This window comes from Vigna unguiculata, chromosome 6 (assembly GCF_037176805.1).
Source record: "Vigna unguiculata cultivar grain cowpea cultivar isolate G323 ecotype 2 chromosome 6, ASM3717680v1, whole genome shotgun sequence".
Classification (NCBI taxonomy): domain Eukaryota; kingdom Viridiplantae; phylum Streptophyta; class Magnoliopsida; order Fabales; family Fabaceae; genus Vigna; species Vigna unguiculata.
The window spans coordinates 47,066,878-47,206,803 of NC_140797.1; the positions used below are offsets into that span (position 1 = coordinate 47,066,878).

The 139,926-nt window shown below is 33.2% G+C and overlaps 18 protein-coding genes, 1 non-coding gene and 2 pseudogenes across 30 annotated transcripts in view; 9 read left to right on the plus strand and 12 right to left on the minus strand.

The window, feature by feature from the left end:
• Window positions 1-1,806: 1,806 nt before the first annotated feature.
• LOC114186809 (Tetratricopeptide repeat (TPR)-like superfamily protein) lies at window positions 1,807-4,787 on the plus strand. Of its 3 annotated transcripts, none has more exons than XM_028074836.2 (3): window positions 1,807-2,135; window positions 2,652-4,022; window positions 4,258-4,787. In XM_028074836.2, the coding sequence occupies exons 1-2, from the start codon at window positions 1,914-1,916 to the stop codon at window positions 3,888-3,890; spliced, it is 1,461 nt and encodes a 486-aa protein (XP_027930637.2). In that variant the 5' UTR covers window positions 1,807-1,913; the 3' UTR covers window positions 3,891-4,022; window positions 4,258-4,787. The 3 variants fall into 3 exon arrangements, with proteins under 3 accessions (XP_027930637.2, XP_085530805.1, XP_085530804.1); XM_085674679.1 differs by having other exon boundaries at window positions 1,809-2,135; window positions 4,192-4,787; XM_085674678.1 differs by having other exon boundaries at window positions 1,981-2,112; window positions 4,192-4,787.
• Window positions 4,788-5,888: 1,101 nt separating this feature from the next.
• Window positions 5,889-7,328, minus strand: LOC114188819 (Rubber elongation factor protein (REF)). Its single transcript, XM_028077464.2, has 2 exons — window positions 7,093-7,328; window positions 5,889-6,633 (listed from the first exon to the last, which is right to left on the minus strand). Exons 1-2 carry the CDS (start codon window positions 7,120-7,122, stop codon window positions 6,061-6,063), a joined length of 603 nt encoding a protein of 200 aa, XP_027933265.1. The 5' UTR covers window positions 7,123-7,328; the 3' UTR covers window positions 5,889-6,060.
• A 1,639-nt stretch (window positions 7,329-8,967) lies between these two features.
• On the minus strand, window positions 8,968-14,873 carry SDE5 (silencing defective 5). 2 transcript variants are annotated; one of them, XM_028077457.2, is made up of 12 exons: window positions 14,786-14,873; window positions 14,367-14,427; window positions 13,636-14,218; window positions 12,187-12,212; window positions 11,818-11,895; window positions 11,240-11,313; window positions 10,796-11,049; window positions 10,261-10,343; window positions 10,069-10,125; window positions 9,639-9,706; window positions 9,426-9,529; window positions 8,968-9,320 (listed from the first exon to the last, which is right to left on the minus strand). In XM_028077457.2, the coding sequence occupies exons 3-12, from the start codon at window positions 14,201-14,203 to the stop codon at window positions 9,130-9,132; spliced, it is 1,503 nt and encodes a 500-aa protein (XP_027933258.2). In that variant the 5' UTR covers window positions 14,204-14,218; window positions 14,367-14,427; window positions 14,786-14,873; the 3' UTR covers window positions 8,968-9,129. The 2 variants fall into 2 exon arrangements, with proteins under 2 accessions (XP_027933258.2, XP_085531440.1); XM_085675314.1 differs by lacking the exon at window positions 14,367-14,427 and having other exon boundaries at window positions 14,786-14,805.
• Window positions 14,874-18,131: 3,258 nt separating this feature from the next.
• On the minus strand, window positions 18,132-26,304 carry LOC114187882 (stem-specific protein TSJT1-like). Its single transcript, XM_028076278.2, has 5 exons — window positions 26,108-26,304; window positions 25,789-26,037; window positions 25,002-25,242; window positions 19,115-19,235; window positions 18,132-18,595 (listed from the first exon to the last, which is right to left on the minus strand). Exons 2-5 carry the CDS (start codon window positions 25,986-25,988, stop codon window positions 18,387-18,389), a joined length of 771 nt encoding a protein of 256 aa, XP_027932079.2. The 5' UTR covers window positions 25,989-26,037; window positions 26,108-26,304; the 3' UTR covers window positions 18,132-18,386.
• Window positions 26,305-26,883: 579 nt separating this feature from the next.
• LOC114187881 (allantoinase-like) lies at window positions 26,884-32,326 on the minus strand. The gene is made up of 16 exons (XM_028076276.2): window positions 32,105-32,326; window positions 31,750-31,843; window positions 31,231-31,351; window positions 30,592-30,665; window positions 30,183-30,259; window positions 29,848-29,884; window positions 29,692-29,777; window positions 29,499-29,558; window positions 29,166-29,311; window positions 28,874-29,000; window positions 28,620-28,775; window positions 28,419-28,529; window positions 28,181-28,291; window positions 27,737-27,835; window positions 27,197-27,340; window positions 26,884-27,105 (listed from the first exon to the last, which is right to left on the minus strand). The coding sequence occupies exons 1-15, from the start codon at window positions 32,213-32,215 to the stop codon at window positions 27,203-27,205; spliced, it is 1,548 nt and encodes a 515-aa protein (XP_027932077.2). The 5' UTR covers window positions 32,216-32,326; the 3' UTR covers window positions 26,884-27,105; window positions 27,197-27,202.
• A 3,535-nt stretch (window positions 32,327-35,861) lies between these two features.
• On the minus strand, window positions 35,862-41,767 carry LOC114187964 (allantoinase-like). Of its 2 annotated transcripts, none has more exons than XM_028076415.2 (16): window positions 41,513-41,767; window positions 41,194-41,287; window positions 40,652-40,772; window positions 40,368-40,441; window positions 39,958-40,034; window positions 39,766-39,802; window positions 39,608-39,693; window positions 39,166-39,225; window positions 38,781-38,926; window positions 38,154-38,280; window positions 37,908-38,063; window positions 37,698-37,808; window positions 36,845-36,955; window positions 36,549-36,647; window positions 36,146-36,289; window positions 35,862-36,051 (listed from the first exon to the last, which is right to left on the minus strand). In XM_028076415.2, exons 1-15 carry the CDS (start codon window positions 41,621-41,623, stop codon window positions 36,161-36,163), a joined length of 1,539 nt encoding a protein of 512 aa, XP_027932216.1. In that variant the 5' UTR covers window positions 41,624-41,767; the 3' UTR covers window positions 35,862-36,051; window positions 36,146-36,160. The 2 variants fall into 2 exon arrangements, with proteins under 2 accessions (XP_027932216.1, XP_027932215.1); XM_028076414.2 differs by having other exon boundaries at window positions 35,862-36,055.
• A 3,000-nt stretch (window positions 41,768-44,767) lies between these two features.
• Window positions 44,768-45,459, minus strand: LOC114186588 (non-specific lipid-transfer protein-like). Its single transcript, XM_028074540.2, has 2 exons — window positions 45,070-45,459; window positions 44,768-44,946 (listed from the first exon to the last, which is right to left on the minus strand). The coding sequence occupies exons 1-2, from the start codon at window positions 45,414-45,416 to the stop codon at window positions 44,937-44,939; spliced, it is 357 nt and encodes a 118-aa protein (XP_027930341.1). The 5' UTR covers window positions 45,417-45,459; the 3' UTR covers window positions 44,768-44,936.
• A 3,246-nt stretch (window positions 45,460-48,705) lies between these two features.
• LOC114188932 (uncharacterized) lies at window positions 48,706-52,316 on the plus strand. The gene is made up of 5 exons (XM_028077604.2): window positions 48,706-48,933; window positions 49,022-49,075; window positions 49,888-49,991; window positions 51,388-51,426; window positions 51,928-52,316. The coding sequence occupies exons 1-5, from the start codon at window positions 48,858-48,860 to the stop codon at window positions 52,060-52,062; spliced, it is 408 nt and encodes a 135-aa protein (XP_027933405.1). The 5' UTR covers window positions 48,706-48,857; the 3' UTR covers window positions 52,063-52,316.
• An 864-nt stretch (window positions 52,317-53,180) lies between these two features.
• On the minus strand, window positions 53,181-53,253 carry TRNAV-UAC (transfer RNA valine (anticodon UAC)). Its single transcript has one exon. It is a non-coding gene; the product is annotated as a tRNA-Val (tRNA).
• Window positions 53,254-54,686: 1,433 nt separating this feature from the next.
• Window positions 54,687-56,738, minus strand: DES-1-LIKE (fatty acid desaturase family protein). Its single transcript, XM_028075130.2, has 2 exons — window positions 56,421-56,738; window positions 54,687-55,687 (listed from the first exon to the last, which is right to left on the minus strand). The coding sequence occupies exons 1-2, from the start codon at window positions 56,571-56,573 to the stop codon at window positions 54,869-54,871; spliced, it is 972 nt and encodes a 323-aa protein (XP_027930931.2). The 5' UTR covers window positions 56,574-56,738; the 3' UTR covers window positions 54,687-54,868.
• A 1,369-nt stretch (window positions 56,739-58,107) lies between these two features.
• LOC114188665 (E3 ubiquitin-protein ligase AIRP2-like) lies at window positions 58,108-62,550 on the minus strand. The gene is made up of 5 exons (XM_028077244.2): window positions 62,288-62,550; window positions 61,126-61,276; window positions 60,967-61,033; window positions 60,638-60,872; window positions 58,108-58,669 (listed from the first exon to the last, which is right to left on the minus strand). Exons 1-5 carry the CDS (start codon window positions 62,365-62,367, stop codon window positions 58,459-58,461), a joined length of 744 nt encoding a protein of 247 aa, XP_027933045.1. The 5' UTR covers window positions 62,368-62,550; the 3' UTR covers window positions 58,108-58,458.
• Window positions 62,551-66,064: 3,514 nt separating this feature from the next.
• LOC114180894 (uncharacterized) lies at window positions 66,065-70,166 on the plus strand. Its single transcript, XM_085675140.1, has 8 exons — window positions 66,065-66,131; window positions 66,233-66,320; window positions 66,397-66,454; window positions 67,149-67,357; window positions 67,517-68,479; window positions 68,557-69,532; window positions 69,621-69,812; window positions 69,895-70,166. Exons 1-8 carry the CDS (start codon window positions 66,065-66,067, stop codon window positions 70,057-70,059), a joined length of 2,718 nt encoding a protein of 905 aa, XP_085531266.1. The 3' UTR covers window positions 70,060-70,166.
• Window positions 70,167-75,125: 4,959 nt separating this feature from the next.
• LOC114186689 (CBS domain-containing protein CBSX5-like) lies at window positions 75,126-76,908 on the minus strand. Its single transcript, XM_028074665.2, has 2 exons — window positions 76,430-76,908; window positions 75,126-76,184 (listed from the first exon to the last, which is right to left on the minus strand). Exons 1-2 carry the CDS (start codon window positions 76,795-76,797, stop codon window positions 75,380-75,382), a joined length of 1,173 nt encoding a protein of 390 aa, XP_027930466.1. The 5' UTR covers window positions 76,798-76,908; the 3' UTR covers window positions 75,126-75,379.
• A 6,338-nt stretch (window positions 76,909-83,246) lies between these two features.
• Window positions 83,247-85,602, plus strand: LOC114187884 (acetolactate synthase 3, chloroplastic-like). Its single transcript, XM_028076281.2, has one exon. The coding sequence runs from the start codon at window positions 83,355-83,357 to the stop codon at window positions 85,302-85,304; it is 1,950 nt and encodes a 649-aa protein (XP_027932082.2). The 5' UTR covers window positions 83,247-83,354; the 3' UTR covers window positions 85,305-85,602.
• A 3,084-nt stretch (window positions 85,603-88,686) lies between these two features.
• Window positions 88,687-91,572, plus strand: LOC146885934 (heat shock 70 kDa protein-like). Its single transcript, XM_085674723.1, has one exon. It carries the CDS (start codon window positions 89,037-89,039, stop codon window positions 91,416-91,418), a length of 2,382 nt encoding a protein of 793 aa, XP_085530849.1. The 5' UTR covers window positions 88,687-89,036; the 3' UTR covers window positions 91,419-91,572.
• Window positions 91,573-95,097: 3,525 nt separating this feature from the next.
• Window positions 95,098-96,777, plus strand: LOC146885935 (uncharacterized; annotated as a pseudogene).
• A 2,905-nt stretch (window positions 96,778-99,682) lies between these two features.
• LOC146885936 (uncharacterized) lies at window positions 99,683-101,206 on the minus strand. The gene is made up of 2 exons (XM_085675141.1): window positions 100,604-101,206; window positions 99,683-100,543 (listed from the first exon to the last, which is right to left on the minus strand). Exons 1-2 carry the CDS (start codon window positions 101,204-101,206, stop codon window positions 99,683-99,685), a joined length of 1,464 nt encoding a protein of 487 aa, XP_085531267.1.
• A 7,579-nt stretch (window positions 101,207-108,785) lies between these two features.
• LOC146885937 (dynamin-related protein 4C pseudogene) lies at window positions 108,786-111,051 on the plus strand (annotated as a pseudogene).
• Window positions 111,052-116,192: 5,141 nt separating this feature from the next.
• Window positions 116,193-117,516, plus strand: LOC114188115 (stem-specific protein TSJT1-like). Its single transcript, XM_028076644.2, has 3 exons — window positions 116,193-116,783; window positions 116,879-116,999; window positions 117,078-117,516. Exons 1-3 carry the CDS (start codon window positions 116,334-116,336, stop codon window positions 117,260-117,262), a joined length of 756 nt encoding a protein of 251 aa, XP_027932445.2. The 5' UTR covers window positions 116,193-116,333; the 3' UTR covers window positions 117,263-117,516.
• A 1,366-nt stretch (window positions 117,517-118,882) lies between these two features.
• LOC114188113 (mediator of RNA polymerase II transcription subunit 16-like) lies at window positions 118,883-133,443 on the minus strand. Of its 6 annotated transcripts, none has more exons than XR_003605378.2 (17): window positions 133,077-133,443; window positions 129,442-129,510; window positions 128,333-128,421; window positions 128,044-128,156; window positions 127,630-127,731; window positions 127,060-127,150; window positions 125,264-125,857; window positions 124,386-125,004; window positions 124,178-124,257; window positions 123,921-124,003; window positions 122,939-123,175; window positions 122,442-122,613; window positions 121,558-122,075; window positions 121,224-121,400; window positions 120,488-120,853; window positions 119,772-120,135; window positions 118,883-119,221 (listed from the first exon to the last, which is right to left on the minus strand). XR_003605378.2 is itself a non-coding variant. In XM_028076643.2 (16 exons), the coding sequence occupies exons 1-16, from the start codon at window positions 133,268-133,270 to the stop codon at window positions 120,019-120,021; spliced, it is 3,621 nt and encodes a 1,206-aa protein (XP_027932444.2). In that variant the 5' UTR covers window positions 133,271-133,443; the 3' UTR covers window positions 119,476-120,018. The 6 variants fall into 6 exon arrangements, 2 of the variants coding, with proteins under 2 accessions (XP_027932444.2, XP_027932443.2); XR_014995945.1 differs by having other exon boundaries at window positions 119,744-120,089; window positions 133,077-133,438; XR_003605377.2 differs by having other exon boundaries at window positions 119,772-120,089; window positions 133,077-133,437.
• Window positions 133,444-138,831: 5,388 nt separating this feature from the next.
• Window positions 138,832-139,926, plus strand: part of LOC114186999 (cold-responsive protein kinase 1-like) — a 3,052-nt gene continuing 1,957 nt past the window's right edge. Inside the window, exons 1-3 of one of the 3 annotated variants that reach the window (XM_028075098.2) lie at window positions 138,832-139,114; window positions 139,400-139,513; window positions 139,705-139,817. In XM_028075098.2, the coding sequence (XP_027930899.2) occupies window positions 139,411-139,513; window positions 139,705-139,817 (216 nt within the window). In that variant the 5' untranslated portion in view covers window positions 138,832-139,114; window positions 139,400-139,410. The remainder of the gene's footprint in view (window positions 139,115-139,399; window positions 139,514-139,704; window positions 139,818-139,926) is intronic. The other 2 variants (XM_028075096.2, XM_028075099.2) reach the window with 2 other exon arrangements.

The window sequence follows — 139,926 nt, forward strand, 5'->3', positions numbered from 1 at the left end:
GCTGATATTGAAGGTTAACATAAAGAGGTATTCCATGGATAGTGTTCTAATCAGCGTTGCTTTTGAGGTGGTAGTGCAGGGCCTACACATACCCAAATGTCTGTTCTGAAATCTGAAATTATATTCAATGTTCCTGTTTGTTGTGTGATGAGAGAAAGTGGGGACTTCAAAATTAAGGAATGTGTTTGAATATGGATTTGGCGTAAAATGGAAGGCATTGCTTCATCTTTTTTCTGTAACTTTTCTACCCTATTTGGTATGCTACAAGATCTTAGAAAGAGGAAAAAATGTGGCTCCATTATGATCTTCTGGAATACGGGTTCATTCTATTTGAGCTTCATGTGGAGTTGTGTCATACAAAAAAGGAATGAAGGGAAAATTTTGTATTTTACTATTATAAATTCATCAGTATCAAGAGATTATGTTTGTCTTAGAAGATAATTCAGTTTCTAATTCTGCAAATATGTTATTATTGTTTATGTTTTCTTTGCCCTCTAACAGCTACCTTTTATAATTGTTGTTTTATAATAATTTACATACAGCTATATACATATAATACAAAAAAGTAGTTGATAAAGGATAATTAAGGTCTTACCTGAAAAAGGTACTTTCCAAAAGCTAATTTTGAAAAAGTGGGTGGTATGAAATATTTCAAACTAATTTTTGTAATACTCATTGACAAATAATTCATGTTATAAGTTCTTATTTTTGTTCTTTTCTCCTAGGTATTTAGGATTATACATAGCATACTTTTTCTTTCTTTCTTCTTTCTCAGGTGTTTTTCTAAGTATTTTTAAATTTGAGAATGATACAATCAAACACTGCTAACTTTGAATTTTAACTAAAGTTATCCACCATGATCATAATGTCTGTGTAGTTTATCAGATAATATTTTTAAAGTCCATAGATTAGCAACAATTTTCAATTCTTATTATAACTTTAGTCTTTAAAAATATGAACTTTAAGTTTTAAAATAGAAACCCTTGTGGGCACAAGAAATAATTATTCGAATGCCACTCCATGCATGGAGGCCATGGATTTCATCAATCCATAACGTGCAAAAATATTTGATTGCTCATAAATCTATCTTAGAACTAGAAAAGAGACATGAAACGGAAAAAGAAAAAGAAAAAGAAAAAAAAGAAACACAAATATGATCGACAAAAGAAAATTACACCTTCAACCATGATGCTACATCCACATAAGAAATCAAAGGGAGAGCTAAGTGCAAAAATACTTGCGTTAATGACTTTTGATTTTGACAATAATAAAATTTATGTTTTTACATGTTATGGAAAATCTGACATATCTTATAAAAAGGATTAATGAAAAATAATGAATAATTTAAATATGAACTATTTCTTTCTTTACCTCATCCATGTCATTTTATATTAAATTAACTTTAAATATAAATTTTTGTTTGAGTTACTTTATTCAATATTTATGAATGAGTTTTCTTTTTTGAAAATGTTAATCTAAAATTAAAATTTTACATTTTAATCTTTATATATTGTTTGGCTCTGGAAAAATAAATGAAAAAAATTGAAAAAGGATAAATAAACGAAAAATGAAATAAACTGTTTAATTGATTGATAATATATGATTTACGAAAATAAAATCTGTAATAATTAATGAGTGTCTTTCGGAAATATATTTTTGAAATTGTTCTAAGTGTTTCGGAAAGTATCAGGAAATTCACATACTTAATGGGTGAGGAAGAAATTTATTGGGGGTGCAGAAGAAACTGATGTTAAAGATGTTTGGCCCAAGTTGGAAGCCCATTAATAAAGCTTGGGTGCTTGGCCTTCGTCTGCGGCAGAGGCGATCGCTGTGTTTGTGTCGTTTCCATTGATTCACCGTCGTTACACTGGACAGAAGAGAAAGAAAGAAACCCTAGAGAAGGCATTGCAGAGATGATTCTTCGCAGAATCACAGCCGCGAGCAGGTCATACTACACTAGCAGGACAAATAAACCGAGCCTGTACTCGAAAATCAGTCCCCTCGGAAATCCCAACACCAGTGTGGTTCCGGTGCTCGACGATTGGGTGTACAAGGGGAACAAGGTCCGAGTCGCAGAACTTCAACGCATCATTCGTGACCTTCGCAAACGCAGTAGGTTCTCCCAAGCCCTCCAGGTTTGTTTTATTTTCATTCATGCTTCTCTTAAAGTACACGAACTAAGATTAGATTGAAAAATCTCATCATCAGGATAATTGTGCTCTTCAATAAGTTGTCTAATTTCAAAATTGTGAAGAAAATTTCCATAAATAAAATACTTGTCAATTTAATCATTAGTCTCCTAAACACATATTATCAATTTCGTTATTATTCGTAAATGTTTATTAAATTGCCTTCTATTAGTACAACGTTTACCAGTTAAATCACTGCTATCGTATGTTGATTGCTAACCACATTGCACATTTTAATTTGATTGGGTGCTACACTCACGGACCGAACATACATGTATGGGAGAAGTTGTCATGTATGTGGACCAAATTAAAAATATGCAACTCATGTAGGAACGTTGTTAAAGTGTGGTTTGCAAATTACAGAGTTTGGTTCGCTTTTATTTATTGTGAATGTACTGTGATTGGGAAAGGCTGGTTGTTTTTTCGCCTTAAGTTAATTATGTTGTTAATGACTGGCTGCAGGTATCTGAGTGGATGTACATGAATGGTGCGTGCATATTCTCTCCAACGGAACATGCGGTGCATTTGGATTTGATTGGCAATGTTCAAGGATTCTCTGCTGCAGAAAGCTATTTTGATGCCTTGAGGGATATAGACAAAACCCATCAGACCTACGGTGCTCTCTTGAATTGCTACGCTCGCCAGCGTGAAATTGACAAGGCCCTCTCTCATTTTCAGAAAATGAAGGAGTTGGGGTTTGCTTCGTCTCCTCTAACTTACAATGTCATTATGTGTATGTATGCAAAGATTGGACAGCATGAGAAGGTTCCTGATGTTCTAAGTGAGATGAAAAAGAACCAAGTCATGCCTGACAACTTCAGCTACAGGATCAGTATAAATTCTTATGGTGTGAGGTCTGATTTTGGTGGAGTGGAAAGAGTGTTGAAAGAGATGGAGACTCAACCACACATTGTGATGGACTGGAACACTTACTCTATCGTGGCCAATTTTTATATAAAAGCTGGGTTTAGACGTGAGGCAGTTTTTGCCCTAAAGAAATCTGAGGAGAGGCTAGGTAACAAAGATGGCGAGGGTTACAATCATCTTATCTCTATGTATGCTCGACTTGAACTCAAGAATGAGGTTATGAGAATATGGGATCTGGAGAAAAGTGCTTGCAAGAGGTGCATAAACAGAGATTTCACAACCATGTTAGAATCTCTGGTAAAGCTTGGGGAGCTTGATGAAGCTGAGAAAATACTTACGGAATGGGAATCCTCCGGCAATTGTTATGATTTTGGAATCCCTAGTATTGTAATCATTGGGTATGCACAAAAAGGTTTGCATGAGAAAGCCGAGGCCATCCTCCTAGAGTTACAAAGTAAGGAAAAGTTCACAAGCCCAAACTGTTGGTCGATGGTGGCAGGTGGATATCTTCATAAAGGTGACACGGAGAAGGCATTGAGATGTTTTAAAACTGCCCTCTCTATGTACGTGGAAAATAAAGGATGGAAGCCGAATGCAAAGGTGGTTGCAGAATTGTTGCGTTGGATTGCTGATAACGGTAGTATTGAAGATGCAGAAGATTTCATCAGATTGTTAAGAGAGGCCGTCCCAGTGAATAGACAAGTATATCATACCCTAATCAAGACTTATGTGCGAGATGGTAAAGAAGTGGATGAGCTTCTGGACAACATGGAGAAAGACGGCATCGTTGAAAACGAAGAAACTAAGAAAGTAATTAACATCAGGAGTGCATGAATTTTGAAACTTAGTTATTCATTTCTTCTGCAGTTCAATCTTCATGGTTGGTTTATTCTGGGATCATTTTACTAGGATTGAGTCAAGGATCGATTGATTTATTCTTGGAGTTCAACCAAGTCCTCGAAAGTGGTAAACTCTTTCACCTTAGTTCCCCCATTTAGCTAAACTACAAAATAGTTCTTGAATGTGTGAATATTATTTCAATTAGACATTTCATTAGGTGATTTCTAAACTTAATGGCTGCGCACACGAGACACATTATCGAACATGGTATTGACTTGACCAGTTTTGATGACAGATGGATAGTATCTAAAGCGAAGCGGTTAGGGGAACATGGTATTGACTTGACCAGTTTTGATGACAGATGGATAGTATCTAAAGCGATGCGGTTAGGGGCGAAATTGAAGTGTAAAACATTGATCGAAAGGTCTCATTTTTTCACCTTTTCTGTATGGTCATCCAAGTCTTCAAGATTCTCAGTCTTTAGGTGTGCCCCCAAAACGAAAATCTGCGCGTGCATTGAGAAGTTGAATCTGTCTTTCGGTACTAAATTTTTTTTAGTATAATAATGTGAGTAGGATAATGGTTCTTCACGAGATTTCAAAGAAGCTCATGGAAATACGAGGTGGAGTCAAATGCTTGCAGGTTCACTTAAACAAGTAGGAGTTGCACTCCCAGTAGGGTGCTGTAAAAACTGCGGGACATGCCAATTGCGAAATCAATGTTACTTTCAAATCTTTGTCTGCTCTTTACGACATAATTTAAAAAGTTCTTTTATTTATTTATTTAATATTTAAACGGTTCTCTTTAAAATCGAATAATTTACAAAGTAAATTATTTGGTTTGAGGAATGGTTTTATTTTTTTAATAATTAATTAGTCAAGATAGAGTTGAGTTTGTTGTCCTCATTGAATGTATCTGTTAAATGAGTTACGCCTTCATTTTGGATTTAGCGCAACAATCCAACCATAATGTTTGACTTACAACTATGTCAGTATAATGCTTGGATTGACTTCTATGCATTATTTGATGTTTCACAACATAGACGTTGCAGACGAGATATTTTTTGGCCATATATGTACGTGTATTCCTTGTTCTGTAATAGATTGGATTCATGTTACTAAAGGCTTTGAGTAGATATTTGAATTTGAAGAATGTAACGTTAATAATGGGGATATAAATTAAATTTATTGTTGCAAAGGATTTTCATTCACTGGTAGTGAATGTGTTTTATGCTTAGTTGTGACTACTGATTAATTTTTTTTTTCTGTTGAGTTATTTTAAGAAGTCTGATATCATGGTATTGTAAGACCATTTTTAAAGGTGAATGTTCAAGAGTTGCTTAGAACTGAATTGATTCACCGGAGCTTTGGAGAGTTTTAAAAAAATTGAATTGCTTCTGCAAGTATTTGTTTAAGAATAAAAAAATATTTTATCCAAATCTGTAATTAAGTTCAAAAAAAAATTGTGAATTGTTTGAAGTTCTTTAAAGTGTTTTCAATGAAGTAAAATTAAATCTAAATTATTTAGTCATTACAAATCTACTCATTTAAGTTATTTTAACTGTAGTTGTCCTGAGTATGATTGGTTCTACTGTTTGGGTTAACCAGATCAGAACAGAACAAAAATGCAGAAGAGGTGCACGACCATACCACTTGTACAATGGTTTAATATGTCTTGGAAATAGTGTGACAGTTCAAAATTCTGGAGTGAGATACGTGCAGACTCTGCAGACCTTTACCATATGGAGCTAGAGTTATCATTCATTTTCAAGGTCCTCTAAGGTGCCACACACGTTGATTACTCTTTCTTTTGTTGTTTACATACATTACAAGATTCTCAAATTTGATTTTTTTTTTTTCATTTTATAAACTCTTATTTTATATTTATAATAGAGTTGTCCATTCTCAAATTTTTCATCACCAAATTAAAAGAACTCGAGTCTTGAATCTGTATAAACTTAATGTTCAGACCAAACAAAAATGGAAATGCACCTTTGAGAATAAAACTGTAACGATTATTCTACATCACCTTATTATTTAAAAAACATAGCAGATCATTCACATTATCCAATAATATCCAACAGACATACTAACAAGAGCAACAACTATGTAAAAAAACGAAAAAAATTCGGAAAAAAGAAAAACAACAACAAAACAAAGCGAGATTAATTTCCACTGAAGACTTTGGCGATCTTTTCGGTGGGCACCAAAGGAAGATAAGCAGAAACCCTATAACCTTTCTCAGCAGAGGAAACAATAACCTCGTTGTACTTCTCCGTGCAGTAAGCAGCCTTAGGCAACACGGCGTTGGCCACCTGAGGGAAGATCGGAAGCTGGTTAAGTTTCCGCCACGCGGACACGGCGCACTGCTCCGCCGTGGGCTCGTACTTGGAATAAACGGTCTTGGCAAAGGTGGAGACACCGTCGCGGCGGACATCGGAGACGACGGAACGGGCCTGTGAGGAGACCTTCTTTACGTTGGAGGGAACGTGGCGGTCCAACTCGCCGACCTTGCGATCGGCGTATTTGAGGAGCTCGCCTGGGACAAGGTGGAACCTGTCGTACACCGGAGCCACCACGGTCTTAACGGCCTCCTCCACGGTGTTAACGCCGGGCTTCAGAGGGCCGGCGCGTTCCTTGGCGTATGAGTAGAGGATGGCGCAACGCATGAGAGCCTGAAGAGTTGCGAATTGCACGAATTCAAGGTACTTGAGTTCTTGCTCTTCTTTTATCTCATTCTGCAAGATTCAATCAAAATCAAAACCCTAAATAAACCACATGGAACATGGAATCCTCTCATATTTAAATTTCAATCAAATTCAAACCCTATACAAACAACTCAGAAATTAAAATAATACTCTCGTCCTAAAACTTCAATCAAGTTAAACTATAGATAAACTATGCATGGAAAATAGAATACTCTGTCGTTCTTAAAATTTAATCGAGTCCAAACCCTAAACAAAATAAAGACCACACACTACGAATATAGTTCTCATAAAATTCAAACAGTAATAAACAATCCATGGAAAATGAAATCATCTCGTTCTGGAAATTCAATCAAAATTCAAACCCTGAATAATCAACATATGTAAAGTAGAATAATATGATCCCTGATGTTCAATGAAATTGAAAGCACTAGATCAATCACACAGGGAGAATAGAACAAAAATAAGGATGAAAAGATGGACGGAACATACCATTTGTTGGGGTTGGGGTTCGGCAGCCATGATGAAAATCTAGAAGATTCTTTTGGGGGTTTTGGTTTTGGTGAATATTGGGAAGGATTTAGGGAAGTTATGAATTTATAGAAGACAAAAGGACGGTGTGTGGGAATGGACACGAATTTAGGTTCAGAAAGCGAGACAAAACGCGTTGCTTCTTAACTGCGCTGAATAAAATCTTGGATTTTCTGTCACTGCTTCCTTACAGTTTAAGTTTCAAAAAAGAATCTAGAATATTTCTTTCAACTACAATAGACGTTAACAAAAAAAAAAAATCACAATAAATGTGTTTTTTTAAGGGCATAAAGACCAAGATTCCACCAAAAATTCTAACCCAAGTTAAGCCCATTTGTACGACCTAAAGCCCGTACAAAAGAAGTTACCAAATACATGATAATATTATATTTATTTAACTCAATGAATTTTATTATCGAAATTAGAAGTGATAATATTTTAAAAGAAACCTAATCGTCATAATATATCTAACATCATTTTTAAAAGTTATATCTAAAGTCATTTTTATATATTTTTTTAAGTGGCTCTGATTATATTTTTTATATTTCTTTCGGCACAATTTCTAAATCGACACATTATATTACTCAAACTATGTCAATATTTCTTGAATGTAGCCTATAGGTAGTGGTTTTTGAATTCTATAAAATAATAAAATCTTGATTATGAAGATGATTATGATCAGAAAGATCAATTAGATTTTCTAATAAAAATAATTATAAAGAATTGATAAATATTTCGTAACATATAACATCATTAACATGATACCACATACCCATGGTTACCTTTTCCTATTTACTATATTCATTAGAGAGTTAAGACAATTGAAAATTTTCAATTATTATAAGTTTTGATAAAATTTTACATTACATTTTTTAAATTTTGGAATAATTATGGGTTATATACTTTAATGATACTAACACTCTTATCATTTCCAACTCAAATTAAATATTAATTTTCCTGATACATTCTTATTCGTTTGTCAATAAATTTCTAGATAAAAATAATTTAATAATTTATAACAAAAAGGTTAACTATAGTTTCAATTGGTTAATTGTTGCAGGAATATTAATTATTTGATGGAGACAGACAGATCAAGTCACAATGATGTTTGAACTCTTATATTTCTTAGTAGAAAGTTGTATCTACAACAATTGTTACTAATATTAAAGTTAAGCTAAAGGTTATGTGTCTGATCCTTAAGAAAATCAATTTGTAGGAAGATTCTTGCATGATAAATCATTTATCTCTTATACAACCAAATCGAGTGCTATATTGAGATTAAATGTTGTAAATTAAATAGAAGAAATTGATGAAATTGGAGTACTTGGAAACAAATAGGATTGCTTCAAATTTGATCGACAATTTTACTTCAAATTTTCTGGTCTTCAAAACTCAAGAACATGAAAATGATAACGAAAACTAAGAGATGATTATATTAAGAGATTTTCATTAAAAGTACTCTATCTAAGAATTTATTTGACACACTGTGAACTGATTTCTTTTTGGCAATTGTTAACAAGTTGGTGAACACCAATTTTCTGGTATCCTGGTCCCAAAATTATTTTCAATTACCAACGTAAAATGATTATACAACCACTCAATTATAAATTTTTATTAAAAGCATAAGATATATTGTGGAGAAACATTGCTTTAATATAAAGAATAAATAAATTATTATAAAATATATTATTAAATTTGTTAACTTATTATATTTATAAATCATTTCAATACGACATACATATATATAAAGTGTTGCTTTATTAAAAAAATATTAGAAGTGAATATTTATGTTAAGATTAGAATATATGTGATTTTCATATATCAAAAAGGGAATAATAATATGAAGGTACCACGGAATCTTACTACTGTCATGTAGTGCAAACAATGTTACAAAAATCTGACGAAAACTATGGCAACACACCTCCACAAAAGACGACCCTAATGCCAAGTTTCATCACCAATGAATTAACTGCACACTGTAGCGAGTCACAAGTGATCCTATGTTTTTACAAAACTCAAACTCTTACGCTCTATGTTAGCCAACCGGATCAGTATTGTTTCATTAGTGTCTCCTTCCACCCATGGTATAGATTCCTGCTCTAATAGTTTTAATACCCGTAGTCTTCTGCGAGACCCTTTAGGGTTATCTTTATCATTTGCATCAACCATAACCTTGAGGTACTCGAATGCTGATGTAGATAAGGAAAAATATTGAAATTACCACAGGGAAAAGGGAGCAAAATTTAAAAGGATCCATAAATTATACTCATCAGCAGTACGGTGTCGTAGCTTACATGGAATGCCAGAAAAGGAAGAAAGGTGACACTTCAGTAGTCTTAAAGCCTCATTTGAACCATGGTCACGTAAGTCAAGCACCATTTCTTCTGCTTCGTTATTGCTGCCAACAAATATAACATAAATATTGTACTACTACATAACATACAAATTTTTAACGAAGTATTAAAAAGGAACGAAACAATGAAAATTTAAGAGCAGAGGAGATTAACTTGGTTTCAAGAATGATTTTGTTAGATTCTTCATCAGCTTCGTGAGCCTTGCTCAGAAAAAACTGCCCCTGCCATCACCTAGCATGCATCAATGAATGACCAAATTTTGGAGAAACTAGGATAATAACTAATAGCTGGTTTCCATTATCTTAGACAAATAAGACAGTTGGAAGCACGATATTTAAACATAAACAAAGTATAGTAGCTTTTCTCATTTAAAAGATGTAGTTCTGAAATAATGCCAACTAATCACACAAGCTCTAATAAAGAGAGCCCCCTTTATTATCAGTGTTAGTTTTAAAAAAAACAGCTGAATGCAAGACACAGCACTACATATAAATGAAACTAATATCTAGAAATTATCAAAGAACTCTACATATGTCCTTATATAGCAACTTATTGCTGGGCACAACTCTATCAAAAACCTTACCTGTTCTAACAATTTTTCTGCTTTGATTTGATCCCCTTTTGCAAATGCATCAACTGCCTGATGTAACAAATGACCCATCAGTCTTTTACAGTGTCCATCACCAAAACCCCGCACCAGGTTAATCTACCAAGTAACTATCTAACCCAATCATAAAATGTGGAATAATATAACCAAAGAGAAAATGCAACATACTGCTTTATAATATTCATTCATTGCCACCCGGTATTCCTTCACAGCTCTGCGCACATTCTTGTATTCTTCCTCGTCCTCTGGATCTGTCATATACACAGCATTCAAACTTCATATAAAGTAGAACAAAGCTTCAAAACAAGATAAAATATAATATATATATATATATATATATATATATATATATATTATTTAACAAGAAATAAGAAACAAATAGTCAACAGATTTTGATTCTAGGATTGATTCACCAATTCTTCCAACATTCGAATACTTGGCCCCACGGCAAGAGAAGCATATGAATAAACTAATTGCAAGGCAATAATCCCCTGGCTTAGAAATCACGCGCAAGTTATAGCAACAACATCATAAATACATTTTCTGAAAATGAAAAATATCTTTACTCTTGTACAGGATTTATCTTGTGATAAATAAAATATAGACACAAATCTGCTTTTACAAAAGTCATGTAGCTAAATAAGAGAACTTATAACAAAAACAACAAAATAGGAATCCATTTTTCCAGAATAACATGAAGTACCGTCTATGTTTCCTGGTCGTGGGAAGACCATGTCAATGTTGAGTTCTTCCGGGAAGTCTTTGGGAGGTTCAAAAACCACACGCCCGAATCGTGATTTCATATTCAAATCCTTCACAATTCTTTTAGGAGCCTTCTCTACTTCAGAATGCCCTTGATAATTGAACAAAGAAGACAACACTTCTTTCTGAAGGTCATGTTTTTGTTTTTGTTGTTGATGTAATTCTGTTCCTTTAATTGAACCTATGCTCTTACCACTGTATCCCAAAGAAAATAGAAATTAAGACCCAAAATATCACGAAAGTGATTTCATTATGCTTTTAGAGCATGACTTAAATTGAAACAAAAGATGAAGTAGAACTCCCTTATCTAGTGATTTTTAAAGGCAAATAAGTTAATGAAAAGTAGTAGATATTAACAGACAAAAAAAGAAAAAAAAAAAGATACCCTCTGGGATAATTTAAATCCTGAGACTTTCTTTCAGAAGAAGGCACTTCAGATTTTGGTTTCATATCTGTGAACTGTAAAAGTGCAGTTAGCTTCAATAGCAATCTAAGAATCATATGCCCATCAAAATTTTAATGTATACATCAAGATAGAACAGAAGGGGAAAGTCAAAAGTAAAGAGAATTGTCAAGTGCAAGAATGAAACAACCTAAAATAGAGACAGCCAACACACAGTGAAAAGAATTGTCAGAAAAAAAATGAGCACAAATCTTTTTTTTTTTTCCTTTTACAAAACATTCTACACTCTTTTCATACGAATTTTGGTTACAGAAACAATTCATGTAAAACTACAGACATTATTCAACAGTAAGGCTGGCAGGTGGAAAACAACTTTCACAACAGAATGTAACCCTCTCCTTTCCCCTAAAATCTGTCCTGATGTTTAATCCAAAATCTTGAGCCCATTGCAAAGTAATTTCAAAACTTAAAATTACAAATGACAATATCTACAATCAAACATAATGAAAATAATACGTAATCCAGACACATAAATGAATAATCTTGGCGTGTATACTTACTCCACCAGCTGAATCATCAATAACAGCATTCCTTTTGCCCAAAGCCGTATTCGATTGATCTAGTAGCTTCACCAAGCTCTGGATGATTGCAATAAATATTTATTAGGCATAGGTAACAAGTGATGCAAGAAAACACAAGATTTGGGTAGTCTGAACAGAAAAATCATGATTATTAATAATCCCCGTTTTACTTAACTTTTCAAACCAGAAAAAAGTGAATGATATCCTTGCCAAGTTTACACTGTTTGAACGCTAGATGAGATTATGGATGGAAAAAGAAAACGTAGATTCTGATATAAACCCCAAAAAAGTGGGGAAAACAAAGTAAAGAAATATTAATAATGGCAGCATAAGAAGATTTTTAGGTACCTTCTGAATATCGTATCCGCAAGTATCTGCATATTTGCAAGCAATAAAATCAGTCAGCTTTTAATACAAACTAACGAAACAATGGTAACTACAATGTAGTTCAGCCCATGTTTTGCTTGACTTGGTCATAAAATTAATAATTTAAATCAGGTATACACATCAGTAGCCGGTACTCCGTAGATTGAAGCATTTAGTAAAAATATTTAAGTCGATATGCTTGATAACTAATGGTAATAATTGATAAAAACAAACTAGCACCAGATTTATTTACATAAGAACATAAGCACCCAAGATAGAAATTTGAGCATTAAATTGTTAAGCCAAGTCCAGGTAGAAAGCATCAAAACCTTGCATCAGATCAACCTACACTCTATTTTATTTTCTAAGCATGCCACATAGTCAATACTGGACAACATTAAACTATTAAAACAAGATGCATATGTAAGCTCATAATAATCATGTTCAAATAACTACATAATAATATAATGAAGAGAAATTATAGCAGCACAGTTCACTACCAGAGAATTTATTAGAAATCACAAATATTGGTAGACTCCACTTCTCATATGCTGACTCTCCTGGTTTTTTAGTTTTTTACAAAATTTCAATCAATTATGGTGTGTTGCTAGCACACGTATGTAAAAAAATGTGCAATTAAAATAACTTTTGTCTTTCAAAGCAAGTACATCAGTTGGGTAATATATGAGGAAATTTTCTGAGAAAAGGTTAGCTAACCATTATAAAAATTTAAACAAAAAAAATAAATTATTTATCAGTACAAAAACACGACAATGATTCAAACCAACATTTTAAATCGTGTGCTATAAATACCACCATCATTGTGCCATAGCGACCATAGGCTGCTTTAGGGGAAGGGATAGCAGCACTGTGCTGATTCCAAAAACCCGTCTGAATATAGAGGTTAGGACATTTTGGAATTGCAATTACCAAATATGAAATCTACAGCTTTAACAGGAAACTTGGATTTAAAAGGTGACTAATGATTTCTGTCAAGGTAAATTATAATTGACATTTGTTGATACTTGTGTGTGTGTTTTGCTTATGCTAGCCATGACGTTTTATTGTTAATTATGAATCTCATAGAATCTGTGTAATTTTATTTCAACATATTTTGAGAAATAATGTGTATATCGAATACGTTATTAAGCTGCTACAAGTCACTATCTGGGATTTAGTACAGAGATTCAAACAAATATGCTATGGGACAATGGATAAGTTGAGTAAAAGGGTGGTTAAGAAGGAGTAAAATTTTGAGTTTTCTACAATGAGACGAGATGATCAGTAGCGCAGAAGACAGAAAATGCCATAGAAATTTCAGAAAAACGGAGGTTGTAAATACAAAATGCATTAAGGAGATCTCATAGCATAGGAGAAAAAACAGGCTTCAATTTCCTTTCAAAACAGCAAAAATATGCCAAGATTTCATACCAAGAACTTGCCGTATCATATTTCTGTCGAGCTGAAAGCCATCTCCAAGCATTTTAAATAAGAAATCTTCCATGTCCTGGTGAAGCTGATCATGCTTCGAACTCGAAACATCTGGCTTATTTTTTTCACGCCAGATTCCGGTCATTGGCAGCGACTTTGCATCCAACTTAGTTGGTTTCGTCGTCTGAGAAGGCCCATTTGCTGATGGAGCAGGTCTAACATAATTCTTGCCAATAATGCTTGCAACAGTACCAGCCGAAACTGGACGAACTTTGGGCCTTGAAGTTTTCCTTTCTTGGAATGAATTCTCAAGGGAATACCCATCTGATGATTCAGAAGACCCTTCAGTCCTGACATCTGCATTGGATGAATCAAGGGTTGAAGACGATCCTGAGGAGCTTCCCTGCATTTCAAACAAAATTTCCCCAGCCAAGTCAGCATTCCGGCTCGCCTTGCAATACGCAGAAGCTATCTCTTCAAGAGAAAACACAGAGCCAAATGCATCAAGCAAGCACTTCAATGCTTTCTCTTCATCACACTTAACAATATTCTGCCCCGAGACTTCCATCCCAACACAATAAACCTGTCAAAGAAAATCAAAGAAGTGTAATAAACATAAATTTGATCAATTATTTCAAAATTGAATGCAACAGGGGAATCGAATAAATGATCACCCATTCACATCCCTATATAAGCACAAAATCAAAAATTGTTTGGTAGAGAGGATGAACCTGCGTATAGATAGCACTGAGAAAAAAATGAAAGCTGTGTCCGTAAATGAAGAAACAAGAACTGTAAAGAAGAAAAAAATGTTAAAAGATGCTTTGCTTTGCAATGAGGAATAGGTGTCTGGAGCACTCAAACCAGTAAAGAAAAACTCTTTGATTTCTTCTTGGCAAATAAAAATGGTTTCACAATCACAATTATGGGATTCATATATACATTTATCCATTCATCGAAAGATTTGTAAAATAAGAAAAACAAAAATTAGAAATGAAAATAGATAAGATATGAGGGAAAAGAGAAAAACGAAGTTGGTATGAGGTTTTGTCATGTAAATTGTGAGAATTTAGTAAAGACGAATCAAAGAGTGAGTGAGTGAGTGAGAATTGAAAAATCTCAAAACGAGACGAAACGACAGAAGGCAAACCTGGAGCCGTATTGGGCGGGATGTGAGAGAAGAGAGAAAAATAAGTGAATTTAAGAGAACCCCAACACTTTTCCAATGTCTACTTCAGTATTTATAATAATACTCTTGCGTGATAATTTAAAAATAAACTATGCATGTATATTAACTTAACTTTATTAAATAAAAAGTAAATTAAATTAAATTTATCTATTGAGTCTATTTCAAAATTTATTTTATATTTCTCATTTATGTAACTTTGTCATTTGACATTTCTTATACATTACACAATTTTTTCTTCATTGCAGAACATGTATATCTATGAGAATTATGATTAACTCTTGCGTGATAATTTAAAAGATATTAACATTATCTGCATTTAAAAAATATTTTTGCTTGAACTACTAATATCTTAAATCTACAAAACCACTAGATGCTGCGTTTTTATTTTTTAAAAGTTATTTCTTAAACTTGTCACGACTATCCTAAATTTCTATTTATATAAATTAAATAAATATGTAATCTTAATTTAATTACTTACACCTAATTTTTTCATAAAAAAATAAAATACTATACATAGACATGAATCAGAAAAATATAAGTTTATATATATATATATATATATATATATATATATATATATAGGGGTTCTAATTAATCATTAATATTATCTATTTAGAACATATTTGATTCGGTATTGGAGAATTGATTTCGGTCGAACGAATTTTTCAAAATAAAAATTAATTATTTCTCCTTTAACGTTAACTTTTTTATTTTTTAATTAATTTTAAATATTAATTTTTAGTTAGAAAATCAATCATAATCGATCGATGCAAAACCAAATACACACTTACTTCAATAATCTAACGAGATATCTTATCTCAAACATATATATTTTTAGTTTGTCCTGATCGGTATAAATATTACAGAAAAAAATATTATTCACATTTATTATATAGACATACATTATTCACATTTAATATATAGACATACATGCATTATCATTTTTGTTAAAATACTTTTTAAATTGTTTCCATTATATGCTCCTAATACTCAAAATGAACTACAAAACAATTGTTTTTTAGAATATTGAAAACTTCTATGACAAGTTTGATGTAAGAACTAACTACTTCCTTAAGAAGTTTTTCGGAGAAAGTGATGTTGACGCAACATATCCTGATTTCAATAATATAATATATATTACAATCAACTTTATCATTACTTTTAGCTCATGATTATTTTTAAAGAATTGTAGTAAACATAAAAGTAATTACTTTTTAAGTTAATTTGTTCTTTAATGGAAGACTTTAAAATAGGTAATTAAGTGATAAAAAAAATAACAATAATTTTAGAAGACCCTCTGTTCTCAATCCTACTGTTTATATTTTATGTACATCATTTATTTGTACTTTGAATGTTTAACACTTATCCATTGTGTTAATTCTAAAGAAGTTTCAGACAACAATTTTTATATTTATCAAACAAATGCATTATCAGACAAGTTTATCTAATCATACAATATTTTCGTTTGTTTAAATCGAAAGTGTCATGTAATGATAGTTAGAATATGTCTAATGCATAATATAATACATGATCTAAAACTTTGTCTCATGACAATGAATGTGGTAAATCTTTTTATATTGTATTTTTACCATTAAGTAAATTTTCATAAAATGTTGGGATCTTAGATAACAATTTTCATAAATATACTCTAAATAATAAAGTCAAAATGTTCAACAATTATTATATCTTAACCAAACATATATTGTAATATAACCATTAAAATTTCAAACTTACTACTTTTATTCATGGTGATTTATTGTGTATGCGGATGGAAGAGAAAATCTCTTTTTCGAAATATATCTATTTTAAATATTAATATTATTATTTTACCTAAAAATAAATATAAAAATGTGTTTTTACTTCTATCATTAAATTCATATAAAAATATCTTATATTATATAAATAAAGTCTAAAGAATGAAAAAACAAATCAAGTAATTTAAATATTATAACTAAATAAAATGAAAATAATAATAAAAATAAAGAAATAATCATTAACTAATTATATATATATATATATATATATATATATATATATATATTAAAAAAGAATATTATGTAAGTTTCTAAGAGATAAGAAGAAATAATAAAGAAAATAGGAAAGAAATAAAATGAAGAAGAGATGAGATTTATCTTTTCATTAGATAAAAGTCATAATGACTTGGCCAAATTAATGAGTTATATAAACCCCTAAATTGGAAGAAATGGTGAGAGAAAGAATTTAGGACAAATGATGGAAAAAAAAGATAAACTTTTTAAAGTTGCTCCAACCAAAAGTTAAAGGGAAAATTAGGTTAAGTTTTTTTTTATTATTAATCTTAATAAATTTATTTATATTTTATAAGTTTTTATTTATTTTGAATTACATATTATTTTATGTACTTTTATTTAATTTATTTTTAATTATTATCTCTTTGTTTACAATTATTATATTTATTTTATATCAAGTTAATATTATTTAATTAGTTAATTTTTTTTTACCTTCCACACCACTTTATATTTATTTTCAGTTATATACTAATTCTATTTATTTATTTAAATTAAATTATCTTCAGGTATGTATTAGTATTATATATTTATGTAGTCCTATACTTTTTTTTAATTAAAATAATAATTTTATCATTTTATTTTTTAAATAACTTATTTAATTACAGGTGTAATAAATAAATAAATAATATATTAGCACAAATTCTTTGTCAATACACAAAGAAACATCTCAAACATATACGTTTGTCATTTTGGTCACACAAGTACCGTGACAGCAATTTCTCTGTTACCCATAATCTTGAACTTCATACCCCTCCAACTCTGCAATTCACTTCAACCCTTTAGTATTTAAACACTTGGCACTCACAAGCATGAAGGCACCTAAAAATGGCCATATCAATATTCACAAAATATTTGGCATTTTTGTTTTTTCTAAGTATGGCATTTTCCTCCGAGGCCAGAGGGTTCCCTCCACCTTCAGATACAAACCCCGGTGGTGCAGGTATGCATGGACGTGGGAGAAAGGGTCCTCTACTTTGTAAACCTCTCTATTGTCACACCCCAACTGGATTCTGTGGTGTAACACTCATCAAATATCAACCTCAACCTTGTAACCACGGATACCAAAACAAAAACTAACTAGTGTCTGTTGTTGACATGATTGTCGGAACATGTTAATGTTCTCTGCATAATAGTCAAATAAAGTTTATGCTGTACAAGTTGCAACCTTAATCATATGCAATAACAATAATATGTGTTTCCAAGTTTCTTGGTAAATAGTTTCATTGTCAGATTTATGGAAAGATAAAGAAGCGACTGAATTAAAGAAACGGGTATTGCTTATAAAGTTACAGAAAAACTGAAGATTCTTTTCTAACATAGAAGCAACACACTTTAGCTAGGAACTACGGTAGAAGATTTTGCTGTGTCTGCACTGCAAATCTTATTACTTGAGGATGAAATGGCTAATGCTCTTTTCCCCTCATTAGATATGGATACAAAAACAGAACTTCTTAGTTATTGTTATACCAAGTTTGAATTAGATTATACTTTTTTTTAGTAGAGTGATCAGATTATTATTCTCCCTTGACTTCAGCAGCTGCAGCAGCATCGGCCCAGTTAGCTGCACTTCCGGTGCGAGGAATGCTGGGAATCTTTGTGTACAAATCCACCTGAAAATATACGCTCAAGATATTTCCGCTGTCATCTTCATGCACTACACCTCGAACTTTGTGCAGTGGATGATCAAAGTTTGTCAAGCCACTTCCGTTGATGAAAATGCACCCTGCATTTAAATTCAACAAGTAAATGAAAATCACAATGCAATCTGTGTTTACTTGGGAGCAACAATGATGTTGGAAAGAGCAATTCTTTAAGGTTTCAGCTTTGGTGTTGAGTGTGTACTCTATCAGAGTCCGAATAAAGAAAAAAAAGATATCCAATTCATACTAATTCTGAATGCCAGTTAACCTTATTTAGTTTTCTTAATCACATCTAAGAAAAGAACTTCATTCCCAGATAAACTCCCCTTCATGCTAATTGATGAAAGAGTTTGATTATGTGAAATTAGTTTCAAATGAGAATAATACTGTCTCAATTTGAAAGAAAAGTTACTGATATAGGAGGAGTATTTTAGAGATTGTTTCATTGAATTGGTTAAAACTACTAGTTAATATCTATTATATCTGAGCTTAGATTTGTTTATACTTGAGTCTCCAAAGAGTGCATTTTTTGTTTATCTGAATTGAGAAAGTAGAAAGCTGAGAGCATTTAGAGAATGGAAACTAAGAAAAGCTAAACTAACCGGGAGGAAAATTTCCACAAGCTTGTCCACATCCCTCTTTGATGATTGTAGGGTCATCGGAACAGATTAAGGATCCATCTCTTGCCATTCCCCATTGAAATTCTACACTTCCATCACGATCCTAAGATGCAACAACCATGTCAGAAACAACACTAGCAAACTATCCATGTAGAAGAAGAGGCTTAAGTTCCTGGACATTGTAGAGCAAGAAGTGTTAGGAATCCAAGTGTGAGTCTAAGTCCCACATTGACCAGAAATGAGAAAGTAGAGCACTATATAAGAATCAAGACCCATAAACCTAACGCCTTAAGGTTTTGGGTTGAGAGTGGTGTCAATGTCTTATGTGGTTGGGCTCAGGTCTCATTGGTGTTGTTCTCCCCGGTGAAACCCCCTCTGTAAAACCTAACAAGTGGTCTTATCTGATAGTTGTTGGGTATTGGGCTCCCTTCCTATGTGGAGAAAAGGCCCAAAATTTGAGAAGCCCATGTCTCACTTAAACCTAGTGGAGAGGAGGCTATAAAATAAAGAGAGAGGCAGAACAATAGAGTAAGAATACACTGAAAGCCCTAACACTGCAGCAGTGATTTGTAGAGGTTTTCCTCTCTTGTTCTTCTCTATTTGAAAGCTTTGTTGCTTTGTTATTTGGTTGGGTGTTGGCACTAATTTGTGCTATTGATTAAGACTCTTTTGTACTCTTGTTGATCATAGTGAAGCTATTTCTTTGGTCTGGACGACTCGTGGTTTTTACCCTTGATTTGAGGGGTTTTCCACGTTAAAAATCTTGGTGCCTTTATTTGTGCTTTTGGTGGTTTATTATTGCTGCTCTTTGATTATTGCTCCTCATAGATTCTTGCAAGTTAGGGGAAATTATATCCGCTGCATTCTCTGGTATATTGTTTGTTATTGTTTTCCCCATCAGAGTGGCATCAGAGCTCTTGGTTGGGCTATATTTACTTGCTTGAATGATGGAGGCAAATGCAAAGATGGTTGCTTTGAATGGTACAAATTATCATTTGTGGAAGGGCAAGATGAAAGATTTATTATTTGTCAAGAAATTGCATCTTCCGGTCTTTGCTACACAGAAGCCAGATTCTATGTCTGAAGAAGAATGGGACTTTGAGCACCAACAGGTATGTGGTTTTATTCGGCAATATGTTGAAGATAATGTTTATAATCATATTGCTAATGAGACACATGCCAGAGCTTTGTGGGAGAAGATTGAGTCTTTGTATGCTTCTAAGTCGGGCAATAATAAATTGTATTTGTTAAATTGCTTGATGAATTTGAGGTACAGGGAGAATTCTTCTATTTCTGATCACTTAAATGAGTTTCAAGGGCTCCTAGATCAATTGTCAGGAATGGGCATAAAGTTTGATGACGAAGTTATGGGATTATGGTTGCTTAATACTCTACCAGAGTCTTGGGAGGTATTTCGGGTTTCAATTACGAACTCTGCCTCGAATGGTGTTGTTTCTTTTCAGATGGCAAAGAGCGGTGCTCTTAATGAAGAGATGAGAAGGAAGGCACATGGTTCTTCATCTCAGTCTGAGATGCTTGTTACAGAAGCTAGGGGGAGAAGTCAGAAAAAGGAACATAAAGGTGGTAGAGAGAAGAGTAGGAGCAAGTCCAAGTCAAGATACAAGAATTTAGAGTGCCATTTTTGTCATAAAACTGGACACATTCAGAAATACTGTTTTAAGTGGAAAAAGGAGAACAAAGACAAGAAGGGCAAACAGAGAGAGAATGATCATGATGATGATGATCGTGTCACTACTGCTACAGATGGTGATCTTGTTCTTCTTCGTGACTTTGAGTCCGTTAATCTTGTATCTGATGAGAGCATGTGGATTATTGATAGTGGTGCTACACTGCATGTTACACCTAGGAAGGAGTTCTTCACATCTTACACTTCTGGTGATTTTGGAGTGTTGAAGATGGGTAATGATGGTGAGTCTAAAGTGATTGGTGTTGGTGATGTTTGCCTGCAAACCAACATGGGAGTGCAGTTGTTGCTTAAAGGAGTCAAACATGCTCCGGATGTTCGTTTTAATTTAATCTCTGTGCAGTTGCTTGATGATTGTGGTTATGACAATCACTTTGGTTCTAGTAAATGGAAGCTCACTAAAGGTAACTTGGTTATGGCCAGAGGGGAGAGACAATCTAAATTGTATTGGACTAAAGCTTTGGTTGCTAAAGACAGTGTGAATGCTATGTATATGGAGGCATCTTTGTGGCACCGGAGGCTTGGTCATATAAGTGAGAAAGGGCTTAACTGCTTAGCTAAAAAGGATGTGCTTATGGGATTGAGAAATGCAGAATTGGAGAAATGTTCTCATTGCATGGCTGGTAAACAAACCAGAGTATCTTTTAAGAAGCATCCTCCCTCAAGGAAGTCAGAATTGCTTGAATTGGTGCATTCTGACGTTTGTGGCCCATTAAAGGTAAAGTCATTTAGTGGTGCACTTTACTTTGTTACTTTTATTGATGATTGTTCCAGGAAGCTATGGGTCTATGCTCTTCAGCGGAAAGGTCAAGTACTTGAAAAGTTCAAGGAATTTCATGTTATGGTTGAGAGGCAATCAGGTAAGAAGCTGAAATGCATCCGTAGTGATAATGGTGGTGAGTACCGTGGACCTTTTGATGTTTATTGCAGGCAGCATGGTATTAGACACGAGAAGACTCCTCCTAAAACTCCTCAGTTGAATGGTCTAGCGGAGAGGATGAACAGGACCTTGGCTGAAAGGGTTACATGTATGCTTTCAGAAGCAAAGTTGCCTAAGCACTTTTGGGGAGAGGCATTGCTTGCAGCTGTGCATGTTATTAATCTCAGTCCCGCAGTTGCTTTGAATACTGAGGTGCCAGACAAAATTTGGTTTGGTAAGAATGTTAGCTATGATCATTTGCGTGTCTTTGGTTGCAGGGCATTTGTTCATGTTCCTAAGGATGAAAGATCCAAGTTAGATAAAAAGACAAGGCAATGTATCTTTATTGGCTATGGTGAGGATGAATTTGGCTACAGGTTTTATGATCCTGTTGAGAAGAAGCTTGTTAGAAGTCGTGATGTACAATTCATGGAAGACCAGACCATTGAAGACATTGATAAGGTGGAGAAGACCACACCCGAGAAAGATAGTAATCTCACTGATGGTAATCCGATGAGGTTGCCCGCTCACAATTTGGAGAATGTTGAAACGGAAGCTCAAGACAATGAGCAACATGGTGATGTTGATGATCAACAGTTTGGAAGTGGAGTAGAGGTTCCAATTGATGATGCTCAAGAGGAACATGATGATGATGACGATCTTGGTGATATACCTGAATCACCTCAAGTCCAACTCAGAAGGTCTAATAGACAAAAACAACCTTCTACAAGGTATTCCTGTGATGAGTACATAACCTTGACTGACGGTGGAGAACCTGAGTGTTTTGAAGAGGCTTTGGATAGTGAAGAGAAGAAACAGTGGCTGGATGCAATGCAAGATGAGATGAAATCTTTGCATGATAATCACACTTACGACTTGGTGAAATTGCCTAAGGGCAAAAGGGCATTGGAAACTAGGTGGATTTTCAGGGTGAAACAAGATTCAAATTCTACGCTTCCAAGGTACAAGGCCAGATTAGTGGTGAAAGGTTTCAGACAGAAAAAGGGTGTTGATTTCAATGAGATTTTCTCACCTGTGGTGAAAATGTCATCCATCAGAACTGTGCTAAGTTTAGCTGCTACTCTTGATTTGGAGGTTGAGCAGATGGATGTGAAGACAGCTTTCCTTCATGGTAATTTGGAGGAAGAGATATACATGAAGCAACCTGATGGTTTTCTTGTTAAAGGCAAGGAAGAATATGTGTGTAGACTAAGGAAGAGTCTATACGGTTTGAAGCAGGCTCCAAGGCAGTGGTATAAGAAGTTTGAGTCTTTTATGTGTGAGCAGGGTTACATGAAGACTACTTCTGATCATTGTGTCTTTGTTAAAAGGTTTTCTAATGATGACTTTATTATCCTGTTATTATATGTTGATGACATGCTTATTGTTGGGAAAGATATTTCCAGAATTGACAGGTTAAAGAAGACACTTGGCGAGTCTTTTGCCATGAAAGACTTGGGAGCTGCTAAAAGGATTCTTGGCATACATATCTCACGTGATAGGAGAGAAAAGAAGATTTATCTATCACAAGAGCAATACATTAGGAAGGTGTTGCAGAGATTCCAGATGGAAAATGCTAAAGCTGTGAGTACTCCTCTTGCTACTCATTTTAAACTGAGTGTTAAACAGAGTCCTTCAAATGAAGTTGAGAAGACCAATATGAGTAGAGTTCCTTATGCATCTGCGGTGGGCAGTTTGATGTATGCGATGGTGTGTACAAGACCAGATATTGCACATGCTGTTGGTACAGTTAGTCGATTTTTGTCAAACCCAGGTAGAGAGCATTGGAATGCTGTGAAATGGATTTTGAGGTATCTTCATGGTACAGTTGATATGAAGCTTTGTTTTGGAGGTGATAAACCTACTTTGATGGGTTACTCAGACTCAGATTTGGCTGGGGATATTGATTCCAGAAAGTCCACTTCGGGCTATTTGATAAAGTTTGCAGGGGGAGCTGTGGCTTGGCAATCAAGACTACAAAGGTGTGTAGCGTTGTCTACTACAGAAGCAGAGTTCATTGCTATTACTGAAGCATGCAAGGAGGTGTTATGGTTGAAGAAATTCTTGCAGGAGCTTGGTTTTAGGCAAGATAACTATTCATTGTTTGTTGATAGCCAAAGTGCTATCCATCTTGGTAAGAATCCAACTTTTCATTCTAGATCCAAACATATTGATGTGAGGTATCATTGGATACGTGATGCTTTGGATGCTAAGTTGTTGGAGTTGAAAAAGGTTCATACAGATGATAATGGTGCTGATATGATGACTAAAGCATTGCCAAGAGGAAAGTTTGAAGTTTGTTGTGAGATCGCCGGTTTGGCGGTTATCTCCACATAGTTGTGAGGGGGAGATTTGTTGGGTATTGGGCTCCCTTCCTATGTGGAGAAAAGGCCCAAAATTTGAGAAGCCCATGTCTCACTTAAACCTAGTGGAGAGGAGGCTATAAAATAAAGAGAGAGGCAGAACAATAGAGTAAGAATACACTGAAAGCCCTAACACATAGAGGGAGAGGTAGAGGGAAAATTCTGTTCACGTTTTTCATAGAGCTGTCGCAGTAAATTCGGCGCTGCGGATTCGTTCACCGTTGGATTGGGCTGAAATTTTTACAGCAGGTTCGGAACTCATTGCTCTTCATTCTGACCGGTCGGATCTTTGATACGAGGTCTGAGTTGGGAGATATTAATTTCGCACTGCAGCAGTGATTTGTAGAGACGAGTGCAGGTCCCTGTATCGAAAGTCTTCCTGGCAAGAGTTTCAGGTAAGCGTGTCCCGTTAAGATGAACGGCGGTACGAGAAGGGGTACTCGTGGTTGGGGATGCTCCAGTATGGTCCTAGTATCGAAAGTCTTCCTGACAAAGGTCCCAGGTAAGGGTTCCAGGTAAAGCGTGTCCCGTTAAGAATAACAGCGGTACAGAAAAGGGCAGAAAATGAGTACTCGTGGTTGGGAATGCTTCCGCTGGAGGGGGAGTGTACCAATGTGGTTGAAGGGACTCACCCTTGAGGGGGAGATTGTTAGGAATCCAAGTGTGAGTCTAAGTCCCACATTGACCAGAAATGAGAAAGTAGAGCACTATATAAGAATCAAGACCCATAAACCTAACGCCTTAAGGTTTTGGGTTGAGAGTGGTGTCAATGTCTTATGTGGTTGGGCTCAGGTCTCATTGGTGTTGTTCTCCCCGGTGAAACCCCCTCTGTAAAACCTAACAAGAAGAAACAAAAGAAAACCATTTGTGATGAGACCTCACCCTGGCTATAAAAAGAGTACAAGTCCTGGCATCAAAGATGATGAATGCAAATTTTCCATCAAGATGTCTAACAACTTGGTCAGGAGGGTAAGGGGCTCGATCTCTCAGGACCTTATATGCTTCAATCACAATCATGGCTTCTGTTGCTTGTCTTGGAAGCCCATAATGATGCCTAAGTTCAGCAATGTTTCCTAGAGCTCCCACAAAAATGCAGAAGATATCATCCAAAACAACAATAGACCTGATTCATTTACAACAACTACAAATTAGTGTGTTTGGCTGAATATTTATAAAATTGGTTTTGGTTAAGATTAATTTTAAAGTGATTCATAGACAGAATACAATTTGTATCCTCTGCAAATACTACTTAAACCCAAAGTTACTTTAACCCAGTTGATTTTTGACTAGAACCAATTCTTCAAAGTGAGACTGAAATCACTAACCTGAACCCAACACATAGTTAACCTACTAAACAATGAGAAATAGTTGCAAGGAGATGGTTTTCAATGGATTAGAACAAAACTTGACATACAATAGAATCCCAATTCAAAGGGCAGGAAAAAAATTTAAAATTTGAAGTCATGTAGATGCTTCACTGAAGTAAACATAGTAGCTAAGTTTTAATTGAATATACCACTCATGGTGAGAATTCAAAGCTAAGAACAACTTCAAACTTATAGTACTATCAGATACATCTTTCTTACAGAAAGCCATTTCTTGGCCTGTGCATGCATCTGCTTCAGAAATGAAAATAGATAAATAGATGAAATAAACTTTATATCTCTACCTGGGGTGTTTTGGACTTTCGTCTTCATGGGACAGAGCCATAAAATTCCCGTGTGGAAGGTTGTAAACTGCAGACTCCGGCCACACAGATCGAAAACTCTCAACAATTTCTTGTGGGGTTTTTGAATTGTTGAACCCCATTGCCGGAAGCATCAGTTCCTCCGGTGGTTTTCCAATGGCTTTTGCAAACGCCGCCAACATTTTTTTCAGTTAGTTCAGTGATTCTTCAGCTTGTGGTCTCCTCTGGAAGCTGGTTTTATAGGACTCAGGTTCAACTATTTTGAGATGGAATGGAACCAATAAAAAATTCACAAACTTACAAACAGTGGCATTGGAGATCATGCATGTGGCAACCTCACAGGATGGTGTCGGATTCCTCGGTGATACGTGTAATACTAGTAACCAACATAAAAGTTACATGCAGAGGTGGTACCAAAGGTCGTTGCTCTGTCTTTTTTTTGCAGTCTTTGTGAAAGGAATATTACCAGTTATTACTGTCCGAACAAATAGCTATTTTATTTGTACTACTAAATGTTTACAATTATATAGATATCAGATATACTTTCTCTCCAATAATAACTAGAAATCTCTATTGTGCTTATCCGTGAGCATGTTCTATTCCAATTACACGTATCCATAGGCCTCTTTGGACTGTTCCAAAATCAATATTATTGTGACTGATATGTACCACACCAATCCAGCCATGCTTATCCATTAGCAACTTTATGACTATTTAGAAAAGAATGTTTACGTGACTCAAGGAGTTTTCTAGGTGTTTCTTCTCCCTGTCAATTTAGTTGTATTGTATCACATGATAAGATGTTGAGTGAAATAGATTAGGGACAGATAAAATAAAACTGTAGAAGATAGACTTTGATAGGTTTAGAAAGCAGTCAAATTCACTAAAATCTATGCATTGGATAAACTTGATTTGGCACCATTGACAGTTCTTCAAGGTTCTGACAATTCACCATACTATAAAAACAAAATTCAATTCCCGAAGCATCAGGAAACTACCACTAATAAATCAAGGTGTTTATCTAAACATGTTTGTATGTTTCTTGCTCATGTGTTGGCTTCATAATCCAACCCAAAATGATATGTGAAGACAGAAACATTTTATTATTTTTGAAATTATATTCTACATATAAATTCAAGTACTACATTAATGTCATTGTCCAAACATCCAAACTGCAATAATACATGGTAAATATGCTAGGTAAACGAGAAAGAGAATGCTGGGTATATGGTCAATGCCATCAGCTACTTCCATCTCTTATTTAGGCCCCAAAGAAACTAGAATCTGAAAGAAACCTTCCTACAACACGAATAAGGATCATAATAAGCATCAGGAACTCTGAGAGAATTAAATGAAATTGAGATGGGTTTGGAAAAGTTATGGGGATCACCAATGTTTAAGTAATTCGTTTAGCTAGAATAGGAACACCACAGGCTGCAGGAGCATGCTTTCCTTTCTTAAAGACAAGGTTTCCTCTCACAAAAGTCTCCAAAACTTTTCCGGATAACCTTCTTCCCATATAAGCAGAGAGGCTCTAAATACCAAAAAGATCATTGTTTTACACATGGGATTCAGAAAAACAGCCAAAATATTAGCATTTATTGATAAAATCGGCAAAACTATATCTTCATATGAAGGAGTGAATTTTTTCTGTAAAGGGTTTCTCCCAAGAGAAAAGTAATTAAAAGCACAAAAAAAAGTAATACACTCTGCAGTTAGAGGAACTTTCTTTTTCCTTTACTCAAGTAGTGGGTGGGAGAAACAATTTGGTTCCTCTAGCCTCTACTTTTCCCAAATGAAATTTGTCAAACAAGAAAAATTTAGCAAGAAGCTTCCACATAACAGTTTGAAGTTTGAATTATAATTAAGAACAAAGAAAGTCATGAACAGAGTGAGTTTAATAATAAGATAAAGAAAAATCAAGACGTACAGGATGTTTAAGGAAAACAGGATAATGTTCATTCAGCTCAAACTCCACCTCTGGTTTCCAAACAACAATATCAGCATCGTTTCCGACAGCAATTGATCCCTAAAACATAAATGAGAATTTAGTCAGATTTAAAAAAAAAAAAAATCACAACATATACGTTGATTTCACAATCTCACAAGTAAATTTTTAAGTGGCTTTTCAAAAAGAAAATTACACAACCAAATGATAATATTCTAGTAACACATCAAACAAAAACCTCTTAGGTTGCTATCTTAGGTAGAAACAAACAGCTCCTTTGTTGGCTGGTCCAGACCAAACTCTTATTTCTTCTATTTATGTTTCAGTTACTTGGTTCAAAAGAATATTGTCCGAAGTGATGAAAAAATTAGATTGCAATAGTATATTGAAAGTGAGAGGCAAAGAAGGAAAGTAGAATTATGTGACCTTTGATTCTATCCCTGCAAATGTTGCAGGTTTCTTGCTCCACAGTAACGACAAGTGTTCCAGGGTTAGTCCATGTTTCTTCCCATAAGACCACGTCACTGGAAGTTCGAACTACAAGTCTCCCAATTGAACCTCAGTTAGTCTTTAGACCAATTATAGCATTCAAAATTGCAATGAAAGTCTGAAGCATGGAAACTAGCAATGAAAGTCTAAATTCACTGCAAGGTAATTCACTAACCTGCAAAGATGATATGCCCCCCCAAGCCTTCAAGAAGTCACCTTCCCCAAGAAGCTTGAGTTGAGGCACGGTTGGTGAATGATCAGAACTTAATAGGTCAATGTGTCCCTCCTGAAATGAAGAATAAAACAAGTAAATAACTGATAAGATCATAAATGATTAAAGTATGATAATGCTTGCATTTGAGGAGAAGAAGTGTACCAATACAGCCTTCCATAACTTTTCTCTGTTGTATGCATCACGGATGGGAGGGGAACACTTAAAACGAGTATCTCCATTTGGTATCTCTTCAGACGAGAAAGCTAAGTAATGGGGACAAGTCTCAACACTTATGCTGTCACCGCGACTTTTTGCTTCCTGTGCTACATAAATGCATAAATCACCTCTCATACCAATTCGCAACTTCAATATGTAATCTTAACCATTACCAAGACTCCATTGCTAACACACAATACCTTAATCAGATCCAAGGAAGCACTTGAATCAGACAAGTGAGCAATATGAACATGTGCTCCTTCTAAAGGACCACCAGCTCTGGTGTCTTTCGTAGCACTGACAAGTTCTTTAATAGCTGCTTCCTCCCTGGAAAAGTAAACAAGACACTTCATAATTCTTTATTCAAATTTCAAGAGCATTATATCAATCAAGAAGGAACAAGCATAACATAACAAATAAGTTATCTGGAATAAATTTATGGTTTAGTGGCCATTTAGTTTAATCAGAAAATGAAGTCTTAAAACATCTTACCATGAAGGTGGTCTAGAGTGGAGATAGGTCAAATAAGTACGGGGACCACCTTTATCATTAAGATCCGAATGTTTTGTAGAATGTTGTTGAATCTCAGAGTGCACAAATAAAGGCCTCTTATACTTTGCCAGAACAGACAATCCCTCCTGAAAAGTACGTTCTAAAATAGTTGAGTGAAAAGTAATGCGAGCAATAACACTATTTCAAGCAAAGCAACAATCCCTTGCCATGCTAATATGAAAGAGGAACTAGGTGTGCAAATATAAAAAATTGTAATGAACTAATTAAAACAAATTTCTAGCTATAACTTTATATAGTTTACAAGTAATGTACCTTAATATGGTGAATAGTAGTCATAGGAAAGTCACTAATTCCTGAAGGACACATAAAAGACTATAAACAGAAAAGGGAAAAAAGAGTCAGATCAAAAGTTAATAAATATTGTCATGCAGATATATGATGGTTTCGAATCATGAAGACCTCTAAGCAACTTTGCATAGTAATGCACAAGCTTTGAAATGATTACCTTCAAACCTAGAACACCGGCACTTAAGAGACCTTCAAGAATACTTGTGTTAAGTGCATTTTCAGGGATTAGGCCACCCCAAAATCCTGTATAACATTAGAAGAAAATCTCAGAAACTCAATAATTGTATGCTATGACAGAGTTTGCTGGTCATACCAACATCAACATAGATTCTGTTCTCTGCAGCTTCAAGCTGGAAACAGGTGGAAACTTAGGTTAGTAGAAGAAACAATTATTTTATTCAACAGTTATCTATAAGTAACCAACCAAATTAAACACCTCTATAAGCAGTTATGCATACGGGATCAATATTTAATTGTCTTGAAAATTTTAAATGATATATATCAGTTGAACTCCTTCTTCTATCACTTCGAATGAAAAAATTCAGTGTAAGAGGATGGATATTGTTTATTAGTTATTTACTTACTGTATAGATAAACTTATTACTTCTATCAAAATTTAAATGCACATACAGGATCAATCACTGATACCTTAAGTTTCAGTGTTTCCTTAGACACAGTTGTTGGGTGATTGTTTAGAGGCATGTCAACCACTGTAGTTACACCACCTGTTGAAAGTTGAAACAGTGTTGGAACAGATCTATGTAATGTACATGAACCAGACTGAATAAGTTATGCATATCAACAACAGATGACATAAACAGGACAACTATCATTAGGAAGAGATTGAAAGATTCTTGAAGTTATCCACCAAGTAACATCAGGTGAGGACTGATAAGTCATAACAATTGTTGTTTTCTTTGTTCCAAGATTGGAATCTATATTCACTTTAGAAGCATAGGAGAAAATATTAGGATTTCCCCTGAAGTCCTGTCAATTTCTTAGGAATACTACTCATAAAGTAAATTTGTAGATCAATAGAGGAATAGCATCTGCATACCAGCAGCAGCAGCTCTTGTACCAGTATCAAATCCTTCCCATGCAGTTCTTCCTGGTTCATCAAGATGTACATGTCTGCCAAAGCATGTGATATAAATAATTGGAGTGAGTACAACAGACAGAAATCATGTCCAAGATAAAAAAATAAACATATGGAGTTCAACCGATTATGAAGATATTGATAATCAAATCTTCTAGGCTAGAATTTTTACTCATGATATACTTTGTTTTTACTCAATGAAGAAAAGGATCACTTTTAATATTCCATGTTACAATAAGTAAGGACAGATATATGGAGCAAACAATGCTGATTTGTCATGTGAAAGCCTAGTCTTCAAATCTCTCTAACTTGGATTTTTCTTGGTTTCCCACTCTTCCTTTACCTATAATTATTAGGCTATCTTCTGCTGGTTTAAAACTCTTTACCACTGCTTCTATTGGTCTTCTCTTCAAATGATCAAACCATCTTAGGCACAATTTACTATATTTTCTTCATCATGTCACATTCGTTCTTTCTCTATTTATAGATTCTTGCATTACTGAAATTATTATTGCACTGTTTTAAAATTGATGTATGTGGAAAGTGCATCTAAAGAACAGCAGCAGATATAAACAACAAGAAGATATTTTCACATCTTACACATCAATCAAGCCAGGCATGACAACAGCATCTCCATAATCAATTACTTCTTCATGCTTAGAGTTCCCCTGCTTACCATATCCCTCAGTGACAGATATTATTTTCCCTTCTTTTATCTCCACTGTTAATGGCTCATAAATAAAAGAATCAATCAACACATGTAAATAGTGACAGCCTGGTGAAAGATTTACATGTAAAATTCAAATCTGACACCAAATATGATCCTCAGTTCACTATTAATGAATTGATGCTAGTGCCACTCAAGTGAGTCCTAATTCCTAAGATCTTCACCTGAACTCAAGTGTATCCTTTTTATTCGCTATCTACCCTTTATTTTAGCATGATCTTTATAGAATGGAAATATTTATGTTGGACTTTTCCCACAACCTCGCTTTTTCTTTTATTTTACCACACGTATCTTCCATCAGAAGCAATCATGAACCTTGCTTTACAACCTCATGGGATAAAATGTAAAGAATGAGATAAAAATACAATGATCAAGGATTGAAAAAGGAAAACCTGAACCAGAAATGATCCCTTGTGGGGTCACAATGCGTTTGCTGGTTATCCAGAAATGTCGATGGTGAAGAAGGCTGCACTTATTCTGTGTCAACTGTGGCACAAAAAGTCAACTATTCAAACCTCTTCACATAACATTTCTCAGACCATAGCAGTTGATTATATCATAACAAAGTTCCAAACTAGTAATAGTAGTAACTATAGTGGCAAAAAACGAGAAAGTAACGTCTTTTGCACAAGTTTTAAGCCAAATTTGAGCTGCTAAAATTTCAAACTGATTCTAAACATTTGCTGGTTATGCAGACATGAATCTAGAAGCATGTGAAAGAATGAAAGTGAATAGATTAGATGAAACCTTTCGGAGAGGATGTAACTGTGCCATGTAAGAATCGTGCAAGTAAAAGAATACTAGGAAGGAAATGAGGAATGTTAGCAAAGGCAAAACTCTCCACAGAAACTGCTCCATTTCTCACCGATTCACCATTGTCATTGTGCTCTCTCTCTTTTATAGTTTCATTATGGTACAGTTATTGCAGCACACAGAGAATAGTACAGATGTCACCACCCTCAGACAAGACCCGTGTCTTACAAATGTTGAAGTGTCGATGCCACAAATTTCACACTTAAATTCCATTCTAATATTAACTCATTAGTTTCTATTGCATTCTTCTAACTTTTAGAGCTATACACTTTTTTAGTTCAATTAATTTTTAGTAATCTTAATTTATAACTCATTAGTTTCTTTAGATTAATTCCTCCTATGATTATCTTTCAAAATATATATATATATATAGTTGATGGGATTTTTCATAGGGTTGTTAGGCAGATATTATTATATATGAGACGAGTCTTATCCTCATATAAGGCATCGGTTCTTTGATAGATTTATATTTTTTATCTGAGGAGTATATTAAGGAGAGATTATACTTTTTTTTCATATGGTTAATACTTTAGACGTGTAACTTACATGTTACTTAACTTTAGAAAACCTTTTTAATTTGTTATTGTTGAAACACATAACGATAAAAACAGTCTTGTTTAACTGATATTAAGTAGGTCTAAAATAAATTAATGAAAAATATATAACACCATGTAAGAAATTCGTTTCATGTTTACTGTGGAAGAAAAAAAAAATTAAAAGTTTGAAATGAAACATGTCATTCACTAAAAATCATTTAAGCTACTCATTAAGAAACTATGTACTGTGATGTTCTAACAGAACATTAATTTTTTTTTTATATATTTTTTATATCTTCAATTTTATTTTTTAAAGTAAGGCTTCTAAAATCAATTTCATGTTAAATAAAACTAAAATTGTTTCGAGATTAATTTATTATTTTTAATTTAATTCAGTTTAATAATTTAACAATTGAAATTTAAACAAAAAACCTAAATTGATTTAATATTTAAATTTTTATAAAAATATATGAATAAAAATTAATTAATTTGATAAATGAAAAACTAAAATTAGAAGAATCATTTTTAATTGTAATTAAAAGAAATGCTTTTTAATTGGATCAAGAGTGTGACTACCACAGCCATCAAGCCAGCCTGACGCTCCTTTCCTCTTCTCTGATCCAATTCCAAGCCTCTGTTTGTTTACATATTTTAAAACATAATTTAAATTATTAGATGATAAACTTTATCATGTTATTTATATTTCATGTTATTACCAATACGATGCAATTTAAAATTATGTATATACAAAAATAATTATTAGAAAACTCTTGCAAACTCATTTAAAACTTAGAAGAAAGATTAGTTTATGTTCCTTTTGAATTCAAATTTAAAATCAGTATTAAAACTAATTACAAATTAAAATCTTTGGAAGTCTCGCATCCCAATAAGATAATTTCATAATATATAAATGAGTTGAAAACCTCATCTTACAAGTCGATTTTGTAAGATTGAGTTAGACTTAAAAGTTTACTGCTAACATGGTACTAGAACCATCATTTAAAAAAGTCTATCCTAACGAAATTTCTTAAACATTTTATTCTACCTGTTATCGAGCCAATAACGGACCATGCTATCGGGTCAATAGTGGACCACTCATTGATTGAAATCTCATCCAATCCATGTAATGAATTGAAACTACTTTCGAGATTTATATATTTTATTTCTTATATAATGTTTACATTTTTTATTTTAATCTAATATAAGACTTCAACTTGAATTTAAAATAATAATAATAATTACATGAAGTAAACCAATGTTGTAAATTTGATTTTTTTTTACGTCAAATGTATAATGAATTTAATTTAAAGTTGATCATATTGATTGAACTCCGAAGAGAAAAAATGGTTGGTGAATATGGAAGAGAAAATAGACTTGTATTCCATTCCTGATCAGTGAATTCCACGTTGTGGAATGTCAGCAACAGTAGGATATGTTGGAGGTTCATCTTCACATACAAACTGCTCGTAATAACACCGTTCCAAAAAGTTAAAGAAAAAGGATGAATTATTCAATTTTTTACTATTATTTTCACAGTATAAGATTGAGTTTTTCTAGTTTTGATAATTTTTTAGGAGAATTATTGATCTTTAACTTTTGGAGATGCCCTTGGGAACCAATTAGTGGCAAGTGTTTTTCTTTGTGTATAGCATGCTTCAATTTAATACCAACATAACAACTTGATGAGTCAATCCTCTTCTGTGTCTTGCTTTAATGCTATGTCGAGAGTTACTTCACACATTATTTGATGTAAGATGGTGCACTTTTTTGTCTTTTCTTCGATCTTCTCCATAATTGCATAAATAATTGTATAATCCAATAATACTTTTTCTATGTTATTATGTAAGCGAGTTTCAAATATTTTTTAACAAATTATATTAATAAAATATCTTGGAATAATTGGTTACCAAAATAATAATTTATTTTCAAACCAATGGTAAATAATAACTTTCAACTCAAAAGACTCTCACATTCTAACATCTAACTCATCATTGTTAAAAACCAATCTCATTTTCCAAAGTTAGAATGATTCTTTGTCTTTGTCATGAAAAATCTTGATATATAATGGTATTGGATTTTTATTTTATAATTCGGAAACAAATTATGATCGGATAGATTACGATCTTTGCGTGTCTTATTTTACTTCTAATTAAAATATAAAATCCAAAAGTTGTTCACTTGGTCATTATTACTATGGTGTTTAAAAGCTATATTATTTGATGATGTTAAACTCTTTTACCAATTACACTCTACACTCTAAATATTATAATTAGAAAGATGAGAATGGACTGTGATGTTTGAGAAAGTGCTTGCAATTTTGTTTCCCAGTCTCTCTTCTTTCCTAAAGCATTTCTAATAAAAGTATTGTAAAACATAAAAGTATTAAACAATTTACACTAAAATTTTGTTAATTTAAACTTGATTACGACATATTTTTACCCTTAAAGATGAATTGTTTAGAATTTTTTTCAAATTGAATATATCTTGCATTAGGAAATTATTATTTACCATTGTGAGAAAACTCTATTTCATGTTTCAAAACACAAGGCATATTTTCACACTTCCTGTCTAAATAACATTGCTCAGTCTCTCTACATATAGATAGTCTGATGTTTAGTATCTTTGTTCTACTCCTGTAGCCTAATTTTTTTTTCTCTTCCATGAACTAAAAGAAGAAGAATCTTCTTTCAAGATTAGAAATGCACGACGGTTTCGGTTTGTTCTATTCTCTACTTCTTTTCTTGCAATTTGATAAAGATTATGCTAAAACAATGCTTAATAATTAGGAAACTGTTTGGCCGATGAAAATAACATCTTGAAAAGTTTTACGTCGTTTAAAACAATCAAGAGCCGATGAAAATAACATATTTTGAAAAGTTTTATGTCGTTTAAAACAAGGGATGAATATTAGTGACTATATAATAGACTCTAAATCCATGATACTCCTCATCCCGAGTCAAAGACATTTCAAACTTTTATTTGATTCTTCTTATTTCTTATACTCTTGTAATAAGAACTTTGTGATGATTGAATTAAATTATTACTTTGAAGAATGATGGATGTACTCGAAATTCCCGGGATTTTTTCCCGACAGAAACATGCATATTTTTTCATGTTTTTTCATGAGATGATATATGCAGAGAGGAACTCAAGAATGTGCAAAGTTGTAATCTACATTATAGAAAAGTAGAATATTATTTCATTATCCAAAACATCCAAACGGATATAATACATGCAAACGCACTATTCTATGAGAAGGAAAATGCTTGCTCAACAATGGCCGATGCCAGCAGCTACTTCCATCTCTTATTTATGGCCCCACTGAAACTTGCATCTGAAAGGTACCTGTCTACAACATGAACAAGGATCATGATAACCATAAACAACTCTCAGAGAACCAAATGAAACTGAGATGGGTTTGAAAAGCTATGGTGATCACCAATATTTAACTGATTCATGTGGCTAGAATTTGAACACCACAGGCTGCAGGAGCATGCTTCCCATCCTTAAACACAAGATTTCCTCTCACATAAGTGTCCAGAACTTTTCCTGATAACCTACTTCCCATGTAAGCAGAGAGTTCCTGAATACCAAACAATCATTGCTTCACATATGGGATTTCACAAAAACAGCCAAACATATTTTCTTCACAACATGAAAAAGCATGCAACACTAAACAGATTGTTTATGCAACACAGAAAAGTCTTATTTTTCTTTTTGTTAATGGTTTCTTCTAAAAGAAAAGGAATCAGCAAAATAAATAGATAAATGATATGATCTAGGGTGAGAAAGTCATAGACAAAATGAGTTTGATAACAGGGTAAAGAAAAATTAAAACATACGTAATGTTTAATGAAAACAGGATAATTGTCATCCAGGTCGAACTCCTCCTCTGGTTGCCAAACTACAATATCTGCATGGTTTCCAACTGCAATAGTCCCCTAAAGAAAAAATGGAAATTTAGTCAGATTTCAACAGACATTATTTTGTAAGAAGCATATACGTTGACTTGAAAATTGCACAAGCAAATGTTCAAGTGTCCAAAAAAAAATCACGTAACCAAATCATAGAGAATGACGAGAATAAAGCTGTAATTATTAGATATACTATACTAAGTCAGAGGCAATGAAGAAAACACCTTTGATTCTATCCCCGCAAGTGCTGCAGGTCTCTTGCTCCACAATAACGACAACTGTTCTATAGTTAGTCCATATTTCTTCCCGTAAGACCACGTCACCGGAAGATTAAACTACAATTCTCCCAATAGAACACCAATTAGTCTTTAGTCCAATTACAGCATCCACAAAATATACAAACTGAAAGTCTGAAATAAGGAAACTAGCATGCTTTATTTTCACCCACAAGTCATATACAATTTCCTTTGCAAAGCCACAGTTTTGGGGTGCTTTTAGGTAAACGAATTAAGCTCTTCTTCAATATATTCTTGTCACATTAAGGGGTACTTTAAATATGCTAAAGGAAGTAAAAACAAAGTTCAGGCTAGAATAATCATAGACCAAGAAAAGAAAGATTAAGAGGTGATAGAGCCCGAGGATTTATATACCAAAGTTCCATATCAGGAAATAGTTGTCAAGAAAGGTGAGTAAGGATGGAAACTCTTACACCCTATCAATATTTTAGCTGTTACGTTTCATTATAAACCTATTGAGCTCTTACTACAGACTGCGCTGTGATAATGATGGCCATTTGTTAGGGCACATGCATAGGTCTGGTCCTTGGAAAATCACTCATCCCTGCCTTCCCACTAAAACACAGAATTATGTCATTATATTATTGAAAATACTCATTCATATTATTAAATTGTTTAATAAGTAGATAAGAACCAACCTCAAGCATGAAAGCAAGATTCAATCTAATACTTGATTAAGCATTCATTCAAAGATCAACTTGTAGATTGATAATTGATTTCAAATAGGTTCATATTGTAGTATTGCAGTATGAAAAATGGTCTAACAAGAAAAATCACGAACCTGCAAAGATGATATGCCCCCCCAAGCCTTCAAGAAGTCACCCTCCTCAAGAAGCTTGAGTTCAGGCACGGTTGGTGAATGATCAGTTGTTAACAGGTCAATGTGTCCCTCCTGAAATGAAGAGTAAATCAAATAAACAAACAAAAAAACGATGAGATCATAAATGATTAAAGTAACACAATACAAGGTATTTGTGGAGAGGAAGCATACCAATACAGCCTCCCATAATTTGTCTTTGTTTTGTGCATCACGAATGGGTGGGGAACACTTATAACGAGTATCCCCATTTGGTATCTCTTCAGAGGTGAAAGCAAGGTAATGAGGACAAGTCTCAACGCTTATGCTATCACCTCGACTTTTTGCTTCCTGTACAGTATAAATGTATAACATTAGCAATCCAGTGAATTGGTATATTCCACATTTAATTTTAACCAGGCAACTCAATGATCACAGTACCTTAATCAGATCTAAGGAAGCACTTGAATCAGACAAGTGGACAATGTGGATATGTGCTCCTTCTAAAGGACCACCAATTCCAGTGTCCTTCGAAACACCTACAAGTTGTCTAATGGCTGCCTCCTCCCTGGAAAAGTAAAAAAGAGTTTTAATAATTTTTTTCTGAAAACTCAATTAAAGATGAATGATATTGTGCTCATCCAAGATTCTAAATGCATTGCATCACGCAAAAGCACAGCGAATGGATTTCATATTGCTAGCTTCTCTAAAACTATTCAGAAAAACATCTTGAGATATGTAATTTACAATTCTCAAGAGCAAGGACACTTTCATCTCCTCAACACCCTCAATCACAGCTTTTACCCTCATTGTTGCCCAGATTTCTACGCTATTTGGGGCTCGACACCTTGGCCTCTCACACAAAGAGCTCAATACCAACTCAAGCCAAAGTCTTCAACGAGATAATTCAGCTATGAAAACTTAGGATAAACTTAAGCAGTAGTATGACCAATTTCAGGATTTGACATGACAGAACGAACAAGCAAGAGGAATCATTTATCCAAAATAATTTTATGTCTTAATTTAATGTTTATTTATTCAGAAAACAAAAACCTTACAATGTCTTACCATGAAGGTGGTCTGGTGTTGAGATAGGTCAAATAATCATGTGGATCACGGTTATCATCATGCACCAAATCATTGCCATAATCTTGTTGAAGCTCAGAATGCACAACTATAGGTCTTTTATATTTTGCCAACACAGACAATCCCGCCTGACAAAAACATTTTCTAAACAACTTAGCAATAGCTACTACTTAGTGTAAAACATTACCCTATCAGATCTTTCAAGAGTGAAAAACAGTAATGCCTTGAGATCACAGTATATCAAGAAAAGCCACAATCCCTTGCCGTGTTAATATGAAAGCAGAAGTGAGTGGGTATGCAAAGAAATATAAAGAATTTCATTGAACTGATTAAAAAAAATCCCAGCTATAACTTCACATCAATGTACCTTGATATGGTCAATAGTTGTCATAGGAAAGTCATCAATTCCTGAAGGACACATAAAAGACTGCAAACAGAAAAGGGAGAAAAAAAAGTAAGTCATAGTCGGACCAAAAAGACAACAGATGTCTGATAGCTTGCACAGTTGAGAGAGGACTCATATTATCACACATGTTCAATAAATCATGTTTAATTCCAAGATAATGGGATGATACATAAACAAAGAAATTCAGGAATCCCCAGCAAGATATAGTGCCACACCACTTCAAAGATAAATACTAACCAGAGCCAGAGACCAAAAATGTCCAAAATTCATACATTCTCGGCTATAGAGTACCAAATTAATGCCAGGTGAAGTATTTATGTAATAATTGACTTCTTCAAAAATGTCCAATCATAAAGTTGACCCGGTGAATATGCCTCCTTGACACAAGTTTTCAAATGTTTACCTTCACACCGAGAACACCAGCACTCAAGAGATCGTCAAGAATAGTTAGATTAAGGGCATTTTCAGGGACTAGGCCTCCCCAAAATCCTGTATAAGATTACAAAAAACGTCTCAGTGACTCAACTAGTTATATGCTAAGGCAGAATTTATTGGTCATACCAACATCAACATAGATTTTATCCTCTGCAGCGTCAAGCTGGAAGCAAGAGGAAACGTATGTCAGAACATTAATTACATGGAAAACTTTAAATGATGCATGTCAGAAGGAACTCCATCTATCTCTTTAAAATGAAAAAATTCATCATAACATGGATATTACTTAAACTCACACACAGGATCGATCACTGATACCTTAAGTTTCAGCGTCTCCTTAGACACGGTTGTAGGGTAATTGTTTAGAGGCATGTCAACCACTGTGGTTACTCCACCTGTTGAAAGAGTGTTGGAACAGATCCATTTAATATGTGTATATAAACCAAACTAAATAAGTTATGAATATCAATAACATTTGAAATAGACAGTATAACAATCATTAGGAAGACAGTGAAAAATGATACAAGTTATCCACTGTGTAACAACTGACGAGGGCTGATAACTTTATACAAGTTAGTGTTTTCTTTGTTCTAGGATTGAAATCTAGATGCACTAAAGAAGCATCGGAAAAAGTTATCAAGATTTCCCCTGAAATATCCAATCAAGTTCCAAAGTACACTACTAATGAAGAAAATATGTATATCAATAGAGGAAAAACATCTGCATACCAGCAGCAGCAGCTCTGGTACCGGTATCAAATCCTTCCCACTCAGTTCTTCCCGGTTCATCAAGATGTACGTGCCTGGCAAAGTAAGTAATTCAGATAATCATGTTTAAACATACAATGAATCAGCTGGAGTTGATAATCAACTCTTCTAGTCTATTCCTACTGTAGTAAATTCTTGCATGCCCAAACCTATTATTATTAAACTATTCAACACTGATGTATATAGAAAACGCATCAAACAACATTGTCAAAATAAACAATAAGAAGATGAATTTCAAATCTTACACATCAATCAGGCCAGGCATAACAACAGCATCTCCATAATCTATTATTTCTTCTTGCTTGGACTGCCCCTGATTCCCATATCCCTCAACCACAGATACTATTCTCCCTTCATTTATCTCCACTGTCAAGGTTCCACAAATAAAATCAGTTAACACGTGTACATAATCATAGGTAAGTTTTACATGTACAATTGAAACAACAAATGGTCAAGAGAAAAAACAGTCATCAGTTCACTGTTAACGATTTGATGCCACGGCCAGTCAGGTGAGATCCTAATTTTTAAAACCCTCGCCTCAATACATCCTTTTTTTCTTCATCCTTCATTTTAAGATTATAAAGAGAACGGAACCATTTTATTGGATATGTTCTACAATCCCACTTTCTTTGTTATTTCCAATACACAAAGAGAAAACCCTGCACTAAACACTGTCATACACAAAATCCCACAACCCTACTCAACACAAAACACTTTACAACCTCAGACAACGAAATGAAAAGAGTAAAAACAAAAATATAATAATCAAGGGTTAAAGAAGTAAAACCTGAACCAGAAATGATCCCCTGTGGAGTCACGATGCGTTTGCTGGATATCCAGAAGTGGTGATGGGGAAGAAGGCTGCATTTACTCCGTGGCAACTGTTGCACAAAAAGTCAACAACATTTAACCCTCACGTCCTCTTCAATTCTTAGACCAGGACAGTTAAGATTGTGATAACAAAAGTTCCGAACCAATCACAGTGACCACAAAGTCGCAGAAAACGAGAAAGTCTTGTGACAACTTTGAAGTCAAAGTTGTACTAAAAGGTTTTTGCCGGTTATAAAGCCATAATCGTGAATGAAAAAGCATGAGAAAGAACCAACCTTTATGAGAGGATATAACTGCGCCGTGTGTGAATTCTGGAAGTAGAAGAATAAGAAAAAGGAAACAAGGATTGTTAGCAAAGGCAACACCCTCCACACCAACTGATCCATTTCACACTCTCACTGTTATTGTGCTCTCTCTTCTTTGATACTTTGATTGTTATATAACAATGGAATGTGTGGTTATTACAGCAGATAGATCTTCCAGAAAGTACATGATTTTAACTTTCAAGGTATTTATCATATCAACTTCAAATTTCTTAATTAGCTTCTGTAGGATTACCCAAGATAAACCAATAATTTAATAACAAATAATAAAGTTTTATTAATCTGATTATTCAAAATCACGTGTATGATTAATTTAATTTAGTTATGTAAATTTATGCGATTGGTCCAAGCCAAAGAAAATTGTGAAGAATAACAAAATAGTAAATAAAAAAGACGTACAATCAATCCCTTTGCAAAATTCTAACTAGTAATGAATAAGTGGATGGATTCCACGTTCACCATTGTCAGCAACAGTACGACGTCGTGCACGTGGACCACCTCTGCGCTTCTTGTTTCTCTTTATTTTCTTATCCGATGATGCTACCATCACATGTAATGTAACAGTATTTCAAAAATGTTATGGAAAATGTTATTTAAATATTCATGAATAAGAATCTTATTAAAAAATTGAGATTAATAACGATGTTGAATCGATTTAACAGAATCAGCTAATCAGAGAATTATTAATATACAAAAAATCGGTTTACATTATCTGGAGTAATTTTAGTTAAGATTTATAATAAAAACATTTCTTAATCACTATCTTGGTTGGATTAGCACTATCTTTTTTTTTTTTACCTAAAATTGAATTTTCGAATTCAATTATTCAGAGGTGCCGTTTCAAGAGATTCAATGATTGAATGTGGCAGAAGTCACCGAATGAACAACCGTTAATTAATATTGTATGGAACAAAGCATTAACGAGGGAATAATATCTTTTTAATAAATGTCTATATAATTATTTCTCTTACACTTAATAATATTGATATAAATTAAATTAATCTTAATTAACTAACAAATATGTTTAATACAAAAAATTTCTTTATCAATTTTTTTTTTAAATTAAATATTTGAGCATGCGAATATATCATGAAAAGTTAAATACAAAATTATTATCTAATCAACTTTTTTATCTAGAATGTTAGTATTTAAACATTACATTAATCATTTGACAAGTCCAATTTTTTTTTTTATGAAACTACAACGGAAAATAAAATATTTTGTAACTATTTTTGTGTACTTACATTAACTTTGGTTATGGATCAAAGGCATAATGACTTGTGAACTGATTTTTTCTGTTTATACAACTCCTATTGTTGGGTTTAATGTACGTCCAGCTGGAAATCATAGATGATAGAACACTATGGCTGTTTTTTCTTTTATTAACTTTTGGTATAAAGTAATTGTATAAAAAAATATTATGAATGCTGGAAATTCGTAAGGTTTACAAAGATATAAAAATAATATTATGATAAACATACAAAATATAATGTAAGAAGAAACTTATTATTTTATATATATATATATATATATATATATATATATATATATATATTTATCTATTTATCTATTGTATGAGTAATCTAAATAGTTAATTTAAAATAAAAAGAAATTAAAATTAAATTATTATACTTATTCGCTAATTTATTGCTTCTTATATACATTAATCAGATTTTGAAACACTGATAATTTGTAAACTAGAGACAAACGCAGGCTTAGTTTTCAAATTCAAATGCTCATCGATGACAACATTCAAAACCATTGTCTTTTCTCATTGTTTAGTAATAATTGTGAATTTAATGCTCTTAAATGTATCTCATTAATATGCTTTATTACATAAAGGCTTAATTATTATTTTGGTCCCCTAATTTGTTGGGTTGGTTCATTTTGGTCCCCTTATTATTTTTAGATTCAATTTGGTCCTCTAATTCTTTAAAAGGTTCAATTTGGTCCCTGCCGTTAAGTCAACTTTAACACCGTCTCCGTACATGCCACGTGTCATTTTGTGGAATTTTCAAATTTTTTTTATTTTTCTTTTTAATTTTTTTTTTAATTTTTTTTTAAATTTTCTTTTAAAAAAAATTAAACTGCCACGTGTCACCTTATCGTTGTGACACGTGTAACCTTATGGTTGTGACACGTGGCAGGTCACGATTGTGCCACGTGTCAAACTAACATTGGTTGTTTTCAATTTAGTCCCTCTATTTACAATTTTGATTCAATTTAGTCCCCCAATTTTTTAAAATGATTTAATTTTGTCCTCTCCAATTTGAGACCAAATTAATAATTAAGCTTAATTACAATTTATACATTCATGTTTAAATAATTTTTTACCATTTATACATCAAATCACTCCCTAAATACTCATGTTATTTCATTTGTTATATTTTTCACTTGTAATTTTTTACACTTGAAAGTTTCTATACATGTAAAAAAAAATAATAATTTGAATAGTTAGATGGAGTAATTTAATCTATAAATATAATAAAAATTATTTTAATATGTATATATAAGTTGTAATTAAGCTTAATTACTAATTTGGTATCAAATTAGAGAGGACAAAATTGAATCATCTTAAAAAATTGGGGGACTAAATTGAATCAAAATTGTAAATAGAGGGACTAAATTGAAAACAACAAATGTTAGCTTGACACGTGGCACAATCGTGACCTGCCACGTGGCAGTACATTTTTTAAATAAAAAATCTCAAAGTAACACGTGTCACAACCATAAGATGACACGTGTCATAACCATAAGGTGACACGTGGCAGTTTAATTTTTAAAAAAAAAATTAAAAAAATTAAAAAAAAAATTAAAAAAATTAAATAAAAAAAAATTTGAAAATTCCACAAAATGACACGTGGCATGTACGGAAACGGTGTTAAAGTTGACTTAACGGCAGGGACCAAATTGAACCTTTTAAAGAATTAGAGGACCAAATTGAACCTAAAAATAATAAGGGGACCAAAGTGAACCAACCTAATAAATTAGGGGACCAAAATGATAATTAAGCCTTACATAAAAGATAATCTAAAAACTGTCTAAAGCATAGGCAATCGAGTGTTGCAAACTTTACTAAAATATTACTTTAATTCCTTAAAGAGTTCTTCCGGATACCAGTTAGCAAAATCCCATATTTTATAATATAAAACATATTAAGAAAAAAAAAATGAATAAGAATTTAAAAAAGTTATTTAAGATGTCTAATGGAACGACAAACATGACTTAATATTAAAGTTTTATAACATCATAGATAATTTCTTTTTCCCTAACCCAGTACTGATAAAAGTTCTTAGAGTAAATATCAACAAAAGCTTCTGTTCCTATTACAAAATCATATAAATATTTATATATCCAGAATGCAGATCTTGAAGGATCAAGCAACCCTGCATGAAAAAAGATACGAAATTTAAGAATTAGAAAAACATGAAACAAAAGTCTTACATAAGACATACGAATCACAATTAGAAAAAAACATAAAACATGAAAACAGATGATAGAAGACTTACGAATCACAGTCGACGAATGGATCAATGGGAAACGAAAAGCGAGTCTTACATAACTGAGAAAGTTTTGCGGCGCTGTCATGCTTGATGCCTGCTTGAAATGCAGCATTCTTGAGACAAGAACATATGGATCTACGAAGTTCAACTGTTGTTGTCTCTTTGAATATTACTGCTATGCTTGTACAACAATTAAGTGATGGTGTTGTTGGACCCAAACCCAGCAAGAATGGCTCACATGGCAACAAAAGAGTTATGGCCTCGATACATGTTATGTCATTCGCATGCACTTCACTTCCCACAAACATCATGCTTATTAGCAACACAAAACCTATCAATGTTTTCTTCTCCATCTTACAAACAATCTTTAACAGACAACCACACTGGACATCTTAATTTATATTCCTTCTCTCTTCTCCATTCTAATGACATCTTATTTATTATTAGGATTTAACGTTTTAAAAAAAAATACTTTATTTATTTATTTTAGTAAATGTGTTATTAAGTTGTATGTAAATGTAACTGTAACGTAAATGGTGATACAATTGGAATCTATGCTATAAATGTCATTCTAGATGAAAAGTATATATTTAAAAAAAAAATACATAGAGGTTGGTTAAAATTTATTGTTTTCTTTCTATGAAACGAAATAAGTTATATTGATTTTAGCTACACTCCAACGAGAAAAAAAGGTTTTAAATATTTTTGGCTTAATGTTGCTTTTATAACCTATTGGTAAATGACACGTTAGAGAAGTAGGAACAATGGAGAGTGCCATTGTTGTATATATGATTTATTTATATTAAAGTGAATGTGCTGCATAAGAAAAATCTGTCTACACTATCTTATAATCGATCAATATTTCAATAACTATACAATGAAAATTAAGTAATTAGACTTAATTGCAAAATTATAATTTGTTGTTATCCGAAAATTTAATATATATTGATTCCAAAATTAAAAAATAAATCATGAATATAATTTTTTTAACCTAATTACATAAAAATTATTTAATGTGTCAATTGCATTTCATACAAATATTTAAGTTATTTATAATATTTAACACGTTTTTGCTTTAATATCATATAAAAAATACATCAAAAAGATTTAATGTAATTAGATCAAAAATACTGTATTTATTTATTTTAAAAAATATAGAAAAAAAATATTTAACTCTTAAATATATTATTTTGATTTTAGTGATCGATCAGGATAAACGTTTTCAATATTATTATTATAAACAAAGTAATAAATAAATAAATATATATATATATATATATATATATATATATATACTGTTTACATTTATGTATAAAAAATAATTATAATAAATTATTTCCAAAACAAAACTAAAAACATAAATTTACTCTGATTTCTAGTAAAATTTGGATTCTCTATTAAATTTTATTGTACTGTTTCTCTACTGTGTCTCCATGATACACACTGATTATCACTAATTTTGACGTTTTAAAATATATTAAAAAATTATTTAAAAATCAAACATAGTGTATTTTTAGTATTCAATACTCAGTAGAAGATAATACAAGAAAAAAATCCGTAAAGATAACTATAGAGTAATACCTAACGTACTACTGAAAACACACGTGTCCATTTTTTCTTATTTTAAGTATAAATTTATTAAATTATAATTGTTTTTTAATAAATTAATTATAAAAATAAAAAATATTTTATTATTAAATATTCTCCTATTATAAATAATCATTTAAATTTATAATTTGTAATTATTACAAAGATGACATAATAAAATAATAATTTTAATTTATAAAATAATTAAATTTATGTCAACAATCATTTAAAGAGTAAAAATAAAGTGTAATTATTTTAGTTTAAGTAACGTATACTTAAACGGTAAAATTGGAAAAAAATTATATACACGAAAAAAATAATCTTTTTTCATATATAAGTATAAGTTATAACATTAAATACAAATACTTTTTATATCTTTATTATAAATATTTTTTATTTATTTTGTAGTAATTTTTTAATTAAAATGGTTAAATTTTAAAAAATATCGAATATCGTGGTTAAATTTTTAAGAAAATATAATAATAAAATTGATAAAATAATTAATTTAGCTTAAAAAACTATTTAAAAAGTAAAATTAAAAAATAAATATAAACACATAAAATAATGATTTATATATAGATATAAACAAAAATGTATTGCGTCCTTACTATTCCTAACCATATCATCTTACAAAATCTCATTCCAATCACTCAACTCTGTTTGAAAGGATTTAATTGAAGCACTTTCTTAAACGTTAGGATGCAATTGACATTTTTCTTAAATCAGATACCTATTTGACACTCTAGTCTTAAGCTGGATACTATACGAGTAATTATACCTAACAAATATAATCAATCTATAAAATGCAACATAAAAACACTAAAATATAACAATTAATACAATTTTATGTGAAAAAAAAATAACTAACATATGTATTGAAACACGTCTATAAAATACATCTCAAATAAATAGATAAATATATATATATATATATATATATATATATATATATATATATATATATATATATATATAGTAACTCTATAATCAAGTATAAATTATATTAAAACTGATATAACTAATAAATTGATTAATTGAACCAGATCTCACTTATTACGCGTTGTTAGTTACATTAAATTTTATTTTACATTCAAAATAATTAGTATGAATATTTTTATGTGATTTAACTCAAATTTAAATTTAAATTATATTTTTCACATTTTTTACCATTTGAGTTAGAATTTTTTAAATCAAAAATTGGATTTTCTGTTATAACTACAACCTAGATTAATGGAAACTAATTTTAAAATATATTAGTTTTTTAAATATCAATACGATAAATTTTTAATAATCCGTTGGAAATAGTACCAAAATATCCGGTAAAAAATCTAAATTCTTGAAACAAGGTAAAGAAATCAAACATCATTATAACTAACAACAGTGGTTGACAAATAAATTTTTAATGTATTTAGATTAAAAAAGTTATATAAATATGTACATGTACTTATTTTTATAATTTAAAAAAAAATTAAATTTAATGCCAAAATTTTTAAATTAATAACATATTTAATAGTTGAGAAGTGAAGAAGTTATACATGAGAAAAATAAATATATATAGAAAGTAAACATAAAATAATTCGATACCTATATCTAAATTTATGAAATATTTAAAATTTAACTAAGTCTTGATTTAATTATTATATCATTATATTAAGGTTTTCTTTTATCAGCATCCTTGTAAAGTTACTTTTAGTTCTAAAAAAATTATAAAGTTAATGTGTCTAAATAAGATTATATATCAATTCTTTTGTTTTATTTATTATAATTTTGCATTTGTTTTATATATACTACTATACTCAATATTATATAAAAGTTATATAATTCCTTATTATTCATTAAAAGTAGAATTTTATTAAATAGTTTTAATCCCAATTAATTAATTTAGTTCAGTCTTACAATTTTATGATTTTTTTTAGAAGTGAATATATATATATATATATATATATATATATATATATATATATATATATATATATATATATATATATATATATATATATATATATATATTTATTATTTTTTTTTTATCTTGTACATGATTCAAATCAAACATGAATTTGAAGAAAAAAATCATTCACACAGGGAGGAACTTCAATTTTTTTTGCCTTGATTCTCGATATTTAGATTGAGTTGTTGTACTAATAAAGTTTGATCTGTCTCAAGTTGTTGGTTTGGGAAGAGAATTGAAGAGAAGAGGAAGAAAGATAATGCTGCCGCAACAGTGGGTATCTCCGTGCGGAAATAAATGCACCAACAAATACTCTGCACTCACCCAAATTCCATGTATTCTCCATTCCCACATCTCAATTTCTTTTATTAATTCTTATTCACTTACATTGGCTAAACCATTGTTTCTGTTGTGTCATTGTAGGGCGAGTTTTCTGCAAGAAGGGGTGCGGTTCAGAGGGAGAGACATGGGAGGAATGTGAGATCATTTTCATGTCTTATTACTATCATTATTATTTTTCCTTCAAAAATTGTTATTGTTTCTTTAAAATCTAGGTTATTGTTCTGCATGTTGCATTTCTGCATCAATGCTAGCATAATAGTTAGTATACAATTGGGTCCCTGAAAATGGCGTGACCACTTGTATTGCTTTCTTTCGATCTTAAAAGTGCACTTCTGTACCAACTTGTCAACCTGTTTATAATTTCATCCCTCAGAGTGCAATCTGTCAGGGTTTCAGGGGACCGAGCAACAAAAGTTTACTTTTTAGGGGAACACATAGTAGAATAGCTCTCCAAAACAATGGAAGATTTGTTTTACTTTAACAACTTTTGATGGGTGTAATAATTGCTCGAGCAAAAGACTATACGTGGCAAATTTCAGGTTTTGAAGATTCATTATCTTTATCTGTAAAGTCGCTCAGTTCATATCAATCTTCTCCTTGTTCTGGTGAGAAGGAAGGATATGATTATTAGTGTATTTGTTTATAAGTTTATCTAAACGGAGGCTGAAGTTTACCCTTAAAAACCAAAATCTTGCTTCTATGTTAAGCCTCTTGAGATGTGTGACCCACGCTTGAGTCCATTCCAACTTCGTATCCCATCCCCATATCTGTTCCATCTTTCTGTATCTATAAACATGTGCCTCCGCATTACAAATTCATGCAGAAACAGAAGCCAAGTCTTCATTAACTGACTATGCACTAAACCTTGTTATGAGGGCTGAAATGATGACTGTAGAAGTAGCTCTAGCAAGTTCTGATGTGTGAATGATATATTATTGGTTAACCAGGTTTGGAATATTGCAATCTAATGTGTTACAAGGATCCTGTACTAAAGGACCAACAGTGGAGTGCTTATATTGATCGTTCCCCTGGTGCTGCTAGTTATTCAGCGGTATTTTCTTTTCTCCTATCCCATGCTTCTTTTACATTTTTATTTCCCATGTTGCCATTTTAGTATTTAGCATCTTGCAATGTAGTTCATTTCTGTTTTAGTTCATCCTAACAAAACTCTCTTTTGATGGTTTCTCTTCTCACAAACTCATATGATTTTATTGGTAAATTTCAGTTTAACCCCTAAGAAAATTTTCTAAATCAAAATGTGTATCAACTTTAAAATTCGGTAATTTATATCTATCAAGTTTCAAATGCATGCATTACAATTTACAATACCTTGATTAGGATCTCCTTCCCCCAAATTGCATGGAACTCGCTAAAATCTAAGACTTTGGGAGGTTTGGCTTCACAAACATAGTGGTAGGAGAGGCTGACAGTTATGTGTAAACCGTAGGCAAAAGAGTGATCCAATACTCCATCAATTGTAGTTGTATTTAGTGGAACAGAAACCAAAGTATGCTAGAAATTGCAAATAGCTCTTCATTTTGAGTGACTTGTCTCAAGTTCTAATTCACTAAATTTCGTTTGAATTCATACTATTCAACTTGAGCCCTATGAATGGAGTGTTTTCTTTTTCTCCTTTGGTCTTACCAGATCCTTGTGACTTGTTGCTAATATAAATCCCTGAGTGCAAATGATAAACATAAATAGCATTCTATGAAGTCTTTTACCAATGCTACACTTTTTGTTTCATTCTATATTTTTTTGGATTAAATCTATATCTGATTTTAATTTAAAGTTTCAGCTTCGGGTTTCATAGGAGCTACACAATTATGTTACTTTCATTTTGGTCTGCGCTTACCAAATATTGAGCTACAACTGATTCTACTGCTTGATTTGTTTTGCTTTAAATGTGGTTAATTAACTAGTTGTTTAGCCAGTCCAGATATAGTCAAATTGGCATTAAGTTAGACTGTTGTAGTTTGAGTGATCTTTTTCATCTTTGAAAGCTAGACAGATTTGGGAGGCCAACATTTTTCGTAAAATTCTGTGTAGTCTGTGCATTATTTGTCCACATCTCCTCACCCGTCACAGAAAACTCAGTACCCTTGATTCTTTCTGTGCATGTTCCCGTATATATAAATGATATCTCTCTGGCAAGTACGAACATCAAACTTAAGTAGACATTTTAAGTGTTGTGGCATTACCAAGTCAATTGAGGTTTATTTTAAAAATGCATATTTTACTTTGTTCTTGCATATTTCATCATTCAAAATTCTATTATAGGAATGCTGGATTGTGGGATTCACATCATTTGAGGAAAGTCAAAACTTAGTTAATGAATATGCCCAATTGCTGTCGCTTGCAACACCCTCATAGCTCTTTATGGGTTAAGATTAGTTATTGAATAGTTTTGATTACGAATTAATTATGGTTAATCCCTTCTGATACAGGAATGTTTCCATGCTTGTGTATCTGGTTGCGGTTACAAGGTCAGTTTGATTTCAAGAACCTAATTTTTTATCATATTGTTGTGTATCCCCTTCAATGTATCCATATATTTTCCTTCATGCCTTCAAGCAGTCTTTTCACGTATTAAGTGTTACTGGAAGATGGTCAATATAATATAGATAATCATTTTTTGAAGGTAAAATTAGTATAGGTTCTTGAAGTATTTGTAGTTTTTTAAACAAGCTTATATGTTTCAAAAGTGTGTAATTAGATTTTTGAACTTTTAAATTATCTTTTTACTGGGTCCTTGACCATACTGTGGTTAAGATTCTATTGAGTACATGTAACCTAATATAATAGGACAATGATATTATGATCCCAATTTTTTTACTCACATTCTTTATTTCCTGATCTAGCTTAGTGTAGATCATTCTTTAATATACCACTAAAGAATAAGAGTAAAAAAAAATAGAAGTTAAAGTATAATTTTCCAATATAATATAATGTACTAACCCAACTGCTGTATTTGTTGCATTATGCAGTTTGACGTGAAAAAAGAGAAAGTTGATGAAGTAACTCCTAACAGGCGTCCAAAGCCTGCCCCAGTTGAGAAGCCAAGGCCACAACCCCAAGAACCAAGTGACCTGTCTGAGGACGTGCTTAGTACTTCTGCATAGTGAAAACTGACGAACAACCTTAGACTTACAAAACAGACAGAAAAGATGATAACCATTCTTTTACATGCTACATTTTGGTAGGAATTTGCGTTCATCCATTCTATCGCTATGATTTTAAGGGATAGTGTGACTGTCAAATGCCTTTTTTTTAATTGAGATCTCAGAAACTTCATGTCATCCTAAAAGAGGGGATATGAAAATTTTGGTAGTTGGATAATCATATTTTTTCAAATAAGATTAGTCATTATTATAAATTTCGACATTTATGCAATGCTAAAGAATTGATAAATTAAAAGAATACAAAGTATTGGGGAATCACAGAAAATCAATGACAAAAAACATAACATTGGCAAGCTATACCTATAATGAAAAAAAATATATAAATAAATATGTGAAGGTAAAACGTCAAATCTTTTAAATTGTTCTTTATGAATAAGTTAAATTGGTTGCTTCAGCACAATGATTTTGTTACGAAAACATGAAAATTTTTGAATTTATAAAAAATATAAATATGTAAACACCGATATCATCTCTTTTAAGACACTAAAAAATTTGATTCAAAAAAATCATAATAGCTATTCAACTAAGGTTTTTGAAAACTCTCTTTCCAAATATGTTATTCTTTATCAATAATTTGTTAAAAAAATTTGTATGATAACTTGAAAACTTACAAATATCATGAACTAATTTTTTTTACCAATGTAAAAATTGGAAGAATTTTCTAATCAACATTACTAAAATAAAAGCTTGTCAAAAACCTCAACGATCAATATTATAAAAACAATCTTAATTGATGTCAACATAAATAATTGTGATTAACATCAACTAAAAATAATCTCATTTGATGTTGTTAGAGAAATTCTTTTACAAATATCGATTGAAAAAATTTGAATAAAGTTTGACTGAAAAATAATATCAATCAATATCAACTAATAAAATTAAAATTTAGAAAGTTTCAATTTCCTTATTCAAATACAAAATTAGACTTTACCAAAACCATCTAAAATGTAGCTTTGAAATTATGAAAAACAATACCAAAACAAGTAAAAACTCACGAGATAGATTATATTTTGGCAAATAAATCTTTTCTTTAAATGTAATCCAACTAAATTATAAAATGTTGCTGCCCAGGATCGAACTGGGGACCTTTAGTGTGTAAGACTAACGTGATGACCACTACACCACAGCAACTGATATACCTTTCAAGCCACAGCAACCAATATAATATTAAGCTAATCTTTTTGAAATTTATGTAAAAATAAAATAATAAAAAAAATAATAAATAAATTACTGCTACCCAGAATCGAACAAGAAATCTCTAAGTGTATAAAACTAACGTGATAACCACTACACCACAGTAACCAACCTGTTTTGAAATTAAACTATCTAGTAATGATCTTACTATGTTTAACCTTTTCAAAACAGATACATTTATGTAGTTTATCTATTACATTATTTTGGAGGCTAAAGATTATTGAACACTAAAAAAGGTCTTCTGTTGTGTTTCGGGAAAAGTAATGATGTTCAATCATTTAAATTAATTTCGTCAATCAGAATGAAATCCCAGTAACTGATCTCTTTTTAAAACACTTTATTAGTTTAAATTTGTTCAAGTTTATAAATTAACGCAGGTCTTCCCTCTTTAATAAATAACTCTTCCACGATTCACAGTTTATCTAAATTTTGACCAATAACAAATATAATGTGCTAAAAGTTGTATTGCTAACACTCCCAACTGATTCAATCTTCAAGAGGTAGACATAAATTGTTCTAAAATCTTAATCCTTATTCAATCTAAATCTTAATAAATTATATTTACATTAAAATCCGAATAAATTTAATTAGATGAAATTGGTTTGATTTTTTAATTTATTTTAGTTTAATTTGTATTATTAAATCTATTAATTTATTTCGAATAAAATTGGCATTTAAATATTGGAGCTATTGATTATGATAAATTCAAATTTAGTTTTTTAAATTAATTAAGTTTTTTATTATTAAAAAATCAAGATAATTTTTATGATTAAATTGTTAATCTTAAAATATAAGGGAATCATATTCTTGTATTACTTTTGTTCTCATTGCTTGATTATTTATGCTTCTAACTTTTTTCTCGTTTTTTTGTGCCCGTGTATTTTGAATATAATTAATTTATTATTAATAATTTATGTGATGAACAAAACTCATTTTTAATATAATGATTAATCATATTGTAGTTGAACGTATTGGTCAAAATTAAGGATGCTCCCATCCAACCCAACCCAACAACACTTTAATTGTACTTAAAAAAGATACCTTAACAAATGAAATTTACTTAAAAATAAAAATAGAAAACTATCCAATTAACAGGATTGGATTCCCAACAATACAAATTTAGATATGTTGAAACAGAATGAGAGTAAGTCGGATTAGTATAATTATAAAATAGATTTGAATATTTGGATTTGTGTATTCTCCAAATGGTTTATTACTGAGTTCTACAACCCAAAGAAACCTCAGGTCACTAATCTGATAGGGAACAACATCACTTATAAAATTGCTACAAGGTTGTCATAACGTGACTAGTTCAAAGGCATTGCATGTGTGTGTGTAGGAGTGAGAGAGAGAGAGGGAGAAGAGATGTGTGCATAAGAATTGAAGGAGGAAATCCCAAAACAATGTTTTGCACAATTGTCGGCTAATGAACAAATGACTTGCTATTTGGGTCAAAAACTACATTAGATTCTTCTTGTTGTGTTGCACAGAAAATTGTCAAAAGTTGAGACATCACAAAAGAGTGAGGAGTGGATGAATGATGCATGTTCATCTATTCAGCTTTACTGGACTTTCTCTTCATTCTGCTGAAAGGTCCAATTGTTCGATCCATGATGTACATGTAAATCACCTGGCTCCAAGATCTGTAGCATGATAAGCTATCATAAAACTCTGGAGCAATCTCCTTCACCAGATGAAGCTTGTTTCCAGGAATTCTTGGGAAATCATGGTGTTCATTGTGGTAACCCACATGCCAGGTGAGGTAATTCAGAGGTCCATAGTAAGAATATGTTTCCTGATCAGGATTGAACACATAATGCTCTGAAATGAAGTGACCAGCCATTGGATGCATCCCACCACCAAGAAATGTAGAAAGAATCAAATAAGCAAGCGATTTCCAGCCAAAAAAGTAAACCATTGAGATATCAAGTCCAATCTGAATAGAGAAGTTCACGAATTCCCAACAGCCAGGAGGCTTTGGCTTAAGAAAGAGAGGTCTAAGTGCATAAAAGAATAGCTGTAAAAACACCCAAATGGTTTTTGCAACAACATTTTTCACAAGATGAACTTCAGTGAGACTAGGGATATCCATGTCAACGCCATCTACACCTTGGAATCGGTGGTGCTCCAAGTGATACTTCTGGAAAGTAACAGACATGGGCACACCTATTGGGAGGTTCGCAAAAATCCCTAACCAACGGTTCAGGGATGGAGTTGAGAAGGCCAGGTTGTGACTCAGCTCATGGATAGCCAAAAACAGATTGTGGTTCATAAATGACCCAAAAAAGTATGCTACTAAACATATCTTCAGCCACCCAGCATCTTTTAGCAAAATACCTGTAGCAAGCTGAAGCAAAACAACTCCACTAATCTGCAACACCACAAGTTTCAAACATTATATACACACCGTATGAGGTTGGTAAAAACTTATCCACCCACCTAAAACACATTTCAAATCCATATCCCAATCTAATAGCATGCCCACATATTTAAGAAATACCACTTAACAATAGAATGATACAGTACACAACCACTTCTTGTAATAATTTGTCAATGCATTAACAGTTAACGAAGTTACATTGCAATCAAATCAAAAGTTGTCGTACGTGATAAGTGTGTAGAATTTTACATTGACGGTATTCAAAATCACACCTACCAATATTTCAGATTAGTAGACAATATAAATTTGAACAGCACAGATATCAAATTCACCTTTTTTTTTTTTTTTTGAAAACATGAATGAATTGTCCAAACTCAAAAGATCCGAGTCTCATATACATATATCTACCACATGAATGTAGGATTATCTCCAGCAGAGGCTCAATCTCAGATACACACAATGTGAAACCAATCGAAATAAGTTAGGAATCCCCCAGCCACACAGGCAATGCCAAGAGACAAAAAGATAGGAGAAACATTAAATTGGGAAAAATGAAAGAAAATAGATAAGAAGAAAGCAAACAACAGATAATGCGATCATTGAATAATAAGAATGACGAGAACCCAAAAGCCAAAAACAGATACAACAACAGCATTGAAGAAATGGGAAGGAACCCAGAAAAGAAAAGAGCGAGATTTGAATGAAAAACAGTAAAAGGGGAAACCTTGAAGAAAGCGGAGTGGTCGGGGCCAAAGAGTTGCTTGATTTGAGGGTATTTGGAGAGGATCTGACGACGTCGTGAGGCATGGGGTTCGTCGGTGTAGGACCAGAAGAAGCCCCCGGCTACGACACCTTCTTGATCATCTCCTTTACCCATTTTTTTTCACCCTCTTTCTCTCTCTCTGATATCTCTCTTTCTCTCTGACTGTAGATGGAGGAACAATGCATATATTTATACGAGGAATGGGAAGGAAACTGGAGAATGGCTAAGAATAGAGGGAACAGACATAACCATTTGTTTTCCCCGACACTACAGGCTGGAAAATTAGAGGACTGCCCCGGATTGGATATAATGTAACGAAATAAACAAAACTATTTTTGTAATTAACCTTTTCTAAATCTCGTGGGTTGTTATTCCTCAGTGTTCTTCACCCCCTCTCTTATCACGTGCTTTTCCACCACCATATCAAATTTCAAAATTCATGACGCATATATAACTCAAAATACCTTACCCTTCTTCAACGGCTAGAACACAACTATTATGGATATCAATACTCATCAGATTAATAAATCTTAATTATTAATAATTTAATAATATATTAAATAATAAATCTTAATTATTAATAATAATAAATCTAGTATCTTTCGTAAACGAGACACTCATAAAGTTTTTATTTTAATAATATATTAAATAAATTAAATTATTAATAGCTAGCGTACACACAAACACTATCATGTCTATATATACGTATTTTTAAAATATGAATTATAATATCTTTGTAGCTGATAATAATATAATGTTATTAAGTTAATATATAAAATAAATTTATATTTATTAAAAATGAAGTGAAATGTTAAAAATAAAGTAAAATGAATAGAACAATTAATTGATGATGAATAAAAAGAAAAAAAATAAACAGTTTTATAGAAAATAGGTAAAAATAATTATTAATTTTAAAAAAATTAATAAATAATTATATTGTAAAGGGTAAAATTGGTATTGTAAAATGTGAATAAAAAATTCTTTATATATTTTTATAGATATACGAATTAAAATAGAGAAACATGAAAAAATATAAAAGTTAAGAATTGGGATGCTCAAAGTAAAAATGAAATAAAATAATTTCTTTGTGCTTATTTGATCGGATCAAAGCTAAAATCAAAAGAACAAGAAAATATATGAAAGTGATCATTTTACTCTCCACTGTATGATTATTCTTGCTAATTTTCATTGGTTTGGAAGCATCTAATGTGTTACTTTCCTTCAGTTAACGAATATGCTTTAGAATATTTCGCCTTCTTAACATTCTTAATATGTACAATAACTTATCCAAAATGAGTGGTTTTACATCCAGAAGTTGTGGTTCTAGTTTACTTCAATAACAACCGAACACTTGTCCAACAGATGCACAATATTTTTAACTTTTAGTTACAATACCAAATAAACAACTTGCTGCGGGGCAGCTGTTATGAATCAGAACAGCAGTTGGGTTGAAATTTCTTGGAAATTTCTTGCGTTTGAACACACTCTTTTTTAACAAACTCTTTATTATCTATTAGCTTAAATTTTATGAAAATTACAAAACAATTTGTGGATCTGACATGGCTTTCACTCATGAATTTATAGTTTCTAACAAAATGCAATTAATGGTTGAATGAATGCATTAAAGGATGTGTTGGTACACTTCTAGTGAAGAGAATTGAAACACATTATAGATACTCATTTTGCTCCATTCAAAGCTACATAGGCATTTTAGGTGGGATCCATGAAAAATGTACTCTTCTGAGACACAGAATATGGAAACAGACCTCTTCTGAACAAGCAATTCAATCTGTACAGGATATACAAAGACAAATGAGCAACATACTCACCTTCACTTCACCACCAACCCACAGTATACTCAGGGTTGGAAACTTTTTCGCAAAGACGTGGGAAGCAACACTGCGACTCTATAAACTAAATTTACCGAATGACATTCGGAGTTTATGTTACTAAATTGAAAGGAACTGCCCCTCCAACACCAGACTGTGAGTAAAATCACTCATCTTAGATGAGAGTCATAAGTGTCAAAAAGAGAGTCTGGAATGATCAAAGGCAACTTATCTATGTACATGAAAAGCCTTCTCAGATTCTCTCTTGTCACTGTTGCCATGTCTACAACATCCCTACCATCAGTGAACACCCAGAGATCGCCTGAGTTTACTCTCTTCAGACTGTCGCGGCAAAAGGGGCATGACTGTGATCTTGTTCTCCTGCAAAACATTGCAAATTACAATGATGTAATTTGGAACCGAACAACAGAACACTCAAGCAAAGCACGCACTGGCAGGTACAATGATGTAAAATAAAATTTCATGTAGTTAGACATGGGGCAGGAGAACAAGTATGGAGATTTGGTTAGAGAATTAATGAGAGAAAGTCATGTCACACCATAAAAATTGAAAGAGGCTTGGAAGAACCATACATGATCTAAACATTGCAAGCAGTTTCAGTGCATTGTTACATTGAAGTTGTTTTTTATGTTCTTTAAAAGAATAATTGATATTGAATTGCTTAGCCTATGTAACCAGTTAACGGCAGAATGGCAGATCAAACTATCACTTTATTCAATCTAACGACCAAGGGGCAATAGTTGGCTTCACAGTCCATCCATACAGTGCAGTTCTCATGCAATTCAATTTAATTAAACCATTAAAATCCCAATTAAAGCGATAACCAATAAATAAACTTCAAGGCCAATGCTTGTGCTTGACTAGATCACAGAATCCATAGTGTTTAGCTTATCCAATATTATTTTGTGCCTAATCACAGAAGTAATAATAAAATTATAAATTGTTTGTTTCTACTCTCTCCAACCAAGATCTCTAATGAATTTAATCAGTTTGGATATCCTGTAATAGTTCCACATGAAACTAGCAATGCAATTTTCCTTTTTCTATCACTGCAATATCATAATAATACAGTATAAAAAGCTATTTCATTTCTCCAAGTTAAGAGTTTTCATATTGAGGGCTAGGAGAGAGGGATGGGAGAGTTAATTATTAAGACAGGTACAATGGTAGTTAATTAGTTAGTTACAGTGGGTCAGTAAGACAACCAAATAAACGGGTGTGTAGAAGAGAACTAAGTTGTGAAAGGAGAAATCATTGGAGGAGAAAGAGAACCCTTTCTCCCATTTTCAGTTCAATTTCATTAAATCAATAAAACCGGTCTTCGGGTTTGCAAAACTTGATGCTTGCTTCTTTCTTGCACCGAAAACTTTTAGGTTGACAAGTACTTTGAGGGCTACATACAAGTTTACTATATTAGTATTAATATCAGTCAGTTATGAATACGATGCAAATACATCACTTCTGAAATTTCAATACATCATAAACTAAGAATCTGGCAATATAGAATATAACCAGCTTTCACAGCTACATATTATTGAAATAACAGCTGCAATCAATTTCTCTTTGATTCATTCCCATGTTTTCTACTTTTTAATTGAATACTTATATTAAGAGCAATAACAGAATAATGAGAATTGAAAACCCATACCTATATACAGACACACACAAATGCATATAGTGCCTGTTATGGCATCACATCTGCAGAGACTGAATTCAAAAACCAGGTCACTTGTGGTGAGACTAATTCTAGATATTTATTGTGTATCCAGAAGTAGGGATAATAAAAGAGAGGCTAGAAATTTATTGTAAAAACAGTAGCTTTGCTCAGTAGACAATGAGAATATTGCAATCTTTTTGTATTCTGTGTATTTTTATCATTACAACAAAATGGGGGAGCCTAATGAGATGAAAACCTCAAGTAAGGTTCGGGCAGAGGTTCTTTGAACCGAATGACAACCATTACAGATGTCAGCGCAATATGAAGGAAATTATGTCGAAGCTCTGTTATTCTATTACACTACTTGTAAAGGCTGCCATGGCAGAAACCATCTTACTTAACATCGTCAAACAATTAAGATCAAAGCAAACTGTGCAAATCCAAAATCTACAAAAAGACCAAGCAGGTTCAACAAATTACAGTTTACAGAAGTGTCACTTTATGCAATACAGTTCTAATTAGTATCCATGAAACTAAAAGAACCGAACAAAAAGCTTCCATAAAACATTTTCCCAGAGAAGTAGAAGAAAAACCTCACAATTTTATACTTCTTAACATGAACAATTCATGACTATAAACAAGGAAATGTGAGCATCAGCGAGAGAAAGTACCATTCGTGGTAACATTTCAGGCACATGACATGGTTGCAGTCGGGTAACACAATCTTACTGTTCATCTCCATGCATATTCCACATTCTTCTTCCCTTTCAATGTCTATATCCGAAGGCTGTCTGTGCTCCTCTTCGTCTCTTTTCCGATACCTCTCCAAGCATACAGCCTTCTGTTTTTTATCCTCTGTATCAGTTACACCTTTTTGGAGTTGCAACAATGAGGGATATATGACCGCTGATCAATGCAGAAATTCAGTACATCAGCAATTCATATAGACTAAAATGCAAATGAACTTGCTAGTTATTACATAGAAAAAGTGTAAATATACCATAGAATTCTCTAATACTTGCTTTCCTTTCATGGGTAGACATGGTAGTTGTCCCATCTACATAAACCTGAAATGAGAGGAAAATTTGTCAGTTGTCACCTTGACCAAATTTCTCAGTTTAATATGAACATCCAAAACCCAAAACACCTTAGGCCATACCTTGTATATTAGGATTCTTAACAATCCTAGGGCCCCTGCAAGATTGCAATCTGTCCATTGTACCAAAAAGAGAAATAGGTGTGCTGCCATACTGTATGACATTCTCATCTGAAGGCATGCACCGTCATATTCCCTTGGAAAATCTGATGCGCTGCACACCCAATTGCATATAAAGTGATCAATATAAGCAAGAAGAATGTCTAGCGACACGGAAAAAAAATGCAACCTTCCATTGGACACCATTCAGAACTCAAGTATGTTATCTGTAGCTTCTCTAGACAAGTTTCTCTAAAGGCTCTTCATAAACACAAAAAACTGCATCAAAAAAGAAAAGAAACACACACAAGCAACTAGGCAGCATGGCACTGTCGCTGAAAAAGATATGCATTGCATATCAGATGTCAGGAAGAAATAAATCGGCACAAAAAATAATCATGCATTATTTGATAGTCAACCAAATGACTCAAGAGACCATCCAACCCCTGCCAAAGGGTCAAAATGCCACACATGACAGGAGAAAACTACTGTCACTATAGACACAAACAAGACAAATAAATGAAACTACGAAAGCAATAACAATTCTCTCCTCGTAACCACACAAATCCAGCATAACAAAAGCCCAAATTGTCAAAGTTTTGGACACAACATACAGGACGAAACAGTAAAATACAGTCATTTACAAAATTAAAAACCAGAAGTTGGTCGTAAATATAATATGTCACTAACAAGCGAGCAAAACATGAGGTGGAAGCCAAATGAAGAACACCACCAAAGGTTTCTCTGTTTGTTAGGTCCGGGTTCCTGAAGAACTAAATTTTCCACAAGTGGGGATAACGGAAATTGAAAATTACTTGAACGATGTATTTGCAGCAAAATTAAACGCGCCATATTTGTATCAAGGAAAATTGACGGTTGACTGAGAAGGAAGGGAAAAATCAGAGGCTAAACCCCAGAGAATCATTCCCTAGACCAGAATAAACTTCACTCGTGATCATGATCCAATTATGAAAAAAAAAAACACTATTTTTCAGAAAAGATAAATGAAGGGTGTCTGAGACTACCATATTAAAACAAAAATGCAAACTTGATCCCAATAACGTATTTTTCTCAAAGGGGTGCGAAAAATTTAAATGAAAGAAAGAAAAAAAAGAGAGAAACTGACAGGGTATTGGCATGGTGAATATCAGCTTCAAGCAGTTTCAAAGAGTCCTTGAAAGACCTTCCCATGGAAGCTATGTACATAACTCTCTCACACACACGCACACTCTCCCAATTCCAAACAAGATTCTAAACCCAACTCCTAAACTAAAACCCACTACAAATTTTCATGCTTTCTCTCTCTCAACTCCACTATAGCCACGTTCACAGTGTAACACACTCTTCTTCAAAGCCATCACCAAAAGCTTTCGGTAGGACACGTGGCACAACTACCTCAAATATTATTCTTAGTTGCCTATTATTATGGTTAATTTATTATTAAATAATTACTAATTAAATAATTCTTATCCACTTTACCTTATTTGTTGGCTTTGATAGCTTTCCCTCTACGCACCAGTGATGGCTACGCGTCCCGTCTCTTCCTCTTTCCCCCATTTATACCTGTTATTTACATTTTTGCCACCACAATCTTTCTTTTTCCTTTTTCTTTCCCATTTTTATTTTTTTCTTCTCTTTTCATGTTAATAATTTGTGTTATTTTATAGCACATTAAGTTAAAAATTAAAAGGAGAAAATAAGAGTTTAATAATACTTCTCAACTTTCTTGAGGGCATTTTTGTAAGTCTATCCGTTTGAAAAGGTCGTAAGTGGCGTCTGTCTTTAATTATCATTTATCTGCTTGTTTTCATTTTGTAGGATTGGAAGAATCCATTTGTTCCTTCTTCTTTTTCTATGTTCTTTTTTTTTCTGATTTGTAAATACTTTTTAAATAGTTTATGAATTTTTATAAATAATTTTTTAAAGGTTACTTTTATGTTACCAGTATATATATATATATATATATATATATATATATATATATATATATATATATTACTTCTACAACTTCTAATTAATAATATTTTTTTATCGCCGTTCAACCCATTGATTATTACATCACAAGCCTTTCTCTTTTTTATTTTTATCTCTCGTTATTATAAAATAATAAATTGCATTAATTCATTTATTGTATATAAATAATTTATTGTATATAAATAATTTATTGTGTATTTAATAATTTTGACTAATTTCCTATAGTACCATGTGAAATATGCTGTAAGTAATGTTTAGCGAGTATTTTTAAGCTATAATATTATGATTAATTAGCCGGATACGATAGTTAATTAACTACATGTTAAACAAAGAATATACAGTAGCAAATATTTTTAAGGTGACGGTTCACCGTAGGATTATTACTGTAAACTGTAAACCGTTGGATATATTATTGATAAAATGAGTGGTCGATATCAATTGCTTGATATTGCTTGAACCCTAAGTTGATACTTTTAATGATGATCAAGCTATTTATCAAATTCTTGTAAATCCAAATATATTTGGTATTTAAAAATGTTTATATGTGATTCTTTTTTATGATAAGACCATGCTAATTTTATATATGGTAGTCATTTTGTGATTCCTCTTCTTCAGAAAGAGGACATAAATATAATTAATTGTCAATAATTAATACATAATATAACTACAAACTTTATTAGCTACTTATATCCATTTATTGACTATCACGTGCTAGTTAACGATGAAAGGGACCAAAATTTGTATCCATCAATGCATGTCTCTCATAGATTACTTTTAGAGAAATGAAATATTTTATTTTAAATATTTGTTTATCTCTGAACATTTTGAAAAATACAAGTAAGAAATATTATTTAAATTAATTTTTTAAAATAAAATTGACCCAATTTAAATTAATCATAAATAAGTTTATTTATATAAATCAAGTATTTTAATTTTACTATATATTACTTTTTCAGCGAGTAATTAAGATTCATGATATAAAAATTCTAGATGATTCTTCCATTTCTTAATTAGTTACAGTTACGGGTCTTAAGTTAACAGTTAAAATTAAACAAGAAAATTACCAGTTTAAAATATCATGATATTTTTTGCTAAAAAATTCACACAGCCAAGTTTCCATTTCTCGGATTTGTATTTTTAGGTCAAATTTTAAATAAAAAAAACACATGTATAGAAACTCTTGTATCAATAATTAAAAAAATGTTTTGATGAAAAAAAATTATAGAAATATAGGAAAAAAAGAAAAAAATGGAATTATTTGTATTGAAGAAAGTGAAAAATAAAGTGAAAATGAAAAGAAAATTCGTGAAAGTTTGATTAATATAATAGTTTTTAAAAACAATTACGGAATGGCAAATGTATACAATGAATAAATTATATTTTATTACTATGAATTAATTTTAATTAATCATTAAAGTATAATTTGATCATTAATATTAATAATGTTATTTGTTTACCTTTAGTACTCAAAATCTGAAACAAAATAAAAGAGAGAATAGGAAATTAAAACATCCTGCACAAATATTAAATAACATGTAAATGCTTCAATATAGGTTTGAGAGTAACTTTTTTAATATGGGGTGAGGCAAAAGGGTAGTTAACCATGAAAAGGTACCCATATTAATTAAGAAATTATTATAATTTATGAGTGCACAGCATTGAGTAGAAAAAATCCATTAATTTCATTTAATCATTCATTTTATTTACTTTTTACTTTCTATAATGACAAACATATACAAATTGATTACTGAACTAAATTATTTATGTATTAAATATGAAAGACTGAATTTGGAGAAAAAAATAAAAAGACGAATTGTAGATAATAATTAAAGAAATCAAGAGAAAAAGAACATTTAAGATGAAAACCATTATGAAAGAGATATATTTTTCAAAGTTATGATTAGAAGCACATAATATCTAAGAGTGTGATTGTGTTGATTGAGATGGAGTGTTTTTGAAGGTTCACATCTTATTAAATAATTTGAATCATAGACTATAGGATTAGAATGCAATCAAATCCACCTTTTTTCATGCTAAAAGTAAATTTTTAGGAATCTCATCAATCCACACCATGCTTGCTACAAAGACTAGCTCCATTCAATTCAAAAATAGTTGGGTGGGATGGGAGAAGAAAAAAGTATGAAAATGGCTAAGGGAAGAAGTGAAACTTCATCACCAATGTTAGTCACTTTCGATAGGGGTAGACAACAAAAACCACCGTTTTATTTTTTGGTTAAATATGTTTTTTATTTTTTTAGGTTTTTGTGAATTTTAGAATTAGTCTATTTTTGAAATTTTATATCAATTTAATTCTTTATTTTTAGAAATGCGTTGATTTAATCATTCTTATCAAATTTTGTTAAGTTTATTTGACATTTTAAACACATTTTATGATAATATTTGAGTCAACATTAAAGCTAAAATGTGTCAAACGGTGTAAACAATTTAAATATTATTATGAAATGCGTTTGAAACGTCAGATAAACTTACAAGAATTTGGTTAAAATGACTACATTTACGCATTTTTAAATATAAATGAGTAAATATGTCAAAAGTTTTGAAGATAAATTAATTTTAAATATAAATGAGGAAAAAAAAACACATTTAACCTTTTATTTTTTGAACCTGCTCTTTATATTCATTTTGGTATTTTGATATTAATATTGTATTGAGAACATTGAGATTGAAAAATAGCAATCTCCTATGTTGATCTTGTTATTGCTGGTGATGTGTACTTGAGTTGAGCTCATGGATTTTCTACTATTTGTTCGTTATCTTATCAGATTACATAAGTAAGAGAAGCCCAGCTCACTGTTTTGTTTATGAGGCCCATTAATTGACTTAACTTGGGGGCTTCTCCCTGCACCTCCAAAAAATCTCCTGTACCCCCAAAATTTACATTTCTACCCTTATTTAATATCCTGTGAGAATGGTTGAGAACGGTTACGGACGCAGTAAATTTCATTTACTGCGTCAACCTCGCTGCACCCCCAAAAGTGATTATACGTACTCCGTGGTCTCCATCATCCATTCATTCTTCCTTCTTCAGTTCATTCTGTGAGTGGTCCCTCTCACTCGTGCCCTTCATTCTCTGCAGCTTCAGCCCTTCATTCTCTGCAGTGCTTCAGCCCTTGTTCTCTGCGGTCCCTCGTATCTTCGCTCGTTCGTGGTGGTCCCTGCAAGAGGTTTGTATCCTCATTTATTCATGCATTGTTTTGTTTATGCTGTCACGCATTATTATGATTATTATTGTGATTGAAGGTTGATTGGAAGTTCTTCTAAGTACCAGCCTAGCTCGTCGAAGTGGTATTTCCGTAAGGTTAGCATTCATACCACCATAAGTTATGAATTTTGTTTGAAGGGATTGTTTGGGATTGAAACGGATTCTGTATTCCGTTTTTAAAAAAATTTGCAAATTTTTTTATGAAACGGAATACAGAATCCGTTTCAAAACTCTATGCCGTCTTAATTTTTTTTTTTCTTTTGGGAAACGGATTGTAGAATCCGTTTCTCTCTTTTTTTTTTTTTTTTAGGAAACGGATTCTAGAATCCGTTTCTATTTTTTTTTTTTTTTTTTTTTTAGGAAACGGATTCTAGAATCCGTTTCTCTTTTTTTTTTTTTTTTTTTTATGAAACGGATTCTAGAATCCGTTTCTTTTTTTTTTTTTTATGAAACGGATTCTAGAATCCGTTTCATTTTTTTTTTTTTTTTAGGAAACGGATTCTAGAATCCGTTTCTCTTTTTTTTTTTTTTTTTTTTTTATGAAACGGATTCTAGAATCCGTTTCTTTTTTTTTTTTTTATGAAACGGATTCTAGAATCCGTTTCTTTAATTTTTTTTTTTTTTTTTTAGGAAACGGATTCTAGAATCCGTTTCCTTTTTTTTTTTTTTAAAAAAATGGATTTTGGAATCCGTTTAATTTTTTTCCAAAACGGATTTTTGATACGTGTTACATTCACTCGTTTTCTGTAGATGGGTTATTTACTTATTAAAATTTCTTTTTTTATTATAGTTCATTATGGAAGAGCATGAATTTAGTTATTTGAGTTTCTTGGATTCTCAAGCGGATTCTCAACAAAATTGTAGTCTCATGTCAGAGTTTTCTGATTTTGTTCATGATATCTGCGAACAAGATTATACATCTCATTTTACAACCGATGATATTTTCTCCACACGTGAAGATTTGATTAAATGGGTTAGAGGAGTTGCTTATAATCTTGGGTTTGTCGTTATTATTCTAAGATCGGATAAATATAATGGACAACCAGGAAGAAAGACCCATGTATTATTAGGTTGTGAAAGAGGTGGAAAATATAGAAAATACAAGTCTGATGCAGAACCCAGTTTATCTGGGACAAGAAAATGTGATTGTCCCTTTAGATTGAGAGGGAGACCCATCTCTCAAGGGGAGGGATGGGTGTTGAACGTAAAATGTGGTTACCATAATCACGATGTCTCTTCTACTCTAGTTGGTCACCCCTATGCGGGTAGGTTGAAGTCTACTGAACAGTCTTTGCTTGTTGATATGACCAAAAGTCAAGTCAAACCTGCAAATATACTTCTCACTTTGAAAGAAAAAGATGATTGTAATGTTACAACTCTGAAGCAAGTGTATAATGCGAGATATAGGTACAAACGTTCAATAAGAGGTTCAAGAACTGAGTTACAACAGTTAATGTTGATGTTGGAACGTGATCACTACATCCATTTTAGTAGATGTCTTGATGAATCTGATGTGGTAAGCGATTTGTTCTGGACCCATCCTGATGCTGTGAAGTTGTTAAATTCATTCAACATTGTGTTCTTAATGGATAGTACCTATAAAACCAACAAATATCGGTTGCCATTACTTGAGATTGTTGGAGTGACCTCAACGGGATTAACTTTCTCGGCCGCTTTTGCATTTTTATCTAGTGAAAAGCAAAATAATTTCATTTGGGCTCTTGAAAGGCTAAGAGGTCTATTTATGACGTCCGAGGGTGGTCCACAAGTCATTGTAACTGATAGGGATCTTGCTCTAATGAATGCTGTTGCCATGGTGTTCCCTCAGTGTTATCATCTTCTATGCCGTTTCCACATTCAAAAAAATGTGCAGGCAAAGTGCAAAATGTTAGTAAATTCTGTTGACGCATGGGATGTTGTACTTCAAGCCTGGGAGAATGTCATGGACTGTGAAGATGAATTAAAGTTCAACGAGTGTGTTCATCGTCTTGAGCTTGTTTGCCAGCCATGGCCTGTATTCTTTGAATATGTTAACGACTCGTGGATCATTCCTTATAAGAAATTTTTTGTGAAGGCATGGACGAACAAAGTTATGCATTTGGGGAATACAACATCAAACAGGTATGTTTGTATTTTGCTATTAATTAAATTTTTTTTTATTAATGGTTTATATGATTTCCTTGAATAAATTGTACTAGGGTTGAGTCTGCTCACTGGAGTCTGAAGAAAGTTCTTGGAAGTAGTATGGGAGACCTTTGTTCGTGTTGGGATGGAATTCACAACGTTATTATCTTGCAACACAACGAAATTAAGGCGTCTTTTGAAAGAAGTATAAATCTGATCAGTGACTCTTACAAAGCATTGAGTTATAGAAGATTAGTGGGTAATATTTCTAGATGTGCCTTAGAACTCCTTGCTCCAGAGTTGGAAAGAGTAAAGAAGATTGGATTCGATAGTAGTCGTTGTGGCTGCATTCTCAGACAAACTTATGGTCTACCATGTGCGTGTGAATTAGCACGATATGATCCTGGGATTATTCCTCTCCAAGAAATTCATGTCATCTGGACTAGGTTGAGCTTCTCCAATGTCTCGTCTTCACAATCTGAAGGGCAATTATCTATTCAGAGGGAGGTTGATCTACTGCTTAATCTTTTTAAAGAAGTTGATATTGCAGGAAAAGTGACCATAAAACATAAATTACTTGACATAGTTAGCCCTTCCATGACATCGATGTTACCACCACCGACTAAAGTTAAGACGAAAGGTGCAGCTAAGAGTCATAGATCAAAGAAGTCAACCAAACGTGATCCCTCCTATTTTGAGCACGTGGACGCCTTCATAGAGTCCTCAAGACAAGACACATTTGTTGCAAAAACAGAAAACAAGGTGAAGAGCAAACGTGTAATTGAAGAGAAAGTAATACCCATGCTAGAACAGTTCAATCCTGTTTTTCATCCATATATACTCGATGTTGTCGATGTTGTGGCGGACGGTCATTGTGGATATAGATGCATTGCTGCATTGTTGGGTATGGGTGAGGAGTCGTGGCCTCTAATCAGACATGATCTATACAAAGAACTTAGCCAATGGCGAGATGAATATGCAACGTTAGTTGGAGGCTATGATCGTCTGGAAGAACTGAGAAAGTCTTTGCTAGTTCAATCACCATCAGGGGTATAACTTCTATACACCACTGTTGAAATTTATTTATTACAAGTTTTTTATGATTTTGTTTTATTATAATCTAATTAATTATATACAGGCTAATCGAGACAAGTGGATGACTATACCAGACATTGGGTATGCGATTGCTAATCGGTATAATGTAATTCTCGTGTGCTTGTCATCAGTTCAGAATTTGACTATATTCCCACTTCGTACATCTCCACCTACTTCGCAAAGTCAACATCGACTAATTTGTATCGGACATGTTTACAATTCTCATTTTGTTCAGGTATATATGTTTATATATATATATATATATATTATTTTTATAAATAACTTTATTTCTCTATTGACTAATTGCGTATTTACAGGTTCGTCTACAAGAAGGTTGTCCATTACCGACAGTGGATATCATATCATCTAGCAATTGTTACCCAAAGGCAAAAGGGTGGGCATCATTTTATAGAGATAGGATGCAAGCATTCCTAGATTTACACATAGTGGATCGTAGTTATGTAGATCTCATGGAAGACTGATATTTGTTGATTGTATTTAAGTATTTCACTGTTGTAGTTTGTAATAATTTTACCAATATATAAAATTCTAACTCCTTTGGCCAAGGGACGGATATATTTTGGCCTCATTGCTAACATTAAATAACTTAATATAAAATACCATATATAGATGAAATATCTTAACATAAAATCCAATACAAATGTCAACTCTAACATCAAATACAAATAAATCAACTATCCAGACGTAGATGGTCGTCGACCTCGAACTCTACGTCCTCCTCTAGTCTCTTCCTCTTCAAGTCCATCTTGAGCCATCTGCAATAACTCATGAGTGCGATCCCAGGCAACTGTGCCCTCAGTAACATCTCTGCAGTCTATCATGCGCTGAAGACCACCTACAATGCGTTTCACGAGACCCTGTCATAATAACAAGTTAATGTCAAATATTAATAGTTACTAATAATATTAACAACTAAATGTGTGACATACCAATAAACCACTGGAAGATGATGACGGTGACGTCCTCTGAACTGTTATGTCATCTGGCAAATTCCGACGAAGTCGGGGCACAAGCACAAGGCTAGGTCGGTCGGCCTCAGCTCCACGTAAAATGTATGGATGGGAGACTCTCCTAAACCACTGCAAATATCCATCCGAACATGAAAAGGGAGCTGGTGCTTGGACCACTTGATGTACAACAAACTGCTCGTGCTTTTTCCACCGATCATCAATAGCCTCAAAGTCCATCATGGGAACCGAACTAGGCGGCCGTGGAATAGGCTGGATGAACCCAAATTGTCGCAACACACGCTCAGGCAAATGACGTTGTACGACGGTCCCAACCCTCAGGAAGCCAGAAAACATGCTATGTGTTACCAGTTGTCGTGCAACTCTGTGTGCTACATATGGGTTCCAAATCATCCCATCGTATGTCAAGCCATCCAACTGGACTCTAACATCAGCTATAGCGGAAATGGAGCGTCTAGTGACATAACGTAGAGCACGGGGTTCGGTCTCCACATATGTATCCCGTACTTGCTTCGTTCCTAATGTAGGGAAGTGCTCGTATATCCAAGCCTGTATCAAATAATATTTCATTTAACCATCATCATATAAAACTAAAAATAAGTGAAATAAAGAATAAAATGTTATATAAATGGGTACCTGCAGAAGAGGTAGATATCCAGCTAATTGCTTTGTATTTGCAAAGCTGGCATCTCCTAGCTGCTCATATAAGTGGACAAGAGCAGCAACTCCCCAACCATATGTACGACATGTGGAAAGATCTCTAAATAGCTCGAGATAATGTGTACGAACATAGGTAGCGCTTTTGTTAGCAAATATCGTGCACCCTACAAGGTGCAAAAGATATGCACGTGCAGCAAACTCCCATAGCTCGTTTTCACAACAGCTATGATACAAGTCTCTCAACCAGCTCAGTCGGACCTGTGCACCCCGACTTTGATTCAGCTCCACACATGCCATGGCCCGGTCAACACCAAGAAGTGTTGTCAAAATCTGAACAGAATCTTCATATTCCAGATTTTCAGTGGAGCAGAAGTTTCCACTGATGGAAAGATGGAGAAGTGATGATACGTCATCCAAAGTGATGGTCATCTCCCCAATGGGTAAATGAAAAGTATTAGTCTCGGGATGCCATCTCTCCACGAAACCCAATACTAACCCAATATCGATATATTCATATAAAATATCGCACAAAGGCGATAATCCAGAAGCTAACACAAAAGGTGCTACAGCAGGGTGAGGACGTCCTAAATTCTTAACTTTTCTAATATGGGATACCACTTTCACAGCTCGATCCTACCATAACAAACAAACAACAATAAAAATACTTAACAACAAAAAAGTTAAACCTATATAAAAACTTCTTACTGACCTGACCATCCCATATCATGCGTGCAACATGATCCTGGTACTGCGTCAATAAAGATGTATCATACGGCCCACCAGGAAATCCTCCACCATCATTATCAATGACCTGCTCGTCCTCCCGAGGAACGTCAGGAAACTCATTCTCAACAATGTCATCCTCAACAATATTAGTCTCATGCTGACCCCTTCTACGAGCCGATGCTGTGGGTCTCTTTCGTGCAGTACCCTGTCTAGAACTCTCGGGTGCATCATTTGAACCACGTCTAGATATATTTCCTCGTGTTCTAGCCATATCTATAATAAATAAAATACAAATTAATGAATAATAAATAATAAATACTCGAATTGCAGGGCACGTTCAATTTCATTATACCAATTTAAATAAAAAACGCATCCAAAAAACAAACAGAAAAGGATTCATAAAAAAAAAAAAAAAAAAAAGAAACGGATTCTAGAATCCGTTTCCTAAAAAAAAAAAAAAAAATTAAAAGAGAAACGGATTCTAGAATCCGTTTCTTAAAAAAAAAAAAAAAAAAAAGAGGGAAACGGATTCTAGAATCCGTTTCCTAAAAAAAAAAAAAAAAAAAAAAGAGTGAAACGGATTCTAGAATCCGTTTCTTAAAAAAAAAAAAAAAAAAAAAGAGAGAAACGGATTCTAGAATCCGTTTCCTAAAAAAAAAAAAAAGAAACGGATTGTAGAATCCGTTTCATAAAAAAAAAAAAAAAAAGAGAAACGGATTCTAGAATCCGTTTCCTAAAAAAAAAAAAAAATAATTAAGACGGGAAACGGATTCCACGATCCGTTTCCAAAAAGGTAAAAACATAAAAAAAAAAAAAATTGGGAAACGGATTGCACAATCCGTTTCCTTAACAAAATTAAAAACACACTCCTTCCACTCAAACACACCACGAAAAACGCAAGTTAAACAAAAACCTACACCTAAAAACCTCTATACAAAATCAAAATATAAAATCAAAATATACACTGTAAAACCAGTTTCACTTACCTGCAAGAGAAGCCGCGGGGATGAAAGGTGTTGCCGACAAAAATGATGTCTGGAGGACAAAAGGAGAAGAGGAAGGCGTGGGGAGAATGGTCTGTGGGAGAAGAGGGAGAAGAGGGAGAAGAGGGAGAAGAGGGAGAATCAGTGTTATGTGTGGAGGACAAACGGAGAAGAGGAAGGCGTGGGGAGAATGGTCTGTGGGAGAAGAGGGAGAAAGGAGAATCAGTGTGGTGCAGTGGGGGAGAAGAAGAATGCTTTCAGGGGGAGGCTAGGTCAAAGATTCCCGTGCAGCGTGCATGCAGAGAGGGAGAGGGAATCTGCTTTTGCTTTTTATTGGGGTGCGGGTGGAGGGGTTTTGGGGGTGCAGGGGTCTGACGGGTGTGAGGGGTGCAGGGGTACTTGAGGGGTGCAATGCGGTCAAATTAACAAAACGCACAGTAACATTTTCTTTAACCAGGGGTAACGTTGGAAATAAAATGGCTTTTTGGGGGTACAGAAGAATCCTTTGGGGTGCAGGGAGAAGCCCCCACTTAACTTTTGTAATTCGAATTTGGGTCTGCAATTGCCATATTGGAGTTTTGGCAGATGTTTCCTGCATCCTCATTTTTTTCCCTGCACCCCCTATAAGCTTGGTGAGAAGACATTTTTGCCCTAACTGAGAAAATAAACAAAAAATCTACTCGCACTACGTTTTTAGTTTTAGAATCACTAAAACTATAGCCCCACACTTTTTCTTTTATGTGAAAAAAAAAATAGTTGATAATTACACATTTTCTTTCTATGCGGATATTTTTCTTATTGGATTTTATCCTCTCCACAGCCAAGTCTTGTTGAAATAACAAGATTTCCACTAGGTGGGATTGAAAATGACAAAACATTTTTCTAAAATAACAAGTTTGAAAAAAATAAATTATTGGAATAATTGTGGATCATAAACTGTCTCTTTCTGTGAAATTTGTCCCTGCGACCTAAAGATGTGTTCAATTCAATGCCCTTGTCCAAACATACAGCACAAAAATCTATCACGTCACTGTTTTGTTCATGAAATTAAACTATTCAAATATTAAGTAGTGTATAGTTTTTTCATATTTTTGTGGTAACAAATCTAAGTCAGAAAAATCCATTCTACTTTTATGAAACAAAAATATACATTAATGCAGCTTTTTTAAAGGGTACCTTTCTTCCTCAGCTTTTCCTCTATTCTTTCAATTCCACATTTTAAAGGGACTTGTATCATCTACAACGTGCCTTTTCCTGATTCAAACATCAATCAATTTTATTATTTTAAAAAATTAAGATCTGACCAAAATATAATTAAAAATAATTATAATATAATCTTGCAATAAACAAAAAATTAAATGAACTTAATTATCTTTAATTGGAATAAAGTTACATACCCTTACTTACTTAAATCTAAGAATGACATCATGGCCAACACTTGTTCATTCACATTTGGCACAACCAGCTTAATTAGCATATATTTATTTTACAAATAACGTTTCTATCTTTTAATTTTGCTTAGATGAGCTATGCATATACGTTTAAACACTATAAAATTGTATACTAAAATTGTTTAAGCCAGCAATTAACTTAATTTTATACATTTTGTAATTGATTTAGTAGTGTGAATATTAATTTTGTAATATAATTTGTTATTATTACAATGTTGTGTAGAAAAATATAAATGAGAAATAAAAGATAAGTTTAGAATTTTACAATATTATTTGTTGTTATTATTATTGATTGTAGATATTTTCTATTATATTATTTTTATTTTTTAAAAAAGATGATAATAGTTTCAAATTATTTTTAAAAAAGTAGTCACTAATAAATTATCTGAATTTAAGATTGTTTTTTCATAAGTTTTCGTTATAAAAATCACTCCAACGAAGGCAGTACTAACTTCATGTTGTCATAATAAGCATTATAGTATTAGTAATAGTCATTCATATATTATGATAACAAAACTAAAATAGTACAGAGAAATTAAATTTAGTATTTTTTTAAGACTGAAATGAAAATCAATTCGTATATATCTAGGAATTTTCATAATTAAAAAAGAAATCCATTTCAATAATTGAAAAACAAAAGTAAAAAGAGAGAGAGAGAAGTAGGTAATCAATGGCAAAATTGATTGAGATGTGATTAGTTAATAGTTTATACAAATAGCATTCTCCCCCTCTCTCTCACGATAGATTAAATCTGGGATCTCTCTCTATTTTCTCCCTTTCTCCCTCTCATAGCTATATAAATTGTTGTACAAATATTATACAAGTAACATCTCTCTTGTGTTAATCTGTCTCTAGATAAACACAGATCCCTGCTACCTACTTTATGTTTCATTCTTGCTTTATATTTATAATATTTATAACAACAAATTAGCTGAAGTAATATAATATAGCAGTGATTATTTGCATCATCATCATCTATGAATGCAGTAACTGTTAGCACATGGATTTAAGGTGCTCTCTGAAAACCTTCAACATTGCTTGGAAAGTAACAATGCCCGTCAAGGTTCCATCTTCTTCGACAACCCACACGTAACTCACACGATGAGCCAGAGCCTGAATCATCACCGCTACCAGAGAGCTCCACCGGTAGCACACCATCGCCTCAGACCTTCTCCCCACCCTCCCAGAGTACCCTCCAACCTTCCAATTCTTCCCGGAGCAAGAATCTTCGTCGGAGGAACAACTAGAAGAAAAAGAAGACCACGAACAAAGACCCGTTTCGTCAAGGAGCAGCTCCGAGAGGTTCCTCTCCTCCACCCTCTCCTTCACCAACTGCACCAAGTCCTCCGGCGGGCCGCCGCAGTCGATGTAGGAAGTGAAGTCGCCGGCGGAGAGCGTTGCGATGGCGGGCACGACGGCCTCGTCGCAGGAGTTGAGCACAAACGGCGAGATTTCGCCGACGAATTTGCCGTTGGGGTCGACAATGGCGACGGAGTTTTGGTATATGAGGGACAGGGACAAGAGGTCCAAAACAGAGGATGCAGGGTCGTCGTAGCACACTGCAAAGAGGTTTTGCGTGTCGATGACGCCTAAGGTGTTGATGGGTTTGGCCGGCGTTGGGGAAAACACACCGATTGCGTTGAGGAGGTATCGGAAGATGTCCTCTTGGGTGAGCCAACAGTAGGTTTTTTTGTCGTCGTGGCGCAAGATGTTGGAGTCGAAACCTTCGAACTGGTTCTGTATTGGTATGACCAGGTTATGGACCCCTTCGTGCATAACATCTATAGCCTCCGCCAAACTGCAAACAGACCAAACACATCACACGTTATAGTGTTGTAGGGGACAGGTGTCATCCGAAACGTGGAATGAAAAATGAAAGATGAAAAGGGGAAATGACGTTAATTAATTAAATGTTAGTACAGTAGATAAGAAGAAAATTGTGGATGGTTAGGTTTCGTTGAATTATAACAGGTCAAGAAAAATAAAAGACGAAGAAGTAAAGATAAAGGCGTTGGAGGAGAAGGAAAGAGAGAGGAAGCATACCTGGCAGTGGGTGGGAGGTGGCGGACGAGGAGAGGGGAGGTTTGGTGGAGGAGGGCGGAGATGGGGGAATGGAGGGCGGCGGAAGGGGCGGAGAGGTTTTTGGGTTTGGAGAGGAAGCAGATGATGTCGACCATGCAAAGCTTACCGATGCAGGTGCAGTTGGTGCATTTGGAAATGGTGGTTTGGTTCTGTTGTTGTGGTTTCCGAATGAAGGAGTGGTGGCAGTTCCAGACGGAAACGTAGGTGTCGTCGATCCTTTTGAGGGCGGCGAGGGCGTCGGCTACGGTGTCTTCGACGGAGAGGGACCTGAGCGGCGGTTTCCCAAGACAGAGCTCGGATAACTCATGCCTCGACAATCTATCTGCCATACACAATTAACTCAGCCGAGGAAGAGAAAGGGAAAGAGAGAGAGAGGGGGAGAAACTCTCAAGATTCAGAATTTGAGAGAGAGACTTGGTTTCGTCTTCTGGCCCGGAACCAGGGAAGACTCTCATATTTATAGGGAGATTGTTACCGGAATAGCCGGTAGAGCATGCATCTAAACTGCGTCTATGTAGGGTTGGAGGTGTGGCCACTAGAACGCCATTATTTTGACCTCCACCAATTCTAATGTCACATGAACCATTTATATTTATATATTTTTTTCTTAATTTTCCTTTAAGTCACATGTAAATGGATTTTCAAAATAAAAAAGAAAAAGAGTGAAAAAATCGTGTGATGGAATACAGAAGAAAGAAGATAAAATTCAATCTAAATACTTCTACGAAAAGTATTAAGAAATATGCGGAAATCATGTTGCTATTGTAAGATTAAATCATATAAAAATTTGTCCAGAAACATTTTTGCTTAATGTAAAAATATAAATTGTAATTGGTAGAGGAAAGTAGTATATTTTCGATCTTAAAATGAAACGAAAATATGAATACTTAATTATAAAATAATATTTTAACTATTAAATTTTTTCTTTTATAATATAAAATATCATCTTTTAAGTAATTTTTTAATATTAAAAATAAGAAAAAGAAAATCATCGTTTTTCTAGTTAATTAGGAAGAGAATGACGGAACGAAGTGCGTCGTTTTTTGTCATTGCCCTCACTTTCTGGTTTTGACGTCGCTTGTTACAACTGCCACCACCCTCCTATTTATCTCCATTATTTTTTCTTTATGATTTTAGGTTTCTATAAGTCTATTATTATTATTATTATTATTATTAATACTAATAAACTATCACAGTGGTTCCATGCATGGCGTGTCGGTATGCATCAACACGTCAGATCTTTTTGACTTCAAATTTTTAAAAAAATATACCGGAAAAAAAATTTCAATAATTTCTCCTCCAACATTTCTACAAGTATTTCGTGTAACTGTTCTCATAATTTTTTTTTAGCTTGAAGATAGATTTATTTTTTTATTTTCTGTAAAACATTTTGTGGATAATATTTTTAAAATAAGTTGAGGGCAAAATTTATAACAATAAAATATAAGCTAAAAAAATCATTTTTATTAAATAAATTAGAGCAGTCATCTTAAATGATAGTATTTGTTTTGATAGAAAATTATAGTATTTTTCTATAACCGTTATTGAATGAGAATTTTAATTCCATGACAACCCTTTAATTTTTTTTTCTTCGACAAGATTTTTTTTTATTTCTAAATTTAGTTTTAATAATTTCAAAATAAGTTATCAATATTTAAAGACAATCTTATATTATTATAGTATAAATTATGCATTACGAATGCAAAATATAATTTTATTTTAATAAAAATATTTATTATAAATTTTAATTATACTAAAATTGTGTATCTAAAATTAATTTTAGTTATATAAAATAAATAATTATCTCTCATAGTAAAATTTGCTAGATCGATCCTTTATTATTTGATGAGAAGTATATAACTCATGAGGACTAAATTATAAGTTTAATGGAGTAATCTTCAGCATTATATAATTAATGCCACCCATAAGGGCTAACACAACAATAAAATTAAAACTACATCTGAAAAGCTACAGATTGATTAATAATGGTGCTCTGAAGGTCCTTAGATGTAAATCGCCATCCTATAGAAGTTAACGACTTTTGAAGGAAACCTATGTCAAAAGTTTTACGAAGACAACATCTAAAACTATTCTGAAAAAAAGGAGTTGTTTGAAAAGTGTGATTTCCTTTAGTAAGTTAAAAAAACTTATTAAAACTAAGCGAGAACACAACAAAGGATTACTTTGTATAAACCACACAATGTAAATTTAACCAATGGTAAAAGCTATTAAAAATTAACGTTTCTCCAAATAGTAAGACGTATATGATTGGTTTTCTTAGGAAGATGTTCATGTTCCTTTAATGGTTAAGTGGGTCTTGAAGTTATATGTTAAACCATGAAACTTAAGAAATAAAAATATCTATTATTTAGGATGGTTTGGTTGGTCTGTGTGTGGCTATGATAATTTTGGAGATTGACGAGGAAAGTGACGTCACGTGTTCTTACAGAGGGCACACAATTTGGGACCAGGGAATCTTGACAACATGACTTCGGACAAACAATTTATTTAGTATTTGTATGGCTCCGCTATGCCCGTGTCTCCTTTTCCTGCCCATTCATTCTCCTATTATGAGTTAAATATGTTTTTGTCCCTTAACTTTTAATGAATTTTGGAATTAGTTCATTTCAAAATTTTGAACCAATTTAGTCCTTCATCTTTTGAAATTCATGGATTTAGTCCTTTTAATCAAATTTTGTTAAGTTTATTTGACATTTCAAGTGCATTTCATAATAGTATTTGACTTGACATTAAAGCAAAAATGTGTCAATCAATATAAACAACTCAAATACAATCCTGAAATGCTTACAAAACATCAAATAAACCTAACAAAATTTGCTTAAAATGACTAAATCCACGTATTTCGATAGATGAAGGACTAAATTGGTCCAAAGTTTCAAAATGGACTAATTCCAAAATTCACTGAAAGTTAAGGGACTAAAAACATATTTAACCCTCCTATTATTTATCGGCACCACGCGGATTCAGAGTTTCAATCCTAAAAATTCCAAACTGCAGGGAAAAGATAAACTTAATCCTTAAATAACTTTTTCGTTCCATTTTTATAATATTTATCGTAGATGATTCTCATTTTGACAAAATGTTTAAAATGATCCTCATTTTTATTTAATGTTTAAAATAGTTTTTATTTTCGCAATTCGTGTTTTATTTTGTCTTTTTCTATGACACTGTTTAAATCAGTAACGAAGTATTTTACATGTGACACTGTTTGTATTATGTGTATTATGTTGCATTAGAGTGTGTTAGATGTAATGTACAGGTGATCCGTTACTGATTTAAACGGTACCACATAAAATGACCAAATAAAATACGAATTGCGGAAATGATGACCATTTTGAACATTCGGTTAAAATGAATATCATTTTAAATATTCTGTCAAAATGAGAATCATTCTTAAACATCCACAACAAACACTACGAAAATGGGGAAGAAAAAGGTATTTAATCCTAAACTTAATATCTTCTTTACCATTCTTAACTTGAAAATTTTCAAACCTGGACCGTTTGGGATGGTCCAATATCAGCTTCTGGACTATGATATTGGTCAATTCTGATATAGTTCGAGAGAGATTAGGGGATGTATCTTATAATCAATTTTAATGAAGTTTCTTGATCACCACTTCAAAAAATTGTATTCATAAATAATCAATTTTAATGAAGTTTCTTAACGCTGATACCATAATATAATTGACGCGTTCATATTATTATATAAAAACATGTTGAGATGTATTATAGTGCATAACAGGTTATTTATTTTTATTCTTTAAGATATCATGTATTGATATTTTCTATATATTATTTTAATTCTTTGAAAAAATCAATTCTATGATTAATGTTTTTCAATAAATATTAAAGTGTAGGATCATTATGGAAACTAACGAAAATTACTCAATATCTAAAAAATGAGAACTACCATATATATTATATATTCAAAAATATTAAATATTACTTAATTAGATACTAAAAGATTTTGAATCTTACATAGCATGAAATGATTACCAAAAGGTTGTGGAAAGTTTTAAAATGAGATTTTAAGAATAAAGATGTTCTTGTCATCTTCACAAACAAAACCAAAGAAAAAATTGTCGTATTAAATCAATCTTTCGGTAGAATTTTCAGCTTTAAAATACATTTAAAATGTATTTGATAGTTAACCACAAAAAGTTTAATTAACAGAAATAAAATTATTTCATTTGATTCAAAATGCTAGATTAAAAAATATTAATTTGGTACGTACAGTTAGATTTACGTTTACTTATATTTTTGTAAATAACTTTAAATCTATTTGAATCTTTCAAACTGATTTATCTCTATTTAATGTGAGATTTTTAACACTATGTCAAGTTGAGTTGAGTCAAACATATTTAAAATAAGTTTAGTCAAATTAACATTATGACAAGATAAATCTAATTTCATGTTAGATAGTACATGGATCCATTAACATGGTCCAATAAGACTTAGTGAGTGCTTAATCGTAAAGATATTTCTAAGATATTCGGGCGAAACTTGATATTCTCGTATTAATATAAATAGGTTTGTTTGCACACTATTATTATTAGGGTTAAATATGTTTTTGGTTTTTTAGTAAAAATTGAAATTAGTCCCTATTAAAAATCTTGAACCAATTTAGTCCCTCAATTCTGTAAATGCGTTAATTTAGTCATTCTAACCAAATTTTATTAAGTTTATTTGACGTTTCAAACACATTTTATTATAATATTTTATTTTGTTTACATGGTTTGACACATATTCGCTTCAATGTTAGTTGAGAAACACGTTTGAAACGACACATAAACTTAAAAAAAATTAGTTTAAATGACTAAATCCACACATTTCTAAAGATAATAGACTAAATTGGTTCAAGGTTTATAAGAGGGACTAATTCCAATTTTCTCTACAAGGACCAAAAACATATTTAACCCTTATTATTATTATTATTATTAATTAAGGTAATACATTATTTTACCTGTTTTGCTTAACATCACATTACCTATTTTATCAAAAGACCTCATAAATACATATAATATTTTCACAGGATTACACATTATCATATACTCATTTTCCCATAAAAAATCCTAACTATTTTACTGACTTGAACATCTTTTGTAAGTAGATCTTTCCCTGTGTTCCAACCATCCATAATATTTTACCAAGATCTATCAAAGTCATCAATATCTTGCCATTTCTGTCAAAATTTGTCTCAATTTTTGGTGAGAAGAAAATGATATTGACTGGCATTAGACATAACCCAAATAGGATCCAAGCCAAGAAAGACTCAATCAAATTGAAACTTAGTCATATATAATTAGACTGGCTTGTGATAGAGAAAATGATATTGACTGGCATTAGACATAACCCAAATTAAGATGCGTCATTATATACTTTAATATTTGATATTTAGTTTCTTCAATTAAACCAAAGTTAGTATTATTATTCTTACTTTAATCCAAAAATTCAAATTAAATGATTAAGTTTAATCAGGTTAGGTTAAGTATAGGGGAATCAAAATTTGTTAAACTATACTTGTTCAAGTTGAATCAAAATCAATTTAATTGAAATCAAAAGTTTAATTTAATTCTAAAATATCAGCATACTAAATTTAATATAATTTAAATCATACTGAAAATAATTAATTTTTATTTTATTTGATTAAAATAGATATAAATTTTGTATTCAAATATTAAAAAAAAAGTCCACGTTATGATAAGATTTGAAATGACATTTTGTGTTATAGCCACATCTTTTGGTTGTATCTATAAATGGACATGACATCACAACTTTATAAAATTAATTTGAACCATTTTTTAAAATTTATATGACTAAAACAATATTTTTTAATATTTTTTAAAGATAAGCGACCAAAAGAAACATAAAAAAAATAGTTAAAGAACCAGAAAATATAATTTAACATATTATGTAATTGTAATTTTAAGTTTTAATTATTTCTATTTGTGAATGTTTTTAACTGTATGATCTTTGTACAAGGATAACATGCTTTATTAAAGTTTAACTAGGCTGATTTCCTTACGGAATTAAAGAAAATAAGGGTTTCACAACACAAGAAACAATAAAATAATAAATTAAACATAAAAAAAAAAACACGATAGATTATCATTTCACTGAACATTTTAGTTTTAATAAAATAAATTTATCTAATGTTCTAATTTAGTGTATGTAGCTGTATACACTGTGAACAGTTAGACAAGTTTCTCTATAAATATTTATAGGAAAAAAAATCGTTGACACACAAAAATTAGTTTGGAATGCGAGAAAATTGTGCCAAATGATAAATAAGTAAAGTTTTTGTAAGGATTATTTATATTATAATATATTTTCTTTATAAAATCTGTTTCTTACTAGCATTGATAAATTAATTATTTCAATTGATAAATTAATTATTTCAATTCTTACACGTAAAATTTAAATTTTTAAAAAATTAAATACTTATTCTCTGAAAAGTATTCATATATATATATATATAAACTAAAAATAAAATGAATGATCATTGATTCGTTAACATCTAGTTATATATATATATATATATATATATATATATATATATATATATATATATATATATATATATATATATATATTGAATCTACAACTATGTAAATTATTATTTTGTCAAGAAAAAATCAGTGTTTAAAAGAATATATATATTTAATTTCACGAATCTTCTAGTACAATAAACTAAATTAAGATAATGGTTGAAAGACCACAAACACAGTATAAGTGTGATTGAAACACGGACAATAAACAATAATTGTGTGGTATCCTACTACTCATAGATTCAGTCTCTTCCTTACATTAGGGTCTGCGGATTTTTGTTTGGTAAACCTTTTTTTCTTTTTCTTAATCGGAAAATGGAGGCTGCCACTGCTCCAAATCCCGCCTTCACCGCCTTCCCTTCATCACAAACCCCAAAACCCTTCCTCCGTTTCGCTCTCCCATTTTCGCCACTCCCAAACGCCCCCTTACACTCCCAACGTCGTTCTCTCAAACTCTCCCGCGCTGTCTCCGATGCCGCCGCCGCCGCCAAATCCACCGCCGCCGAACCCTTCGCATCCCGCTTCGGCCTCGAGGAGCCCCGCAAGGGCGCCGACATCCTCGTGGAGGCGCTTGAGCGCCAGGGCGTCAAGGATGTTTTCGCGTACCCGGGTGGAGCGTCGATGGAGATCCACCAGGCGCTCACGCGTTCCGCCACCATCCGCAACGTGCTCCCGCGCCACGAGCAGGGCGGTGTGTTCGCCGCTGAGGGCTACGCGCGATCCTCCGGCCTCCCCGGCGTCTGCATCGCTACCTCCGGTCCCGGCGCCACCAACCTCGTGAGCGGCCTGGCCGACGCCCTCCTCGATAGCGTACCCCTCGTTGCCATTACCGGTCAGGTCCCCCGCCGCATGATTGGCACCGACGCCTTCCAAGAAACCCCGATCGTTGAGGTAACACGTTCCATCACAAAGCATAACTACCTCGTTCTCGATGTTGATGACATTCCTAGAATCGTCAACGAAGCGTTTTTCTTGGCCACCTCTGGAAGACCTGGCCCTGTGTTGATTGATATACCTAAAGATATTCAGCAACAGCTTGCCATTCCTAATTGGGATCAACCGATTAGGTTAACTGGTTACATGTCTAGGTTGCCTAAATCTCCCAATGAGAAGCATTTGGAGCTTATTGTGAGATTGCTTTTTGAATCTAAGAAACCGGTTTTGTATGTAGGTGGTGGTTGTTTGAACTCTAGTGAGGAATTGAGGCGTTTTGTTCAGCTCACTGGTGTTCCTGTTGCTAGTACTTTGATGGGCCTTGGTGCTTATCCCATTGCTGATGAAAACTCTCTTCAGATGCTTGGGATGCATGGGACTGTATATGCTAACTATGCTGTGGATAGGTGTGATCTTTTGCTTGCCTTTGGGGTTAGGTTTGATGATCGTGTCACTGGGAAGCTTGAGGCTTTTGCGAGCCGGGCTAAGATTGTACACATTGACATTGATTCGGCTGAGATTGGGAAGAACAAGCAGCCTCATGTGTCGGTTTGTGCGGATTTGAAGTTGGCGTTGAAGGGGATTAATCATGTGTTGGAGAGCAGAGGGGCTGGGGGGAAGCTTGATTTTAGAGGTTGGAGAGAAGAGCTGAATGAGCAGAAGCGGAAGTTTCCTTTGAGCTACAAGACTTTTGAGGAAGAAATTTCTCCTCAGTATGCTATACAGGTGCTTGATGAATTGACTAACGGAGAGGCTATTGTGAGTACTGGAGTTGGGCAGCACCAAATGTGGGCTGCTCAGTTTTACAAGTACAAGAGGCCTAGGCAGTGGTTAACATCTGGTGGTCTTGGTGCCATGGGGTTTGGATTGCCGGCTGCCATGGGTGCTGCGGTGGCTAACCCGGGCGCTACTGTGGTTGACATTGATGGTGATGGGAGTTTTATCATGAATGTTCAGGAGTTGGCCACTATCAAAGTGGAGAAGCTCCCAGTTAAGATATTGTTGTTGAATAATCAGCACTTGGGTATGGTTGTTCAGTGGGAGGATCGGTTCTACAAGTCTAACAGAGCTCACACATATCTGGGAGACCCCTCTAATGACAAGGACATATTTCCAAATTTCTTGAAGTTTGCGGATGCTTGTGGGATACCATCAGCACGTGTGGCCAAGAAGGAAGACCTTAGAGCGGCAATTCAGAAAATGTTGGACACCCCTGGCCCCTATCTTCTTGATGTCATTGTGCCCCATCAAGAGCATGTCTTGCCCATGATTCCTAGCAATGGAACCTTCCAGGACGTGATAACTGAGGGTGATGGCAGGACAAGTTACTGATTTCGTAAGCAAATTTAGCTTCATGGTGGTTTTGTAAAATTATAGTAATCTGTTAGCTTTTGAAGTTTGTTGTTCATGCTGGACAACTAAGATAGGCTGCTTGTTTTTCCGTACAAGGTTACTTCCTTTTACTAAATATATTTGTCTCCCACTGATAATCAGTGCTAGCAAGTATTCTTTTTTGTCAATCATATCTACCTTCAGTTAGTTGGTTGATTGTCACTGAAACTGTATTGAAAAATACCATTCATGGTTGCTTATTGAGGAAATTACTAGAAATCAATCATATTTAGAATCATATTTCTTCGTACCAATGCAGAACTGAATTCTGAATATGCATAGTTTTTTTTTTTTTTTTTAAAAAAAAAAAAAATTAAATTACCTGAATTATCAATTATGAGATCTAATACTATATAGAGGCAAGAAAGTGAGAATATCGGGAGGGAAAGCAGCCAATCGATCGGTTCTTTCATCGTTTGACATGACTTGTAAAGTGGAGGAAGGAAAAAGAATAGTATCAAAAAGCCAATGTTCCAAGATTTGAATGGAAATGTACCTCTAGTTTAGAAAAGTTAAAATAAATAATTAGAATGAAACTTTTTTCACTTTAGAATGCAATAACTCAAACATCATAGTATACTATGATTTGATGTATCTAAGGCTTTGTCATGGAAGAATTGAATCAACTATAGTTCTTGAGAATTACACTTTAATATAGTACTAATTTTCATGTAATAATCACTCATGTTTAGATTCACACGTCTTCTTTGAATTAGGCTCAAATAATATTGGCTTTTTTCCGATTAAGTTGAGTCACCTATTCTTTTCCAAATTCGTCTTTTGTCTTTATAGTTTGTCAAGTTATCATGAATGTCTTGGATATCTTGCTCATGTAAGTTTTTAACCAAAACATGGAGTTCATTTTTAAGAGTTTCAAAATTGGTCTAATGTCATTTTTGGATGAGCTCAATGGTGGTTTCCTTATTATTGTTAAAGTTGTTTTACTCTAATGGTATATTTTTCTCATGTGTTTCTCATTTTTCTTTTATAGATCTTTATTTGATTATTACTCTTTGGCTTAAATATACATTTGGTCCCTATTTTTGTTGATTTTATTCAATTTGGTCCCTATTTTCGTTTTATGTTCAATTAGGTCCTCATTTTCGTCAAATTGTGGTCAATTTGGTCCTTTTCATTAACGGTGTTTAAATAGTTAACGTTTTTGAACAGTACATGCCACGTGTCAGCTCCTGGTTTTTTTGATTTTTTTTAAATTTTTTTTAAATTTTTTTTTAAATTTTTAAATTTTTAAATTTTTAAATTTTTTTAAAATTTTTTTAATTTCAAAAAAAGTGTCCACGTGTCAAGTCACAATTGTGCCACGTGTCAATGCTAGTGCCACGTGTCAATTTCTGATAGTATTATTTTTTTTGTTCAATTTAGTCCCTATATTCGTTATTTTTGTTCAATTCAGTCCCTATATTCGTTATTTTTGTTTAATTTAGTCCCAAATTTTGTGAAAATAGAACCATTTAATTTTTAAAATTGACATTATTATTACTTATTTTTTAAATTTAATTATAAATTATAATATTTAATTATTAATTGAATATAATTCTTAGATTCAATTGTTAAATAGAATATAATTATTTAAATATTATTAAAATATAATTATTTAAATATTATTTAAATATTATTACAATATAATTATTAAAATTTTAAAAATATATATTACCATTTGTAAAATTTACATTTAAATTTAAAGTATTTAATATTTTTATTGCATTTTAGATATTAAAATCTAAAATATTTTATATGTAAATGTTAATTTTACAAATATTAGTTTATTTTTCTAAAATATTTTGAATATTTAAAATATTTTTATATATCAATTTTAAAAATATTTTAGAATATAAATATTAGAAAAAAATTACTAATTATATTTTCATAATATTTTAAATAATTATATTCTATTTAGAAATTAAATATAAGAATTTATTCAATTTATAATTAAATTTAATAATTTATAATTGAATTTAAAAAATAATAAATTTAAAGATCAATTTTAGAAAAGATATTAATATAATTTGTATAAAAGATATTAAATTTAGTGTCAGACTAAATTGAACAAAAATAACGAATATAGGGACTAAATTGAACAAAAATAACGAATATAGGGACTAAATTGAACAAAAAGAATAATACTACCACAAACTGACACGTGGCACAATTATGACTTGACACGTGGACCATTTTTTTGAAATTAAAAAAAATTAAAAAAAATTAAAAAAAAAAATCAAAAAAAATCAAAAAAAATAAAAAAAAAATAAAAAAAATCAGGAACTGACACGTGGCATGTACTGTTCAAAAACGTTAACTATTTAAACACCGTTAGTGAAAAGGACTAAATTGACCACAATTTGACGAAAATGAGGACCTAATTGAACATAAAACGAAAATAGGGACCAAATTAAATAAAATCAACAAACCAAATGTATATTTAAGCCGAAAATCTATAACATCCTCCCGTGGCTCTTCTTGATGTCTTGATCTCTAATAGGGATGTGTATGATCGAATACGTACATGTTTGGATTAAAGTAAAAAAGCTCATATCGATGATCGAAAAATAAAGTGGTTCTTTTAAAACCTTTTTTTTTCAGTGATGTAAAAACAAAACAAAAACAGAAGTCCTTTTCTTGAAAAATAATAAGAAGCCACAGGACCAAAAGGTAGAGGAAAAAAACAAAGGTGAATTGAATCATTGAAATTTTGTGGTTGTACATCCAATCAATGAAATATTGACTCCTTAGCTAAGAAGTAGACAAAGTGGAAAAGGAACCTAAATTTCTAACCTCTTTTCAGTTGTATTACTAGTAGACTCGTACTTCACTAGTTGTATTTTTAGCGAGGACTTTTACGTGGAATTCGGAAAAACAATTTTCACACAAAAAGTGGAAAAATTTGTAAAGGACAAAAAAACCAAGATAAATTATGGTTTTTATTAATTTTAGAAGAAAAATAAAAGCAAGATATCTTCTAGGAATATTATTAAAAGCAAGATATCTTCTAGGAATATTATTAAAAGCAAGATATCTTCTAGGAATATTATTAAAAAAAATCCAACATTAGTATGAAATATCTTTTTCGTTTTACTATTTTAGTTTAAAATTCCATAAATTTTAGTATCAACAATATCAAACAAATATTTTATGTTAATGAAAAATAGTGGAGAAAGACATTTTGTTGCTTAAAATTATTATTTTTTAATTAATATAAAATGTGTATATGTACTTCTTGTGTTTGTTCAAACTATTTATCAAGATTATGAAGTGGGTTTTGGAAAAACTATTTATCAAGTTGGTATATTATAAATTAGTAGTCAACCATGCAAATTTTCCCCATAATTTACTCCTCCAATTCAAAATTGTTACCCCAAATTTTAATCATAGATATGAATTAACAATTAAATCTTTCATAGATAAGCCTTTACCTCTGATTCTATAAGGGACTTCTCTTATTGGGAAACCTCCTTCTCTTTACCAATCCAATCTATCACCGCCTTTGCCACAATTTTCTTGAAGCTGCTTTCCAAGCAGGTTCCCCAAATTCTGAAATCAAGGGTTTCTGAAATTCAACTATCACATTCTTATACCTATATCTGTACACTTGCTGTTCAATAAATCTCTTTTCTGTGTTTACCTACTCTCTTCTCTCAACTGCTAAGCTTTGCCATGGCTACCAAAAAAGTCACACCCATTGGCATTGACTTGGGCACAACCTATAGCTGCGTAGCAGTGTGGCAAGACAGCCGTGTCCAAGTCATTTCCAACGACCAAGGCAACCGCACTACCCCTTCCTACGTTGCCTTCACCGACACTCAGAGGTTGTTGGGCGATGATGCCATGAATCAGCGATTCAAGAACCCTCACAACACTGTCTTCGACGCCAAACGTTTGATCGGTCGCAGATTTTCCGATGTTTCTGTTCAGCAAGACATGAAGCTGTGGCCCTTCAAGGTTGTCCCTGGGACCAGAGACAAACCAATGATCGCGGTCACCTACAAAGGCGAAGAGAAGCACCTTGCAGCTGAAGAGATATCTTCCATGGTGCTGTTTAAGATGAAGGAGGTCGCGGAATCCTATTTGGGTCACGCAGTAAGGGATGCAGTTGTCACTGTCCCTGCTTACTTCAGCAACGCGCAGAGACAGGCCACAAAGGATGCTGGGAAAATCGCTGGTTTGAATGTGTTGAGGATCATCAACGAGCCAACAGCAGCAGCTATTGCTTATGGGTTGGACAGGAAAGGATTCAGACAGGGTGATCAGAACGTCCTTGTGTTTGATCTCGGTGGTGGCACATTTGATGTCTCCTTGGTGACAATTGATGAAGGGATGTTTAAGGTTAAGGCAACGGTGGGAGATACTCATTTGGGTGGTGTGGATTTTGATAATAAATTGGTTAACCATCTCGTGAATGTTTTTAGAGAGAAATACAAGAAGGATATTAGCGGAAACGCGAAATCTTTGCTAAGATTAAGGTCAGCGTGCGAGAAAGCTAAGAGGATTCTGTCTTCGACTTCCCAGACGATGATAGAGCTTGATTCTTTATATGAAGGGATTGATCTGTATGCCTCTGTTACGAGGGCATTGTTCGAGGAACTGAACAAAGACTTGTTCATTAATTGTAAGGAGACAGTGGAGAAGTGCCTGGTTGAGGCCAAGGTTGACAAGAGCCAAGTTCATGAGATCGTTCTTGTGGGTGGGTCCACTAGAATTCCAAAGGTACAGCAACTTCTGAAGGAAATGTTCAGCGTCAACGGTAATATCAAAGAGCTTTGCAAAAGCATCAACCCTGACGAGGCCGTGGCGTACGGTGCTGCAGTTCAGGCAGCAATTTTGAGAGGTGAAGGAGATAAAAAGGTGGAGGAATTGTTGTTATTGGACGTGATGCCAATTAGTCTCGGAATTGAGGGTGCCGGTGGTGCCATGTCAGTGTTGATCCCCAAGAACACTATGATCCCCACCAAGAAGGAGAAGGTTTGTTCGACCTTCTACGACAATCAGACAAGCGTCACGGTCAAATTGTTCGAGGGAGAACGAGTCAAGGCAAAAGACAACTTCTTTCTCGGGCAGTTTGTCCTCTATGGGTTCGAGCCATCGCTAAAGGGATTTCCACAGATCAACGTTATCTTTGACGTGGACGCAGATGGCATTGTGGAGGTGACGGCGGAAGATAAAGCGACGGGGCTAAAGAAGAAGATAGCGATCAATAACAAGCAGGGGAGGTTGAACCCGGAAGAGATCAGAAAAATGGTGAGGGATTCAATGAAGTATAGGGCAGAGGATGAGGTGGGGAAGAGGAAGGTGAAGGCAAAGAACGCACTTGAGAATTTCGCTTATGAAATGAGGGAGAGAGCGAGAAGGATAGAAGAGGCGGTGGAAGAAACCATAGAGTGGCTAGAGAACAACCAATTAGCAGAGATAGAGGAGATTGAGTACAAGAAGCGGGAGTTAGGAAGTTATCTAAAAGATTATCCAAATCCGAATAATACCTCAAACTCTGAGGTTAAGGTTCCTATATGGTGCACGTGGAGATGTCCACCCAGTGGGTGGGTTTGTCTGAACACGGATGGGTCAGTGTTTGAGAACCATCGAACAGGGTGTAGCAGAGGTGCGTGTGGGGGTCTAGTTCGAGACTCCGCAGGATGTTTTCTTGGTGGTTTCAGTGTTAATTTGGGGCCCACATCGGTGACATTAGCGGAGTTGTGGGGGGTTGTTCACGGTCTGAAGTTGGCGTGGGATCTTGGTTGTAAGAAGGTGAAGGTGGACATTGATTCGAGCCATGCTCTTGGTCTGGTTAGGCACTGTCCAGTGGGCAATGACCCAGCGTTTGCGGTGGTTCAGGAGATCAATGAGCTTGTTCGGAAGGATTGGTTGGTGGAGTTCTCGCACGTGTTTAGAGAATCTAATCGTGCGGCTGATCGCTTGGCTCACTTGGGACAATCCCACTCTTTCGAATCGGGTGGGAAGCGATTTTCGGACCCTCCATCTGCCATTGTTGAGATTCTTCGAGATGACTTGGCAGGTCTTGCAAAGCAACGTGGCGTTCCCTAGTGCTGTTTATATGTATTGGTCATCCATGGTTATAAGTTTTTTTTTTTTTTTTTTTTTCTTTTCTTCTTTTATGATGCGGCCCACTGTGATTGTAATCATTTGTCCATTAACAATAAATTAAGTATATATATTTGGAAAATGATATGTTAACAAAGTTTTTCTTACAAATTTTTTGACAAACTACTAATTTGGTAAAAAAATATTATTTTATTACTTTATTTTAGTTAAAAAATAATATATTTTAATTCTATTTAAGGAAAGTTTGTCAATTTTGTCAAAATACTTTTTGTAAAAAGATTATTTTCCATATAGTTATGAGTACAAATATTTCAGATCACTCAACAAAAAATACTATCCAGACCTACAATACTTTCTTAAAAATATAAATTTGGTCAAAATTTCTTTAAATGTTATTTTAAATAAAAATATCTAATTTAGAGAAGGAGAATTGCAGTTTGACACTCACTTTTTCTCTTCCAACCATTTGACATTAACCTTTATTAATAAATTATTATGTTTAATATATAAAAATGAATATAAATGAAATTTTATAGTAAAATAATAGTATTAAAAGTGTCAGAGTACGGGATCCTTTAGATAATTCAAAATATGTTTAGCTCAACTAATTTAAAACATAAAAATAATTATTAATAACTATTGTTTTATTAAATTTATTATAAAGGATTAAAATTTTATTTTATATGTGATTTGATTTGATACTTTCCATTAGATTGATCTAATTCAGCACCGAAGCAAGTGATGTTTGACGAAAATAATTTTCTTCAATAGTCAAAGTGAAAGTAGGAGATAGTTTTCAAATAATTTAATCTTGAAACCAGCGCATTACCTATTTAATATAAAATTGCACAGTTTATAAAGATTAAAAGTAAATGTTTAATTAGTTTACTGAAAAATAAATTCAAGATATTTTATTTACAAAATATATTAAAAAAAAGTTAAATTTATAGTAAGGATAACAATACTTTAATTGACTCTTTTTAACTTATTTTTAAACCCTATTTTAATCGATATTAAATCATTACATCAATTAAAAAAATTAAAATAAATAATTCAATAATAATTAAAAAATAAATTAAAAATAAATTAAAAATAAATTAAAAAAGTAAGTTAAAGTATGTCTAGCTTTATCGTAATTGTTAAACATACATGGATGCGCTTTCACGCTTTCAGCATTTCAGATTGGAATCCAAAGTTTAGACAAAAAGCAAAAGTTGAGATGAGTGGATTTTAACTGGAGCTTCTCTTGCGCCAATGAGCGTCGACTGCTTCTATAAGAAGCATTACAATATTCTAAATTTTATTTTTAGGATAATCATATTTTAATTTATTTTTTAAACTTTAATTTTATGATAATGATATTTTAATTTATTTTTATATTTAATTTTTAATTTATTATTTTGATCATCATTAAATTATTATATTATTAAAAATAATTTAAATAAATAATGTAATGAAGATGAAAATAAAAAAAAATGAATTAAATATCGTTATCTTATCTTTGAAATCCGGAAATTTTTGTTGTCTCCTTGTCCAAGAAGTAGGTACGGCCTCGCAACACGATTCAAATCGGATCCAGATTTATCTTTAAATAATTAACCAATTAAATATAATGGAATATCGTACGAATAATTGTAAATTTGTATCAAACCTTTTAACGGTTCTTCATTTGATATAATAAATTAAACAAAATCACATAAACATTCGTCTTTTATTTTGTTGGAGTCTATTTTTAATAATCTTTATAACAGAAAAAAAATTTGAGTTGCAACAATTAAATCTGATTAAATTAATGAATTAAATGATTAATCAAAATACGTTAAATATTTTATTATTTTCACCTATCAATGACATAATTTAAAAATCATTGATAAATTTAAAATTCTTCCTAAACACTCCCAGGGAAGTGAGGTGAGTCACATGGACATCCTTAAGTACCAAGACTTTCCTAGCCAGAGGTTTATGAAGATCTTTCTAAAACCTTTCTCATAAAAACTCGGGATTATGGGAACAACGGTACATGCCCTCTATACTTTCATAACCAATATACCTCGGACCTACTAACAATCAAGCATATAAGATATAAGTTTTCGCAGAACTTTACCTTTCATTCTGGTTTTCCCCAAGTGGCAAATATCAAAACATAATAAAGAAGAAACTTTCGAGGGGAGAGAGAGAAAAACTTAGTTACTCATGTAGAGAGAGAAAGAGAAACTGAAACTCATTTCATTCTGCCCATTACAACTGAGGAGAGGCTTATTTATAGACCCGAGAGCTTCCTTATGACGTAAGGGCTTACGTCATTCGGATTCCAAACTTTTGAAGTCCGGGTGGAGTGACGTAAGTGCTTACGTCATCCGGATTCCAAGTGTTTGAAGTCCGGGAAGAGGACAAGCATAGTGACCGTCATGTGGTCCTATCCTTTTGGGTTTTTGTACAGAGTAGCTGGCATACATTTCTTATAGTACTTTTGTACATATAGTATTTTTGTACATATACGGCGGGTTCTATCCCTTGTGAACTGGTTCATGGCTGGGAGAGAGGTTTGGGTCAGATTCATCTGAGTCATCCATTGGTGACTGTAAAAGGAAGTTCAGCTAGTCATGTTCTTCAGGTCCTCCTAAGTCTTTGACTCTTTGGAATTGTCCTTCTGGTACAAAGTATTCTACGTTTGAGGTAGATGCACCTTGGGAGCTTGAAGGAATGAGTCTGGATGGAATGAGGGGGTCCTCAAGTGATACTTTATCTGAGGGCATTTCTGCTAGATAGCGTCTGAGTTGGGCAGCATAACTGGCTGTCAGAGGGTATTCTTCAAAGGTTCCCCAGAATTCTGCTATGTTCTTTGTCCAAATTTGCCCAGAAGTTTTCTGATAATAAGGACGGTGAATCACAACAATGGATGTTAGAGTGGAGACATTTGACCTTCTTTGCTGGTGCTGGTAGTTTATGATTTTGAGGAGTTCAGATCGCCACCATGGGATAGGAGAACCATTCTAACAGTGTCCAGAATAGATAGTCTTGTTTGTGTGGGTCTGTTAGGATCCTATAAGCATCTAAGGTCTTAATGGCTATGGGAACAGGGTGTTGGACTGTTTTGCACCAGATAGCCCAAAGGCTGGGTTCACAGAGGTCAAAACCTATATCACAGAATATTTCAAATATCCCTTGGGTGTTGGGGTCGAACATGAAGGGCTTGACTGGTTTGAATTTCATGGTTTGATGAAGGAAATAGAAATATCTGGATCGTGCATATTGGTGGATTTCGGTTATGGTTGTGGGGTTGAGGTCTGGAGGATACTCTCTTTGAGTTTTAGCCATGTTGGGTAAAGGGTTCATCATGAAGATCATACGAAAATCCTGGGTGGACGAGATCATCTGGATAGGGTTGATTGGTCTGGACAAGAAGTCAGGGATTAAGTTTGTCTTGCCCTTTATGTGTTTAACTGAGAAATCATATCTTGAGAACCAATCCTTGAGTCTGAGGATTTGAGGGTCTGGATCTGACTGTTCTTTCTCTGTCTTTTTTGTGGAGAGGACTGACAGTGACTTTGATTCTTCTTCTTCTAAAGTACACCCAGCATTCATTCTGGCGGCCCTCGAGGGGCGGGTGCCATGATATAATAGAGGTGGGAGCGAGTAGAGGGGGAGAACCCTAACAACCATGAGTACCGGTGAACCCTCATCTTCGTCCAATCAACCTATTATGTTAACCTCCACCATGTCTTTACCAAAAGATGTTACTAGAACCCTCTCCTCTAAAATAGAAAACCTTATAGAATACTCATATGTACCTGAGGATGCCCAGATTTCTGAGACATCTACTCCTCTGATAAGCCCATACAATATTTTCCGCAGACGCAGACATTCCCTTCGATCAATTACCCAACTAATCACCTCCAGAAGGCCTCCCGAGAAGGAATATGTCCAGTCCTCTAGACTGGAACAGTGCACCCTGGTATCCACACCACAGGAGCAGTATGTAAATTTAGAAATTCCTCCACCACTTATCACCCACTGGCAACAAAGTGGCTATACCCATCTCCATTATGGAGCCGTCAGACTAATCCTCACCCTCCATGGCAGAAGAGGATTACCTGTTGCTGCCAGAGTCACATTGCTAGACTCTAGTTACATCCAATATAGCAACGCCGTGATCGGAACAGTCCTCACCACCCTACATGCAGGAAGTGTAGTCCTAACTCTCTTCCCAAACTACAATGTCAGTCTTAGGGATCCTACTTTATCCCATAGATTGAGGGTGCAAGTTCAGATAACTGGGGCAGAGCAAGTTCCTGAGGCTCTGAGTGCTACCCTGCACCACCAGATGATTTACAGACTGCAAAATCATGCGGTCAACCTGGCGTTGCCCACCAGCAATGACGAAGCCCTGTTCGTAATTGCCGATCAGCAAGAAGAAAACCCATCGATCATACATGTCCCTAGAAATATCTCTAGGCAAGAGCTGATCCAGATGATTCCTGTTGAATGGGTGACAAATTATGAGAAGCTTCACGACAACAAGAAGCCCATACAATCAACAGAAGCCACCTTCCGAAGATCGGTTGATGGAAGGGTCGTAACGAGGTTCAAAAAACTCGAAGATGGTCCAAGTAGTTCTTCTTCCATCTTTCAGTCAATGATGATAGAACCTTGCACTAAAGAAGGGAAAATCCCAATATGGGGGGTTGAGCCCAATGGAAATCCTATCTTCACTGACAGGATCAACGGACACTTTATCTGGGATACTGACCCATAAATGTGTGAATCAGACTGCGACTGTGAGGAAGACTTTGGGGACTCCAGTGATAGTGATGACGAACCAGAACCACCTAGTTCTGGATGAGACTTTTGTCGTCCTCCTCCTCCTTCTAGGAAACCTGATAAGGAAGATCGCCCCTGGATCGGATTGCACCAACAACAAGAGCCAGATCCGCTATGGAAAGAAAAAAGGTGTGCAGAGATCCTACGAGAGTATGATAATTTTGCCATCAGCCCAGCAATCCCTTGCATGATGTTCACAGAAGCAAGCTATGACCATCAATTTCCTCCTCTAGAAAGACAAGTAGATCCGGTTCTCAATATAGCCACCAAGCCCACAATCTCTCCCACTGAGATTGGACCAGACGGCAGACCTAAACCATTGAGTCAGGCAGAGGAAGTGCTGAACTGGCAAACAGAAAATGCAAAAGCACAGAATAGCATCCTTAAGAGTATTGATGCCAGAATCGAGAGATTAGCCACACATGCAGATCAGTCTAACGACAGGCTACATCATCTCTCAGACAAAATGCAGAAATATTATAAACAACTCTCACAGGAAATTTCCCATCTAGAAAAATAGTGGAAAGAAACCACCTTCGGCCCAGCCTCAGATGCTAAAGAAAGAGAGATCAGGAGATTGAAAGCCCAGATTCACGATCTGGATGCAATCATCGCTCAAAAGGAAGGACATCTTTGTTCATTCCCTGATCCTTATTCTTTCTTGACAACACCAAAGTTGTTCACTCCTTCTCCTTTCTATAGTCCCTCTTCAAAACCTCTAACGATTACTTCATGGACATTGCCGACGGCCACAGCTCATATGGCCAGAAGGAAACCAGAAAAGCCTACAAAAAAGGAAGAAATTGCTGACACCTCTCCACCCAAATTGGATAGAGGAAAAGAGATTTTCCAAGATTCCCAGGATCCATATACTCAGTTCACAATTGAACCCCTCAGGATCCACCAGGAAGATGATACCTCAGAAAAGACTTCAGAGAATGATACTTCTGGAGAAGACCAAACTGACTTTGAGGATAATACAACCGAGTGCTCTTCCTCTAGTTTCAACACAGTCCCTGCAGAAATATCAAGGATCCTCATGGCCAACACGTCATCCTCCACTAGACAAGAACCAATATATGAATCACCAGACGAAGAGACGAAATCTTCATTTAACAGGAGAGAACCTCCCAAGCCAACTAGCGGACCATGGTTCAGTCTTGATGATGTGCCTCCCCATAAATGGAGAGATAGGCTCATTGAATTTGGAGCCTGGCTAGACACCCAACTAGTCAAACAGACAGACACTTATAAAGTCATTGAAGAATTTTGTTGTAGAATGACCGGGACCCTGAAAGAATGGTACAGCGGCTTAGGACCGGTTAAACAAGATCAGTTCCACAGACTGGATAATTCCTCAGCAGTACTAGGAACTCTCCATGAGGAGTTCATAGGAGATGGATCTGCCTACCTGAGACAAATCAGGCAGGAATATTTCGAGAGGAAGTGCTGCTCCCTTAAGATAAAATATCTAGAGAGGCATTACCAAACGATGCTCAAAAGCTTTTATCATTTAAACGGAGGAAATGATCCCAGTCTAAAAAATACTTATGTGGCTTCTCTCCCAGATGAATTACAACCAGAACTTCACAAGATGGCCATAGCCTCCCAGAAAGATTTTACTCAAATCTCGATGGGGCACATCCACCAGATGACTTTAGCTGCTATTGACAAACTTTGCCAACAATACAAGACCTTCTCAGATGTCCTCAACCAAAAAGGCAAGTTTGGAAAAGCCTGCAACAAACCTTACTTAAAAATCAAGTGCAAAGAAAAGTGCAGCTGTTCTCACCAAAAGAAGTCAAAGGATCCAGCTGGAGTCCAATCCAAGAAAAAGAAAAAGTCATTCCGATATTTCAAAAAGAAGGATAAGAAAGGGAAAAATCCGGGACAAAGGTGCTTCCTCTGTGGAAGAAAGGGACATTTTGCCAAAGAATGCCCTATCAAAGAAAGAAAGGCTGCTAGACTTATCTCTGCTCTAGATATCGGGAAGGATGACATTGAATCCATATACACCGAACAAAGCTCCGATGACGAAAAGACAAAGTTCGCATTAGCCATCTCTTCTGATGAAGAAGAAGAAGAATCAAAGTCACTGCCAGTCCTCTCGACAAAAAAGACAGAGAAAGAACAGTCAGATCCGGCCAAACCAAATGTCCAGATACAACTCCTACCTTCAAAAAATGACAAACCTATTCAGGTCATTGCATACATTGACACTGGGGCACAAATGACTATGGTCAACCCAGATATCCTGCCCCCAGAATATTGGCAGAAGAAGACTTCCTACTTTGTGGCCGTCGATGGAGAAACATTCCGAACAAAGCTGATAACGGAAGCTCCTATCGGTATAAGATTCTTTCCAGACTGTATCATCTGGACCAAAGTCATTGGAAGCAAGCTTCCGGACAAAGACATTCTTATCGGAATGGATGTATTTTCAAAAGCCCAGTCCCTGATGATCCATCCTTCTGGAATTCAGTTTAAAAAACGATTTCTCCCCTTTACAGAAACTGCCAAGCTTTTTACACTGGAGAATCTTCCACCAGAACTCCAAGACATTAAGAAGAGTCTGATGCCACTATGCTCCAACAGTCATGAGGAATTTAAACATCCTCATCCATTATGGAAAAACTCTGACTTTTTCATCACTCTCCCATTTAAACTCAATGAAGATGTCAACCCCACAAAGGCCACACACCCTGGATTGTCTCCATCAGATCTTACTCTGGCCCAGCAAGAATGTCGTGATCTCCTAAGACAAGGGCTAATTGAACCCACTCAGTCTAACTGGGCTTGTCAGGCCTTCTATGTAGAAAAAAGATCTGAGAAAATAAGGAGAAAAAAGAGACTAGTCATCGACTACAAACCTCTCAACCATTTCCTCCAAGATGACAAGTTTCCTATTCCAAAGGCTGATACTTTGCCTGTCCTACTCGAATCGACAACTATTTTTTCCAAATTTGACCTCAAGTCTGGATTTTGGCAGTTAGGCATTGAACCCTCAGATAGATACAAGACCGCCTTTTGCATTCCCAATGCCCAATACCAATGGACAGTTCTCCCTTTCGGACTAAAGGTCGCCCCGTCTTTATTCCAAAAGGCCATGACCTGAATCTTTGAGCCACTGTTAGAAAATGCTATCATCTACATTGACGATATTCTCCTCTTCTCCAAAGATCAACAGTCTCACCAAAAACTACTAGATCAATTCATCTCTTTGGCCGACAAACATGGAATAATGTTCTCTGAAAAGAAAATCCATCTCGCAAAAACAAGTATTGATTTCTTAGGAATGAACTTCTCCCAAGGAGCTTACCAACCTCAGCCTCATATAGCACATGAACTCTTGAATTTCCCTGATGATCATCTTTCCATCAAACAAATTCAACAATTCCTTGGAATTCTCAATTATATCAGAAATTTCATCCCACGAGCTGCCAGTTCAGCACTTCCTCTGCCTGACTCAATGGTTTAGGTCTGCCGTCTGGTCCAATCTCAGTGGGAGAGATTGTGGGCTTGGTGGCTATATTGAGAACCGGATCTACTCGTCTTTCTAGAGGAGGAAATTGATGGTCATAGCTTGCTTCTGTGAACATCATGCAAGGGATTGCTGGGCTGATGGCAAAATTATCATACTCTCGTAGGATCTCTGCACACCTTTTTTCTTTCCATAGCGGATCTGGCTCTTGTTGTTGGTGCAATCCGATCCAGGGGCGATCTTCCTTATCAGGTTTCCTAGGAGGAGGAGGAGAACGACAAAAGTCTCTTCCAGAACTAGGTGGTTCTGGTTCGTCATCACTATCACTGGAGTCCCCAAAGTCTTCCTCACAGTCGCAGTCTGATTCACACATTTCTGGGTCAGTATCCCAGATAAAGTGTCCGTTGATCCTGTCAGTGAAGATAGGATTTCCATTGGGCTCAACCCCCCATATTGGGATTTTCCCTTCTTTAGTGCAAGGTTCTATCATCATTGACTGAAAGATGGAAGAAGAACTACTTGGACCATCTTCGAGTTTTTTGAACCTCGTTACGACCCTTCCATCAATCGATCTTCGGAAGGTGGCTTCTGTTGATTGTATGGGCTTCTTGTTGTCGTGAAGCTTATCATAATTTGTCACCCATTCAACAGGAATCATCTGGATCAGCTCTTGCCTAGAGATATTTCTAGGGACATGTATGATCGATGGGTTTTCTTCTTGCTGATCGGCAATTACGAACAGGGCTTCGTCATTGCTGGTGGGCAACGCCAGGTTGACCGCATGATTTTGCAGTCTGTAAATCATCTGGTGGTGCAGGGTAGCACTCAGAGCCTCAGAAACTTGCTCTGCCCCAGTTATCTGAACTTGCACCCTCAATCTATGGGATAAAGTAGGATCCCTAAGACTGACATTGTAGTTTGGGAAGAGAGTTAGGACTACACTTCCTGCATGTAGGGTGGTGAGGACTGTTCCGATCACGGCGTTGCTATATTGGATGTAACTAGAGTCTAGCAATGTGACTCTGGCAGCAACAGGTAATCCTCTTCTGCCATGGAGGGTGAGGATTAGTCTGACGGCTCCATAATGGAGATGGGTATAGCCACTTTGTTGCCAGTGGGTGATAAGTGGTGGAGGAATTTCTAAATTTACATACTGCTCCTGTGGTGTGGATACCAGGGTGCACTGTTCCAGTCTAGAGGACTGGACATATTCCTTCTCGGGAGGCCTTCTGGAGGTGATTAGTTGGGTAATTGATCGAAGGGAATGTCTGCGTCTGCGGAAAATATTGTATGGGCTTATCAGAGGAGTAGATGTCTCAGAAATCTGGGCATCCTCAGGTACATATGAGTATTCTATAAGGTTTTCTATTTTAGAGGAGAGGGTTCTAGTAACATCTTTTGGTAAAGACATGGTGGAGGTTAACATAATAGGTTGATTGGACGAAGATGAGGGTTCACCGGTACTCATGGTTGTTAGGGTTCTCCCCCTCTACTCGCTCCCACCTCTATTATATCATGGCACCCGCCCCTCGAGGGCCGCCAGAATGAATGCTGGGTGTACTTTAGAAGAAGAAGAATCAAAGTCACTGTCAGTCCTCTCCACAAAAAAGACAGAGAAAGAACAGTCAGATCCAGACCCTCAAATCCTCAGACTCAAGGATTGGTTCTCAAGATATGATTTCTCAGTTAAACACATAAAGGGCAAGACAAACTTAATCCCTGACTTCTTGTCCAGACCAATCAACCCTATCCAGATGATCTCGTCCACCCAGGATTTTCGTATGATCTTCATGATGAACCCTTTACCCAACATGGCTAAAACTCAAAGAGAGTATCCTCCAGACCTCAACCCCACAACCATAACCGAAATCCACCAATATGCACGATCCAGATATTTCTATTTCCTTCATCAAACCATGAAATTCAAACCAGTCAAGCCCTTCATGTTCGACCCCAACACCCAAGGGATATTTGAAATATTCTGTGATATAGGTTTTGACCTCTGTGAACCCAGCCTTTGGGCTATCTGGTGCAAAACAGTCCAACACCCTGTTCCCATAGCCATTAAGACCTTAGATGCTTATAGGATCCTAACAAACCCACACAAACAAGACTATCTATTCTGGACACTGTTAGAATGGTTCTCTCCTATCCCATGGTGGCGATCCGAACTCCTCAAAATCATAAACTACCAGCACCAGCAAAGAAGGTCAAATGTCTCCACTCTAACATCCATTGTTGTGATTCACCGTCCTTATTATCAGAAAACTTCTGAGCAAATTTGGACAAAGAACATAGCAGAACTCTGGGGAACCTTTGAAGAATACCCTCTGACAGCCAGTTATGCTGCCCAACTCAGACGCTATCTAGCAGAAATGCCCTCAGATAAAGTATCACTTGAGGACCCCCTCATTCCATCCAGACTCATTCCTTCAACCTCCCAAGGTGCATCTACCTCAAACGTAGAATACTTTGTACCAGAAGGACAATTCCAAAGAGTCAAAGACTTAGGAGGACCTGAAGAAGATGACTACCTGAACTTCCTTTTACAGTCACCAATGGATGACTCAGATGAATCTGACCCAAACCTCTCTCCCAGCCATGAACCAGTTCACAAGGGATAGAACCCGCCGTATATGTACAAAAATACTATATGTACAAAAGTACTATAAGAAATGTATGCCAGCTACTCTGTACAAAAACCCAAAAGGACAGGACCACATGACGGTCACTATGCTTGTTCTCTTCCCGGACTTCAAACACTTGGAATCCGGATGACGTAAGCACTTACGTCACTCCACCCGGACTTCAAAAGTTTGGAATCCGAATGACGTAAGCCCTTACGTCATAAGGAAGCTCTCGGGTCTATAAATAAGCCTCTCCTCAGTTGTAATGGGCAGAATGAAATGAGTTTCAGTTTCTCTTTCTCTCTCTACATGAGTAACTAAGTTTTTCTCTCTCTCCCCTCGAAAGTTTCTTCTTTATTATGTTTTGATATTTGCCACTTGGGGAAAACCAGAATGAAAGGTAAAGTTCTGCGAAAACTTATATCTTATATGCTTGATTGTTAGTAGGTCCGAGGTATATTGGTTATGAAAGTATAGAGGGCATGCACCGTTGTTCCCATAATCCCGAGTTTTTATGAGAAAGGTTTTAGAAAGATCTTCATAAACCTCTGGCTAGGAAAGTCTTGGTACTTAAGGATGTCCATGTGACTCACCTCACTTTCCTGGGAGTGTTTAGGAAGAATTTTCTAATATTTTTCTAATAAGAAACTATGAGGAATGAACACGATGATATCTGTATGCTCTATCGAAGAGCTGAAGAAAATGGACTAATGCTTCACTAGTACAACCCTCTAGCCAGTACCTTCTACTAAATTGCTAAGCAAGATAAGATATATGCATTCATTAAGATAAGTATGCTCTGAACTCGCCTCTTTGGAGGATCTTGTTCATCAGAAAACGCTTAGTGGATATTGCGATTCGATCCGTTCTTTTGAGGACTATAGATCTCTACGTCGGTAAAATAACACCTGAAGAATAAGTACGGCTAAAAGTACCAAGGGGGGAAAAAATGCCAGAAAATTCATAGGGTGTTCACACCGAGGTTAAGTTCCGGAGGTCCAGCAAAACGAATGATGGAATATCAAGTTTGTGATGTTGAACTTGTATTTCAAAATGTAATTTTTCATGTAATATAATACGCGAGATACGGTGAATTCATCTTTTATTATTCAAACATAATTAATTTGGGTACTGATTTGAAAAATCTTTTTAATATTGCAAATGAGTTTAACGTGTATAAAGTTTAAAATTTTCGTATTTTTTTGACGTTTTATTACTTTATTTTTTGAATTTTCTCAATAATGTTTGTCTTGAGTATTAATTGTATGGCTTGATCCAAACAGGCATACGTTTTTAAGTACAGTGCATCCTTTTGACTATGCAAACATAAGCAAATATCGTGTGGAAGAAGAAGAATCATCCGAAAACATCAAATTTTCAAATGGAATTAACTCATATACAGTGATCCATTACAATTAAATTATCTTAATAAATTAAGTCAAAACAGTAATAACAGTGAAATTAAAATAAACATCTATATTCTGTATTTCTCTTTATTTAAATAATTTTATTTTTTATATAATATATATATATATATATATATATTGAGAATATTATTATCTAATTATATTTTTTACCTTATGTATGTTAAATACTAAATATATTATATAATATTAGTAAAAGATCGATACTTAATTTAAAAAGTAAAGAAAATAATAAGTGTCACAAAAAATCTATAATAATGATGTATTTGTTTGAGGTAGAATAGTTTAGCGACGATAGATTGTCAAGTTATTTATTTGTTCGATTGTGAGGTGTTGAGAGGAATGTATAATGATGATATGCGGAATGCACCTCATGGTAATCATAATCACCTCTAAATTTATTTCAAAAAAAACACATAATTCACTTTTAAATCAATTCAAATCTACCTGTTCCTAGGGATGGTAACGGGGCAGGGAGGCACAAGTTTCGCTATCTCATATTCATCCCCATAAAAAAAATTCATCCTTATCCTTATATCCAAACCCAACGGGTATCAAACTTTTGTCTCATCCTCATCTAACCGGGTAACAGGTATAATCTCGTACCCATACTCATACCCATTTTCTTACTACTTCAATATCAATTTTAATTAATTTTTGTAAAATAATAAAAAATTATGGTAAAGGAAACATAATATTAACAAATATTCAATATTAGAAGGATGGTTGTTTCTTCGATATCAAGTACTTTTAAATAATTTATAATTATTTACATTTTAGATTATAATACCAAATAAAATTTAATGAAAATCAAAACAAAGCTCGAATTTGCAAATATTAATGAAACATAGTTAATAAAATTTAAAAATATTTTTTAAAAAGTATAAGAGAAAAATAAATATTCAAATTAAAATACATTTTAAAGGTTTGTTTACTTCAATCTTTTAAATTCTAATCAATCTCTTTTTTATACACTAATAAAAGTTATAATACATGATTTGAACAAAACGATACAAAGAACAAATAATAATTATAATAAAATTTAAAAAAATAATTATAATTGCTTACATTTTATATTATAATACCAATAAATTTTATGAGAACCAACACATTTATTAAATTTACAAACATTAATGAAACCTAGTTGATAAAATTTAAAAATATTTTTTAAAAATATAAAAGGAAATGTAACGTCCCATTTAAATAATAACATAATCAAATGAAACATCACACAAATTAATATAAAGAACAACATTATGGATTATAAGTATCGCTCCTTAAGAAAAACCCCAAATACCTAGAGAAAAGCCTAAGGCACATCATGATGTCATTGACAAAATAAGATAAAAGTTGAATAGTATTTAAAATATAAGGTAGTACATAGGCCTCAGCTTTAAAGAACACCCGGAGGAGGGGATCCGACCCAAGAATATCTATGCAGCGGAATCTCCATCACCCTGACGACCACGGGAAGTTCCCACATCCGCTCACATCAATAAATTGATAATCATCACAAAAGGAGAAAAATCACAAATAGAACATGCAACAAACAGAAAGGGTGAGCTAGAGTGGAAAACCGTTTTATCATACAATTACATACAATTTTCAAAGTCAAAGATACATGAAACAACCAAGCATGTGAAGATCGATAGACAAAAAACTAAGACTCAAAGACACGATTATGCGGATACATATAATCAGTCAGATTCACTGGATGCTTGTATTTGTGGTGGTCTCTACTGCTCTGCAGAGCCATTGCTAGTGGATTTCACCTTACCACGCACAAGGTTAACCTTCAAACATCTAAGGCCATTATCCTGCCAAAGACTAGGGCATCCTGCTACTCTCACCACTTGAGTCAGTACGCTTTACGTGAGACTAACTAACTCTTTAGAGTGTTAGAATGCAATTCTTACTTGAATCCTTACTAAATTATATAATGAGGCACTACCATGATTTGTGGAATTATGTCATAACCATGAGGCACCACTATGAGCTCCCACTAACAGGGGTCATGGAATTACGTCCTGACCATGAGACACCACCACGAAACTCTCGTGGAATTACGTCCTGACCAATGAGGCACCACCATGAGATATCACTCAGAGATTCACGAAATTACGTTCGAAACCATACCAAGATCATGTTTCACCAACCAAGCATAGAATATCATGCATACCAACTCATGCCAATGTATATAACCAACTTTCAAAACATGTTCCATACGCAAGATCATACCAAACTCATCCATTTCATTCCCATTGTGTCATATATAATACATACAAGACATCTTACATGACTTTGTAAACTATCACACCAGCCAAACATTTGAAAGCATACACTTATCCAATCAACACCATCAATCTCGCTTAGATGACGGAGCCTTCGCTCAGGAGAGAGACCCCTCGCTCAAGCTGCCAGGTCTCGCTTGGGCGAGATTGTAATAGTGGGCATGTCGAGGTCTCGCTCAAGCTAGCCCATCTCGTTCAGGCGAGACTACTTTCGCTCAGACAAGTGGGTTTCACTTAGATGAGCCCTCAAAACAGAGAAGGGGTGAACTACTGTTGTCCTCGCTCAAGCGAAAGCTCCTTGCTTAAGCAAAATAAAAGAGTTATTCAAATGAAACAAAAACTAATAATAATAAGTAAAGAATTTTTTGTATATTACTTAGTAAACGAAAGGTTTGTGCTATTAAATACTTAAATTAAGAGTATTAAACATTCTCATGTGAAAGAAAAATATATTATATATAACAATATTAAAAAATAATAGAAATATTAAAATGTGAGACAAAAAACAATTTAATTGACATACATCTTTTTAACATAATTACATAAATATTATGATAGGATAAAAAATATAATTGAGATGCGAATAACTTTTATAATAAACCAAATAATTAAAAAAAAATAAAAAATTATATATATATATATATATATATATATATATATTTATATATATATATATATATATATTTAATTAATTATAAATATTTTAATAATTTAAATAAGATGAACATTATACATGTCCATCTTCATTTTCGTACTCAATTAAAAAAATTGAAATTAACTTAATCTTTTGAGGAAAACAATTTTCTTCAAGAATCAAAGTGAAAGTAGGAGATAGTTTTCAAATAATTTAATCTTAGGATCCAGCGCATTAACTATTTAATATAAAATTGCATAGTTTATAAAGATTAAAAGTAAATGTATAATTATTTTACTGAAAAATAAATTCAAGATATTTTGTTTATTAAAATATATTAAAAAAAGTTAAATTTATCGTATATTAAATGCGCTTTCAGGCTTTCAGCTTTTCAGATTGGAATACAAAGTTTAGACAAAAAGCAAAAGTTGAGATGATGGATTTTAATTGGAGCTTCCCTTGGGCCAATGAGTGTCGACTCCTTAGAGAAGAAGCATTAAAAAAATGAAGTAAATATCGTTATCTTATCTTTGAAATCCGCATATTTTTGTGGTCTCCTTGTCCAAGAAGTAGGAATCGGATTCAGACTTATCTTTAAATAATTAACCAATTAAATATAAAGGAATATCGTACGAATAATTGTAAATTTGTATCAAACCTTTTGACGGTCCTTCGTTTGATATAATAAATTAAACAAAATCAGAACAAAATTCATCTTTTTTTTGGAGTCTATTTTTAATAATCTTTATAACAGAAAAAAATAATTTGAGTTGCAACAATTAAATCTTTCAAAATGTAATTTTTCATGTAATATAATACGTGAGATACGGTGAATTCATCTTTTATTATTCAAACATAATTAATTTGTGTACTGATTTGAAAAATCTTTTTAATATTGCAAATGAGTTTAACGTGTATAAAGTTTAAAATTTTTGTATTTTTTTTGACGTTTTATTACTTTATTTTTGGAGTAGTGGATGGACGAGGGAACCGATCCCATTCTAGTGGAACGAATTCATAAAAAGAGAGGAAATGAGAGATTTAATTCCGACTTTAATGGATCAGTATTATTTTGTGTGAGATTTGATCCCACTTAAAAAGGTTAGATATGGATTTCTTGAGAGATTGAATACCTATATCGCGAAACAGATATCTGTGCCTGATTAAAATATATATATATATATATATATATATATATATATATATAAAATTTTTTTTTCTGTTGTATTTTTTTTCAATTTAATGATTAAAAAAATTATGAAATAAATTTTTTTATATAAATATCAATTTATATTTTTGATTAAACTAAAAATAAAATGATAATCTCATCAATATTTTTATTAAAATATATTTTTCGATTCATGACATCAATCAAATTTTTTATAAAATTTTATAAAAATTCTTCTAAATTTAATTACAATAAACTCCAAATTTATTAAAAACTCGTATCCGTGGACTTGCTTTCTATAATATCACGGTTATTTTTATTTTGTGATGTTGCTGAAAGGTAAAAGTAATTTACAATGCACTAGACAGCCTAAGCAACAAGTAGTAGAGTGGACAGTGGGAGGGGTGATAGCGTGTGAGGAAAGACTGAAACTCTGGTCAGAATGGTAGGCATGGCTGTTATGCCACTGTTTCAGTCACCTCACATTCAAATCAATTGGACACACTTTTATAATCTCTGACACTAATTTTACCATACAGAGAAACATATTCTCTTCCGAAAACATCTCCATATTTGTTGGGATTAAGAAGTCACGGGTAATAATAAATAAATAAAAGTTAGTAAATAAGAAAGATTCTTTGAATTAAATAAATAATAATAATAATAAAAACTAGGAAAAACTTGCTAAAGGATTTAAATAATATAATAAACTAAATCTTAAAAAATAATAAAATTGTTTATATTAAAAATACATCATTATTAAATTTAAAAATGTTTAATGATATGTGACCCACTTTAACCTATTTCAGAAAGTAACGAACTTAAATATTATTATTATTCGGTACTGTGTTGTAGAATTAACAAGTATTTTTGCAGAAATATTGTATAAATAGCTGTAGCTCCACTCTTACCAACACAACATTCCTCCTAACTCTTGCTGCACTCAGTTTTGTTCCAATTCGTTACCTTACCCTCACTTGGAAATGGCAGAAGGAACCCTAGCCTCTGTTTTCGATCATACCACACCAAAAGCTGAGCTATACGAGGTTAAAAATGTTGCACCTATGGTGTCTTCTTACAACGAGCGGATACGTCCGATCCTTGACGCTCTTGAGAACCTGAGGCGCCTAAACATCACCAAAGAAGGGATACAGCTTCCAACCATAGTGGTAGTTGGTGACCAATCTTCTGGAAAGTCCAGTGTCTTAGAATCTCTTGCTGGAATCAGCTTACCCCGTGGACAAGGTATATGCACAAGGGTGCCCTTGATCATGAGGCTGCAAAATCACTCACTTCTACAACCTGTGTTGGAGCTGGAATATAATGACAAACATGTGCCCACGGATGAAGCTCACGTCTCTGAAGCCATTCGTCATGCGACAGATGAACTTGCCGGCTCTGGGAAAGCAATTTCGAACACCCCATTAACTCTTATCGTGAAGAAGAATGACGTTCCTGATCTCACTATGATCGATCTTCCTGGCATTACGCGAGTGCCTGTTCAAGGTCAACCTATGGATATATATGACCAGATTGTGAATATTATTATGGAGTACATAAAACCTGAGGAAAGCATTATTCTCAATGTTTTATCTGCTACGGTTGATTTCTCAACTTGTGAGTCCATTAGGATGTCACAGAGTGTTGACAAAACGGGAGAGAGGACTCTTGCTGTTGTCACAAAAGTTGATCTTTTCCCAGAGGGTCTGCGTGAGAAGGTGATTGCTGATGATGTGAACATCGGTCTTGGCTACGTTTGTGTAAGAAATCGCGTTGGAGATGAGTCCTACGAAGAAGCTCGTGAAATAGAAGCCAAACTATTCAGGACACACGCGCTTTTGTCCAACATTGACAAGTCCATTGTTGGTATTCCTGTTTTGGCCGAGAAACTGGTTCAGCTTCAAGCGGTTAGCATTTCCAAAATATTGCCTGAGATTGTTAAGAAGATCAATGACAAGCTTGATTCTCAGCTTGCCAATCTGGAAAAATTTCCAAGGAAACTCAACTCCTTGGTTGATGTTATGTCTGCTTTCGTTCATGTCATTGGGTTGACAAAAGAGTCCCTAAGCAAGATTCTTTTGAGAGGAGAATTTGACGAGTACCCTGATGACGAACAAATGCATTGCACGGCTCGCCTTGTTGAAATGCTGGATCAGTACTCTAATGATCTTCGCAATGGTACTGAAAGTGATGCTGGAGAGAAGTTTTTGATGGAAGAAATTAAGATGCTAGAAGAGACTAAGCGGATTGGACTTCCAAACTTCATCCCACGCGCTGTTTTTCTTACTCGTTTACACGATAAAGTTGAATCCATTTCAAGCATTCCAATTAAGTTCATTAACCAGGTGTGGGACTATCTTGAGGCAGTGGTGGTAATGGTTCTGAATCGTCACTCAGAACACTATCACCAACTTCAGACATGTATAAGGCTTGCTGGGCAGAATCTTATTACTAAAATGAGGGAAAATTCTATGAAATACATGAAAGAGGTTGTGGAAATGGAGAAACTAACTGATTACACTTGCAATCCTGAATACACAAATGAGTACAAGAAACTAATTGGCAGCCAGAATGCTTTGGTGGATAGAGTTCAATCTTGTTATTCTAAGGTGGCTATTAATGGTTTTGGTGATGTTGAGCTTAGTCATCTGACCCAGCACACAACTTTAGTTCCGCAGGCTTTTGACTTGAAAGTGAGACTAACAGCATACTGGAATATTGTGCTTCAGAGGCTAATTGATAACACTGCACTGCATTTGCAGTTCAGTATTTTCAACCTTTTGAACAAGGATCTAGGTTACGAGGTTTTGAAGGATATGGCGTCACCTAGTGGTGGTGGAATAGAGAGATTGTTCGAGGAAACTCCTTCAGTTGCTGTGAGGCGTGACCATCTCATTAGGAGCATTACGATTCTTAAGGAAAGTAAGCAAGTCGTGGCTAGCATAATCGACAAAATCTCTACCTATGCTAATTAAATTAAGAATGTCTGTTTTGATGTTTGTGACAGTGTTAATGTTGCATCTAAGGTTTTAGAGCAAGTGTTTTGATGTTAAGTGTTAATGTATGGGTTTTAGGTTGGTGTGTTCTCTAGTTTATCTTGGTGTTTGTAGTTGTATAACTTGTAGTGTGATTAGGATCACAATGAATGTGTTGACGTTTTATCTTTGCTCTTCCTGTGCTTTCGTGCAAAATGACTGCGTTGAACTTTTAAATGTTGTATTTTGTTTTTTGCTTGTTTTCCCATAGCATTCACCCTCAAACGTCGGTGGCCTGAATCACACATTGTCTTGGTACATTTAGAATCATTTCTGCTTCTTTTTTAACACCAGAACCAACATTCCTTGAATTTGTTTCAACAAATTTCTAGCTTCACGCAGTTAATATGGCCCCGACATGAATTATATTGGTCTTGTTTCATGCAATTGATAATTTAAACTTTATTAGTATTACATGCAACCAGGAGAGAGAAATCTATGACTTTTTAATTACAAAAGGAGAAAAAAAATTTTAAGTTTGAATCTAAGGTGTAAACAACTGTGATTATAATAAACCTTGAAAAAAATAAACGATAATGTTCTATGTAGTTGCTATTTACATTGAAAAACAAAAAAAAATAACCCAAATCTTAAAATAAATATTGTATGCACATAACAAATCTTTGAATACCCTAAAGTTCTTTCCTGCAAAATGACTGACTTGAACTCTTAATGTTGCATTGTTTTGTTCTTTCTGTTTGTCTTCAAGAGTATCCGTCCGTCCCTCAATTTCAGTTGTTTTATATAAACTTTAGGTTGTACTTTTCTTATGTATGACTTCAATATTCATTTTATACATGATTGAAAATTTAATAAAAAGATTAATATCCATTAACCTATCTGATAAGAAAAAAATATATAACAAATGGAAGAACATAAGTTAATAGAATTAGGTTAGTTGCTTCAAAATCCAACTTTCACTCTATTTAATTGTGTTAATAAACTGTTCTTCCCCTTTTGTTTTCTTTTTCAAAATTCAACACAAGACAAAACGTGGAATGTGGCCACCCATAATCAGAAGGTTCATACCAAAAGCGCATTTTTATCCATTACAAACACTTACTTTATTACAGTTTACATTGGTTATGAATTAAGCTTTTATCTTAGGCTTAAATATACATTTGGTCCCTATTTTTGTTGATTTTATTCAATTTGGTCCCTATTTTCGTTTTATGTTCAATTAGGTCCTCATTTTCGTCAAATTGTGGTCAATTTGGTCCTTTTCACTAACGGTGTTTAAATAGTTAACGTTTTTGAACAGTACATGCCACGTGTCAGCTCCTGGTTTTTTTGATTTTTTTTTGATTTTTTTTGATTTTTTTTTAATTTTTTTTTAATTTTTTTAAATTTTTTTTTTAATTTCAAAAAAATGGTCTACATGTCAAGTCATAATTGTGTCACGTGTCAGTTTGTGGTAGTATTATTCTTTTTGTTCAATTTAGTCCCTATATTCGTTATTTTTGTTCAATTTAGTCCCTATATTCGTTATTTTTGTTCAATTTAGTCTGACACTAAATTTAATATCTTTTATACAAATTATATTAATATCTTTTCTAAAATTGATCTTTAAATTTATTATTTTTTAAATTCAATTATAAATTATTAAATTTAATTATAAATTGAATAAATTCTTATATTTAATTTCTAAATAGAATATAATTATTTAAAATATTATGAAAATATAATTAGTAATTTTTTTTCTAATATTTATATTCTAAAATATTTTTAAAATTGATATATAAAAATATTTTAAATATTCAAAATATTTTAGAAAAATAAACTAATATTTGTAAAATTAACATTTACATATAAAATATTTTAGATTTTAATATCTAAAATGCAATAAAAATATTAAATACTTTAAATTTAAATGTAAATTTTACAAATGGTAATATATATTTTTAAAATTTTAATAATTATATTGTAATAATATTTAAATAATATTTAAATAATTATATTTTAATAATATTTAAATAATTATATTCTATTTAACAATTGAATCTAAGAATTATATTCAATTAATAATTAAATATTATAATTTATAATTAAATTTAAAAAATAAGTAATAATAATGTCAATTTTAAAAATTAAATGGTTCTATTTTCACAAAATTTGGGACTAAATTAAACAAAAATAACGAATATAGGGACTGAATTGAACAAAAATAACGAATATAGGGACTAAATTGAACAAAAAAAATAATACTATCAGAAATTGATACGTGGCACTAGCATTGACACGTGGCACAATTGTGACTTGACACGTGGACACTTTTTTGAAATTAAAAAAATTTTAAAAAAATTTTAAAAAAAATTAAAAAAAAAATTAAAAAAAAAATCAAAAAAAATAAAAAAAACCAGGAGCTGACACGTGGCATGTACTGTTCAAAAACGTTAACTATTTAAACACCGTTAATGAAAATGACCAAATTGACCACAATTTGACGAAAATGAGGACCTAATTGAACATAAAACGAAAATAGGGACCAAATTGAATAAAATCAATAAAAATAGGGACCAAATGTATATTTAAGCCTTACTCTTTTCGCTTTTAAGGTTGTTAGCAGTTAAGGAATTATCCATGCTTATGTTTGACAAATTAGAAGTTTTATGAAATTCGTACTTGAATATCTTTTATTCTTTAATATAAATAATAAATTTTTATTTTTAAAACTCAAGATCTTATTTAACATTCATGATATAACTAAATGAATATATTTTATAAACTCCAAATCTTAAATATGACTTGAAGGATAAAAATGCCTTTGTATGGTCAATGAATTGTATCTTTAACTTAATCGTGATCCATCAACATTTTAAATTTAGTAAATTTTCAACATAAAAAATATACAAATTGTTATTATTATTTTGATTTACTATTATCAGTTGATCGTGATGTATCGACATTTTAAATTTTAATAATTTGTAACATAAAAAAATATACAAAATGTTATTTTACTTTGGTTTATTATTATCACGAAGAAATCATATATTTTACAGAAAAATAAAATAAAATAAAATATTAATAGTTTGATATACTAATAATAATAGTTTATAAACCTTTAATTTTGAGAAAAAATTGTCAAAAAACTAAGCCAATTGCTTTAATTTTACTATGTAAAATTAAAAATTGAAATTTGATAAAATCATACTAATCTTAAAACTTAATATTTTGTTAAATATTATTTTCCAAACTATAATAAAATGTTACAATTAAAAACAAGATACTATTTTTTTAACCAATTTAAATACAGATAAAAGTTATGCTGAAAAACATGTATTTAAATTTGTATCAGGAAGATAAAGCAGTAAATAGTATTTTAACAAGAAAGATTAACTACGTTTTTCTTCAAGTTTTAGTGAATTTTAAAATTAGTTCATTTTTGAAATTTTATATCAATTTAGTTCTTCATCTTTAGAAATGCGTGAATTTAGTCTTTCTTATCAAATTTTGTTAAATTTATTTGATATTTTAAATATATTTTATAATAATATTTAAGTTAACATTGAAGCGAAAATGTGTCAAACGGTATAAACAATTTAAATATTATCATGAAATGAGTTTAAAACGTCAAATAAATTTAATAAAATTTGATTAAAAAAATTAAATTTACATATTTTAAAATTAAATAACTAAATTAGTTAAAATTAAAAAAAATTAATTCAAAATTTTATTAAAAATTTAAAAAACTAAAAACATATTTAACCACGAGAATAATAAATCATTAAATATTATTTATGAAGCAAGTAAAAAAATAATTGAATATGTGGCCTGCAAGAGCTGACGTGGAAGCAGCTGAGTCAGATCATGGTCAAGTCATAGGATTTGGTGAAGCAATGTGGATAAGAATTTTGTTTTGGTTTCCTCTTTTGTTCCAATTTGATTTCCAAAACCACTGCCACGTCATGCACACCGGATTCTCGCCAACCAACAAATTTCTTTGTTCTCATGTGGGAAATATTGTGTTTTAGTCAAATCCACTTTACAGTTAGAATTACTCGTTATTCCTTTTCTAAATATTATTTTTCGATAAAAGCTTATTCACTTTTAGATATCAAGATAGTATTCTTAATTGTTCTGTAAAGAGAAAAATTAGTCATAACAATAATGAAACTGTAATAATACTTAAATATATATATATATATATATATATATATATATATATATATATATATATATATATATATTAAAATAAAAACGAAAGAAAGAAATATAAGAGATAATTTATTTAAAATTATAAAAAAATATTATATATAATTATGTAAAAATTAAAAAATTAATTATATAAGTATAATGATATTTTAACTTATTTTATTTCTAAATTTTGTTGTGTGAAATCATTTTTAATATTTTTACACAACTTTTTATCTCAGAAAGAATCTCATAAAACCAACACTAAACCCTATATTTTAAATCCTAAACTTATAAATTCATAAAAAAATATGTTTCTAAAATAAAAATGTTATTATAATTTTATGATCGAGATTTATATTTAAAATTTAAATCTTAAATTTGGTATCATACCAACATGTATTAATGGAAGATGTTATGAAGCTCGTTTTAAACATATAAACACCACTTACCTTACCTTCGTATGTCCTCAAATGCTTACAAATATTTTATTGAAATAACATAAATATTATGATTTTCCCCTTTATCAAGAAAAACCTTCAACATCGTTAAAATAAAATAAAGAATTTAAAATGAGAAGAGTATATATGAAAAGGAAAAATTGAAGAAAATAATGTAGGCCACATCATCTTTGCATCCATAGTCTCATTATAATTAAAGGTTTAATTAACTACTTTAGTTTAGATGTTTCATTTTTGTATTTATTTTTAAAAATATGTCATTTCAATCCCAACTCTTACAATAATATTTTAATCATATTTTTTTAAATAAAAATTATTAAAATCTTGATTCATATGCTTTTCTTAATCTTTCCCGTAGGAGAGTCACAGATGAGGAAATTGCATAGGTGACCGAGGAACAGTTGAAATGCCTTATTTTATTTCCTAGAAATGGATTATAACTCACTCTATTTAAAAAAAAAGCACCGGACTAACAAATATCACCGTACTAATTAAAACTAATTAATATAAGTTTCTGTTTACTCTCTGCCACTAAATACTTTAAATCACTTTTATGACAGTTTGATATTATTATATTCTGCACGTTACCTTTTCCCCCCTTTTGTTGTTCGGATAGGATTGCCACGTTCGTATGACACACCCTTCCCCTCTCTCTTCCTATATATCAAACCATCGTCCACTCTTTCTTCCACATCTCATTCTATCACCCATTCCGTTCATACCTTTTTCTCCATTCTCCGCACTTTCCTTTATATAGTTGTCATTTCTTTAGGAAAAGAAACAGAGTTGTGTCATTGGAAGTTAATTCAAAGAGAGAGATAAAGATGTTGGGAATTTTCAAGGAGAAGTTGTTTAATGCACCCAAGGAGCTGAAGAGTCCAGCTTCTTTGAGTTCATGCACTAAGCCTAAGTTAAGCAATGAAATCGTGAATGATTTCATGTCCTCCAATTCCTCCAATGCTTTCTCGATGTGCTTCGGAAATGATGCTTTGCTAGCCTATTCCCCTTCAAAAAACCCCTCCACTCATCAAAGGTTGTTCAGTGGTTTGGATGACATATACTGCGTTTTCATGGGTGGCTTGCACAACCTTAGTAGGCTGAACAAGCAGTATGGGCTATCAAAGGGAACAAACGAGGCCATGTTTATCACCGAAGCATATCGAACTCTTCGAGACAGGGGTCCATACCCTGCCGATCAAGTCCTCATTCAACTCGAAGGCAGTTTTGGATTTCTGATCTTTGACAACAACCATCGAACTGTTTTTGTTGCATCTGTAAGTCTCTTTCCTTAATCTCTTCATAGTGGGACATGTAATGTATGATTTCAGAACAATGTATAGTTACCCACATCTTGTATCTGTTTGATCAGGGTTCCGATGGCCAGATCGGGCTCTACTGGGGTGTTGCAGCCGATGGTTCGGTAGTGATTTCTGAAAATCTGGACCTTATAAAAGCAAGTTGTGCTAAATCATTCGCACCATTTCCAACTGGTATGTAAATGTGATTTCTCTCAATCTGGTTTTGTAATTTAGCATTTGGAAAAGGCATGACTTTGGTTGGGATTGCAGGGTGTATGTTTCACAGTGAACATGGTCTGATGAACTTTGAACATCCAACGAGGAAGATGAAAGCAATGCCCAGAATTGATAGCGAGGGGGTTATGTGTGGGGCAAACTTCAATGTTGACTCTCAATCAAAGATCCAAATGATGCCGCGTGTTGGAAGTGAAGCTAACTGGGCTGCTTGGAACTAACAAACCAGGCTGCAATGTTGAACATGACTATGGTAGTTTTTAATATGAATAACATGAGATTTTAGTTTTTCGGTTTGAATTAGGCGTGTATTTGCTTTCGTTGTTAATGTTTCTTCACAAAATGAAGTGGAGCTTTAGAAACATAGTTTCTGTATAGGTGTAATATTTGCTCCCATGAATGTTCACATTCTGATTATGTTGTCCGTCAACGTAACCTGCGGCAAATAGATTATGAACTATAATACTTTGCTGAATATTTTGCATACAAATAGCACATAAATGTGTGTAAAGAAATTTCCGCTGGTTGCTTTTGTTCGACTTGGAAACGAGTGGTATAAAACACAAAGAAAACGTCTGGTTTTAATGTTTTATCTGTCTTTCAACACAAACACGAACTACAAGTACCATATGATACGGCTGTGGTGAAAAGATATAGATGTGTGGTGAAATTCTGATATATATTTTTGCTATTCATCGGCATCGTGGGGTTTGATGGAATATGTTTTCTTTTAACAGTCATACATAAGAATACAGATTACAAAAAGCACCAGCTTCATCAAATTCTTTCAACGTTTCGTTTGTTCCTTAGTAATAGAAGTGATATGATTCCAAGAAGGCAGGCTAAAAATCTAATCCATTCACATGTATATGTTGCCCACACTCTTTTTTTTGGGTGACACAAAGGGACAAAGAAGGAAAGAAACAAAACTAGAATCATCTACAAAAGGAAATACATGTTACATCATATAGAAAGAAATCTGTATAAAATATTGTTCTGACATTGACAACTTGATATGCTGATGTCCTTCGATTTTGAGAGGATAATCTTAAGTAATATAGTAGCTTCACCATTCATTTTGTAGGTTGGACTGAGTAAGTATATTAAGTTGAGTATTGTTTTATGGGTCTAATTAGAATTGGGTTGAATATGCTTATAAGTTTCGTACTTGATGAAGTTGGGCACATTTAAAATAACAAAACTATTAAATGTTTAACAATATTACCATTTTTTTTTTAATTTTCACCATATAAATATTATTTTATGAGCATTGTAAGTAAATATTTCTTCCTCCATCCTATTAACTATATATGCTACTTTAATTCACATTTCCAAAGTTGAACAAATTATGCAAGCATCGAAAGGTAATTTAAGGCTCAATAGTCTAATCGTTTGGATAAATTGTGACCAAACTAATGAAATTAAATTTATATTTTTAATATTATAGAATATTTTGAATAACAAGTTAAAATGAGATAAAAATTAATAGTAATTAGAAAATAATATGTATTTGTGGGACATCTTTAAGAGTATACCTTCATCTTAAAAATGTTTCGGATTAAATAAAAAAGATAGAAAATATAGCAGTTCAGACCAATTTTTGAACAGCTTTTATCTCTTTATCAATTCTCACATATTCTAACATGTTACTTTTTCTCCAAGTTAACAGATCAATTGTTAGACCGGTTCCAGATCAAAGTATAGATTTGGTCCAAATTTTAATACATATGTAATACAAGCGTGTCTCATACCAAATACAAAAGTCAACATACTCGTTCTGGTTTTGAAAGTTAATTTGTAACATATATACAGTGGATACCATTATCAACTAAGACAGCAAATGACCCAAATATAAACCATGAAACAGTACATAAAATTTATCTATAACCGCCATAAATGTGAGGTTGCCCCCACCCGCCCAAATTAAATAAATTATTTTATCAATTTACATATATAGTTGATAATTTAATTACATATGTTGTTTTTGTTAAAAGAAATGGATAAAATATTGTATAGTACTCACTCCACTTACCACCTTCTGCTCCTCTTATGCACATGTAAATACTAGTAGTCAATAATACTGATGTGGAAAGTCATGCAGATGTTTCTCTGGGATTAGTCAGGGACATTCCTAATTACTTGTCCACCATCACCAATCTCTTATCTGAAAAGACTAGCATCTGCATGCATGAAATTTATTCCTCAGGGTTACGAGAGAGACACATTCTGCATTGTCAGCTGAATAATTTATAAAAAAAAAAACAGAATATTTATGCATGTTTTAAAAGTTTTTTGGAGAAATATTTTTAAAAACTCACTCAAGAAGCTATCTAAAATAATTCAATGACCTGGAAAAAAGTTAAATCCAAACATGGACGAAAGGAAAACGAGTACAGTGAAAGGAAAAAAAATTATGACCAGATGACCATCCAACTGGCTGTAATGAGTAAATGGAAAAGTAATATGCATTGCATGATATCACTATATGTCGGGCACGACATGTGCACTCAACTCAATTTTAAGAGTTAATCCTGAAACATGCATCTCTGGAGGGAGCAACAGCAACTACAAGCATTACGAGGATAACACCTAATTTTGAAGGTGTGAAAAATCACATGACCATAATTCCAAAACACATTGAGGTCTAGGTGAATTACTTGATAATTCTTGAAACTTTACAAAGTGATTAGTAGAATATTTACCCGAATCCAAGTTTGTTCGGTTACCTACCTGTAATGATAATAAAATGATAAAGAACCTGTCAGGTAATCTACACGTTTCCTCTCCTGTACAATTCCTTCCAGTGTTTCATCTACCTTCAGTTTCTGCGGTTAGCAACAAATACAAGCAATTCTTCCCTGACCTAGAGAAACTCACGTAACAATTTTGTCTTGAAACCAGCTATACAACACGAACCCATGTTCCACCACACATTGGACAGCCATGAGCCCAGCGGCTGATCCACCAAATATCCTTCTCATTTTGACCAGGAAGATTGGTGGAGGCTGGTGAGGCAAAAGCACAAGTCTGCCGCAGACATCTTATACACTGTACCAAACAGAAGTAAAAAAGAGATGAGAAAATTAAATAGTACCTGCATGCAAGCGGATAATGAAATTAGTCCGGCGATCAGCAAGATGAATAAAGTGTCTTTTACTAATTTATATGCAGCATTGAAAGAATGGCTTTGTTTGCAAATTTGGTCAATGTTATTCAAAAAACAAATCTGAGACCTCCAAAATTTTCAATCACTCGACATTTACATGATTGACAATTAGCAATTTGTCTTACATACATCAAGAGAAAACCGGGCATTGACATCATTAAAGATTAAAAAGGAAAACTCTTGAACTGTACTCAATACGAGCATTTAATGGTTTATAAAACTTTATGTGCACACATGGACAGAAAACAATACAATGCCTAACGAAAGTTTGTTGTCATACCTTGTACCAGATTCCTTCAAGGCCAGTTTTCCACAATGCAGTAACAACATCTCTTCGAGATCCCATTATACCCAGGTATGCTCCCAGGCCAACGGAAGTGTTCAACCCAAAAGCTGCATCTCGTTCAGACATCCTGCGTTTCCTTGACAATAAGCCATTGCCTCCATCGTAGACATCACAAGTTTCCAATGAGCTGAAATCAAGATTAACAAGTTTTGGTGCTTCATTTGTAGAATCCAAATCATCTGAATCAGACCAAGGTCCACCGAACATATTCCGCCTATGCCACTCTTCGGCTGGAGGATGGAGTTCTAGCTCACGTAGTAGAAGACCGGCAGCATCAGCACCTCTAGGACGGGGCATGTTCTGCAAAGCCGCATTTTCTTTAGTTTTGAAGGTAGGTGAGTGCCATTCACAGAAAAGCCAGTCATTTAATCCAAGGAAAGAAACTCATTTTAAGGCATCCAAAAAGAACAAAAATATGTATTTTATCAAAAGCACATCATTTAATCAGTAGATTCTCCTACGTATTTTCACAGCGTGCTCCATCACGAAATCATAAACAATATCTTCTATAAAAGGCATCGTTACTAAAGAAAACCAACAGTTCTACTTCACTAATGTCTATCACTATTAAATGGCATCATGAACTTGGGGTAATAATATATCATCTTCTTGAAATACTAATTATAAATCCCAAAAATACTGACTTTGAAATGGGAAAATAGAAAGTAACCTGCATATGGGGGCCAAGGGATGCTTCCACAACCTCGGGCAGTACAGTGTAGTTTCCATCAATATAATGCAGCCGAACCTGAATGTTATTACTCCCCACTTGAGAAACTGGCAGTGGGTGTTGCAAGCCAGCGGTTCGGCGACAGAGATCCATAAGTACTAGAAAAAGAACCTTGACCTGAATTACCAGTGTAGTAAGACCATAAGTTTAATGAATAGTTAGTCTCCGTAAGTTCAATAGAGAATTATGATGACTTTTGAAACGCATTTATCTCAGATTCAGTCATAAATCACTGAAATAAGAGTTTTCAGACATCACAAAAGCAAAGTTATACCTCTTCAAATGTATATCCTTGGCCAGCATTTCCAGTACCAATTCTTGAACGCCCTGGAGACGGTTCTTCACCTCCTTTTGGTGCAGTCACAAGCTGATTAACCCGACCAGCCTGACCATCATCTGGCCTAACCAACGTTGACCCTGGTTTTACAGGTTCCTCCACCTTTGCAGGAGCAGAACCATTGGGTTGAGGCTTTTGTGTATTTGTGTCAGTAGTTCTCTGTACACCCCCCACATATCGGGATAGTTGTGTCCGTCGGAAGAAAAAACAGAAGAGCAACAGTTGGCATAATCTATGGAGGAAATGACAGTCCCCAATGAGTCGAACTGCAGGTGTTCCTGGAAAAGTTCCTGTATTAATGCTAATGGGCATAAAGGAAGAAGGACCACTGATAGGGGGATTAGGAGCTGGGTTGGATACTCCTTCAGTTGTGCTACTAATCTTGGCAATGGCCCCTTGTACCCAAGCTTGCATCTGTGTGCTTCCGCTAGAACTGGTTGTCCCATTTTGACCCCCTGGACATCGATGCTTTTGCTTTAGTTCGTACTTAATATTGAAATGTAGTTTAGAGGAGAATGGCTTTCTTATTAATTGATTTAGAGAGAAAATCAAAGCTCAATCAGATTTAATTTTATTCTATTCAACCTTCTAGAAAACTATTAAAATCTGAAAGGAAAAAATGTAACTATCAACGTGTAATATAAAGAATAAAGGTAATGATGATCAAGACAAATAAAGGTATTCAAGGAAGGGCAACTGAGTTTTTGTGACAACAAAAAACAAAGAGCACCAAATCTATGCTTCAGTATTAGATCCAGAAAGACAAGACTTTAGAAATGGTCTATCAAAATGAATACAATTTCATATCATTGCACACTTACCCTGACTTGTTGCAGGAGTTGCAGAACTTTGAGTAGGACTAGCAACCACATTTCTGTTGTTTCCAGTCCCTGCAGTCACAGCATGGCTTGCTAATGTACGACAGAAACTAGCATAACGCCGCAACCGTGTGATAAAGTGTGAAGCTAGATCAAGAACTGAATCAACATAAGCCTGCGTAATATAGAAACAATCATGAGATGTATATGCAATGTTAAGCAAATTAAAGAAATGACAGCCAATGGAAAAAAGAGATAGAAACAAAGGGTTTAATAATATTGCAATTCGATAGGTTGGTAGGAACAGTTAATTACGTGAAAAAATTTCAGTTCTTTTACACAAGTGAATATAAATAAAATGCATGAGAAGTCCTAAAAAAACAGAGTATGCGGACTGAATCATGCAGCAGTTAATCATTGCTACACTAGAAAGTTGAGACTTGATTTTCTCATTAAACAAAATATGAAGAACATGATTTACAACAGTTAACCAAACAAACCTGAACACATGGAACTAGTGCAGGTTCAACGGCCACTGCTTCAGGGTCAATGCTCGATAATGTCTCACTTGATAGTTGCCATGGATCGGGCACTAAAGCTGAAGGATTTATCAAAGCAGACTCAATTCCCTTCCCAAGCATATCCAATAACAACCTAGCTTGCATATCCAGAACCATTGCCCTGACCTCTTGAGCATTTGCCCCTTCAAGCAGCCTACACTTTATTCTGTCTAGACTCTGCAATAACAGAAATCCACATTATTTTTAGCCCAAAAGTAGCAACACTTCCATTTCCACATGCCAAACACTACAAAAACGGGACAAACTTTAGATTAAATTACGATAACACCTGTCCCATCTGAAAGACACAGAACAGGGATAGAGAAAGTTTACTCTAAGTGGATCTCAGAAGGAACTCAAACATTTTAAAATCAAATTCAGACTACACTGGCATAAATTGAAGCAATCCAGTGGCTAAAAGTAATTAAAAAGGAACAATTTTAGATCTTTAATAACCCCCAGGGGAGAGAGATCTGTGCCAGTTGGAAACACAGTAAAACAAGGATGGTAAACCAATCTGGATGACTGTATCTCATCAGGTGAAAATGAACCTCACGTTGCGTTAGCAGAAAGTCCCATAAGGAAGCCAATCTTTAAAGTATTATAAAGTAAAAATAGCCTCAAATGAACTGTGTTATGAACAATACAACATAATTAACAACTTTATTATCCACAAGCTATTCAATTAGAACAAATAATGTAAATTGCGCCTATGTCTTGTGCGATAGGGATAAACTTGCTACTAACAAGTATCTACTGGAAGGTCCTTTATCCAGGTAATATTATATCCCTAAAACACTATGGAATAACAGAAAAATAATAACAACCTAGAAATAACAATGAAGAAGATTTCCATCCCCAAAATAAATAAACCAATGAAGATAACTATGGAAATTAATGGTGATAGTCCACAGAAATATACAGGACAATACTGTTGTCTATGCTGAGCAGAAGGAAGAGAATGGAAATCTGCATCCAAGACTGCGATAACACTGTTAAGTGAAACTGAAACAGAAACAGAAAACACACAAAAACCCATTAGTATAGAGTATCAATGGCACATTGTGAAGATGCTTCATAATAGACTGCTAATATGAAAAAAAGCAAATTGTGTTATTCCTTCTCTCTAACTTTCCTGCCACTAGCTTCAACAAGACTAAATAATTTGCACCTCCTTACCAATACCATCCTCAGCAGCACTCTGTGTACAGCCCACAGCATCCCACCAATCAACTCCAACCAAAAGGCTCCACCAAAACCTGCTTTTCCCAACAGATTTCAGTTAGCAACAAAATAAACCATTGAAAAGGGATATAAATCACAACCTCCACCATGTTTATGTAAAAATTGAGAAAGCCTTATACTTAGAAGGGCTTTAAGAAATCACCTTTCAGCAATTGCACGCTCCCAGTATGACGAGTTGGTCTTTACTTGACCAGTTGGAATAGCAGGAGGGAGAACCCGGATTATTTTCAAAATCGTCTGATCCTTGCTTGTGTCATGCCAAACAGAAGCAGAACAACAGCTTGTTGAAGAAAAAGCAGGAGCTGCAATTGCAGATCCGACACCGATCTGATAGTTGTCTATAGGAGTAAAATTTGGACCAGAAAAGATGTGGACTCCACCCCGAAGAAAAGCAATGCCAATTTCACCACCGTGAGCAGAGTATACAATTCGTGCTAGTGTCCTAACATCACTTGGAAGATCAAAAGGATCGAAATAGACTCTTTTTGATTTATCAAAACCAAACTCTGCTACCTTTTGTACATCTGTGTTCATTCCACCCGCAGAAGCTTGATGATTCTTGAAATCATTTGTCGGTGGAATGCTCAGGTCCACTTTGGTCTGCCAAACAGTTTGCATAGGAGGCTGTCCACCCATACTGGAAGTAGGATTCCCAAATATAGGATGGAGTACAACATGCTGTAAAGATGATTCCCAGCGTTGCACTCTCCACCCTGTGATTGATGGACCTTCATCTGGATCATAAGGGGACATGTACTGTCCTACAAATGTAAAATAAATTACACACTGATAAATAAAAGATCAATTTCCAAGTTCAATGGTTAATGCACAAGAAACTATGGCATAAATTATGCCAAATGAAAAATCACATGTAGCATTGTCACAAACTCTAGAGATGTAAAGATAGATAAAATATACGGGTCTTTCCAGTATTTTACTTTAGGGTGCGAAAGCTGATGGTATTTCATAGCGCATAACAAATATGAAGTGCGAAAAAAAGATCAAGAATCAGTTCCATACCCTCAGCTATCACAACAGCTATCACAGAACCACCACAAGTTGGATCAAAGGCTACCGCTGTTACACCAGAGCCCCATGTAGTAGTTGCTGCAGATTGAGCTGCAGCTTCAGGACTCACATATGCCGAAAAATTTGAAACTGGTGAACAGTGAAGTGGTATAGAACCACCAAGGTTTTGGTTTGTCTGGCTTTTCCCTTGTTTTTCTTCAGATAATAGATAATCTTGCCAGCTAAATAAATATGCCGCTAAAGGTGCAAAACCAATCCAATTGGGCGAGCTAATTGGAGGTGGGACACCGTTACTGGTACTTGTTTTTGGAATTACTTGGAAACCATTACCAGGCCCAGGCATAACCTCCCAAACAACAATGGTGGATGGATTAACAATTGGCACACCTGCCACATGCATGGCACCACTCTCTGTAATGATAGCATCACCAGCCATAATGCCACTGGGGCCACAACCCAATGGTCCTTTACTAGTGCAAAACCATTTGGGCGGTGTTGCATTCGAAGGAGGCCACTGGGACCAATGAAGTTGAACAGTGCCTGATGAGAACACAGAACATACACAAAGAAAATTGGGCCATCTAGCTGAAAAGACAACTCCATGTGTCAGACAGAATAGAATACAGTAATTTTAATATACATATTGCACTATAATAGAAAAAAAAAATTATGTAAAATCAATTATTAAAAAGCTGATGAAATAAGCAATCAAATAAAGAGAGAATAAACAGTTCTAATTTCAGGTATTTCCATGGTTGTCATCATTACCACTGTCAACACACAAATTATGTTGGTGTAATTGTGTTAGTATAACACTAACATGCACAGATACAGGACATGGTACACATCACATATGGACTCCTGTTATTACAAATATCATCATGACATGGTATCTAAAACAGCAGAGTTCTTTTGAGGAATGGGGGCTTCATAAGCATCAGCCAGTTACTATTATATACATATTGCACTATAATTAGAAAAAACAAATGAACATGTAAAATAAATTATTAAAACACTAAAAGAAGAAACCAAATAAAGAGAGAATACAGAGTTCTAATTTCAGGCATTGCCATGTCTGTCACTATTACCATTGTCAACATACAAATTAGATTGATATAATTGTGTTAGTGTAAGACTAACATGCACAGATACAGGACATTATACATGCATGGACTCAAATCTGGCCAGTGTCTCCCTGTTATTACAAATGTCATCATGACATGGTGTCTATGTAGTTCTCTTGAGGAATCTGAGCTTGAAAAGCATCATCCAGTCACTAAGATGATTGAGTATTATAACTAAAAGAGAGACTCAATCACTAGTGGAATGACATGATGTATAGTACTTCACTTCAAATCACTTGTCTTTATGAAGATACTTCATATTGACTAAATCAGAAGCACAAAACAGAAAATTGTTACAACCAATGTGCAGTGGAAATTAATTAGAAGAGAAATTGATAGGCCTGTGACCTCCAGTGAAATAGAATCATTCGCTATGATCAACTAAGTGACAGAGTATCCATATGACACTCAATCCTAATACCGACACACAACACACAAGTCCCCCTCTTCCACAATCTAATCGGCAAGAAAAGTATCTTACTAAATTGCATCTTAGCTTGTGCCTTTCCAGATACTTCATTGAAAAAGAACAAAAGAATAAACAAATATTACAACAATTGACACAAAACAATGCCAACTGTGGCATTTCTTTTTATATCTTACAGCGAAGAATTTTACTGGAAAAACGAAACAATCATAATAGCAAATTCAAATAAAACTGACCTGACGTTTGACATTGTTGTGAAAGAAACTTTTCTTCAAATGTTGACCTTGAATTGGCTGGAGCACTTTGTTTTGATGAAAACCACCTATACTGATTTTTTAAAACAAACAATTAATTTGGATTAAAAAGAAACAGAGTTACTGGATTAAAGGATGTGAGTGCACGAAAGCATGACACAGTATAAGTTGTAACTCAGAAAATGCAATGACATTGCGATTAAAGGAGAATTATGATTTTTCGCTAACCTTAGAAAACCCTTCTTCTGTACATATTTTGGTAACTATTAAAAGCTCCTCCTTATTGTGGGATTTTTTAGGGAAAAAATGAATTACTCATTTAGCTTAAAAATTGTCTCTCAAAACTAAGTTTTCTCTCTAGAAAAAAAATCACCTTCTCTGCAATTTTTTAGAGACAAATGTTAAAAAATAGAGTATGTTTTCAAAGGGATTTTTAGAGAAGATTGTTTAAGGGCAAAATTGGACAAACAAAATTATAATAACAAACAATTCCTAAAAAAATGATGTGCTAAAATTTTAAACATCACACGGAAGAGATATTATGTGGCATACCAGGGACACCCCCGAGAGCCACTTTGTAACAACTGCAATGTCTTGTCGCCACTCATGCTCTCGCAGCCAGCAGCTAGTATCAAGTACATGATTAGCTGGCCCCTGAATGGACATGAAATCAATAACAGATAAATAAGAAAAGCAATATGAATAGCGGAGAAGTCAGATATGGTTAAAGTTGGGACAAAAGATCAATCCACAGGGTATAGTATAAAGCCATACCTCCCATTCTCTGATCTAGAAAAACCATCTCAATTATACACAAAGCCATAGAGTTTCAGACAAGTTTTAGTAACATGTTTTCTTTATAGACAAACAGCAATGTTCATATATAAATTTATGCAACATTAAAATCTATGGCAGAGCACTTGCAATTATACTGCACCACTATGATATGCAATAACTCTCACTTACTTGAGACGGTTGAGTCCAAATAGTTACCCTCCCATGGAAATTTGCTATCAATAATGCACGAGGACAACAGGTGGGGGACCATTCAATGAACTGGACAGAATCACGAGGAGAATCTGTGAAGGCATACAGTTCAACTGATCAAATTTTGAAACTTATGATACAAACACACTCATACACATATAGTAAACCAACTCAGTTCAGGAACAAAAAGCCATAAAATCAAACAACACAAATAGAACAGTAAACTGTAACATCCATGAAGCTATAAGGTGGATTAACATTAAAATACCTGCAATGACATTGAATACTGCACATTCAGTCGGCCTCTCTGGGATCACAATGTGTATAGGAATCCAAAATGGTGGATTTCCAGTTGAGCTTTGGAGAAAAGAAACACTCATAACCATTACATAATTGCCAGCAAAAGCAAACATACGAGGGTGCTAACAAGCCAAACTAACAACTGAATACTAATAAATGTGCAGTATTAGACATAATGTGACTGTTTAGGTATTTAAATTTCATATTCGAACAAATATTAGAAGCATAATAATTAAAAGATATAAACATTAGAAATCATTATGCAAAGCTTATTTAGTATGTGAATAAGTTTATTTGCCAAGAGAACTATCCATTCAAATTTGTTTGTGGGTCTTCTTAACAAATGAATGTGTATAGAATGCACATATTATACATGCTGATATTTATCAAAAGGTATGGTTGCAGCCGTTCTCTTAACACATTTTTTGCCAAGAGCACAATATCCATTCAAATTTGCTTGTGAGTCTGCTTGACAAATGAATGTGTATAAAATGCACATAATATATATGCTGATATTAATCAGAAGTTCTGGTTGCGGCGGTTCTCTTAACACTTTTTTTGCCAAGAGCACTATCCATTCAAATTTGCTTGTGGGTCTGCTTAAGAAATGAATGTGTATAAAATGCACATAATATATATACTGATATTAATAAGAAGTTCTTGTTGCAGCCGTTATCTTAACACTTTTTTTTATGAACCCTCTAAATGTTTCTAAATAGAAACAAAAGCAAGACAAAACTTAAAGTTGATTGACAAAGTCATTGCCAATAAATGAGTGAAGTGGGCAAGAGCAAGAAAAATATTATGTAAATCCATCAAAAACATAAGTTCTAAGAGTAAGGCACACAGGTAAATATACAAAAAAAAAATATAGTCAATAATATCTTTTCCTAGTGCTTCTTCCGGCCCATGTACAACAATAGAATAAAAGCAATGGTGGAAGGTTGAATTTCAAAACATTAATCAAATTGTCTTGAATTTATCTGTAAATTCTAAAATGCAAAGGATCCAAAATGATTATTCAGCACATAATCAAAGATTTTCAGCCTGGAAATATGATCAATGGATAAAACAAACCTTGGAATTCTTGCACATGTTTCTGAAGCACAAGCTATAGCATTCAGTTTTCCACACCAGGAAACAGCACTACAAAGAAAATCAAGAAGTTCTTTTAAAAAGGGACAGCAGTAGAATTAAAATAGCACAAGCCAAAGCAATAGCCAAACAAATTCACTTTATTAAAATGCTCAGAAAATCAAATACATAATCTCAATTTTATTACAACAGATTCACAAGCTAATGACCATGAAAGGTCAGGCCGTATTAACTTAGAAATTGTTGTGACTTGTGAGGTGATCAGCGCTTACCCAGTCATAAGAATTATTACTGACCACCGGTGAACCAGCATCCCCATTATGAGGGAAGTTGGCCATCTACATATTTTCTAGTTCCCAAAGATGCTCATATAATTATTTTAAGTGAGATGAAGATTTTCAAGCTTATATTGATATGGAGATAAATGAAACAGTTTAATTCTATTTCAGACAATAAAAAAATATTAAAATAAAACTCCGACAGAAAATGATAGCAAAAGCATAAGCATGGACTGATGCATTGCCCTCTTGTACTACTATTGAAATGAAAACATTGTGGGTACCAAAGACAAGATGTTTACTATGTTGATTTCCAAGCAACATAGAAAGGTTATGACTTGACTGATAGTACAATCTCCATAAATATCTTCCTATGATAATTTGGAGCAATCAAACGAATATGCAAGAATAATATTTCTATAAAACATTCTAGCCCAAGATAAAAACTGAAATTTTCTCGATCCACATTATCAAGAAAAGCTATACTTTGAATTTTATATTGTATCGCGATTATCTGGCCCAGACATTAAAATTATGATTTCCTTGAAAGGAAAATAATTAACTGAGCCAGTATTATCCAAATAAGTATCACAGACTAGAAAGGTATCCATGAGATGAACAAAATTCAAAAGACATAAAAGGACATTTTCACTACAGTGGTCAAACGAAATGGGAATCCTTTAGACATATTTATAACCCTTTCAGACTTACATGATTCTGTTTGCCTGCCATCCTATTATAAAAATACAGTATTTTGAACTTCTAACACTCATTGTATGCATTGTTATATATCCTGTACCGTCAAGATGTGGATGAGCTTCTACAGTCGCCTAAGCCTTTGCACCTAAATTGACTCAAGGCTCGAAGGTTGTCTACCGTCATTTTAGGAATGCTCATATACCGAGTTGTGAGATTTAGGGATCATCTTGGACATTATCCAATCACAATGAAGTAATTGAGAATGAAACAGTTTGGATAAAGTTAGACAAGGCCAACTTTATGGTAAAAAATAAGTGTAGAACATATTCCATATCATCTGGAAAGTGTTGGGTTCCCTATAATACTGTAGGTGTTAAAAAGACAAGTCTGTTGTTAATCAAAACCAAAAATTTATGGATAAAAATGGATCAAGTCAAAATTTTCAGTACTTCTTACCTTAACAGAATTAGTTGTCGTAATCTACATCTAATTTTGCTATGAATAGGAGAACGGTCTAAAACCAAAGACACTTGAACTCTCTGACTTCAGTCATCCTAACTTTGAGCCAAAACAAATCCTATTCACAGTTTTACTATTTCTAATAGGGAGGCCTCCTTCTTGAAAAACCTATTTGGTAGTCAACAAAATTTTCTGGTCAAATCCTCTGATTGGTGACCACACATCAATGTGTGTATACCACTTTAAATGAGTTCTGCTGTGCCTGTCTAAGGTTGGTTTAACAATAATGGGTACATATTTCTAGACTATTGTGTGTCAATTTGAAGTTTCATATGATACTTATCCATGGATTCAGCAAGAACAAGGAAGAAAGAACTTTGGGGCTGTTTGTCTTTTATGTTGTTCTCTGGTGTATTTGGTTGTGATGAAATGTAACTATTTGTGGAGCTTTATAGTAGTAAATGGTCTTAGACATTCTTTTCGGCAAATATCTTTCCCTGACAAGCAGAGATAGGAGCACTATTGTGTATTAGTGCTTCCTGTTTACGCTTAATAAATTATCTTATTTCAGCAACCAGATAACATATATAAATAAGTGAACTTTGACGTTTCCAAAGCTTATAGTCAAGGAAAGCCCCCAAGCACCACTTGAATACAGTTTTGGAAAGAAGGAAACATTATGAAATATACCAGAACAATAACAAATTAGAACTTTAATTTGAATCAAGAACAATTTCACTGACTAATGAAACTCACTAATTAACTTTCTTCTCTCCTATACTATTAGAGCACCAGTGGTATACTCTCATTGTCATTCTACTCTTCACCAGCTGCTTCTTTACTATTAAGTAGCTTGCCAACCACAACGAAATTTAATTCTGGTTCCTATCCTCTCAAAATACCATATGTTCTAGCCCCATACAAGAATCTAGTCATGACTAGACGAATTGGTCCATCCCACTGTCCGTACACAACTATTGTACAGCTGGGGCACAGGAATCTCTGGCATAAATATCCCTTGATACTGGATATCTTGAGGTAGGATCTGGTATCCAAATGCCGTACAGATTATCTACATGGCATAAATCAGAAAACAGAGTAGTCAAATCTCCTACTCTTGGCCGGTTTTAGAATTTGGACTTACGGTTTAAGTCAACCCCACAATTACTATATTATACAAAGGGGACCCTCCATTATCAATTACACACTAGGTTTCAAAATGTAATAACAATCATGATTCTAGTTCCATTGCATCATTGTCATCATGTATATCGTAGAAAATGTAGACAAATGAGGTTGATGCAGTCACAATACCCCAAAAAAAACCCTGATTCTGCATCCACGAATGAGGTTACTAACAGTTTTTTAAAGACCTTGGCTGCGCATAGTTCACCCCCAATACTTTACATCTTATCGTGCCTTGACAGACATGGCCGCACAAATACCTTCGCTGGTAGATCACCCCTCTGCTCCATCATCATCATCAGGGTACACCAGGTGTCATCTCAAACACCATTTAAGATTTTTAAGCAGCACATCATCAATTCCTTTGACAGCACTGCACTAGTTTTCTTGATATTCTCCCCACATATAAACACCAAATCCAGAACTTTTCAACAGAAAAATACTAAATATTATGAAACTCATTCAACGGAAACTCCAGATCAACTGGTTGACATGACTTCAATCAAACATTTATTTTTCTCAATTCTTCAGGCTATTATGTTTCCAATTAGACGCAGACACTTTTTTTCTTCATCGTAATTGTTTTCCAAATTATACAGGGCAATATTTTCTCCTTCCGTTTCCCTTTCATTTAAACAACACTAAGCAACTATTTAATAAACACGAAAGCATGCCCCCCGAGACTCCTAAAATCAATAAAAGAATCAAGTTCCAGCGATAAGTATTTCCGTTGGCAACATCCTCACACTATCCTCTTCAGTTTAATCTAGCTCCCACTTCCTTTAGTCAACAAATCCAATTCTTCAAGCCAACACATGTACTAAATCAGACGAACTTTAAAACACAGCAAAATCTTACTCCTATAGGTACGGTTAAAGACTAACGCTAGCTATATCCGATGCAGAGAAAGAGTTTGCTAATTACTATTCAAACCCAACACCGACAGTAAAATTCAATCCATGAAACGAATCTCGAAGCACTGCAGTGCAGAGATACCTGAAATTGCGACAAATTTCAGGCACACTCATTTTGTAGAGCAAATTAGACTTCGGTTGGCGGAGCCTAATGCAGAAGACAGTAGCAGGGACGACCGATTCCTGCTCCATTGATTCCTCTTCTTCGCAACTCACTGCTTCATTCGTCTTCGCGGAACCCTCCTCTGGCTCCTTAGTAGCAGCAATTTGATTCATAACCGAAAAGAAAAGGCTCTGATATATATATGTATATAATATTTATGCAGGAACGAAGAGAAAAAGAGGCGCAAGTGACCGAAAGTCGCAGTTGATGGCGACGGATGAAGAGAAAGAAAAGACGTGATTATGAGTGGGGTTACTGTGCATTTACATTTGAGAAGTGATAGCACTCTTGCACACTGTTTTGTGTATTCTGTGTGCTCCTTCAATTTTATTTCAAATCATAAAATTACAATCACATTACATACCATAACAAAAAAAAAATCATAAGTTCTAACAAGAAAGTTGTTAAAAAGCTTAACCGTGTATAAATTAATTTTAACTTTAAGTAACAAATTTGGTTGGTATGAAGAAGATCATAGATGGCGTGGTGTTAGTGAAAGAAGAAGTTGAAGTTGGTGGTTGGATTCAGTGCGTTTTATTTTTGGGGATTTGGTTTGCATTATTGGTTTGAGACGAAGAAAGTAGAAAGGTTTTTGCATGTGTGGCACTTATTTATTGCAACCAAAAGAGGGCACAGGAGTCGTCGGCAGAGGCATGTGTCTGCTTCTTTTCTCTCTATCACCCAAAATATCGTATTCATGCAAAATCACATAAATAAATTTAATCCATTTCATGCCAGTGAAAAATTGGTTAATAATATATTATTTAAATTTATTAATTTCACAGAAATTATTTGTGTTATTAAATATTCATTTGAAAAACGTAAAATACTGGGTGAATATTGTTGGGTAGATGTTATGTCAAAGTAATCGGCCCCCAAGGCCAAGTGTAGAATAAGACGCATCATATTAAAAAATACGTTGTGAAAGACCCTTGTTTGGTCAACCCATTCAACCTTTTCCCATTTCAATGCTTTGATGTATATGCATAACTGTATAATGTTCATACTTAATGTTTCATCAATGATATATATATATATATATATATATATATATATATATATATATATATATATATATATATATATATATATATATATATATATATATATATATATATATATATATATTTGACTACAATAGTTTTATATTATTTCGATCTAAGATAATTTAATTATAAGCAGAAAATCGCAATAAAATTTTAAACTTTAAAGCATACAATATATTTACTTGATTTATATGACTGACTGAAATGGAAAATTACCTTGTACTTCGATTGCAAGTTTATTTAGATACAATTTAAGAAATTAATCTTTTAAAGGTATATTAAAATACGTCTCGAAAGATCGAGGAAAAATATAAAAAAAAATTATTTAAAGTGTATTTTACCTCAACTCTTAAGGTTAAATATGTTTTTTTGTCTCTTAATTTTTATTGAATTTTGGAATTAGTTCATTTCGAAACTTTGGACCAATTTAGTCTTTTTTCTTTCGAAATACTGTTATGAAACGTCCTTGAAATGTCAAATAAACTTAACCAAATTTGATTAAAATGATTAAATCTACGTATTTCGAGAGATGAAGGACTAAATTAGTCCAAAATTTTGAAATGGACTAATTTCAAAATTCACTAAAGTTAAGGAAGTAAAAACATATTTAACTCTAAATAATATATTAGGTGTACTGGAACAAACAAAACTACGATGAAATTTGAATTTTATAACAAACAATACTTATTAATAATAATTTATCTTGATAATATTATTTCAACTATTTTATATTACAACAACACATAATGATAATATTCTAACAAAATCAAGATACATCCTAATTTCAAAGAACCTCTTGACCAAACACTAAAAAAATATGAATTCATGGAACGAATAATTGAGATGCAAAAAGGATCTGATACTAATATCCTTGAAATAATAAGAAGGAATGGAGCTCCTTGATTATGAAATATGGTGGCACCCCAAAGGATGCTATAAGTATTATAACTCTAGGTGTCTATTTTAAATTAATTTTATTGAATACTTTTACCAATAATGCATATGCCTAAGTAAATGTGATGTAACGATGTAACATTTTTTTTCTCATCTCAGCATTTTAACAAATCAACTCTAATGATGAAGAGTATACAATCCCAAAAATTATGGAAAAAAAAAGCTTAAACTATTTCAATGAAAATAAATAAGAAAAAATATTAAGACCGAAAACAAAATTAAACTAACTATTTTTGAATAATAAGGTGTTGTAGTCTCAAATAAAACTCTATTTTCTCATTATTTTAATTTTTTTTTTCGAAGTTGAAGAGATTAATTTTGAATGGAACGTCATTTTCCCCGTCATTCCACGGTTTCAAACATGAAGGCATATTTTAAAATAAAAGACGTGTTGTTTAGCTAACTCTTCCTATTCTTTGACAAAAGAAAAAAAGTGTGTTGACTGAGAGCATGTTATTTTCATTAGTCAAAGATATGAGTTAATTAGACTATAATGGAAAATTTTACGTTGTTATATATGTTGTTATTTTATAGGTGCACAAAAAAGTTGAAATTTGAATGAAAATGATTGTTGTAGTGGTAATGCAAGATTATAGTAATTAAGTATGTAGCCGCCACAAGTCATGACTAAGCAATCCATGGTTTTTTTCAAGTTCCAATCTAATCATTTACATTATTTATTTGTTTTTTAACCAATACCAAAGAACATGAGAAATCAAACAAATTAGATTAGTTGAATTAATTTGGTTTACTTTGTTTACAAGTTTTTAAATTGAATCATCACAACAAAAAGTAAATTATTTGCAGTTAATCATTTTTAGTTGAATATAGACTGTTCTTTTAATACTTTCTTCACAAAAAGTAAATTATATGCAGTTAAAACTCTGTTACATCTTTTGCACCTTCCTCCATTACAATTTTCCTCACCACTTTGTTTCTCTCCACATTTCAGATTCTGCGTGCAACGATGAAGACAACAAAGCCCACAAGCCCAATAAGGTATTGCCCTCTCCCAAACCTTTTGTATTTTATGACATTTTTAACCACCCTTCTACATTCCGGAAATAAAAAGAAATTTTGGGAAAATAAATTGTGGAGTGCATGAATAAACACACCAACTTTCAATAATAGAATCTCAAAGTATAATTTTTTCTAGACATACTCTTTACTATTTCCACAAGAAACACTCATAAGTTTGTTATTTACTTTGTCTTCAATATCCTAATATAAGTATTTGGAAAACTCAAGTTAAATATGTGTATAAAATAGTAATAAATACTGTAATGAATATGTAATAATTACATCGTGAACAGTATTCTCATAATTTTTATTAGGGGTGACAAACGAGTCAGCCGTCAAAAAACGGGTCGGGTCGGGCTAATCCGTCAAACAGAAACGGGTCAATAATCACAACCTGTCCCGTATAGGATTGGTTAATGGGTCGGGCCGGGCTGGCCCGTCTAGTTTTTTATTTAATTTTTTAAATTAGTTTCCAAATTTTTTAATTTGTTTTATTTTTTAAATTTGTTTATATATACATATAAATTATTATTAAAGTCATATTTAATCAAATAAAATATTATTTTAAATTTTAATTATTAGTTAATGTTTTTAATTAGATAAGTTAAAATAATTATTAAATTTACATATTAAATTATTCAATTATAACTAATAATTCAAACTTAATTTGTAAGTGTTAGTGATTTAAATTACAATACTATTATATATTTATACATTTAAAATATATAATATAAAAAAATAATCTTTTTAATTATTTTTATTTTATTTTATTTTTTTAAAACGGGTCAACGGGTCAGAACAAACTGACCCGTACTTTGGCCCGTCAAGTTGACGAGCTGGACAGGACGGGCCAAAACGGGCTGACGAGTTGAAATCTTCAACCCAGCCCATTCCTTTTAGCACGGGCTGACGGGCTGGCCCGTTTGACCCAACCCGTTTTGCCACCCCTAGTTTTTACCTGATTGATTTTAGTTACTTAGATAGTTACTTTTCTTTAGCTATTTAGAATTTTCTAATTTATCTTATGTCATAATCCTCCTGTTAGTCGTGCTAACCTTTATTTGGACCTTCAATTAGGGTTGTGATGTGTACTATTGTTGTGATTGATATGTCTCTGCCAACATAACTTCATCTTGGGATGTTGAGTTGTTATGGTCGAGATGTGTGTATCGTCATGGTGTTATCCTAAGTTGATGAGATCGTCCAAGTCATATATGACACATCAACTCCCATACTCAATATGTTTCGAATATGAAAGTCTAATTTTGTAAAAAAAAAATTGTATTCTTTAATTATCTTAACCCTTATAATTATAGTTGTCCCCTAATCTCTAGAAGAACAATGACAAAGAGACTTGATTGACAAGTCTGACATGTGTCAGAGAGGTTTGTTACTTTAGAAGGACAACAATCTAAGTGAGAGTCTGGTGCTCTTCAAGCTTTATATGTCACAAAATTTTGAAGTTAAAACCTTCTCTCTAATTTTTTTTAAATGATTATAGTAATTGGTTTGATGACCTAATTAGCTAGTTATCCTTAATAAACCAATTTAGATTATACATTGCTCCATTCTTGTCTTTATTTAAAAACTTTAAAACGAGTTTTTTACATATATCAATAAAATAAAATAAAGAATATCCACATTATATAATTAAGATTTAATTAAGTTTTCAAGTTTTCATAAATTTAAATATTTTTAATTAAGTTTTTATTAATTCTGTCTTTTATAAAACATTTAAAATTCGTATATTTTTCAATTAAGTTATTATTATTTAATTTACTGTTGAAGTAATATTTGTTATAGTGCTAGACCAACTTGTTTGTATGGATAAAAAAAATGTGAGTCTTATTAGTTAATATAAAATAATATTATGGTTAATGGAAAATGATGTTTTACAAACATTTATATATTTTTTAATACAAAATGACAAATCAATATAATAATTATATTATTTTGACAAAAAATAAAATAGTAGAAACTTAATAAAAAAAACTTATTACTAATTTAATTTATAAAATAACATTTTTTTTCCACAAAATAAGAGTATGGCATTGACCCGAGAAAGGTGGAGATTTAACTAAAATTGGTAAAGTCAGTTTCCACTACAGTGTGACCAAGTGGGAACCGGCGCAGGCATATATGACTGTTTATAATTTCATTCAATTTTTGTGATTAATTTATAGAAAAAATATTATGTATATTTGCATGTTATTTGTAGATTAATCAAATTAGGATATTTTTAATCATTTAAAATATGTATAATATATGGCTGTTAAAATGAACTATTTGTTCTAGAGTTAAGATATTCACACAAACAAATCACTTGTATATTTTGAAAGAACACTTCTATTGTTAAAAAAATATGGCAAAAGTTACTTATATAAATAATATTATTTATAAGAAAAATAACAGTTTTCATTAAGTAAAACATGTCGTTCTAAATTACTCTCCTAAACCAGAACATGTTTGATCAAATAAACCAGAACCAGTTGAGGTACTATGAAATAGATCCCATTGAAGGGAAACACAGACATTTCAAGAACATATTTATTATACACCAAACATCTTTGAACAAAATAATATGAATGAGAAAAAATTGTACGAAGAGTGAAGCAACAGATATGAATGAGAAAAAGATAAGGTGAAAGGTGGGCGTTGAAAATGGTGTGGAGAATTTGCGACAGAAAAATTTTCCATTTAAATATTCACTGGCCGGCTGGCGGCTGTATTCCACATTTCCTTGCTTTCAAATTTCAATCATGTGAACAATAATAAACTCTATTTTCACATTCCATCACATTTCAGCTTTTGTTTCTCATTGTTCATTCAACTTTAAGCCGTAGTTAGTACTACAACACCTCTCTTTCTACCTCAGTTTTCGAATCAACCCATATACACTTCTGTTTCTACCTCAATTTTCAAATCAACCCATATAAGGTACCCATGTCTCAATCTCAAGAATAACACTCTTTAGAGAATAAAATAAAATGAAAATACCGTTTTACTTTGTTTCTGAATTTGCTTTTGTTAAAAGTTCAAATTTTTTTAAAAAAGGTTTCTGGGTTTTGTTCTTCAGTCTCGTGTTTGATTCTGAGTTGGAGAGACGGTGCATGGCGTTTTTTTTTTTTTTTTTGTATATGTTAAAATTTAAAGAGAAGGTCTAATTTTAAATTGGGTGGCCGTGCCTGCAAATATCTCTGTCTCTTAATAATGTTATGTTAGAATGTTAGATTATGCAGATTGCAGAGTATACGAGGATCATTATGACTTGTGGCTGCTTTGGAGCCAAATCTACTAAGAAAAGACGTTCTTCTAACGTTGCTGGCGAAATTGATGGTGAGGATTTCATGGTTTGATATTTTCATATTTTAACAATGTTTTTGGCAATTTCATTATCATTTTTGTGTGCTAAATATTGTAAATAATTTCGTTTTAATGGTTCTGTGGTCAACTGTTATTAACTGGCAATATGTTCATCTATAGAATTCCTTTCTTACCATATTCATATGTATTCTTTTGTTGTGCAGGTTACCCCCTTGATAATGTTAAGCAATTTTCAGACACAGAACTGAGATTGGCAACTGATAATTACCACTCAAACAATAAGATAGGACGAGGAGGTTTTGGAACAGTTTACCAGGTATTTGTTCTTATGCTTGCATGAAATCAATATGAATGTTACGCACTTAAGTTCTTCATTATGGGACCAACCATAATACATTGTTTTTGGGTTATTAAGAATATAATCA

What these genes read in the sequence shown, in the direction of transcription:
- LOC114186809 (XM_028074836.2), top strand. Translation starts at nt 1,914, where the DNA reads ATGATTCTTCGCAGAATCACAGCCGCGAGCAGGTCATACTACACTAGC. An exon ending in GGTTCTCCCAAGCCCTCCAG is followed by an intron (nt 2,136 to 2,651) that starts GTTTGTTTTATT and finishes GACTGGCTGCAG; the next exon opens with GTATCTGAGTGGATGTACAT.
- LOC114188819 (XM_028077464.2), bottom strand. Translation starts at nt 7,122, where the DNA reads ATGGCTGCCGAACCCCAACCCCAACAAATG. An exon ending in AACCCCAACCCCAACAAATG is followed by an intron (nt 6,634 to 7,092) that starts GTATGTTCCGTC and finishes TGAATCTTGCAG; the next exon opens with AATGAGATAAAAGAAGAGCA.
- SDE5 (XM_028077457.2), bottom strand. Translation starts at nt 14,203, where the DNA reads ATGGAAGTCTCGGGGCAGAATATTGTTAAGTGTGATGAAGAGAAAGCA. An exon ending in CAGAAAAATTGTTAGAACAG is followed by an intron (nt 9,707 to 10,068) that starts GTAAGGTTTTTG and finishes AGGTGATGGCAG; the next exon opens with GGGCAGTTTTTTCTGAGCAA. An exon ending in AAAATCATTCTTGAAACCAA is followed by an intron (nt 9,530 to 9,638) that starts GTTAATCTCCTC and finishes ATTTGTTGGCAG; the next exon opens with CAATAACGAAGCAGAAGAAA.
- LOC114187882 (XM_028076278.2), bottom strand. Translation starts at nt 25,988, where the DNA reads ATGTTGGCGGCGTTTGCAAAAGCCATTGGAAAACCACCGGAGGAACTG. An exon ending in GAAAGTCCAAAACACCCCAG is followed by an intron (nt 25,243 to 25,788) that starts GTAGAGATATAA and finishes TAAATGAATCAG; the next exon opens with GTCTATTGTTGTTTTGGATG. An exon ending in GTACTCTTTTTATAGCCAGG is followed by an intron (nt 19,236 to 25,001) that starts GTGAGGTCTCAT and finishes GTTGCATCTTAG; the next exon opens with GATCGTGATGGAAGTGTAGA.
- LOC114187881 (XM_028076276.2), bottom strand. Translation starts at nt 32,215, where the DNA reads ATGGAGCAGTTTCTGTGGAGAGTTTTGCCTTTGCTAACATTCCTCATT. An exon ending in CACTCTAGACCACCTTCATG is followed by an intron (nt 29,001 to 29,165) that starts GTAAGATGTTTT and finishes TTACTTTTCCAG; the next exon opens with GGAGGAAGCAGCTATTAAAG. An exon ending in CTTCCTTGGATCTGATTAAG is followed by an intron (nt 28,776 to 28,873) that starts GTATTGTGTGTT and finishes TATGTAGCACAG; the next exon opens with GAAGCAAAAAGTCGCGGTGA.
- LOC114187964 (XM_028076415.2), bottom strand. Translation starts at nt 41,623, where the DNA reads ATGGATCAGTTGGTGTGGAGGGTGTTGCCTTTGCTAACAATCCTTGTT. An exon ending in GGGGCATATCATCTTTGCAG is followed by an intron (nt 36,956 to 37,697) that starts GTTCGTGATTTT and finishes GGAGAATTGTAG; the next exon opens with TTTAATCTTCCGGTGACGTG. An exon ending in CTGTTTTCATTAAACATTAC is followed by an intron (nt 36,290 to 36,548) that starts GTATGTTTTAAT and finishes TTTGGTATTCAG; the next exon opens with GAACTCTCTGCTTACATGGG.
- LOC114186588 (XM_028074540.2), bottom strand. Translation starts at nt 45,416, where the DNA reads ATGGAGAAGAAAACATTGATAGGTTTTGTGTTGCTAATAAGCATGATG.
- LOC114188932 (XM_028077604.2), top strand. Translation starts at nt 48,858, where the DNA reads ATGCTGCCGCAACAGTGGGTATCTCCGTGCGGAAATAAATGCACCAAC. An exon ending in GGGAGAGACATGGGAGGAAT is followed by an intron (nt 49,076 to 49,887) that starts GTGAGATCATTT and finishes TTGGTTAACCAG; the next exon opens with GTTTGGAATATTGCAATCTA. An exon ending in GTGCTGCTAGTTATTCAGCG is followed by an intron (nt 49,992 to 51,387) that starts GTATTTTCTTTT and finishes CTTCTGATACAG; the next exon opens with GAATGTTTCCATGCTTGTGT.
- DES-1-LIKE (XM_028075130.2), bottom strand. Translation starts at nt 56,573, where the DNA reads ATGGGTAAAGGAGATGATCAAGAAGGTGTCGTAGCCGGGGGCTTCTTC. An exon ending in ACCACTCCGCTTTCTTCAAG is followed by an intron (nt 55,688 to 56,420) that starts GTTTCCCCTTTT and finishes GTGGTGTTGCAG; the next exon opens with ATTAGTGGAGTTGTTTTGCT.
- LOC114188665 (XM_028077244.2), bottom strand. Translation starts at nt 62,367, where the DNA reads ATGTACATAGCTTCCATGGGAAGGTCTTTCAAGGACTCTTTGAAACTG. An exon ending in TAAGAATCCTAATATACAAG is followed by an intron (nt 61,034 to 61,125) that starts GTATGGCCTAAG and finishes CTCTCATTTCAG; the next exon opens with GTTTATGTAGATGGGACAAC. An exon ending in CTGAAATGTTACCACGAATG is followed by an intron (nt 58,670 to 60,637) that starts GTACTTTCTCTC and finishes AATGTTTTGCAG; the next exon opens with GAGAACAAGATCACAGTCAT.
- LOC114180894 (XM_085675140.1), top strand. Translation starts at nt 66,065, where the DNA reads ATGGTTGAGAACGGTTACGGACGCAGTAAATTTCATTTACTGCGTCAA. An exon ending in CGTGGTGGTCCCTGCAAGAG is followed by an intron (nt 66,321 to 66,396) that starts GTTTGTATCCTC and finishes TTGTGATTGAAG; the next exon opens with GTTGATTGGAAGTTCTTCTA. An exon ending in GGAGTTGCTTATAATCTTGG is followed by an intron (nt 67,358 to 67,516) that starts GTTTGTCGTTAT and finishes TTGTCCCTTTAG; the next exon opens with ATTGAGAGGGAGACCCATCT.
- LOC114186689 (XM_028074665.2), bottom strand. Translation starts at nt 76,797, where the DNA reads ATGGCAGATAGATTGTCGAGGCATGAGTTATCCGAGCTCTGTCTTGGG. An exon ending in CACCTCCCACCCACTGCCAG is followed by an intron (nt 76,185 to 76,429) that starts GTATGCTTCCTC and finishes GTCTGTTTGCAG; the next exon opens with TTTGGCGGAGGCTATAGATG.
- LOC114187884 (XM_028076281.2), top strand. Translation starts at nt 83,355, where the DNA reads ATGGAGGCTGCCACTGCTCCAAATCCCGCCTTCACCGCCTTCCCTTCA.
- LOC146885934 (XM_085674723.1), top strand. Translation starts at nt 89,037, where the DNA reads ATGGCTACCAAAAAAGTCACACCCATTGGCATTGACTTGGGCACAACC.
- LOC146885936 (XM_085675141.1), bottom strand. Translation starts at nt 101,206, where the DNA reads ATGAGTACCGGTGAACCCTCATCTTCGTCCAATCAACCTATTATGTTA. An exon ending in CCCATAGATTGAGGGTGCAA is followed by an intron (nt 100,544 to 100,603) that starts GTTCAGATAACT and finishes CTGCACCACCAG; the next exon opens with ATGATTTACAGACTGCAAAA.
- LOC114188115 (XM_028076644.2), top strand. Translation starts at nt 116,334, where the DNA reads ATGTTGGGAATTTTCAAGGAGAAGTTGTTTAATGCACCCAAGGAGCTG. An exon ending in GAACTGTTTTTGTTGCATCT is followed by an intron (nt 116,784 to 116,878) that starts GTAAGTCTCTTT and finishes CTGTTTGATCAG; the next exon opens with GGTTCCGATGGCCAGATCGG. An exon ending in ATTCGCACCATTTCCAACTG is followed by an intron (nt 117,000 to 117,077) that starts GTATGTAAATGT and finishes TTGGGATTGCAG; the next exon opens with GGTGTATGTTTCACAGTGAA.
- LOC114188113 (XM_028076642.2), bottom strand. Translation starts at nt 133,270, where the DNA reads ATGAATCAAATTGCTGCTACTAAGGAGCCAGAGGAGGGTTCCGCGAAG. An exon ending in TGCTGCTGAGGATGGTATTG is followed by an intron (nt 124,004 to 124,177) that starts GTAAGGAGGTGC and finishes TTTCTGTTTCAG; the next exon opens with TTTCACTTAACAGTGTTATC. An exon ending in ATAGACAACAGTATTGTCCT is followed by an intron (nt 123,176 to 123,920) that starts GTATATTTCTGT and finishes CTGTTATTGCAG; the next exon opens with AGTCTAGACAGAATAAAGTG.